The 144,179-nt window shown below is 41.5% G+C and overlaps 2 pseudogenes; one reads left to right on the top strand and one right to left on the bottom strand.

Annotated features, from left to right (window-relative positions):
• Nucleotides 1-52,238: 52,238 nt before the first annotated feature.
• Nucleotides 52,239-107,710, bottom strand: LOC147427878 (uncharacterized; annotated as a pseudogene).
• A 61-nt stretch (nt 107,711-107,771) lies between these two features.
• LOC147427877 (uncharacterized) lies at nt 107,772-108,302 on the top strand (annotated as a pseudogene).
• Nucleotides 108,303-144,179: the final 35,877 nt, after the last annotated feature.

The raw sequence follows: 144,179 nt of genomic DNA, 5'->3' as shown, positions 1-144,179 counted from the left end.
ACTAAAGAGGAGTCTTCCATCGAAGTCATGGGGGTAAGGTTTAAGCCAAACAACCAAGAGACCTCTTGCCCAGGTTTGGAAGAGGTAGGTTCCCAAGAGAACCAAAATGTGTAAGATGAAGGAATGCTAGAAGGTTTGTTGTCTACAACACTTACAAAGGATGAAAGGGAGGAGTTCAAAGATGTGTTAAGGAAATTTCCTAGGCTTTTTGCTAAAGACTACACCGATGTGTGTGGAGTATATGTTGTTCAACACAAGATTGAGTTGAAGACAGAGGCCACACCTAAGGCTCAAAAGCTACGAAGGCTAGGAGTCATCAAAGAGCAGGCTCTACTCAAGGAGGTAAGAAAGCTTATAGTAGCAGGTTTAATTTATCCAGTGGAGAATTCATAGTAGGTCTCTCCTGTTGTTGTCACTCCTAAGAAAAACGGCAAGTGGAAGGTGTGTGTGGATTATCGTCCACTCAATGAGGCAACAAAAAGAGATCACTTTCTCCTCCCATTTCAACATGAGATACTAAATGAGGTAGCTGGTCATGAGAAGTACACTGTGTGTGATGGCTACTCAGGCTACTTTCAAATAGGGATTTCTTTGGAGGACCAATTGAAAACAACCTTCATCACTCCCTAGGGTTGTTATGCTTTTAGAGTTATGCCATTTGGCCTGACAAATTCTCTTGCAACTTTCCAACGTTTCATGAACATGGTGTTTCAAGCATTCTTTGGAAAGTCAATCAGGGTGTTCATTGATGATTTCTGCATTTATAGCTCAAAATCATTGCATCTACAAAAGGTAGATGAAGGTTTAAAAAAGCTTTACGGCATGGGAGGTCAACTCAACCCCGACAAGTGCCACATAGGTGAGGATGAAGTGATCTTGCTTGGTCACAAGGTTTCCTATAAAGGTATTGAAGTGGATCCTTCAAAGGAAAAGGCTCTTATTGAGTTACCATCACCCAAGAATCTTAAGGAGGTCATCTCATTCATTCAGAAGGTGAAGTATATGTCAAGCTTCATTCACTTAGCCTCAGAGTTACTTCACCCTTTGCAAAAGTTGACACAACAAGTAGAATTTTCATGGTCTCATGAGCTTGAAGAATACTTTTGTAATATTAAAGTCATTTTGTCAGAGCTACCAACACTCATGCCTTCTTGTTGGTAGTACACATTCTTTGTTAGCTCTAGTGTTGGGAAGGAGACGATTGGTGCAGTTTTATTACAACAAGATCCCCACAGTACCAGGATACAACCCATCTACTTTGCTAGTAGGGTCATGAATGCTTTAGAGAGAGGCTACACGGAGGCAGAACTCATGATACTTTCTCTCATGTTTGCTGTGAGAAAGTTTAGATCCTAATTGCTACCAAAACCTTTTGTAATTCTCACTACAGAAAACTTGTTCCCTTGGGTGTCATCTCAAATGAATCTTAGTACTAGGATCTCAAAGTGGATTATGAAGTTGCAAGAGTTTCAATACTCTTTCAAGGTAGAAGATAGTGTGCGTGCACAATTGGCAGGGATTCTCACTTATAAGGTACATGAGAAGGAAATTAAGGTGCCTGAAGTAAAGACCCTACCATTGCCACCACCTAAAAGTATTCCTAATGCTTTTATCTTGTTCTTTGATGGAGCTTTTTGACGAGTCACAGGAAAAGCAGGGGGAGGGCTAGTATTGCTCAACCCAAGTGGAGAGGTGTTCATGAAAGAGAAGGTCAATCTACGAGGTTCAACTAGCAACAATGAAGAGGAATACGACACACTACTTCATGGTTTGAAGATGTGCATTGGCCAAGGTATACGACGTCTCATGGTAAAAGGGGATGCACTTCTCATTGTTAAACAGATTTTAGGCATTTGGGCATGCAAGAATGAAAGCTTAAGGACAAAAGTTCATGCCATTCGTAGGATGTTTAATCAGTTTGAAGAAGTGCAACTATATCATATTCCTAGGAAAAAAAATGAAGATGCCGATTTACTTGAACAACAACCAGTTACATGTGTTGAGAAAGAAGTGCATGTCATCATGGTGGCAGCAAATGTCAAGCAACCGAGATACCAAGATTGAAGTCATTGGCTCCCATTATTGGCTACATTTTTTGGAGGGCAAGTTTCCACAAGACTTCACAAAAGCTTAAAAGAGGATACTCATGAAGAAGGCAAGTTTCTATTTCTTCCTAGAAGGCTCCCTTTATCAAAGAGGGAAGGATCAAATGCAAAAGAGTACCAACTATCAAGGAAATTCCATCCATTCTAAAACGTTTGCATGAAGAGGCATGTGGTGGTCATTTTGCCCAAGAATTAACTGTGAAGAAGATTTTGCTTGCAGGGTATGCTTGGCCAAGCTTGCATGTGGATGTACAACATTGGTGTAAAAGCGGTCACAATTGTCAGATAAATGGAAATAGAAGGTTGGTGCATGGACCGAGGCAAATAGTGCTTGCAAATGTACCCTTTGAAAAATGGGACATTGATGCTATGGGTCCTCTGCTTAGAACAAAGAAGGGTAAACTCTACATCCTAGTGGCTGTAGATTACATGACTAGGTGGGTAGAGGCTCAAAGTGTGGCAAGGGTAAATGGGAAAAGAGTGAGCAGGTTTGTCTACACTATTATTTCTTGTAGATTGGTCACACCTCTGGAGATTTTTTCTGATAATGGTCCAGGGTTCATGGTCCAGGGTTCAAAAAGGGTTTACTCATAGAAGTATGCGAAGAGCTTCACATTCTACATCGCCATAGCACACCTTACTACCCACACTCAAATGGTTTGGTGGAGAAGGCTAATGGTGTCATTGCAAGAATCATTAGGAAGATGGTGCAAAAGAAGACAAAGTTGTGGGATGACTTCTTGGATGGTGCCTTGTGGGCATATCAAACCACATATAGGGAAGCCACGGAGTTCACACCATTTCACTTGGTCTATGGCCAAGAGGCTTTGCAGCCTATCAAGCTCAACATCCCAACAATACAGCTTCATGGTAGAGGTGCACAAGATGATCAAGAGGTATGGATGGATCGACTTCTTACACTAGTGGAGCTTGAGTGGAAAAGAGAAGCAGCTTACGAGTGCTACAAGAGGAAAGCCATACAAGCGAAAGAAAAGCTCGACAAGAAACTGAAGGACAAAGGCATCAAGGAAGGAGATCTGGTGCTAAGGTATGAAAATCGACTTGATAATTGTTTTGATGCCAAATTTGAAACTAGATGGCAGGGGCCATACATAGTCAAAAAGGCTTTCAACTCAAGTTACTATCAGCTTCCGGACTTAAATGGAAAAGAGCACTCCTGGAAGGTAAACGGGTATCGTTTGAAGCCCTATTTGAGTCGCCTTCTATGAGAGGATCTACCAAAGATCTGTCAAAAGGTAGCTATCTCATGTAAGTATTGTTCCATGAAGCATGAGGGTAACTCCAACCAAAATGCCGAGGGTCCAAACAATGAAGATCTTGTCAAGGACTCTGAAGTACTCTCTTTAGAAAAGATACTTTATGATGGTACATGAATATACCATCATCCTGGGGGAGGGCTAATGATAGCCATTTTTCGGTAATTCAACATTGCCATAGTGAGCTACCTCACACTACCAAAATCACCCAAACACTATGGCTATTCCTACCATTTCACTATACATAGGCGTTGTCAGGAGTTTTTTGGATCAAGGGATTGCGCATATGTACATACGCATGCATGGTGCATCGAATAAAGGATTGTCCATTTTTCATAGCCAGGTGGTTACGTGGGGCCCACATGTGTACAGGTAGGACAACATGTACATAGTGCATCGATTTTCACTATCACCAGTACCAATGTGTTTTTTCTATAATAATGAGGAGTTGGTAGCGCATAAAACTTCTCGAGGACTCTATCCGCGGGCCGAAGACTTGAGGTAAGCAGGTGCGTCAGATGGCATCTAGTGGCGTCAGGAGGTCGAATGGGTCAATACTTGCACGTGGAGAAGTACGGACACAACGTGGATGTTTTCTTGTGATAATTATGTATAAAGGTCACCATGAGGACCATATTTTGGGGCCACTTCACGTGGTTCCAGGATGCATTATTGAAAAAAGTCGAGTGTCAGGTGTGCGGATGATGCAAAAAGGTGACAACTATGCACTGCGAGGCCAGTTTTTGGCATGTTCGGGGTCCGTTTGAGGTCATCTAAAAGGCCAAGGGTGTCCAACTAATAAAACTAAGTGTGGGAACTAAAAAACAAGAGATAAAACCAGAAAAAACGTGGAGAAGAGAGGAGGAACATCCGCAACTGTGTTTTTGCTCATTTTGGAGCCTATTTTGGCCGTAAACTCCTCATCCGAGGTCAGATTTGAGCCCTTTGACATTGTAGACTGGGGTTTTGGGCCGTTCCGGACGCGATGGAGCTGCTTATTTTGCCAAATTCCTAACTGTTTTTCTGTTGTTTTGGCTGTGTAAGTTCCTCCTATGAGCGAAGCTTCTGTTCCAATTTGTGATTGTATCTGGCATATTTTACCCATATTGTGTGAGCTTTTTGCCCCATTGGTGTTGGCCCAAGCTCGATTGTATATTAACATCAGAAATTCTCCTCTTTTGAGCTGAGTTTTTGGGTGTGTGTGTATGTGTGTGTGTCTCTGTGTGGAGTGGGCAAGTGGATAGTCTCTCTCCTCTCACTCCATCGGTGTGTTCCCTGTCTCGGCCAGGTGGGTTGTATAAGCCGAGTGGTGCCCCATAGTGTGTGTGTGTGTGTGTGTGTGTGTGTGTATCATCCCAAGAGTGTGTGTCGGGTTGTTATAGAGGCATTGTGTGTGTTTCCATCCCGCTCACATTCTTTTGGCGCCCCCACGGAGGATCTTCTTCGAGTACCTTCTGCTTTGAGCTTCGAGATTCGGGATTTGGGATTACAGGTTACAGGGACAGGTACAGGTAGCTAGAGCACAGTGATATACTAGCAGTGGTGTCACTTGCAGTTGTTGTGGGTATGCATCATTTGGCGCCTGTTTGAGCGCATTGTCTGCTGGATTGTATGTTACTTGTGGAAATTGCCATTGTACGCCTTTGTTGAGCCATATTTGGTTGTATTTGGCGGTCCCAGCCATTTCTGAGACTTGGTCTGGAAGATAGTCATTTCTGAGATTTGGCTATATGAGATTTGCATAAGCCTTCGTGTGAGGGTCGATAGCGTGAGGTTTTATTGAGCGGGGGGATTCGCAAATGTGGAGATCCTTTCGGTGATATAGGTAGCTGGAGCACCCTTTTGGTGACCTCACCATAGGCTATGTACTAGTGATTCCTAATTGATTCTCGGGTTCTATTGTTGGCAGTTTATGTATACATAGACAGTCTATATTTTGGGTTCACACTACTCTACTTCTGGGGAAACTCTGCCAAAATTTTTCCAAGTTGTGATGGCTGGTTTTTTGGTTTTTTGAGCCATTTATGCCATTATGCTCCTAAAAGTTTGGCAAAATCAGAGGATAAGACAGGTATGCTTTCTTGGGAGCTGCATGGTTGACTTTAATGGATGATCAAAATAGCCCTCAATTCACTCCTTTTCATTTAACTCAAAGAATCCAGATAAATGTTCATGTGTCCAGAAACATTTTTTTCCAGCAGCGCATAGTCTTTATGTTCGGGCCAAGAAGATTAAGAGAGATCTTGTAATGTCCTTTGCGTGTTGTAATTCCGCTGATTAACTATGAAAACTCATTTGATGTGCATGTATTTGTTCTTATCTAAAGTTGAGCTCCATTGAGGTTTCTGGGGATTGAGTAAGTCAAAAGTTTTGGGTTCTTGCACGTGTGCTTGAAGGGGTTCTCAAAGCATCGAACCTTGGGTAGCCATGGATTTCTCTTATCTGGAGTTTCATGGAAGAAGTGATGAAGATGTAGAAGACTTTTTGGAAAAGATGGAGGTTGCCTGTATTAACAACCAGATTCATGACCCTGTGCAGATGTTACGTCTTCTCCAAATTTGTTTGAAGAGTGATGCACGAGTTTGGTCCAAAGCATTTGAAGAAGAGTTGCGTGGGGATGATCCACCCGTAAGGTTGATTTGGGACAATCTACGACATGGGTTGGAAGTGGAGTTTGTGAAGATAGAAGATCCTGACAAAGTGTGGCAAGAAGTACAAGGTTTGGTGCAGAAGGAAGGTGAGCCAGTAGATGCGTACATACGTAAGTTTTCAATGGCATGGGAGCGGATGTGCAAGGCCTTAGCACCACAGGTACCCCCGCCTGACATGATGAAGAAGGATATGTTCTTGACTGGTCTTTGGGAGAATATGCGTTTGAGAGTGGAGATAAAGAAGCTTAGGACATATGAAGATACACTAGAGGTAGTAAGGAACAAAGAGTGGAAGCTGAGAAAAATGAGCCAGTTAGGAGTAGAGTCTTTGCCCATGAGGTCTGAATTTCAACCTATGGATTCTTTGCCAGGTTGCATGCCAGGGGTTCATCATGAACCAGTGGTTTCTGTTACTCCTCAGGTTATGCTAGCAGTAGTCACTACAGCGGTGCAAGATGATGGGCTAAGGCAAGACATGAGGCAAGTGGTAGATTTAATCACTACAAGAGGTTGTGTGCTCTTGTGACGCTGTTAGCGATGGAAATACACTGGGTTTTTATAACCCCCGACGTCGCTAATAGCGTCGCTACGAGAGCGTCGCTATATGCGTCGCTATAGGCGTCGCTATATAGAGATGCTCATAGCGACGCTCATAGTGACAGTTATAGCGACGTTTACACAAAAGTCTATAGCGACGCTTATAGCGACGCTCCAGAGCCATAAATAGCGACGGTTATAGCGACACCCGAGAGAATTGTTTTTTGGTGATAGGGCATTGAATGCCCTGCCACCCATCAACCATATTGTACTTGATTCACTTTTTAAAAAAAGTGCAAGGGTAGATAATAGACCCAAAATAGTCACCCACAAGACGCATTGTTTGCAAAATTGACAAGCGTAAAATTGACAATTGTACACATCATAGGCAAAATGAATTGATTGGCAAATGTAATAATGACAATTGTACAACATCATAGGCATAAAGAATTGATTGGCAAAATGAACTGCGGTAACAAATGTAATAATATACATGGTTCAAAAAGACGTATAAAATCCATCTCATGATACATAAGCTATGAGAAACCCTAAACTAATGCTATCTAGCTACGGCTAAACTGACGTCGTCTAGTCAGACGTCTCATCGCGTCCAAGCGGCGTATCTGTCGGATTCTGCAAAAAAAGACAATAAGACAGCTTTCAGTAAGTATAAACATATAACGACATTTATAAAACAATACAAAAAATAGAAAAGAGTAAACCCTAATACTAACCATGCCGCCGCGAGAACTGAGAATGTCCATCAGGGCGTTTAAGCCCTTCCTGCCTGCGTACTCGCGCTCGTACGGTGTGGGATCACGTCCTGTCATCGACCACTGTCAAAACATACAAAGATTTCATTATGTTAGAATTAAAAAACTCATAAACCCTAAACTATCGAACATAAAGAGCAATGCGAAAACACTTACAAAATCGGCCTCAAATGATGCCCATCCACCGCTCCCCAAGTGGTGCGAGCTCCCTGCCTCTACTCGCGCTCTGGCTGCATCCTTTTGTTGCTTCCACTTGTCGGGATTCTCGCGCGCTGCTTTCTTCGCATTCTTCCAATCTTCTTTGGCCAGCCAATCTGGCCTGTTCCACCCATTCTTGATTGCTTTTTGCACTTCGGAACGCTTGTGTTTGCAGTATTCGCGCATTCGAATCTTCATCAGGTCTTCATTGAAGCGCTGATCCCGTGTTGGAACGGAAAACTCATCATGAAGTATGCTGATGACTCTGTTTTTTAAATCACTTGGTACTTCACTCCATTTGTTTAGTATGTAGTGTCTAAACAGCTGAGAGCAAAGACCACGCATGCGCGAGATCACCTTCTTGCCGTCATCATCCATGATGATGCCGCCGCTGAAGTCGACGGAGTAAGGCAAGCCCTCTGGCCGGTGACGCGTGAACCTGGGTGTCCCGGCAGGGGTCTCTAGCGGCGTGTCGATGGGGGTACGGACGTCAGGTGTCTCCACCGGCGTCTGGGCCCCGAAGCGAGGAGTGTCGAGTGGGGTGGCTCCTGGCGGAGTAGGTAGAGGTGTGTAGCTTCTAGGAACAGTCAGCCGTGCAAAACCTGGCGTAGATGGCGATGCTGTGGCTGGTGTGGGGGCGGGCAAAGAAGGGGAGGGTAAAGAGCCTCGTCGAACACGAGGCGGTGTGGAGGCATCGGTGCGGAATCCCCACAACAACCGCCACCGCCACCACTAGAGCGCCGGTGTCTAGACGAGTGTGAAGCTCGTCTCGTCGACGCCGAAGCTTCGGAGCGCGCCGAATGCTCCGAAAGAGAGGAGATGCGGATGGAGTAGGAACGCGCGATGATGCGCCAGAGCGATGACGCTCCACGTACCACTGTCTCTGCTGCGGTGACAAAGAAGAAAGAAACTCCTCATCATCCATACCTGCATTAAACACACGAATATTTAAACTTAATATTGAATGAATAGAGTAGACAATGACGCAAAGACCATTAAATACAATGACGTAATGACGCATATAAATACAATGACGCAATGAATTGAGTGATAGAAGAGGCAAGTCGAAAACTCAGAATTTTCAATCAAAAGATGTGAGCGCGAGTAGAAAAGAGCGTTATACACCATGGAAGGTACTTAGAGAGCCAGAGCTTTTACAACACGGAGCAAAATTGTTCAAATACAATATTTGTGGCTTTAAGAGATCTCTCTCTCATCCTCGCATAACTCAGCATAACTTCCTATATCTATATAGAGCTCTCCGTTTAAACACATATCCTCTGTTTCATTTTGTAGCTCCTCTGCATGCACCCCATATAGAGTAGTAGCATCTTGATGCTCGTCTGGCACCACCGCAGCGGCTTCTGATTGAGCATCTTCTCTGATCTCCTCCATTGATGTCGTTGTGATTGGCACATGGTAGCCTTCATACGTCCTTGCACTACGAGGGGCTACCTCTATGACGTACCACCAGTTTGATGTAGACTTTGTAGGATGAAATATTACCTGCCAGAGCCACATAACTTACATGAGAGCTTTCAAGCACATAACTTGTAAAAGGGGGATGTTAACTATTTACATACTTACTTGTTCACAATGCTCGGGTAGTACGAAAGTGTCTCTTAGGTCAGTCCATTTCTTAGTAGAATCCACCTCAAGAAAACCAGACTCTCCTCTACGCACAGTAGCGTTGCGACCCTCCATGATTATCTTGAACCATTGCACGTCGAACAAGTCGACAAAAAATCCTCTGTAATCGATCCTCAAAATCTCTTGCAGCGTGCCGAAGTAAGTGAGTTCCGCCACCACAGGATCTGCATCAGAGGAACGTCGTCGACTAGACTGTTCAAATTTTGCCATGATTCCACAATCTTGAGTAAAACGCTTTTTGTCGATTCGTTCCACCCTAAAATGTCGACCTTTACACCATGCTGCTGTGTATGACTTATACTACAACGAACAAAGATTATGAGTGGCCGTTCAAACGTTTAGAAATAAAGTCACTAGCTAGTCGTACATTGCAAACTTACCTTGGTCGCGCAACCCCGAGAGTACTCCCACTCTTCCTCAGTCACTTCGTCACCGCATTGTTGTGCGCTTTTCAATTGGTTGTGCAACCATCTTAAGCTCATGAAGGTTGGTAGGCTCTCCAGAACCGTTGGATAGTGCATCGGTGGTCGTCTTCCCCGTCTCCACTCGATTCGTGCCCTTTGTCGCTCTTGCTTTGCATCCTCATATTGTGAAATCCACTTTTGCATCACTGGATTGTGAAGCATGCAAAATCGGTTGATTTTAGCCTCTAGATCTTCCGTCATCTTCTTCTCAACACCGAGATTGCACATGACAATCCCAGATATGCGCTCATCATCTATGGTTCGCCATAGCGTGTCCCGGCTTTATCAAATCCGTCTAGCCACTCTCCAATGTACACTAGGGACTCTGATACCAACCAACCTTCTGCCATGCTACCCTCCGACGTGCCTTTTGACGCACATATCCCTTAAGCGTTTTCATGAAACGTCTAAGAAGAACATCCATCTGGAATGAACTGTGCCAGCTATTTCCACCTCATCAACTATGTGAACAAGAAGATGCACCTGAATGGTTAGCATGGTAGTAGGAAAATGTTTCTCAAACATGCACACAAGCTCCGCAGCATTTAGTTTGGCGAATGGTATGGAGTCTACGTTGATCTCCTTTTGTGAGATCCATTGCACCACTTTGCAAGTTTGTAGATTGTGTTACGGATGTCGAGAGACAAACATCCCTCAATGGCAACCGGTAAAATAAACTGTAAAGTATGTGCAGCAATGATATTAAAGTCCACATTTTATGCAATGATATTAAAGTCCACTATGAACGTACCTGACACATTTTATGCCAATCGTGTGACTTCAAACCGGTAAGCTTTCCTTCTTTAGTAAAACACGTTCGGAGTGAGTGCATTACGCCAGTGGGGGTTCGCAAAGATCGAATGGTCTCTTTTACTTTGCGTTCTTGGGCTCCTGTGAAAATCCATGGTGCTTTAGGGAGTTTTATCGATCCATCAGACACTGTTTGCGGCCAATATTGCTCCATACGATCCACATTTCTAAGGTCAACTCTGGCTCCCAAAGTATCTTTCTTGCCGGTCGGATGGTCCCATAGTAGATTACCCACATTCTTGAATATGTGCATTGGATCGAGCAAGTGATTGATCATGAGTCGGGGCCAGTATGGTAACTCGTACCATAGAGATAGTCTCTTCATCCCTGGAGGCAATCCATCATCGCACATCTCCTTCTGCTCTAACCATGCTTGTGCAGACATCCTTGGTGGCTCTCTTCCCAAAAAGCCATTGTGTAACACATGATTCTCTGGAAGATACGCTTGATGACCTTCGTAGATTTGCTTCTTCAGTGAGGGCGCCCTACGTGCATTCAGTCTAGGTCCACATGTGACACATGCTCTGTATCCGCTTGTTTGAAGCCCTGCATGTATACACATGATAATAGATCAACTATGGGAAAAAACAAGATTTACAGTGTCTGAGTGAGGAGTGTCAATAGATCACCTGAGCATTTTGTTAGCCCGGGATAGTCATGCATGGTCCACATTAGAATGCCTCTGATCAAAGCATTCCGTCGTCCTGTGTGTCGGCTCATATCCACCACCTCTATGCCAATCCACAATTTTTGTAGCTCTTCCAATAGTGGATGAAGATACACATCCATATTCTCCACTTTATATCGCCCTGGCACAATCAAGCTTAGCCATAGGTGCCCCTTCTTCGTAGTCAACCACGGGGGAATGTTGTAGTTGACGATGACAACGGGCCATACACTGTAAGATGTTGATCTTTGACCAAATGGATTTACGCCATCCATAGCCAGGCCTAAGCGCAAATTTCGAGCTTCCCTGGCAAAATCCGACCATGTTCCATCTATATGTTTCCAGGCTGCGCAATCTGCAGGAATTCGTAGCACACCATCCGAAGATTTATTCTCCTCATGCCATGATGCTAGGGCGGCCATGGACTTACATTCGAAGAAATGCTTGATGCGAGGAAGCAGAGGAAAATGTCGCAAAACCTTTTGTGGAATTTTTGTCCCGTGGAGATCTACTCGATATCTTTCGGAATCACATTTCGGACAATTCTCCATGTCTATGTATTCCCCTCTGAAAAGAATGCAGTCATTAGGACAAGCGTGGATAGAATTGTAATCCATCCCCAAGTTTCGCAAAATCTTTCTTGCTTCATCTCGGGAATCTGGCATCACATTGTCAGCTGGTAGTATGTGCTCTTTAAGCAATCTACACAACATAAAAATACGATACAGTCGTGTAAAAATCTATCAGATCATTATACATTTAGAGTTTTATTAAAGTAAACTAATTGTAATAGATCACCTGAAAAGCGCTGTGACGCTAGTGTCACTCCATCCAAACTTTGCCTGCATGTTGAGAAGAACCAGGAGTGCTTTCAATCTAGACATACGTGCTCCATTATACAATGGCGTATCGGCTTCACTTTTCATATCATCATAGATAAGCCTTTCTGAATCCATGATCGTCTCGATCATTTCATCAATCTCGGGCTCAAACATTGCCTCGTTGGGAATGTGCTCTGCATGATCATCCCCCGAGCTGTCAGAGGCTACATCTTGTGGCCTCACATATGCTGCTTGACCAAAGCGCCTGCGAACACGTCTATTGGGTTGCAAGATTGCTGCTTGTTGGCCAGCGTCAGAGTCCGACGAGTTATAATTGGCAACAACTCGATCTATAATAGATGGATCGAACTCGCCAAATTCGCGAAGGTGCTGCAAAGAAACACGTCTTGTCCGTCGCACAGCATGCTTGCATTGATTACAAGGACATAAGACCCTCGTTGAGAGATAGGTGTTTCGGTTGGACGGTCCCACATCCTCGTCACTACTCATAATGAGGATAAAAATCTTATAACCTGGACAACAAATTTAATATTCTATTGGCATTCTTCGTCTTATCTCTCTCTCTCTCTCTCTCTCTCTCTCTCTCTCTCTCTCTCTACCTCACATTCTCTAGTCATGTCCAATCCCCGCACACCTCGGTCTAGAGGTGCACGGAGATCAGAACCACCGGGTTATAATCTCGTCTTTATTGGTCAATACCTATATTTGTGGGTAGAAGAAATCTACAGACCCACGTCTACATGATACTGCATGTAGTGGACAAAACCCCTTTGCCTCTTCTCTAGCTGTAGCACTTCACAGCATCTTAACATCTTTTCACAGTAGATCTTTTCACTGTTCGTCTAACTCTAAACCCTAAACCGTAAGTAATTCTTGCGTGGACTCGATCTAACGTAAATAAGCGTAAATCTAAATAACCGTAAATCTAACTAAAAATAAACCTAAATCTAATTTAACGTAAGTCTACATCTAACCTAATTTTAACGTCTTTTGGGATAGTTTTCTACACGTTAAAACTCTCTTCTTCTGTGTGTGTGTGTGTGTGTTGTGTGTGGGGGGGGGGGGGGGGGGGGGGGGGTAAACCTAAATAAACCTAAATAAACCTAAGTCTAATCTAATATAACATAAATCTAAATCTAACGTAAATTATGTTATATTAAAAACAAAGAACTAAACTAACAGGGATTATAAGAACCTTAAAACTGATTTAACACATAATTTTTCACATAACTCGGCAAGAGTTGGCATTCTCATCACTAAAGATGTGAGAGTTAACTTCCGGCGGTGACGCTGCCTCATCTCCATCCACATCTGACGACAGCAATTGGCCCTTTGGACCGTTCTTGCTCTTGTTACTAAATTTGAAGTTGCTGTTGAATGACTAGAGGTTGTCTAGATGGTCATTGTCGGGGATGTAGTGACTCTTGCCGCCCTCAAGATCCACCTTCTTCCCTATCTTCTGAAGACATTTCACCAGTACTTTTGGATCGACGGAGCCCACCATGAGTGAAGGCAGCAATACCGTATATTCCATTGAGGGCTTTCTTCACCCGCTTCATGCAGGCATCGCAGTCTATGGAGACCTAAATCTAATCTAATATAACGTAAATCTAAATCTAGCGTAAATAAACGTAAATCTAACTAAAAATAAACCTAAATCTAATCTAATTTAACTTAAATAAACCTAAATCTAATTTAACGTAAGTCTACATCTAACCTAATCTTTAACGTCTTTTAGGATAGTTTCCTACGACGTTATAACTCTCTTCTTCTTGTGTGTGTGCGCGTGTGTGGATGTGTGTGCCAATAAAAAGAGATAAATGGTATAACCTTTCTATCACCCATGCCAAGTATGATAGATTGGTTATGCCATTTCCCTCTTGAATAATAGGTCTTGAGTTTAACTCCTCGTCGGCTAGATCTTTAGGTCTTTTAATTTTAATTAGTTTCCTACGACGTTAAATTAGTTTCTCTCTCTTTCTCTTCAATGTGTGTGCATTTTTTTGTTTATGCATGTTTTCTCTCTCTTTTCCTCTCTCAATGTGTGCGTTTTTTGTTTATGCATGTTCTTTCTCTCTTTTCCTCTCTCAATGTGTGCGTTTTTTGTTTATGCATGCTCTCTCTCTCTTTTCCTCTCTCAATGTGTGTGTGCATTCTTTGTTTATGTATGTGTGTGTGCGTTTTTGTTTATGTTTGTACTCTCTCTCTCTCTCTCTCTCTCTCTCTCAAAAACACTATGTGTGTGTGTGTGTGTGTGTGTGTGTGTGTGTGTGTGTGTGTGTGAGAGAGAGAGAGAGAGAGAGAGAGAGAGGGAGAGAGAAAGAGGGGAAGGGAACATGAGAGTGAGGAGAGGGAAGGAGCATACCTGGCTCTCCTTCCTCTCCTCGTGTGTGTGTGTGTGTGTGTGGAGAAGAAAGAGAGAGAGAGAGAGAGAGAGGGAGAGCGTTACCTGCTCCTTGCTTGAGGGCGCCGAAAAACTCAGATCTGAGATCTGAGTTTTTGGGCGCTCTCTGTTATTTTTTTAGCCCAGCCGGCGTCGCTATGAGCGTCGCAAATTTACTTGTAAATTTGCAACGCTCATAGCGACGCCGGGATTTTTTTTTTTGAGCGTTGCTGTGTGAGCGTCGCTAATATGAATAGCCTCTTGTAGTGAATGAAGAATCTCAACCTAAACATTCTAGGTCAAGTGGGAAATAATCGAGGTCAAGGGAGGTTTGCAAATCAGCCAGGAGGTGAAGAAAGGCCCAGGAATGGTGTTGGACAAAGCAATTGTAGGTCTTGGAGGCAGATGCCCACATGGTATAATTGTGGAGAGTTGGGCCACATCAGCCCGCAATTGGATAAGCCACCAAGGATGGGGGGAGATATGTATCCATTGCCAAGATAGATGCTAACTGGGTCAAATGATTATGGCATCGAAATTAAGGGAGATGAAGGAACCAGTGGATTAACCCAGGAGGAAAAGGGAAAGGAAAAAGTGATCAGTGTAGTCACCTTGGAGAAGGCATCAAAGCTAGAGGATACATTAGTGATGCCTATTGGGAAGAGGACCACAAAAGGAAGGAAAAAGTGCCCCAGGTCCTAGTAAGAAGAAGGGAAAGAGCCATGAAGGCGAGGATGTCAAGGCCAAGAGGAAAAGGAGGGCTCGTCGCAAGTTTCATGTTTCAGATTTTCCACTAGGGGATGGGCAATCAAGCTATGACTTGAAGGAGGATTTGACAAGCACAAAGGCAGATGTTACTTTTGGGCAGTTTATAGAGATGGTGCCTAAGTTGAAGCGACAATGGAAGAGGATGGTTAATCCAATGGAGAAAGAGCCAGAGAGAGGTTCAATGAAGGTGTTGGCAATGGATGAGCTACCAGACATTTGTCCAATAGTAGATGTGTGGCACAAAAGAAAAAATCTAGGACAAGGCTATGTTGATGGCGGGGCCCAAATATGTGTGATAACACACTCATGCATTGAGAAGATGGGTCTTACTGTGACTAGGGTGTCAGGGTTTCGGATCAGATTGGCCAACCATCAAAAAGTAAAATGTTTGGGTGTTGTAAAGAGCTTAGAAGTGGAGGCGTATGATGCAAAGGCAGTGGTTGATTTTCATGTGATGCCAGTAGGGTTGGGAGCATATCCTATTATATTGGGTAGACCATGGTTACGTGCAATGGGAGCTGTTCAAGAATGGCGACGTGGTACTATTAGCCTCTATGGAAAGACAGGTGCCAAGAAGCTTTATAATATGGACACAAGGAAATGATTGGAGGAGCTTTATGAAGATGAGGATAAGTCTAGTGATGAAGACTATTCCACAGTGATTGATGAGGACAGTGATAGTACTACCAGCAGTGATGAGGATGCTGATGTTGCATTTCTTTTGATGGACAAAGAAATCCAGGAGTCTGGCTTAGTCGCATTTGCAAATGAGGTCGAAGATGAAAGTGAAGGGCCTTATGAAGTGATTGAAGGGATGATGCAAACCAAGGTTGAATTGTCAAAGAAGCGGGAATTCATGACACAAATGATCAGTGGAGACCTCTCAGCTATGGAGAAGAAGATATATTTGCATATGCTAGCTAGTTTTCCTGATTTGTTCATTACTTCATATGAAGAGATCAAAGGGTTCAAGGGTGAAGAGATGCATATAGAGCTGAAAGAAGGTGCTAAGCCAGTGAGGCAAAGGCTAAGAAGGATGGGTCAAGAGTAGATGGAAGCCTTGCAGGAAGAGGGGGAAGAGGTGGACAAGTTATTGAAGGCAGGGTTCATAGTCCCTGTGGAGACCATAGAATGGGTGAGTCCAGTAGTAGTCAGCAGTCCAAAGAAGGATGGGAAGTGGAGGATTTGTGTAGATTTTAAACCCTTAAATGCAGCCACTAAGAAGAACCCATATCCTCTTCCATTCATCGATCAGATCTTGGATTCAGTGGCAGGTTATGAGAGGTACAGTGTGTGTGATGGTTTTTCAGGCTATTTTCAATTGAAGATTGCTCTTAAAGACCGCACAAAGACAACTTTTATTACACCATGGGGTTGCTATTGCTACACGGTATTTCCATTTGGGTTGTCAAATGGACCATATTTCTATCAAGAGAGAGAAAATTGGCTATTGGAACCATTCATTGGCAGTTTTGTTAAAGCTTTTATGGATGACTTCTGTGTCTACAGCAGTAGGCCTGAACATCATGAGAAGCTACAGATGGTATTGGCTCGATATGATAAATGTGGAGGAAAACTTAATCCAAAGAAATGTCATCTAGCACAGCCAAGAGTGAAGTTATTGGGTCATATGGTGTCAGAAAATGGCATTGAGGCTGATCCAGACAAGGTTAATTCTATTGTTCTTCTGCCATCACCTACGAGTACAAAGTTAGAGAAGTTGCTTGGGCCGCCTAGTGATTGTTGAGATGTCGAGCTCTACATCTTGAGCTGGCATCCACTACTGGTCTTGGCCGCTTACGGCATTTACTCACTGGCGCATTAGGTGACCGACACGGAGGATCTCTGCCAGTGATTCTACAGCTAGACTACACTTATAGTGCCAGCCTAGTATGCTTCTAGCGAGTTCACACTTAGTGACCGCATGTACATATGTGCTATTTTTCAGCTTTAGCACTTAGTCATTTTTGTACTCTCTTTTCTGTGAAGAAGAAGAAGAAGCTTTCCATCTTTGTGTGCTTTGTGCTTGTTTTGTGTAGCTCTCTTGCATCCTCATTCTTTACATGGTATCAGAGCCTGGTGCAGGCAAGAGAGGCTAAGAGAGCAAGAGCATCACAATCCCTTCGTTCGCAATCCACGACCAGATGCCTTTCGTACAAGTTTCTGAAGAGGTCTCCAAAGTGCAGTACACAGAGATTTACTGTACAAGTACAGTGGTTGTATGTACGCTTGATTGTGGACACTCGTTGAGTGTAGAAAGCGTTACAGGTACCACGGTAGCAGGTTCAGCAGATTTGCAGGTTTTTGTAGATTGCAGCTATTTTGTCTTAGTGCTTCAAGATGTCTGACGGTTTGAGTCAGATTGTTACTGAGAAGCTTGAGAAAAATAACTACCCTGCATGGAAGTTCAGAATAACTAATTTCCTAAAAGGAAAAGGTTATTGGGACTATGTAGAAGGAGACAATGAAAAGGAACCAGAGATTCCCGAGGCAAATGCTACAGCAGAACAAAGAAAAGCTTTGAGGGATTGGCAGCAAGGCCAGAGCAAAGTGATGTATTGGCTTTCTATGAGCATCACAGATGGCATGATGGGCTATCTACAGGATGCTGAAACCCCCACCATTGCATGGAAAAACTTAGGTAGAGTGTTCGAGGTGAACACCAAGGCCAGGAAGCTTCAACTAAAGTCGGAGCTAAATCCGGTTAAGAGGAACAACCTCTCAATCAATGATTATGCCTTGAAGATCAAGAGTATCATTGAGGCTCTTGGATCTATTAAAGTCTCAGTGGAAGACGATGACATTGTCCGTGCATGCTTGGATGGCCTAGGAGATGAGTATGTACATTTCAGGTCTTCCATGAATACAAGAGACAACATCCCCATGTTCCAAGATTTGATTTCTATGCTTATTCTTGAGGAGAAGAACCTTGACACATCTTCATCTCATGGCAGAAATAATTATGAACAGGCCTTCTATTCTAACTCCAACAGAGGTAGAGGTAGAGGTCGTGGTCGAGGCCCAAGGGGTTGCAGGGGCCAATTTCTGGAAGGTCAATCAAATCAAAACAATACAGGTGGTAGGGGAAACCAGTCTCAAGGCAGGGGGAGTCAAAGAGGTCATGGTGCAGGATCAAGCAGGCAGCAACATACTCCAAATAGCAGAGAATGTTGGACTTGTGGTAAAAGAGGTCACATGTCACGTGACTGTCCAAAGGGAAAAGCAAGTGGAAAGAGAGAACAGGGAAACTATGCATCTACTAGTAGAGATGCAGATGACAGCAAAAACGAGCGCATATTTGTTATGCAGCATGTAATGAATACAATGACTGCAGAGAATTCCACCCAAGATGATGTTTGGTATGTGGATTCAGGTGCCTCTAATCACATGACGTCTCGTGGAGAGTGGTTTAGAGATATGCGCAAACCAGATGTGTCAGGCTATGTGCAAACAGGAGATGACACAGCTGACCCCATTGCTCATGTAGGGGACATACCCCTAAATACAAAGAGTGGGAAATCAAAGTACTTAGCAGATGTACTTCATGTCCCAAACATTACAAAGAATCTTGTTTCTGTTGGACAAATGGTTGAGCAAGGTTTGCAGGTTCTCTTCAATCCGAATGGCTGTTATGTAGAAGATTTCCAGAATGGCTGTAAGCTCATCACAGATGGCAAATGTGTGGGCAGAATGTTTACGCTGAATGTAGACATGCCTGAGGTAAAAGCTGTATTATTTTCACAGGGCACAGGTGTTGTGGTTGATGTTGACATTTGGCACAAACGCATTGGCCATGTCAATGAGCAGAGATTGCGCAGCATGCAATCAAAATAGATTGTAAAAGGTTTGCCCAAATTCAAGGTGGATGGAATGCATAAAGTGTGTGCAGCATGCCAGTTTGGAAAACAGTCAAAGGGCTCATTTCCACATGAGCGCAATGTATGTAAAAAGCCACTTGAGGTGGTGCACATAGATGTTTGGGGTCCAACTGATACTGCAAGTATACATGGTTGCATGTATTATGTCTCTTTCATTGATGACCATACAAGGAAAGTATGGGTCTACTTCATGCGTAACAAAAGTGAAGTGTTTGGTCACTTTCAGGACTTCAAAGTCATGATTGAGAAGGAGACAGATATGCAAATCAAGACATTGAGGTCAGATGGAGGGGGAGAGTACTTCTCCAATGATTTTTCATATTTTCTGGGAATGCATGGTATACGTAGGCAGTTTACATGCAGATATACTCCACAACAGAATGGGGTCGCAGAAAGGAAAAACAGGCACATTGCAGAGGTTGCACGTGCATTGATGAATGAGAAACACATGCCTCATCATTTTTGGGCTGAAGCTGTAAATATAGCTGTGTACATTATGAACAACACACCTATAGCTGCGGTGCATGATGTAACACCTGAGGAAAAGTTTACAGGTACAAAGCCTGATTTGGCACACTTGAAAGTGTTTGGATGCATAGCTTACGTGCATGTACCAGATGAGTTGCGTAGGAAATTGGATCCTAAAGCAGAGAAATGTATTCTTGTGGGATATTCCCTTGAACAAAAGGGGTACAGGTGCTACAATCCTACTACACGAGGATTACGAGTGAGCAGAGATGTAGTCTTTGATGAGATGAGCAGCTGGTAGAGTAATGCACATGGCACTATTGGGGCTGATGTAAAAGATGATGTGGTCGTACAAAATGTGAGGCCACAGTCACAGGTTTTCAGTTGACCACAAGAGTCCTCTTCTCGTGGATCTGTTGAGAAGCCGTGGAATGGTAGACTACGTACGCAGGTTACTCCACCAGCAGGTACAGGGAATGTATCACGAAAAGGAAAGGAAAAGGTTGATGAACCTCCCTTTATGGCTGATTCATCATCAGGTTTTTCACATGTAGACATGGATTCAGATGGTTCTGAACAAAGTCTTGATGAGGAATTTGGAATTCCGGCTGTCAGGACACCTGGTGTAAGGAAAGTACAAGAAGATGCTAGAGGGCAAAGGAGTGACCCAGGACCGCGCAGATCTAACAGAGTCAAAAATCCAGTTCAGAAATTGACTTATGATGGGTATTTAGCGCATCACCAAGCCTACATGGCTAAGGTGATACAAGATGTGGAGCCCACATCTTTTGAGGATGCAGCTGGAAATGTGCATTGGGATGATGCAATGAATGAAGAGATGGCTGCATTGGAAGCAAACGACACATGGGAGTTGGTGCCATTGCCAAGTGGCAAGAAAGCTATTGGCTGTAAATGGGTGTATAAAACCAAGCATAAGGCTGATGGTAACATTGAGAGTCACAAGGCAAGGCTAGTCGCAAAGGGTTATGCACAGACATATGGCATAGACTATGAGGAGACTTTTGCTCCAGTGGCAAAGATGACGACTGTGAGAGCTATCATAGCAGTGTCTGCATCTAGAGGATGGATTATGCATCAAATGGATGTAAAGAATGCCTTCTTGAATGGTGAGTTGCAAGAGGAAGTGTATATGGATCAGCCACCTGGTTATGTCGATCCAGGCTACCCAGATTATGTATGCAGGCTTCTCAAAGCTTTGTATGGTTTGAAGCAGGGCTCTAGAGCATGGTATGACAGGATTGCCAAGTATCTTGTCAGTATTGGGTTTAGAAGAGCTCATGCTGATCATTCACTCTATGTACGTGAGAGTGATGTGGGGATTGTGGTCATTACCATATATGTAGATGACCTTATTATTGTGGGTGACAATGCTATGGAGATTGACCATGTGAAGGGTCTTCTCAAACAGGAGTTTGAAATGAAAGATTTGGGCGAGTTGCGCTACTTTCTTGGCATTGAGGTGATCAAGACTCCAGAGGGTGTATGGCTGTCACAGAGACAGTATGCTTTGGACATGTTGTCAAAGTATGGTATGGCTGATTGTAAGCCAATTTATATTCCCTTGGATGTGAATGCAAAGCTGAGTGCAGAGAAGGGTGATGTTGTTGAGGATGTCAAGATGTACAGGAAGATTGTGGGTAGTCTAATCTACTTGACTATCACGAGGCCAGACTTGAGCTACACAGTAGGCTTGGAGAGTCAGTTCATGCAGCTTCCGAGGAAGCCACATTTGGATGGAGTACGACGCACACTTAGGTATGTGCAAGGGACTCTTGACTATGCATTGTTCTATACAACAGATGTTCTATTAGCATTGTATGGGTATACAGATGCAGATTGGGCAGGTAGCATTGTTGATAGGAGATCTACGAGTGGCTTCATGTTCTGTTTTGGGAGTGTTGCTGTTACTTGGAGCAGCAAAAAGAAGCCTACGGTTGCTTTATCGAGCACAGAGGCCGAGTACAGAGGTGCAGCAGTTGCGGCGTGCGAGGTAGCTTGGCTACGCACATTACTTGAGGACTTGGGAGTGCACGTGGACCAGTAGATTTTCATCCATTGTGACAACCTCAGCAGCATGCAGTTGGCTAAGAACCCAGTGTTCCATGCCAGGACCAAGCACATAGAGGTCCATTACCACTACGTTCAAGAGCGAGTGTTGGCGGGCATCATCGACTTGGTCTACGTCAGCACAAAGGAGCAGATAGTGGATATCTTTACCAAGGCCCTCGAGGCTGAGAAGCTTCGTTGTTTCCGGACTATGCTTGGACTCTGCGACATGCAGAGCTCGAGGGGGAGTGTTGAGATGTCGAGCTCTACATCTTGAGTTGGCATCCACTATGGGTCTTGGCCGCTTACGGCATTTACTCACTGGCGCATTAGGTGACCGACACGGAGGATCTCTGCAAGTGATTCTACAGCTGGACTACACTTATAGTGCCAGCCTAGTATGCTTCTAGCGAGTTCACACTTAGTGATCGCATGTACATATGTGCTACTTTTCAGCTTTAGCACTTAGTCATTTTTGTACTCTCTTTTCTGTGAAGAAGAAGAAGAAGCTTTCCATCTTTGTGTGCTTTGTGCTTGTCTTGTGTAGCTCTCTTGCATCCTCATTCTTTACAGTGATGCATTCAAAGAGAGGCTCTTGCAATTACAAGAGGTTCAGTTGGATAGGATGAGCATATTGGAACATTATGGGCAGATGCAGGAAAGGGCATTCAAAAGTCTAAGAAGTATGGTTTTGTGCGTAGAGCATACAGGTACAAATTGATTGGTAATGTCTTATACATGAAAGGGGCTGATCTCGTGTTGAGACGTGTACCTTGGAGGGAGGAGCTTTACAGGGTGTTGGAAAAGAATTATGAAGGCGCATGTGGCGGCCATTTTGCTCTAAATATCACCTTGCATAAGATCTTGCAAGAGGGGTATGTATGGCCTAGTTTGCACAAGGATTTTCACCATTGGTGTAGGTCTTGCAATAGGTGTCAAGCATTTGGGAAGAGAGTGTTGAAGCCAGAGCTACTGAAAACCATTATGGCGTTTGATGTGTTTGAAAAGTAGGGGATTGATGCAATCGGCCCGTTACCTATCACAAGCAGGGGCAAAAGCTATATTTTGACTGCAGTGGACTATCTCTCTAGATGGACAGAGGCTATAGCAGTAAAAAAAATCACTGCAAAGGATGTGGCAAAATTTGTGTATGATGAAATATGTTGCAAGTTTGGGGTGCCATTGGAGCTACTTTCAGATAAGGGCTGTGAATTTTTTAAGGAATATAATATACCCTTTTCTTACAAAATCTGTAAGTTTTTTTCAAATTTGAAAAAGTAATGCCCTTTTGTATATATTTTTTTGTAAGTTTCAAGAACTTTAAATACCCTTCTGTTGAACTCACGTGATAGGTTATGTTTTTATTAGGTGACCTCCCCGGGCAGGATTTAGAGCTAAACTACTAGACTTTTTATGCACAAAGATGAAGAGTAGGCACCAGCATAACACTCCTTATTATCCGCAGTGTAATAGCTTAAATGAAAGATTCAATGGTGAGTTAGTGCAAATTCTTTCTAAAGTGACAGAGCACCAAGGAAATAATTGGGATTTGGAATTGCCTAGTTCATTATGGGCTTACCGTACTTCGGTGAAGATAGGTACAGGGTTTACTCCATTTCATTTGGTGTATGGAAAGGAAGCACTATTGCCTGTGGAGTAAGAGTTTCCTATGGTCAAGATGTTAGAGAAGTTGCTTGGGCCGCCTAGTGATGCATTCAAAGAGAGGCTCTTGCAGTTACAAGAGGTTCACTTGGATAGGATGAGCGAATTGGAACATTATGGGGAGATGTAGGATAAGGCTTTGGCAAAGATAAATGAAAAGGTCAAAAGTAAGGGTATCAAGAAACATGACTTGGTTTTGCGCTACAACAGTAAGCTAGACAACACCTTCCAAAAGAAGTTTCAAATTAAGTGGGAAGGCCCTTTCAAGGTAGTGGAGTGATTTCCAAATGGTACATATCAGTTGGCTAACCTGGATGGGATTCTACTTAAATCAAGGATTGCGTCTTAAATTATATCATGCCAGGTTAATGATGGTGGAGCAAGATGAGTTTTCTGTGGATCAAGTAATGTCTGTGAGGGATGAGGAGACCTGTAAAGAGACGAGTCTCATATCTCTTTTTGCTGATGATGATCATGAATGATCTAGCAGGCTTGGGGATGTGCAAATTATGTCAGAAGTTTTTTGGATGCATATGTACATAAACATGCATGGTGCATCAAATAAAGGATTGCCCATTTTCCATACCCAGGTGGTTACGTGGGGCCCACATGTGTACAGGTAGGACAACATATACATAGTGCATTGATTTTCACTATCACCAGTACTAGTGTGTTTTTTCTATAATAATGAGGAGTTGTTAGCACATAAAACTTCTCGAGGAAGCTATCCGCCGGCCGACAACATGAGGTAAGCAAGTGCGTCAGATGGCATCTAGTGGCGTCAGGAGGTCGAATGGGGTCAATACTTGCACGTGGAGAAGTACGGACACAACGTCGTGGATGTTTTCTTGTGATAATTATGCATAAAGGTCACCATGAGGACCAATGAACCAACCATAAAAAACATAACACAGTGACTTATTTACAATCATCAGCTAAGCTACAAGGAGCTTTAGATAGTGCAGTTATAATCAAAGAGAGACTTTAGGTAGCAGCCCACCAAGGCATCTTCAGATTCACGGAAAAAAGTGCTGCAAAAGCAAGTAGGAACCCAAAAAATGTTCGGATGAGATAATGAGCTATAATGACATAAACAACGGGTATTACCAGGATCAAATCGTCATGGGGAATGCAGGGAATGGGAACCCCAAATAGAGAAACTGACATCTAAAGGATTCTCACTTCTACAGCTATTTGTGTCATTTCATTGTGTTGATGTCATGAATGTTGCTCTAGACCTCCATGTGGTGTTCTATGCTTACTATCTACATTGAGTGCCTCCTTCCCAGCAATACAATACAATGTAACAACCGTAGATAAATTAAAGACAATCATAATATCCTTGGACGTATAGATAATAGCCACCAATCGTGTCACTAACCATATGTGCATACCTCCCCAGATTTTACAATACAAGGCAACAACTGTGAATAAATTAGAGACTACATATCGTGTGACTGACCATATGTACATAGCTCCTCGAATTCTACCCTCACTCCCACCCCAAACATAACAAGTGCATTTAAAACAAACCTACCCAAAGCCAGCAGTTAAAAAGAGAGGGAGAGAAACATATATAATGGCAAGGAACCTGCTCCTTATCCTCCCCTTCCAAAGATGCAAGTTCCACCATGAGTTCTACTCACCTACAAAGCAGAAGAAAGACACTTGGAGAGAATGAGAGAGTAATACAGAAACAAATGCAGAGAGAGAGAGAGAGAGCAATACACAGAGTTGTACACACACACACACATAGAAATGTTCCATAGCTGCGAGAACACATACACTTCAAAGTGCGGGATGGTCGTTACGTAACCACATTCAAAAAATTCACTTGCCATAATGAAATTGTACTTCGTGAGTTTGACCACTTTTTAATAAATAGTAGTCCCAAAAAATAGATTTTAATGTTTCAAAGGACGAGAATTACTAGCTTCCCCACTCTCCTAAAAGTGATGTCTCGGACAAAGCTATTGTGTCCACCCACTTATGCTTCCACCCATGTTGCATTATCAAAAACATGTAGCACCATATATGGTCCAAAGCACCGCTTAACCATTTTCCACATTGCATTATATTGATTCTCCAAGCTACTGTCATAAACAAGTACCCAGTCTCCGTCTTTGATAGCATGAGGTCGTAGTATGTGATTGCCATCAAATTCTTGTTTATTCTTTAACCTTGCCTCCTTAAGCTTCACTTTAGCCTGTTCAATATCTTCTTGACACCTCTCAAGATGGCGAATACATAGAGCAAGCAAATCTTCTATAGACATACCTTGTTCCCATGGCATTATGGTCCAAGTCATAACTGCTTCCTCTATATGAATAATGGGTTTTCTCTCGTACATCAACTCAAACGGCATAAAACCTGTAACAGAACTGTGTGTAGTGCGATCAACCCATAATCTAAATGGTAGGAGTTTAGGCCAATCACCAATATGCCCTTCAAACGCCTTCGTTAAAGCTTTAACAATAGGTGGATTTCCTCTTTCACTTTTCCCGTTACCTTTTGGATTGTATGTTGTAGTGAGAGCGAGTTTAATGCCCATACAAGCAAAAAACTCTCAAGCTTCATCTGCATCTAGCTCTCCTCTATCAGCAATAATTTTGCGAACACATCCATACATGGAAATAACATCTTCAAGCAAGAACTTGCATATTAAACTAGTAGCTTTGGTCCGCAAAGCTCTACCTTCAACCTGGTTAGTAAGATCTTCTCCAGAAAGAACAATATACCTCATCGGCCACACTCCTACTGGCATTGTAATAAGGTCCACCACCCACTTGTAGTGCATAGCCAGTGGATAGGTGGGATGCAATCCATCTCTATGTCGCACATTAAAATATTTTTGGCATATTAATCATTTTTACACAAATTGAACCACATCTTTATACATACCTTTCCACTAATACCAGTCTTTAATCTTCACAAAAGTTGCACAGACTCCTCTGTGTCCAGCCCATAAACTTTCATGAAATTCTTTGATGACCTGCTCTTAAGTTGCTTTATCACAAATAACCCATTGTGGTATTCCTCCTGGGCTCTTTGGTTGCTTCCATAAATGTCCATCCTTAAAAAAATAGCAGTAGGCCTTTTTCCTGATCCTCTTGTAGTCTCGGTCACTCCATCCTTCTTGTCTAGTGAGAGTGCTAAGGTAGCGGCCAATCATAATCCACTCTCCGTCATAAAACTCCTCAACAAATACTTCAAAAAAATGAGCAATACTACCACAATTGGCATGTAGATAAGAAGACGTGTGGAACTTCAAGCCAACATCATCACTTTTGGCAGCATCTCTTCTTCATATTCAAACCTAGTTATTGATAACATATCTGCAACAGGATTATCTCTACTTGCAATATGATACAATTTTGGGTTAAGAGACTTAGGCTATCCATCGTAGCATAGCAATACATGGAGTAGAGCAATTTGCATTCATCCCTATCAGTGGAAAGCAATCTATTTCTACCACGACTGAATCTCCAATAAAGTAGTCTTTAGCAAACCTTAGAGCAGTGTCAACACCCCAAAGTTCTCTCTTGACCTGTGGATAACCTTATTGACGAGCATTGAGCACCTTGGCTCCAAATTTAACTGCATACCTATGTCCTTCCGCATCATCTTGATCTATGGACCATCCAATACCTGTCGGGCTAGTGTCAACTGTTAAAATAACTGGCCTTTTGCATTTGTAGTCGAGTTTCCTCAAGGTCGGAGCCTCGAGAAGCATCTTCTTTAATTTCTTGATAGCCTATGTGTGAACTTCTTCCCAAACAAACCTTTTACCTTTCCTTAACAATTGATACATCACCTCTACAACATCAGTAAAGTGTGGCAACCAAATAAGATAGAACACATGCACCCAAAAATCGACGAACTTCAGTAACCAAAGAGCATGTTTCCTTCATCTTTTGGATAGCCTCAACTTTTCCTGGACTCGGCCTTCTACCCTCAGGACTGCACATGTGTCCCACAATTAAGACCTCCTTAGCACCAAAAGTTGATTTTTGACCTGAAAGTGTTAACTTAACTTCTTCAAGCCTCAATAAAATAGCATCATAGTCACCAATATGTTGAGCAACAAACCGTCGGCACCCCCTTTGATCTTTTACCTCGTCTTTAAATCCTTCTTCACATCCTTTAATTGGTAGATCATCAATGAAAGGCATAGTAACATGTGGGATAAATCCCGTTAATACTTTATTCATGATGTTCATCATATGAGCTACAAAATTAGTAGCACCCTGTGGTAGAGTGCACATCACAAACCAAGAGGAGTATGCATTGTAGTATGATCCTTGATCTCCAAAGCTAACTGGAATTGATCATATCCAGAATAAAGATCACCCGTGGAATAAATAGATCTACATGCAAAGGCCTCAGCACATTCATCCACAATTGGTCCAGTACCCACATTGCAGATTGTTACCTTATTAGCCGGCTGCATATCTTGAATGAGCCTTAACATATCGTTTTTCTTCAAAACAGTAAACCATTGATTAGAATATGGTGCACATGATGGCTTCAAAATTCCCATTTGTATCTTTTTCTTAAGCAAATTGATAAGCTTTGGCAAGTGAGCTTTAGGAACTGGAATAGGACGTAAGCTCCATGGCATGTGAGGAGCAGTGAATATAACCATAGGTGAAACAACAGTTGGATCCACATACCGAATCTCACTTGGCTCAAAAGCGAAAGCTTTACCGTGTTTTTCTCTTCGTTGAGAAAACCATCTTCTTCGTTGAGAAAACCATCTTCTCCAACCTTCAGTTGCTGCAATGTCTCTTTAGTAAATTTATGCCTGATGTTCTTTGGATTCCTGAGTATAGGCTATCGAGAAGCTTTGATCACCCCATCGCTTCCTTCTGGTAGAGGTGTAGCCACGGGTCTCACTTTCTTTGCAATAGTCTTGTACTTTGTCTCTACCTGTGCTTCAACTACTTTACCTAAATAATCCTCAATATGCATAAGTGCTTCATATATACCCAATTCTTTATACATGTCCATTGAGTGGACCTTAACCACTTCAGTTCTGCTTTGTAACCTGTGTTGTGTGATTTCCTCAAGCTCTGATATAGTATCTACATAAGATACCTCTTCAAAGATCCATGAAATCACATCAGCTGATTCAAGCACATAACATCCCTGCAATTCACTTTGGATACTTGAAACATACTGTTTTTCCCATTCTGGAAAATCATTTAATTTTCTGTAAGATATTGAACCTTCAGATGTTAACCCCAAAAATCCTAAAGAGAAAGCTTCTCTTTACGAGAACTTCTCCTCACTTGCACCACCATAGTCCCGCTTTATAGTGGCACTCCGAGAAAATCCTGTGTAAACCTGTGTTCTTTAACCTCCTTTCATATCTTTGACAGTGGATGATCACGTAAACTATCCTTGTTCCTGGCATGGTCAACACATATAGTCAAAAATTGAACCGCTTTCTTACCATCTCAGCTTCGAACCCTAGCATAGGATGACCCATCATCTAGCACCTTGTTTTCCATCCGCATAGCCATAATGTAGGGTTGCCCCAAAATCAATGGATAAGAGGAATGCTCCTCTATAAAGAAATTTTGCTCATCACAGATGTAACATTTAATGGCCTAAAATCTTATTTGTAGCGGAAATTAGCATGAACATAGTGGGCATTTCATTAGAATAGATTCCTAATGAGAATTACAAGAGTGCTTGGGTGGAGAGAGCAACAAAAAGCATAACACCTAGTTAGATAGCATCGACAATACTTTCAAAAGAGAGAGCAATTAAGCTATTGACAACAGTTGAGGACCGGATTTGCATGGAGCCGGTCCCCCCTCCAAAAGGCTTTGTATTATGGTTTCTCCCATCAAGAGAGACATTGTACAATACAATTCTTTGTGTTCCTTCAAGACTAGCTAGTGCAATGAAGATGGAAGCTTCATACACCAAGCAAAACACTTAATCAAACACAACTTGAATTATCCCCGTTCTCAGACCCAAGACCTCACACACCTTCGAAGATGGTGAGAGCTAGCAGGGTATGAGAGTAGATTGAGAGGAAAAAGAAGTATCTTACGAGAAAGAAGTACATCTCCTCACATAATCACTCATATTAGCATAGCTTAGCTTAGTAATTAGCTTGGTAGAGAAGATGAGCATGCATTGAAGCTTGGCTCTTTGTTGGATTTGCATCCACATGCCAAGAGAGTGTTGATGTAGGCTTCTATCTCACAAGCTTGGAGTAGGTGATGAGCTCTCCATTAAAGCTTGGGAGGAGATAGAGTATTTTCCCTTCACACATGGTCAAGTGTGAGAGTGTGAGTGTCAATGCCAATCAAAAATCAGCCCCCTCTCTCTCTTGGGCGAGCCCTAGCTGCTAAGTTAGTCTGGCTTTTGCCTCATTGGACCTCCCCAGGTCAAGCCAATAGGGATTAAGCAGCATAAGTGATAGCCTTCTGACATGTGTCCCCCTTTCCCCTTTTGTGAGAGCTTTAGATAATTAAATAATTAAACTAAACTCTCATTGGACCCCTTTGCCTCCTGGCCAATAGGAATCAGGCAAGCCATGGGGCTCCTGAATGCTCATTGGACCCCTTGGGAGACTGCCCAATAGTCTTCTAGGACACTTAATTCTTATTGGTTTCTTTTATTAAATGTTTTTAAATTAATTAAACTAGATTTACTCTAGCCTAATTCTCATTGGTCCACTTCAAGGGTCTTCCAATAGGAATTGGGCATACCTTGTGGGCATCTGGCCTAGGGAGCTGACATGTGTCCCTCATTCCCTTTGTGTAAAGGGAGCATGTGTGTGTGTGTGTGGCTTTCTCTCTCATCCCCTAGCTTTGGGGCTCGCCCCCTCCCATGTAGGGATGTAGAAAGACTTTTTGGGCACACACTAAGCATCCAATTTTCCCTAAGGTTGACCTTTGGACACAACCTTTGAATTTTGGAACCTTAGCATTTTGGAAGTCTTAATGGGCTGAACCTTAGGGTCTTTTTAGCCCGTTGTTTCACAAGGCTCTTTTGCAGATGGCCCCCCCTTTGGATCCCTATTTTCCCTCCTTTGGATCCCTACTGTGGCCGGTCTGCTAACTTAACCAATATTCTAGCTTTTTCTCCCTTGGCACTTCCCCACATTAAATGATCAGTTTAATATGAGAAAATCATTTAGGAGAATTAGATATTGATTATTATGACATTACCTCTCTCTTGAAATCATAGTCGTCCTCGACTATGGTGTAGAGAAGATAAAGCATATGCATGAGTCCTTTTCTTAGCGGGTAGAGGATCCCTATGTTACCCTACGACATCATTCCATAATGGATGACTAGTCCATTTGGCGCTTGAGAGCCTGAGGCTGCCGCAAGCATGTCTGCACATTAGTCCTATCAGTCTTCCATAGTAGAGTGACAAGCTCTACTTGGTGTTCGGGAGACGTCGTCTCCGCAAACTTGATCTAAGCATGCATACTACTTCATTTTTGTGCACAAATAAAGAAAAAGAGAGTCTTATAAGACAAAAATTTTTGTTCATTTTTAACATTTTGTACATTTGCTTACTCTTGGGAAGCATTGTAAGCATTGACAAGGTTTAGGTTATCCTTTAATTGTATGCCTTGCATCCATCTAGCATCTTCAAAAGGATAATTCTTAAACTTAATAAGATATCGTCGGATAGTCTTACCGCCTCTTAATACCTTGTCTTCATGTCGGAGAATGGACTCGGGCTGCAGCACCTCCTCGTGGTCCTCGATCTCCGGTGGGTCTTCAATAGTTGGTTCTTGAGGTGGCTCTCCTTTGTAAGGCTTCAAGAGGCTCACATGAAAAGCATTGTGTATGAGCCAATGATTGGGCAACTTAAGTCGACAGGCCATCTCATTGATTGGCCTAAATCTGGAAGGGACCATAGTACCTTTTTGCTAGTTTAGCATAGTACTTTTGGTGGCCCGTAGGATTCTTGCCCGTCGTGTGCCTTAATCGAGCCTTGGGAAACTTTAACAAGACCCAATCGTTTTCTTTAAAGGCTTGGGCTCTTCTGTGCTTGTCAGCAGCAGCCTTTTGCCTTTGCTGTGAGATAGAGATAGCATCCTTAATCTTTTGGAAAGATTCTTGTAGGTCTCGGCTATACTCATCTGCAGCGAAGATCTTCCCATGTACCTTAAGTAGCAAGGGACTTTTTGATCTTCCCTCAATTACCTCGAAAGGTGCTTTTCCTGTAGAAGTATGTACAGTGTTATTGTAAGCATACTCTACTAAGGGTAAGTACTTCTCCCATTGGGATCTTTGATCTACTTCCGTTACATAGGCTTTTAGTAGATCGAGAATAGTTAGGTTAGCTATTTCACTTTGGCCATCAGTTTGTGGATGATAGGCCGAAGAGAAATTTAGCCTTGTTCCTAAATTCTCAAAGAGACCCTTCCAGAAATTACTGGTCATTCTAGGATCTCTATCCGACACTATGGACATTGGCAAGCCATGGTACTTGAAAATTTGTGAAATGAAGAGGGTTGCCATTTGATGGGCTTTGATAGTCTTTTTGACAGGTATAAAATGAGCTTGTTTACTGAACCTGTCTACTATCGTCCATATTCCCGTATTCCCATGGATAGACTTAGGCAATCCAAAGATAAAATCCATGGATATGCTCTCCCACGGTGAATTAGGGATTGGCAAGGGTTGAAGCAATCCAAGTTGCTTCCCTCTATCAAATTTTGTCTTTTGACATACCACACATTTGGAAACATACTCATGTATGTTCACTTTCATGGTAGGCCAATAGAAATATGTTTCAATTCCCTTTAGGGTAGACTGAATCCCTCTATGCCCCGCATATGGGGGAGCATGAGATTCATACATTACTTTCTCACGTAGTGAGTTAGTAACGCATAGTCTATTGCCATAGAGAAGATAACCATCTTGTAAAGTAAATGGTTCTTCTTTCTTTCCTAATGCAAGGGCTGAAATCACATCTCTAAAATCGGGATCAATAGCATACTCATCTATCATTGAAGATAGATCATTGTGAGTTGCTATGGAAACCGCATTCACTCTCGGTCGTCTTGAGAGTGCATCGGCTACTTGATTATGCTTGCCAGCAATGTGAGCAATATGAAAATGAAATTGCGAAAGGAAATTTGCCCACCTCATTTGTTTGTCGGAGAGCTTGGTCTGCGTCATGAAGTACTTAAGACTTTGGTGATCCGTTCGCAGAATGAAAGGAGTCCCCAATAAATAGTGCTTCCATGAGTCTAAGGCATGTAGAACTGCAAGGAGTTCTTTTTCGTATATGCCTAGAGCTTGCTCAACAGGGTCGAGCCTTCGACTCTCATAGCCTATGGCGTGCCCTTCTTGGAGCAAAACAGCCCCAAGGCAATCACCACAAGCATCACATTGGACCTCAAATGGTTTTGAGAGATCCGGTAGTGTAAGCACAGGTTGAGAGATAAGCTTTTCTTTAAGCTTTTCGAAAGCATTGTTCTCCTTAGCAGACCACGTATACCTAACATTTTTCTTTGTTAGGTCATGTAATGGTCCCGCAATTTGTGAGAACTTTTCTATGAAGAGTCTATAGTATGCACACATACCTATAAAGCTTCTTAGTTCATGAAGATTCCTTGGTTTAGGCCATCCTTTTATTACCTCTAACTTGGATGGATCCATTTGGATTCCATCTTGAGAGATAATGTGACCTAAATATTGAATCTCTTGCAAGAAAAATTCACTTTTCTTTCGATTAACATAAAGTTTATTCTCTCTTAAAACTTGAAATATTACCTGGAGGTGTTGCTTGTGTTCCTCTAATGAATTAGAGTAGATGATAATATCATCAAAGAACACTCCAGTGAAGGTTCGATGAGGTCTGAACAGCTTCTCCATCAAGCGGTTAAATGTGGCTGGTGCATTAGTCAAGCCAAAAGGCATGACAATGTATTCGTAAAGACCAAATGTAGTACAAAATGCGGTCTTTACAATGTCTTGATCAACTATCCTTATTTGATGATAGCCACTTTTTAGGTCAATCCTACTGAAGTAGGTCGATCCTTGTAGCTTATCAAATAGGTCTTCTACCCGTGGAACGGGAAACCTATTCTTGATAGTGATCCTATTTAGTGCTCTATAGTCGACACACATACGATATGTGCCGTCTTTCTTTTGCACTAATAGCACAGGTGAGCGAAATGGAGATGAGCTAGGCCTAACCATGCCCTTCTCAATTAACTCATGCACTTGCCGCATAATCTCCTCTTGTTGAGCTTGAGAAACTCTATAAGGAGGTTTGTTAGGCGGTGAACTTCCTGGAAGAAGTTCAAATGCATGGTCGTCATTACCTCGTTTAGGAGGTAGCTCAGAAGGGATGTCGTCAATAAAGACATCTTGAAACCCCTTGAGAAAATTGGATAACTCTAATTCCTTTTGGTTGCTTTTATTTTCTTTTGCTAAAGCATTAGGTTCATTTTGAGAATCTTTAACAAAAATCATGTACACGGAAATAGAGCTCTTTATTGACTTGTTGAAAGCTGGTGTATGTACAATGGGGATGGTGTTACCCATCTCCCTAGCATCTATATACATGTCCTTTTCCCTGAACTTAAAGGAGATTCTCCTTTCAGGAAATTTAACATGGGCAGCCAGACGGTCAAACCATGGTGCCCCTAGGATTACATCCTCATGCTTGAGAGGAGAGATAAAGAAATCCTCTTTGTCCACATAGCCTTGGACATGAAGCCTCAATTTCCCGATTAAGGGAGTGACTGAAGCTTCTTGCCCCTTGAAGGCACTGTCTGCGGGTAGGATATCTCCCATCTCGTAGGATTGTATGCCTAGCTTGGTGGCTAACTCCATAGATATGAAATTGTGAGTAGAACCAGGGTCAAAGAGAATAAAAGCATCATGTTCTCTTACCTTTCCCCAAGCATGGCATAGAGGAGATCCTTTGTGGTGAGTTTGGTGAATCTCCTCCTCTTGGATTTCAACCAAAGAAGCTCTAGGAGGATCTTGGCGGTTGTTCTTTTGGGGACAAGCGCGGTACGCATGCCCTTGTTCGCCGCACTTGAAACACCGGTTATCTTTACGATAACGCTCAAGCTCTTCAGGAGAGAGTTTATTCTTTCCTTTGTAAACTCCCTTCTCTTTAGCTTTGTTGGAATTGCCCTTAGGAGACTTTTGGACATTGTCCTTCCCCTTAGGCTCATTGGAACCTTTGTTTTCCGGGGGCTTATTATTTCTTTTACCCCCCGTTTGGAAATTGATTCGCGAGGCCACCATAGTATGGTGTATTACCGCCGATATGGTACGTGGCCTTTGGGAGTTGACATACTCCGCCATTTCTTCGGTTAAGCCCGCACAAAATTGTTGCTTTTGCTCTCCAAAATCCAACTTTTTGAAGACAGTGGCTTTGAGTTGTAGGTCCCAAAACTTGTCTACATATTTGTGGATGGATTCATTGGGAGAGAGCTTTAAGCTTCGCCATTCGGTGAGTACTTTGTCTTTGGCATCGGTGGCCAAAAACTGCTTCATAATGGAAGCTCTTAAAGCCTTCCATGTTCGTGGAGCTTCACCGTTGGCTCGTAGGCTAGACCACCATTGTCTGGCGGACTTTTGAAAGTGCATAGCTACATGGCGTAGCTTAGAGGACTCCGTGAAGCCCTCATCTCCAAACGCCGCATCGAATTGCTGGATAAAGGCCAAAACTTTGTCTGTAGCACCGAAGGTGCCATCATAGGTAAGGAAAGAGATGCTCTTCCCTCCCTCTTTGAATTTCTTCAGCTTGGACGACCTCTTCCATGCGGCATAGGATTTCCTATGGCCTCTTCTTTTTGATGGTTCAAAAGTTGCACCATCACTTTCTTCAGAAGATGAAGAATTTGAAGAAGGTGGAGAAGAGGGTGACCTCTTTCTCGCCTTTTTCTTGTCTTGATCTTTGTCGTCTTCACCATAGCTTTCATAAGAGGAAGAGGATGAAGAAGATGGAGAAGAGGGTGTCCTCTTTCTCGCCTTTTTCTTCTCTTGCTTTTTATCATCCCTCTTTGAATTATGGCGTGGAGAAGAGTGTGAGGGTCTTCTCCGCTTTGGTGGTGATGGAGAGCGTTTAGCCCGCCGTCTTCGTGGAGCCATCTCCGCCGAGGTGGCGGGAGACTCGCTTCTTTGTCGTTCCTTCGGTGGAGGCTCTTGAGTTCTCCTTTGGGAAGGAGATGCATCATCAAGAAGTAAGTTCTTGAGCCCTTCATATGGATTCTCTTCTTCTTCCCGAATCGGAGAGAGACCTCTTTTGGTAGTCTCACAAGGAGGCTTCCTAGGTGTTCTCTCGTCATGGTGATGAGCCTGGAGAATCCCGTGAGCACGGAGCTGCCGTTGCACTTCACTTTGGAGAGATGGATTGCCCATGGCTTGTTGAAGCCTAGAAACAAGATAATTAACAAGCATTGAAGCATCATTAGTAGCTTGCTCATGAGCAAAATCAAAGTTATCAACATTAATTTCACTCTCTTTAATATTGTCAGCCATTCTAACAACTTTTAGGTGTAAACTTTTTACGTGTACTTTGGCACTTCAAGCCCTAGTTGCTACTCCTCTTTACCCCTTTAGAAAAAGCACTCAAGCTACTGTACCCGCGGCTCGAATACCATTAATTGCAAGGAATAGAAGAGAGGGTCTTTCGACACCAAAACAGCACCGGCTCCTGTCAAGCTTCTAATAGCTCAATAGTGGTTAAAGCCCCGTAGGACTCCATTATTAAGACCATAGCTCTCGACGGTGATGCCCCGTTAACTGCACAAAGGCAGGCGCACTGAAAGGCTGAAAAATCCCTATTCTACTTACTCACAGGCAATTAATAATACCAACCATTTGTAGCTAGCTTGAGGACCTCCCTTCTTGAGCAAGAAAAGAGAAACCTTGGGCTCTGATACCAATGTAACATTTAATGGCCTAAAATCTTATTTGTAGCGGAAATTAGCATGAACATAGTGGGCATTTCATTAGAATAGATTCCTAATGAGAATTACAAGAGTGCTTGGGTGGAGAGAGCAACAAAAAGCATAACACCTAGTTAGATAGCATCGACAATACTTTCAAAAGAGAGAGCAATTAAGCTATTGACAACAGTTGAGGACCGGATTTGCATGGAGCCGGTCCCCCCTCCAAAAGGCTTTGTATTATGGTTTCTCCCATCAAGAGAGACATTGTACAATACAATTCTTTGTGTTCCTTCAAGACTAGCTAGTGCAATGAAGATGGAAGCTTCATACACCAAGCAAAACACTTAATCAAACACAACTTGAATTATCCCCGTTCTCAGACCCAAGACCTCACACACCTTCGAAGATGGTGAGAGCTAGCAGGGTATGAGAGTAGATTGAGAGGAAAAAGAAGTATCTTACGAGAAAGAAGTACATCTCCTCACATAATCACTCATATTAGCATAGCTTAGCTTAGTAATTAGCTTGGTAGAGAAGATGAGCATGCATTGAAGCTTGGCTCTTGGTTGGATTTGCATCCACATGCCAAGAGAGTTTTGATGTAGGCTTCTATCTCACAAGCTTGGAGTAGGTGATGAGCTCTCCATTAAAGCTTGGGAGGAGATAGAGTATTTTCCCTTCACACATGGTCAAGTGTGAGAGTGTGAGTGTCAATGCCAATCAAAAATCAGCCCCCTCTCTCTCTTGGGCGAGCCCTAGCTGCTAAGTTAGTCTGGCTTTTGCCTCATTGGACCTCCCCAGGTCAAGCCAATAGGGATTAAGCAGCATAAGTGATAGCCTTCTGACATGTGTCCCCCTTTCCCCTTTTGTGAGAGCTTTAGATAATTAAATAATTAAACTAAACTCTCATTGGACCCCTTTGCCTCCTGGCCAATAGGAATCAGGCAAGCCATGGGGCTCCTGAATGCTCATTGGACCCCTTGGGAGACTGCCCAATAGTCTTCTAGGACACTTAATTCTTATTGGTTTCTTTTATTAAATGTTTTTAAATTAATTAAACTAGATTTACTCTAGCCTAATTCTCATTGGTCCACTTCAAGGGTCTTCCAATAGGAATTGGGCATACCTTGTGGGCATCTGGCCTAGGGAGCTGACATGTGTCCCTCATTCCCTTTGTGTAAAGGGAGCCTGTGTGTGTGTGTGTGGCTTTCTCTCTCATCCCCTAGCTTTGGGGCTCGCCCCCTCCCATGTAGGGATGTAGAAAGACTTTTTGGGCACACACTAAGCATCCAATTTTCCCTAAGGTTGACCTTTGGACACAACCTTTGAATTTTGGAACCTTAGCATTTTGGAAGTCTTAATGGGCTGAACCTTAGGGTCTTTTTAGCCCGTTGTTTCACATGGCTCTTTTGCAGATGGCCCCCCCTTTGGATCCCTATTTTCCCTCCTTTGGATCCCTATTGTGGCCGGTCTGCTAACTTAACCAATATTCTAGCTTTTTCTCCCTTGGCACTTCTCCACATTAAATGATCAGTTTAATATGAGAAAATCATTTAGGAGAATTAGATATTGATTATTATGACAACAGACATCCCCTACAGTTACCTTAACATTTGCACATACACCATAGAAGTCGCCTGGAAGCATGTTGGCAGCTTGAATCCGCCAACCATGGTCCACAATAATAGGCCATTTTCCCTTTTTGTGCAAGCTTTTTGCCATCAAATTTATCTGCGATCCATGATCTATTAGTGCTAAGACCGGTTCTTTAATGTCGCCAAGCTTCACAACAGTTTTAGTTGTTGCCCTTGCTCAATGAGTCCTTGAAAAGTGACTCTTTGGTATACTTTCATTCTCTTCATCATCATTAAAAGGAACATGTCTTACCTCTCATTAGGGCCAAAAACGACTCAAAAAGGGTTGTGTAAGGAATTGGTTAAATTACTAATTAGCAGAGCCGTTTGTGGTCAAAACGGCTCCAAATTTGTCCGTTTTGGTCATTTAAAGCATATCTACGCAATCTAAAGCGTATCTAGGTACATATCTCTAAATATTCAAAACGATATCGTTTTCTTCACATTCCTTTGTGGCTCACCTCGAAATTTGTTTTCATTTACTTCACTTGGCGGCAAATAGTTGTTTCCACTTTTGAATCTCTCTTTTTTCTCTCACCTTTCGCGAGCTTTTTCTCTTCTTCTCTGATGCACCTTGTTCTGCTGCTACATTATTTTCATTATACTTTCTGCTCCTTCATTACTTACAATGACTAATACATCTTCCAAGTTAGTGATAACCGCAAGTTTCACTTGAACATTAAGCTAAGCCAGGAATATGCTACTACGCGGAGTGTCTATCAAAGACCAGTTACAACTGCAAATGAAGCACAACAACTTCGCAACAAGGAAAAGAAACACATTGATATATGGACAGATGGGAGCTTGTATCCACCGGATCCTAGCACTGGAAGGTATCCATCTTTTCACACACCTCATGATTTGATGAGATTTGTTGGTGATGGGGTTGATGGCTTACTGGGATATAGTTCTAGGTTATCTCATTTACACATTGATCATACACATTACATTCAATATCTCAAAACTGTTTTGTCTTCAAATGCAGCAAGAATTTTAGAACTTGAAAACCAAATAGCATCTCTAAAACAAGAAAATCACCAACTTCGGACTTTAAAAGAAACTCCAATAGGATTAAGAGCACGAGTAAAATGAATGAGAGATGTAGTAAACATAACAGAAGGTTCTGGACAAAGAAAAAAAAAGATTAAAGATTACTAGAGAACACGTGACTAGTCTTTTAGGATTTGATATGTCCGATGGTCAAGAAAGGGTGAGATTTTTGAATGAGGTAATGAACAAAAGTGATATTCTTAAACTTTTGAAACTTCCTGAAAATCAAATTCACAAAAAATTGGTATTTCAAAGTTTACTGAAAGATATGGGTTTACTGGTCCAACCTTCTCAAATGCAAGAAGTTTGTGACACAGTGGGGGTGAGTAGAAGGGGTTACAGGGCCATCTCTAAAACCTAGTTTCAGGTTTTAAAGTATTACAAGATTAAAGATTTTGGGGTTGCCTAGGCCTCATAATGTTGGGAAAGTTAGGACTCTATTAAACGAAGAAATACCCGAACATTTTGGAGAGTACTATCATATAGCAGGAACGATGCCATATGAAAAACAGAAAAAAAAATCTTCTTTTGAGTATAATGTTTTTAATAACACTTGGATGAGTATAAAAAATGTTCAATCTGCTATGGTGAGATACTATAATATGCAAGAAGTAGATTGTGAAGGAAATTGGTTTTGAAATTGGATGAAGCTCAAATTCAAAAATGTCAAAAAATGGAAAGAGTATCCATATCCCTTGTGAATAGAGCATTGGACTATAGCCAGGGTAAGCTTGATTCCCCATACCACAAAACTCAATCAAAAATGGAACTTTACTGGATCGGAGAAGCTCAAATACCAGTAGAAAATCACGATACATTGAAATGGTTGTTTTTGCAGACCGATATCCCTTCTGTTATACAGGACCAAAATGCAGGTGAAAAACTTTGTGTAGATGGCATGGGTGACTTTTTTGTAGAATGGCACTTGAGTGCCGACCTAAAAGCATTAAAGTGCATGTTTGGTGCATGTGGATGTGCCAATACCAGGTATCCATGTCTATATTGCATGGCAAGCACTGGAACAAAAGGATGGCTTGCAGAACACGAGGTTGGAAAAGCACCATCTAGGAATAGTGTTAATGTCATCGACTACCCATCGTCTTCTATGATTTGGGATCCAATTCTAACAATAGATTTAAAAAATGTACATATATGCACAATGCATGCAGAGATTAGAACCTTGGACAAATTGCTTCGACTCCATCTTGACTATGCATATTCTATTAAGCCAACTAAACTTGCAGACTAGTGCATAGAAAAATGCGAGGCTTTGCTCTCTCAAATGGGTTTTCATGGTGGTCACGTGCATCTAAAAAAAGATCCCACTCTTTTTAAAGGAACCGGTGATGTTTTGCAAGATGTTTCAATGGGTGGAGCAAAAGCCAGAAGATTTTTGAGTAACCATGACAACAAACAAGTTGATGCTATGTGGAACTGCTTGAAGGATCTTTGTGTTATAACAACCAATGTCAAAAGTAGACCAGATGTATCCAACAAACACATGGAAGTGTGGAAGAAGCTCAACAATTTTTTGAAAGTTTTGACACAACAAGTTAGCTCTGCTACTTATGCAGATGACTTTAAAAAGACAATAAAGCTTTTAATAACTGCTATTACAGATGCTTGGGGATCAAAAGACAACACATATTACTTGGTGAGTATTCAATTACTTTCTAAAGTCTGGATAGTATTTTACTTTGCATCCTATTGAGTTGAACTAACTTTTTTTTTCTTTTTAGCATATTCTGTACCTGCATGGACCATATTTTGCAAAACAAGGACCCCTTGCAACATGGAATACTCAGGGAATGGAAAAATCTCACTATCAAGCGAGGACTTCTTTTTTCAAATGTACGAGAAAGGGAGGTGGACAAAGAAGGAGCAATGCACTAAAGGAATTATTCAATTGGTTCTATAGGAGGCAATTACAATGGATGAGATCAAACAACCATGCTGCTCAACCATAGATCTGAGATTAATGCTTCACTTTGAATCTTTGTATTGAATCTTTCTAAAGAGATCCAAATTCAAAAAAGATATTTTGGTGCAAAAAATTGTCAAATTTACATCAGTTTTTGATTTTTTTTATATCTCCAGGCATGTCACCCCTATATCTCAAAAACTTTCTTCTTTTATAGCCCCCAAGAAGGTTGACATTTGTCTCCTCAGCTGTTGTTGCATAGCTAGAGTAGCAAAGAAAGTATCCTGCTCTTGAGGCATTAAATCCTGCAGCATATCCAAACATTCAAAGTGTTGCTGCTCTCTCAAGTAGCATAATCTTGTTTGCATTGATTTGAAGGGGAGTGTACCCTAAAAACCTTGACAATATCTTCAGTGCAAACATCGGAAACTCAGGATCTTCAGAATACTGCATGTGGAAAGCACAGAAGGTGGCACTATCCAATGTAGGCATGTAGTGCATGAGAGAGGAAGCATCCCTTCTTGAAGAGCCCTCTATTGATTTCCCTCTCGAGCCCTATTCTCTCCCAAGAAAATTGTCTTTGTCAAGGAGTTCAGTCTGCAAAACAAGACAATGAGTAATTAAAACTAACTTGAAAAAAAAGAAAGATTTCAGTAGGGAGATCACCTTTTGCAATTCATCTTCGGCAATGACTTTTTCTTGAAGGAGATTGCATGATCCGGTCATCTCTCTTATGTCAACTTCCTTTCCAATTTTTTCAGATTAAAGTCTGTGCCAAAAGATTGAATGCCAAGCTCAACAAGCCTCTTCTCAAAATCCTCATCTTTGAGGGAAGGTTTTTCCTCTTCCACTCTTCTCATGCATAGAGCAAGTGCATTAGGAGCAGGCAAAAAATATTTATTGGATGTATGAAGAGCAAGTGCTAAAAACTCCTCTTTTGAATCTTCTTTTGTGTCAATAAAATCTTTGGCCACCTCAGAAGCTTCAGAAATGGTTGCAATACAGTAGTCCTCCCTCACATTAAGCAAACACTGGATATGATGGAGAGGAATATACTCTTTTCCATTGATAAAGAAGTAGGGAAGGTTTGGAATAGTAAGGGAAGCTTCAGATACCTCTACCTCACCTGTTGGCTCATCAATGATAGTACTAGCTCTAAATTGAGCAACATCAAAATTTGCACTCTCCTGCTCCTCAGCTGCAACATCAACTTCCTCCTCTTCTAGAATTGCACTTTTCTCAAGCTGCAAAACTGTGGAAACATTTTTATTTGTTGCCTCATCTGTATCTTTCACTTCATCAGCTTTGCCTTGCATGTCAACTTTAAGGAACAAAAAGAAAAGAAAAGCAACTTCTTTTGGAACAAGGTTACAAAGTTTTAAATGTGATTGACAAGAAATGGTAGGTGGACAAACAAAGGAAGTCTTCTTAGAAAATCTTCCAAACCTCCTTGTTACTTTGCTCTTCTCAATTGAGTTTGTAGTATATTCGGTGAGATGACAATAAGCCTTCCCATCTAAAACCAAACACTTGCCTTCAACTGCTTCTTCAAACTCTTTGAATTCTTCTACCAAGAAGTCTTTCAAATGGTCTAACAAAGCTGCAAGATCAAACACAGGGCTGAATATTTCATGTGCTTTGGTGTACACCTCCATGTCACCACCATCCATCACAGCCACCAATAGTTTCTCACTTGGACTCTCCTCCAAAATCTCCTCCCAGCCTTCAATCATGGTAGAGGAAAGGTCGACAGGTGAAGCTAGGTACAAGGTACGGAAATACGCCCAACGTTTGCAAATGTACTAGTGCTAATGTACACTTTAGTGCCAATATACCACAACAAAACGAACAACCCCGGACCACGTGATACGCGCTGGACCTAGGCTTTGGAAGTGCCTCCCTGTGCGTCGTGCGGGACAAAGTCACACCAAACCGTACAACACCAAACGACGCGATAGGCGTTGGACCTAGCCTTTGGAATTGCTTCCCTACGCGTCGTGCGGGACAAAGCCACACCAAACCGAAAAACAACACCAAACAACGCGATAGGCGATGGACCCAGCCTTTGGAACTTCTTCCCTGCGCGTCGTATGAGACAAAGCAAACAAGAAGAGATAGGGGCCACCGATGTGCAATTTGGAAAGATAAGATCGTGCGAGACGAAAGGATTACACAAAAATAGATAATATCTCGTGTCGTATGCAACAAGTTAACGTGCAACATTTTTAAAATTCGAGACCAAGCTTTATATAACATCTGAAATATGACGGTTGGTGACACGTGTCAGCCATGCACACGTGCCACATGGCCTGCGCACAACAGTCATCGTACGGACAGTCTTATGTATATAAAGCCTTGTCACGTGCTCATTTTGTGCTTTCTCCCATACTCGACATTCGCGTCGTGTCGTCCTCAACTACCCACACTTCGAGTCATCCGCACCTTCTACTTTCTACCGCTTCCCATACTCTAAGCATCCCTTAAGACGCGATAGGCGCAAGTTCCAGAGTCTCGGTGAACCTCTCATCGCGTCGTACGGGGGTTGCTACTCGGCAATTAAAACATTTTCACAACTCGCATACGAGGCTCTATACCATGTCCTCAGGTGTTTGTGTGCCCTCTATCGCATTGTGAAAGTCTTTTTTTTCGGAATACTCATGGCTTCCCATACGATGTGATAGGCATATGTTGCAATGGTCAGGTGAGGCTCTCATCGCGTCGTGCGGGGGATCTGCTCGGCTTAAAGATTTCACCTCGCATACGACGTGATACGGTGATGTTCTAAGGTGTGGTTGCGCCCTCTATCGTGTCGTACAGGGCGTTTTGTGAGATTCTTTTTGGATGTTCTGGTGATCACATACGACGCGATACGGACCTATTCCAAAGCTTGGGTCACCCTTCTATCGCGTCGTGTTGTCACCCTTCTCCTCACACACGGCACGATAGAAACATCTTGAAGGTTGTGGCCTACGTGTCTGTCGCGTGGTGTGCCTTTTTACCCAAATGGCGAGGACTAAGCAAACTGCAAGGAAGGTCTACCAAGCCCCAACTGATCCAGAAATAGTTGATGCTGAGAAAGATGCAGAGAAATCACCCCCTCCACTACCTCGTCAGAGGCCCAATGCTAGAAAAAGATTGAATTATCAGGTGAAGTCCCTAAGAGAAATAAGAAAAGCACAAAAGTCTACTTGTCTACTGATTCCAAAGCTCTCTTTCATGAGAGTTGTCAAGGAGATATCTCATAGACTTGTAAGCATGATGAATATCAAAACTTTTGTCTCGATAAGGTGGCAGTCTCAAGCTGTGATGTGCCTTCAGGAAGCTGCTGAGGATTTTCTCATAGACTTTATGAATGATAGCTACATTGTAGCTGCATTTCCTCACAGGGTCACACTTATGAGCAAAGATTTTGTGCTTGTGTCAAGGCTAAGGCACAAGTTTGATAAGGCTCGTGAGCTCATTCCTAGTGAGGATCTTAGAGCATTCCAAATTTTAAACATCCCTCCTTCCAGGGCGCAGCAGAAAGATTCTGGGGTTGTCATTAAGGATGTTACACATTAGTACGAGACAAGAAAGTCCCAGGATATTAAAGCAGGAAAGGAATTTGAGAGGGAGCAAGACATGATATCCGAGGATGCTATCCTTAAAGAGCAAGCTGAAATTTTAAGAGCATCCAACTCTCTTCTTTATGAAAAAGTCACAGGCCAAATGGTGGTGGATGTCTCCTTGTTTGGAGATACTGAGGCATATTTGGACATATTCCCTCAAGACACAAGTATGCTTGTAAATCCCAACATTGAGCTTGGTGACACTGTGCTCTATATCTCTCTCAGGTGTGTTGCTTTGCTAATTATTAGTGCATGTGCATGGCAGACAGGCACAAGGGGCTCATTGGGGCTTGTGTTTCCTTTTCGAGGTGTCTTATCAGGGATATTCCAGAGGCTCTAGCTATGCAAATTTCCATACTTGACCCTCTAGTGACACAGTGCCTTTTCAACAAGCAAGGAACCCTTTCAAGTTTTTTTAATGATTTTAACATGCTGACCTACAATTACATATTATACCCCTATGTTGAAGGGTAATTCTTAACTCCTTACATGTTATTTTTAACATTTTGTGGTATTCTTAGCTAATTTGTTTTTTATTTTGTAGAGGACATTGGAGTCTTATTATCTTCAATCTTTTGGAGAAAGATATTATATTTATGAATTCATTGTCAAGTATCCATGGGAAAAGTAAACTGTAAGTATGAAGCATAATCTATGCTTGATGATGGCCCATTATTTCTATTAGTAGCTTTTTGATTCAATGTCTTCTTGAAGTGCTGCCAAACTTATTGTTGGTCACCTGAGTACCACAAACAAGGATTACAATATAGAAGCTTTCAAGTACTACAATTAAAAAGTGCCTTTACAGACAGACTCAACATCTTGTGGATGGAGGGTGCTTGCAAATGCATGGAGATATCTTGAATCAAGGTGTTGGATGACTACACTCACTGTAAGTGTGGTTCATGTATTTATTTTGATGTTTTATGTATGTATGCCATGTCCTTTAGTTCCTTTTTATCTTTTTTCCAGTTGCATGACTATCCAGAGTCTTGGGTCACGTGGATGAGAGAGAAGGCTATTTCTATGGTTTTGGAAAGATCAATAAATCCAAATGATCCAGATTCTCCTTTGCCACCAAAGAAAGGTAGAGCCACCAAAGGTTTGGATGCAATGAAAATGGATCAAAAGAAGAAAAGTCCTGCAAAGATCCATACAAAGAAAAGGGATCACAAGAAGAGTCCTGCCAAGGGGAAGAGTCCCAAGAAGAAGAAGATCCCTGCCAAGGGGAAGAGTCCCACTAAGAAGACTACCAAGGGAAAGAGTCCCACTAAGAAGCCTGCAAAAAAAAGAGCAGATACAAAGGGCCATCCATTCCACTCACCATTGAAATTCAAGGTTCAAAAGCGTGGTACACTTAAGAACAATAAGGGGGAGGCACCTAGCTCACCTTTCAAGATACCATTCATGTTGTCAAAGAAAGCTGCCAAATCACCAAGCCAGCCAGTCCTAAGGAGCCCAAAGCACCAACCCCTGCCAAGTCACCTGTGCCAAGCCCTAAGGGGTCCAAAGCACCAACCCCTGCCAAGTCACCACCACCACCCATTCCTGAACTTTCACCCCCTTCTGAACACAAAAGGAAAAGGTTCTCTAAGGATGCTGAATCCTCTCAGGCAAAAAGAAAAGTGGAATTTCATGATTGAATAGTCCAAAAAAGCTATGTACACTTTTGTTCATTTTGTCCATATGAACATATATATATACCCTTTGGTGATTCATAATTTTGTACTTCAAATACTTAATACCAACTGTTGATTCTTAAATGTGTATCATGATGTCATGTAAGTTTAAAACAACATAAGTAGAGGAAAGATAAATATATTTGCAAAATGATTACAATATTGAACTTGTTTTTTCAAGTCCTTGCAAGTGGCTCAAATACAACTCTTTTTGGGGGAAGGCATATGATGCAAGAGGTTGAATTCTCCATCCTTGTGCTCACCACAATTTCATCCACTTTGAATCTATACTCGGGAGATGTTTCATCAAGAAACTCAAGAGATTCTCTAACATCATTAGTCTCCAATTTGTTGTTACTATCAGGCTTCTATACTCGGTGTGTGGATGTACTGTGACCTTTAGTTAAAACTCTGGACAATTTTCCTCAGAGTCGAGAGAAACCCAGCTACCTAATTTGCTTCTCCATCTCCTATAGTCATAGCCCAGAACGAATGATTGACAACATAGTTGATATGAGATAGACATAGAATTTGGGCTTACTCTACAACTAATATTATCACCAATATGGAAAGTTTCTTTGGTGCTCCATCTGTCTCCAAGAACATTATCAAGTTCAGTCATAGAAAGTCTTCTATTAAGCCACATCGTCTTTGTCCTCTGCAAATCCATTGTTTTGAAACATGCCACAAAGACATGTATAGGCAAGAACCATTGAACTTTAATCCTTCTTGATATCCTGCCCGGAGACATAGCTTTAAGGATGTCTTCTTTGATCTTGGATTTGAAGCTTGATATAGTACATGCATCAGGAGCTTCCCAATCAAGTGAACTTATGGTGGGAATGGGTAACTGATGTAGTTCTCCATATGCACCTTTCGTGATGGAACTTTGTATTCTGCAAAATAGACAAACAAATCCATTGTTTTGTAAAAGGAAGGTGGCTTGTCAGCATACATAGCATCTGCAATCCCTTTATGCATTGCTTTGAACGTCCCACTCAGACTCTCCACAGGCTGCCATTCCACAACTGTTGAAGGAAATATATCTGGAATGGAATCAAAAAATGAGAAAAACAATGGGATAATGAAAAAAATTCACTGTATCAAATAGTTTTTTTTTGTACTTACAGTAAAAATGCAGTGTGGGATGTTCTTCCCAGTCTAACACCATATCCTTGGCCATGTACACATGTTGAACCTTAGCTAGCCATCCATTGTCGGTCACTTTGAAAGAAAGAACACGACCTTTCCAATGATTTTTTACTTTATCGTGTTTAGTTCTCTTCACTCTTTGTACACCTTTGCATGAAGGAAGCATTGTTACGCAGTCATTCACACGAAAAGATATGGACTTCCAAAGACCATCCTCTCTAGCGTTATGAAAGTCACAAGAAGTTATGTTATGTGAAGGGCGACGTGCAAAAGATGCCATGGAAACTCAGAGATTAAAGAAGAAAGAAAGTATAGACGGAAAGACTTAAAACCTCTCACAAACTAGAGAGCGAGAAAGGTATACGTTTGAAAAAAGTAGGTGATTTGTCAATAATGCTCTTGTTTTGAGAGCCTTCTAACATAGATTTCGTATCTTTTGACAACGCTTTTGTGAAATATAAAATAGAATAAAAGACGAGACTTCATTTATTTGAGCCACAAATTTAATGAGCTCTCTCGCTGAAAGCACCTAAATATAGCAGTTTCAGCCTTGTGATCAAGACATTTAGCGGTTCTCCGTCAAAATAGGACCACCAAAACCCACAATAGAGGAGACAAGAGTGCCATACTTTTGTATATGTGTCAAATAACTATTGGACTATTCCTTAATCCTTAGATTAACAAACAACCCTTTTTGAGTCGTTTTTGGCCCTAATGGGTACAATTGGGTTTGACACCACCACAAACCTCGACTCTTCTTCTTCAAGATCTGCCAAATATTCTTCATAATCATCCAAAATTGCTTCAATGTGCCGAACCATATGGATCTTAATTGATTCTGGCTCCTGCTCACTTGGTATCTGCCACTTCCTATTGATAATATCAATAATCTCCTCATGAAACTCGTGTTTGGAAATTCTCAGAATATCACCCAATGTTAGCTCCACTTTGCTATTTAAAATGTGCTCTTCAAGAACTTTCTTTATATCTATAGCTAATTCAATGTCAGATTTAAGCTTATACGGGGTCCCCTAGGCTTACCTTGCTTTTTATCCTTGGGCACCTCCTCCATAACCACTTCAGGAGTAAGCTTAGGAGTAGGACCTTCTTCTTTTTTGTTGTTGAATCTTGTTGTCCTTTTTGATGTCCCTGGAACTTCTTCATCTCTTTTCCTCTTTGCCTCCAACATAGCCTCATTAGCTTGAGACTTAGCAATGAATATGTACACTGAGAGGGAATCCACTGGATCAGTCCACCCTGTGGTTTCTCGAATTGAATTCCCTACCTATCGTAGCTTCCCATAAGTTACCTTTTATGTTTCTGCTGTCTTCAAAGCATAAGGCCACAATTGACCCTTTGTACTACCTGCACCATCATCATCACCCTTTTTGCAAACCTGAAGCCCATATGTAGCTGCTTTCACAAGAGCAACATTATGCTTTATGTGTCTTCAACTAGCTTTTTCATGTCGCCTCTACCAAAGTTCAGGAGCAACATCTCACCTGTTTCCCTTAGGTGAATCTTCTTGTCCTTCCAGAAAACCACGTTCCTTTTGTAAGCTTCATCAAACTCAACACATTTCTTAACATACCTGTTGTCTTCACTATTTCACCACATCCATCGATCCCAGCCTTTGCATGGAGGTTGTTGTCTAGGCTCACAAGTAGACCCCTTTGCTGCTAAGCCTTCAAATTTTACAAATTTGAAATTCAAATTTAACTCTTGAATACCTTTCACCAAATTGTCAAAAACTGGCTCCTCCACTCTGGGTATTGTCGAGGTTGTTTTCTCCTTAGGTTCCTCTTCCACAACATCCATGGCATTAGCCACGATCATCTTATCAACTCTCATATGTCGTTTCACAATCATATTTACCGCTTCAGTGATTATCTTCCAATTAGATGCTAATCCCAATTCACCTGTTGAATCCTCCAGCAACTGCACTAGACTCTTCTGAAGTCATGGATCAGCAGCCTTAATGAATAGTTCAACATTCTGATCCTTCATTGAACATTGCTCTGTCGAGGACAATTGCTCAAATTTCTTTTCAAACTCCCATAATAATAATTCTCATGCACATAAAATTTTGTTTTTCTTCTGCACCCACTTCATAAAGCTTTGTCTGGCTACCCTTTGTGAATCCTCAAGAAAATATTCCTCCTACAGCGCCTTCTTGAATTCCTACCAGTTCGGGCCTTGAACCACCTGAATCTCTTTTATTCGCCCCCTAAGTTCTGGCACCGCAATTAAATGAAATCCTTCCACTACATTCTGATCATTGATTCCATTACCTTCTATTGCCTGTTCGTAGATATTGCAAAATTTGCTAATATCCCAACCTTCAAATCGTTGTAATTTCTCTGTAACTGTGTCTCGAGCTTCACGAATCCACTCTTGCAGATTATATTGTTGTTGAGCAGCCTGTTGTTGTTGCATATATGCAACAAACTGGTGCATCATTTGTTGCATGCATGCCTCTTGCGGTGTCGACGTCTTTCTCCACAAATACTTCTCACCTTGGCTCGTTTCGTGTCGGGTTCACCAAGAATGTCGGGGATTTGTGTTCTAAAGGTGAGCCGAGAAGGCACGGGACCTCTGGCTGTGAGAGATGTGAGGAAGAGAGTTGTGGCAGACATGATGTTGTAGCGGTTACGCCGCTAGCTGTGGCTATGATAGCGAGAACTCAACCGACAAACAAGAATGTCAGACGAGAAAGGAGATTGACCCGCAGGCACATGGAAACAAATAGGTGGGTGTCAAATCACCTACTCAACCTTCTAATGACAATCACTACCAAGGAAATCAAATCTAAGTTCTCAAATACACAAGTGACTGAAATCTGTACTACGAACAAATGCTATCCGAAACATGATCTAGAGTCATGGAATCAGCCTCAAACTCAAAGGGGGGTCTCTACACTAGGTAAGGACAATACCCTATGAATCTACAATACAATCTCAACCTATAACCACTCTGTGCGGTAAGACAGGCCAAAAAATACAGGTGATCGAATCTCGACTCCATTGGTACTAATGTTTAGCTCTACTCGCTGTGGTTCTATAGATATATGGCACGCTCAATTCCGACACAGAGGTAGGGAGAAAACTCACATAGAAGCTCGTGGGAGCTCACCTCGCGTAGAAGCCGAATGTGTGCATGCTTGGTATCGCTGCGTAGCTCTCACCATTGCTAACAGAATGGCGGTGTCGCTTCTCCAATGGCGGCTCCATAGCTTGTGTAGCAAGAGGATATACTCTCTCTCTCTCTCTCACTCACTCTCTTAGATGCAGTCACGGCGCTCAAAAACTCACCTCGATTAATGATTCAAAATTGTCTTTTGGTTTACAAAAATTGGCTCTTATACCTCAGCCTTGGAGGTGTGAAAAAATCTCTAATCTAATTACATACGCAGGTGAAACTACTTGGGGAATACAAGCTGGGAACTCAATTGAGTCCTGCTAATTACAATGAATCGGCTCCATGAAAAAAATGAAATATCGGAAAGACATTTATTACAATAAGTGTTTACAAAAACATGAGTGTGAGAAAAAATGTATAGGTGTGGCCCTCCGCTCAACACTCCCCCCCTTCGCGTTCATGTCGTCCCTGACATGACATCCTTGCTTTGTCTTTAGTGGAGTCTCGTCGATTTCAGCATCTGAAGATGTGACTCGTATCTCAGGTTTCCAATGGTCAGTGTAGGGCCGAATATCTTACTTTCATGAGTAAAGAAACCAGTGTAGAATGCCTCCTCAAAGGCCTTCATGTGGAAGCTCGGCATAAACATAATTTGCTGATAAAAGAGGTGTAATACTTTTGGAGATGGCTGTAAGGCTAGATCATACATCATATCTGTCACTGTGTCGGCTGTTGACAACAATGTTGAGCTGGTATCTTTATCCGGTGCGAACACTTCAATGCAAGCCAATAATGTTTTGCAAATCTTTTTGAGCATTTAACACAAAAGATCAAGAGAGCCAATAAAGAGCTTAATGGTGCCCGCTAGGGTTTTCACCATGTAGGCCTTACTTATTCTCTCTCCCACCTTCGGTCCTAGCATCCTGGGGTAATTAAGCTAATTTGGCTTCTTTGCTGTGATTTTGCCATGCTCTTGCCAACTCCTGACTCATGGCACTGGACAGAATGTTGCATCTTCTCACTTCCTTGGGTGTCTCCACCAAATAGATTAGGTAGGTTGGGTACTTTGTCAACCACCCTTTCCTCCATCTCGGCTGGGAGTCTACTATCTTCTTTGATTCCTCCTCTTTTGTGATGTCTCCTTCGTATAGCGCGACATACTTCTCCTCTTTTAGACTTTTCTTTGTTTTCAGCACTTCAAACTTTAGTAGAGGAAGGGGCAATGTAGGTTGCATCCATTGTTCTTGCAGCACCTTAGTATCCAACCCGTGAACTCCGATGGAGAATAGGAGTCTTCTTTCCCACTCCATGGCCACCTTTGCACTCTCCTCTATTGCCTGCTCTATCTGCTCGTGCAATCTATTTTCCTCCTCCTTGGTAAGTCTTGATGTTGTGGCCTCTTCTTGTGTTGGGGCTGGATATTCAATAGTTGTGGCTTCCCCAGTCTCTGGTAGCTCCACAACTGCCCCACGTGTTTCTTCTTGCTGAACCTCTGTATCTTTTATCATTTTGTCTTGCAGATCTTGGAGCTGCTTTCGGAGGGCCTCATTCTCTGCTCTTAGTGCTTGGTTCTCTAATGTAAGTAATTCTTTTGCAGCTAATGAGCCCTCCGCAATGTGCAGTCTCTGCACTTGCTCTAGCCATAATTCTCTTTGCAAGCTCTGAACTTGATCTTCCATAACGGGGACTATTGCTCCCTCTAGCTCTACTCCTGCTCTGCTAGCTCTTGGTGTGGATCTAAGCCTTAGGATTGTTCTCTCCTGCAGCTCCATCCTTTCTCGTAGCTCAATGAGCTCTTCCTTTGTAGCTTCCAATTCATCTTCAATTCTTTCTTTGGCTTCATGTGCACTGGCCACCTCTCTTGAAGCATCAGCAAGTTGGAGGATTAGTTCATCTCTTTCATTTTGTGCTTCTTCTTTGCTGTCCCTCATTGTCTTTGATCGGTCTTTGATCTACTGCAATAGTTGATGCACTTTCAGAATATCTCTTTCATCCTCATCTTCAAGCTCAAGTGCTCTTTCTACTACAGTCTCCTTTAGCTTCCACTCATCCTTTGCCTTCTCAGGTACTAAACTCTTCTCTCTATCTAATCTATTCTTGGTCCTCCTCTCCATTCCTCTCTGTTCTTCTTGTGCTATGGCAATGCCATACACAACCTTGAGGTCCTCTTCTTGAGTATATCCTGTGTCTAATAGAGCATCATATTGCTCTTTCTTCTCTTGAACTGGATCCGTTGTCTTCTCCCCTTGCTGTATTTCGGGCTTTTCTAGCACATCCACCTCAACTTCAGTAGTCGTCTCCTCCACTATCTTTTCCTTTCCTTTAGGACTTGGCTCCTCTACTTTGCCCTTGCCCTTCTTTTTAATTCAGCTTTAAGGTGTTGAACTTCAGCGTCGGTGTATGGCTCTACTGGTTGCTTCTCCAAGATAGCTTTTGATTCTTCATAAGCATTGATATATTGATCGTACTGATCAATATCTGGTCTTGTTGAGCTAGCTCCAACTTTTGTTGGTTCTGGTACCCACTTTTCCTCAAAATCTCCTTTTAAAGATCGCTTGGCTCTAAACTATTCAATCAGCCTCTCCGTTCTGGTGGCTTTCTGGCTCTTAGTTTGCTTTGGACCGGGTTTCTTCTTGGTCTTCTTCTTGAGTGGCTTGTCTTCTTCTTCTTCTGGCTCGGAAACAATTTCTAGTTTCCACCTTGCCCTTGTTGAGACTCTCTTTGTGACCTTTCGCTGGTCTTCATCTTCATCTATCTCTTTTAGCCATTGGTTTTGCGAGGGAGCCTTTGGCCACTGATCCCTTGCTTCGATAGCTTCATAAGCTATCTAAGTCAACACTTCGGCTCCTCCAATGTACTTTGGCTTCTCGTTCTGCAAAGCAATTACTTGCTCATGGATGTACTGAGCATAATTGACTTCCTTCGGGATGTTGCTCTTTATTGCCCAAGTGATTGTTATGGCAATAGCATGTGGTGGTGTGGTATACTTCTGTGGCCTTTTGCTACATATGTGTAAAAACTAGTTGTAGAGCCGGCAAGATTTTCCGCTCTCTGATCTGCTATGTCTTCATGGGTGGCATTTTGCTTCTTTGGCCCATACACTTCTATGGCTTCCCGTCTTTCTCTGACTGAGCATCCTTTGTTGTGCAGCTTCAGAGCATCTGCAATGAGCTGAGGAGTGATAACCACTTCAACCTTTTCCCCGTCCAAGGCTGTGAGTGTAGCCTTTCCGTCTTTCTGTATGGTGGTTGCCAACTCATACACTCTTTGAGTGTCTACTCTTGATGGTCTGGAAGTGAAAAATCTGTGGAGAGCTTTGTGTGTCTGCCGCCGAATTGGTTGTTTCGACCCACTTTTGGTGGTCCAAACCTGGAGATACTCCATGGTTGCATTGTCCTCGATGTTGTTAAGCTTCTTGTGAAGTTTTGTGTCGTTTCGAAAACTTTTTCCTGTTCCGCTTGCAGGCTCTATTGACCTAGGGTTTTTTCAATTGGTCTTTCTCGTACTTTGAGAGTTAGGAACTCATCTTCTACACTAGGGTAAGCCACCTATTGGTTCGTGCATGGTTTGGTTAGGCGGTTGTGCCTCTACCTAGCATTCTACCCATTTCCCTGTCTGCTCTTGTTTCTTTGTTTTGGTTAGTTTTCGCGACAAAAGTTAGTGGTAAGCATCAAAATCTTATGGCAACAAGTCTACCTCTCATATCTGGAGTCCTCTGAGCTCTCGTAGCAGTCATAGAAGGCTGTAGAAGGTCGGATGCTCCTGTGTGCTCTTTGCTCTCTCCAAGTGGGTAATAGTGCAAATGAGCTTGTAAGTGAAGTAAAAAATACTTAACTTTGGACTTCCCGGCTCACTTGTTACCAAATTCGACATGTGCTCCTATATCATTGTGAAATGCACTTTAGGATTTGAAATTTCTCAATCTGGACTCCGTTTGACCTGTTTCTGAGAAATTTGTCCATTTTGCCAAAATTCTGCCATTTCGGGCTTTCCGCAACTTTTCTCGAATTGTACCCAATTTTTACCATGGGTTGCCCTTGTCATTAGGATCATCACCATCTATTCTTTTCTTTTTTCTGATCTCGTTTCACGTGCTTTTTTTTCTATACTTTTATTAAGAAAATCCTTTAAAAAAAAGAAAAATAGCAAATTGAAGCCAAAAATTTCCGAAAATACACAATAATTAGCTGGTAACCCTATGTATATGTATATACACTTATTTGTGGATTCTTGGCTTGGATTACCACTTTTTGGCTCCAAAAACACGCATATTTACTCGTATTTACAAACTTAGAGACCCAAATTCATCATGTGATCTCTTATTATTGCAAAACAAAGTATATAAGGGCATAGATATTATCAATATCCGCAATCAAACATAAAAAGTTCGAAGTCATGTAAGACACTGCCCTTGTAATATCATTTTCTTTTTCCTTATTGCTTGTAGTTCCTGTATACCTGTATACCTCCCCCCCTCCTATTCTGAGTCCTCCCGGACGACTATGAAGTGTCTGAGGGTGAAGCATTGTATTTTTTGTGATCATGCTTGGTCAATTCAATTGTAGAGCGATGAAATAGCAATATTTTCAATAATGTCGCTCTGTGTTTGATTGTCAGGTTTTTAGGCAATATTTGGTTTGTCTGTAGCACTTTTGTAGTAGAATCAGTATCTGGATTCTTCTTTACATTGTTATCCTTTTTGATAATCCAAATCTACTTCTGATTTTCCTGTGCTTGTCACAATTGTTCTGCTACCCAAATTTTCTTGACTTTAGGTTGTGATGTCTTTGTCCTTGAGTACTTAGGATTCTCTGTTGATTGTACTGAAGGGAGTTTCTGCGTACAAATCTTTGGAAGACAAATTTCCTTGCTATGGCTTTGTGTTGTCATCAACTTCTTTGGAATCCAGATCTGTTTCACTGAATTTGGCTGTCTGAAATCACTCTGTTGTCTGGTGTTGAAGACTTTGTTTTCCACCTTTGTTCTCTCTGGCACGACCTTCTTTGGCCTCCATACCAACTTTGAGTCTGTCTCTTATCCAAGGTGGAGCTGTGCTTTTATTTTCTGTCTGCTTTACCCATTTCTGAGAGTTCTTCGTTGAGGAGCATTCCTGTTTTGTAGAAGTGGCTTTTGGTTGCCATTGCTCCTTCTTAATCTCTTTAGGTCGTTTACCCTTGTCATTGTATTCTTTGGCTTGCACCTGTACGGTTGCTTTGGAGAACGGAATTGATTGACTTTCCTCCTCATATTTGATGTTAACTGAATTAGAGCTCCAATTAATCATCACATTGTACTGCTTTTGCCATGGTTGTCCTAGCAACAACGGATGTTGTGTAGCTTTGTCTTCAACCACATAAAACATATGTGGATACACATATTGATTTATCTGTACATGCAGTACTGTGCATCCGATTGCTTTAATTGAGTGTTCTGAATAACTCTTCAACTCCTGTTTGGTAGTTTGCAGCTTAGTGTCATGTTTCAATTGCTTGTACAAACTGACTGAAAGCAGGTTAGCTTGTGCTCCTGAATCCAATAGTGCTCTGGCTTTAACCTGGTTTGTGTCCATTTTGACCTCGATGATGGGTTCTACTTTGTCTTCACCCATTTCAGAAACACTGACTACGTTTATTCGTAAGGCTCCTTCATTGCGCTGTCTCTGACGCAGTAGTCTTCTTTTCTCCAGTCTTTCTTTTGCTTCCATTGGCGCTTCCTCACAACAATATTTTTATTTTTTTGAAGTCGCAGCTTATCTTGATGTATTTTGAGAATCATCTCTTGGGTTAGTGGCAAATGATACTTCTTCAATCTGCATCCACTAATCCAGTTTGGCATTCTTCTCCGTCTAATGTAGCAAGCTTGACGGCCCCACTTGGTGATAGATCTTTAATCACAAGAGGTCCCATCCCTCGCTTTTTAAGTTTTTTTGCATGCTGTTTTAGAGTGTATACTAGGACAAAGTCCCCAATCTTAAACTCTTTAGTTCGCACATTTTTATCAAAGAACTCTTTTTGTCGCCTTTTCTGAGCGTAGATTGAAGCCACGGCTTTTAAGCGAAGCTCATTTAGCTTTTCAAGGTCGTCTATTCTATCTAAAAGCTCATGTCCTATCCACTCTAATTCCTTAGCTACTCTCAGTGTTGGAATTAAAAATTCTATTGGTAAAATAGCATTCAAACCAAAAACCATGTTGTATGGGGTCGTTCCTATGGATGTTTTATATGCTACCCTATCGCCCATAATGTCGAATGCAATTTATGGTCCCAATCAGTTCTCGACTTAGATACAATCTTTGTAAGGACCATGCATATGGTTTTGTTCGTCGCTTCAGCTTGTCCATTGGCTTGTGGATGATATGGAGCTGATTTGTGATGTATTTCCATGAATTCGTCTAGAAGGATCTCTATCACTTCATTTATGAAGTGTGTGCCTCGATCACTCACAATTTCTATTGGTAATCCATATGGTACAAAGACGTATTCATACAGAAATTGTGCCGTGGTCCTGGCATCTGCTTTTTGAGTTGCTTTTGCCTCAACCCACTTTGTTAGATAGTCCGTCTCCACAATGATGTATTGTGCATGAGTCCTGTATGCAGGAGGTGAGATAGGTCCAATATAATCAATCCCCCATTTTGCTAAGGCTCTTGCTCCCATCATTGGTCTAAGCGGCATATCATCTCTTTTCAGTGGTACTTTTGTCCGCCGCTGAGACAGTCATCACATCGTTTTACGTATTCCTCGGCGTCCATGTGTAATGTCAGCCACCATATTCCTGCAGCTAAGATAATTTTTGTTATCTTATCACCTGAGAAATGGCCTCCACCTTCTCCTCCATGAGCTTGCTCTAGGATTATCACGTACTCTGACTCTGATGCAAAAATCCTAAGCTGGTTGTCTTTACCTCTCTTATAGAGTTGATTTTCTATTAAAGCGTAATCTCGCGCTTCTGTCTCTACAGCTCTCTGACGCGCTTTTGAGGTTCGCTTTGGAAAAGTTCTATTTGTGAGATATTCAACAATATATTGGCTCCATTCACGAGCGATCGTTATCTGATACAATGTTGAATACTTACTCTTTCATTCCTGGCTAGTAGACTCCTAGTTGTAACAGATTCCTGTACGTTTTCCTTCTTGAACAATGAAATACACATTCTTGAACATGTGCTTCTTGCAGATATATGTTATATTCTTCAGGATTGATGCATAACCTTAAAATGTTATCGGTTCCTAAGTGGTACAACCTTCCTGCAATCAACTGAAGATTTTCGGATTGCTGAATAGTAACTTGTTTTTGGTTGTATTCTTTTCTATCAAACTCTCCTCCATAGGTTAATAGACTAACAACATCCTGAGACCACTTTGGTATCATTTCTATGTTGAATAAGTACGCATCTGGCATGTCGTCATCTACACCTATAGGGTCTTCTCCATTCGTCAACCTTGAAAGGTGATCCGCTCTAAGATGTGTCTTTCCTTTCTTTACTACTACCGTGAAGTCGAATTCTAATAAGATGATGAACCATCTCACTATCCATCTCGTATTGCATGGTTTGTTCACTAGGTAGAGCAAGGCTTGATGATCTGTGAAAACACAAACTTATTGGCTAGAAGATAATGCCGAAATTTCTTCATAGCATAAATCATTCTTAATCCCTCTCGCTCTGTTGTTGTGCAATTCCTTTCAGCATTGTTGAGTTGTCGACTAGCATAGCAGATTGAAAAATCCATGTTTCCTTCTTCTGGATGAGCCAGGTCGATGCATCCTATTTCATATGCCGAAGCATCTATATGCACATGGAATATCTTCTCCCAATCTGGTGATTTCAAGACTGGAGCAGTAATGAGTGCCTCTTTCAGTGTCTTGAAGGATTCCTCACACTTCTCTGTCCATTCAAAATTCACTATTAGCCTGTAAAGTGGTTGGCCTATTATAGCGTACATGTAAATGAATCGTCTATAATATCCACAATGTCCCATAAAGCTCTGCACTTGTTTTGCGTTGGTTGGTCTAGGCATACCCACTATTAATTTTATCTTTTCCATATCCGTGGATATTCCGTTATGTGAGACAATATGTCCCCAAATTCTGCCTTGTCAGACCATAAACACACACTTCTCAGGATTGAGACAAATGCGATATGTCCTACATTTCTTGAATACCTTTCTTAGGTGTTATAGATGCTCATCTCTCATAAGAGAGTGTACACACCCCGGGGGATTCACTCTATATACAAAACGGGACGCCACCTGTGAGCGGACAACTTTGATAAAACCCCTATATACGACCCATATTAGGGAATATGACCCCCCTTTATACGCTTATACGACAATCAATGAAGAAAACTATCATATCCCTATCTTACATATAAAATTTGGGTCTCACGTGATCTAATGGAGTAAAACTAGTCAAAAAGCTGCAGCATAGTGACTGGCAATGTACTAAGGAACCACTTCTAATGATAACTAGATGTACCCTCAATGTGTCTTAGTTTGACTTTCAAACTATGTGTCCAATTAGACTGCACTCTAGCTACTCTCCAATTTTGACCCATCCAAAGCTGGTGTAAATCAACCCTTGACCTGCTCCAAATCAGCCCTTATCTATGACTGGCTTGATGCAAAATTAGATGTGTGACCTGATTAAAACCATTTCCTAAATTCATCCGAGTTCTAGTGCACATTGGTGATCAATCATTACAAGCATTCAACCCAAGTCAAGTCCTCCTCCCCCCCCCATAAATATAATACCCCCTCCCTTATTTTTCAGCCTGGGAGATAAATTATTGTGGGTCTGTCCCCTAACTTATACGCATATGTAACTTGTAAAAAAACCCCCCTCCCCTACACTTACGTGGTGCGATAAGTTTTCCATGGTGAATCCCCTGGGGTACACACAAATCATCCATGTATATGTCTAGAAACAACCTCAAGTACTCTTTGAAAGCATGCATCATCAACCTTTGGAATGTTACAGGAGCATTAGTTAAACCAAACGGCATAACTCAATACGCATAAATTCCCCACTCTGTTGAAAAAGTTGTTTTGTGTTGATCTTTTGGCACAATGGCAAGATGATTATATCCTGAAAATCCATCTAGAAAGGAATATGCTATTTTCCCCGATACACGTTCTAGAACATGATCAATTATCGGCAAGGGATAATTTTTCCTGATTGTCGCAGCATTTACTTTCTTCAAATTGACACACACTCGGAGTTTCCCGTTTTTCTTAGGCACTACCACAATCGGAGATACCCAGTCCGTGTGTTCAATCTCATATATGAATTCAGCTTCCATTAGCTTGTCTATTTCTTCTTTGATTCGCTTAGCAAATGTGTCATTATACGTGTATGGTCTCTGTCTGCTAGGCTTAGCGTCTTGTTTCAATGGAATAGTGTGTTGGCATATTGATGGATTGACTCCTTTCAAGTCCTTGTATGACCATGCAAACACATCCCTGTATTCTCTGAGAAGACTCAAAAGTCTCTCTTCTTCTTCCGGAGACAAATCTGTAGCTATGTATACTGGTCTCGGTTCCTCTCTTGGAGCTGCTAAATCAACCTTTTTAGCGTCCTCCGGTCCATCATAGCATTCGTTCTCCTTTCTTTCTCTCATAGGCTGGGTTAATATCACCTTCCTATCCTCTATCGTAAATTTCTTGTAGTGAGAGGGAACATCCATGTTCCCCTTGATATTGGTGTTTTTGTCCTCACCACTCTCGATTTCAGTCGTCCAAACTTCTTTTAGAGTTTTCTTTAACTCTCTGTACTTGTTTCGGTTTTCTAATTTGGACTCTTTGTTTTCCTTGTTTCTCATGTTCTTTTCCGCTTTATCTGTTTTGGTTTTCGTTTCACTGGGTTGAACTAGATTTCTTGAGCTTCATTTTTCTTTCCGTGAGCTCGTTTCCACATTTCCTCTCATTCTTCCAGAAATCTTGTCCTTAACACAATCTTCCGCCTTTACTAGCATTAGAAATTGGTTTTTCCCTCTTATCCTAGGCATCGGATTGTTTCTAACCCCTTTCGTTTTTCTCTTTTCTCTGTAGCGTTTCTGGCGTTTTTCAGTCTGATTTGGGAATTCGTAGAATCTGACATCCTTTATGGCTTCCTCGTTCTCGCTTGAGTTGTCTGTGTCATTGTCAGCTTCATTTCCCCATTCTGGATAATCGGGAATGTCGTGAAACATCTCCTCTTCATCTTCCTTGTCTGGTGTATCATTCTGTTCAGTCTCTTTTTCGAGTACAGATCTCATCATGAAGTACGGAACCACATCATATCCATCTTTGTCATAGAACATCGTTGTGGGACCATCTTGGATCGCACAAAGATCTAGGGTTGCTAAAATGTGTGTCCATTCTAATGGTTTAAGTGCATCCTCTAGAAAGGGTTCACCTATATAAGTTTCCTCTTCAATTGCCCTTTCTAAAACACATTCTTCGCGCTTCAGACTTCCACAGTTCGAAGCTCCACACATCCATAACTCTTTGGGTTTGCCTAACCAAGCTAGAAACTCTGATCTTGCCAAAGTAGCTGAATCAAACTCTTCAAATGGTGTTCGGTTCACATCCTTGTAGTTATGGTCTTTTAGGTTCACACGAGTAGTTTTTTCCATATGTCTCAAGTATATGTAGTCATAACCCCAATCCTGGACCATTTTCAACTGTCTCATGAATGGTCTTCCAAGTATAATATCATAGTTATTCTCCTTGCCAAAGTTGACAATAGCAAAGTTATGCTCGTACTTAATTCCGCAAGAAGTCACTACCACTTTTTCTAATAGTCCCAAAGGTCTCTCCATATGTCCGTCCACTAGTTGGAGTTTCAACCTCGTTTTTCTTATCGTCACCAATTTTCCCGATTTTTTCCAGATTTCTTTCGTAGCAATGGCTACCCCAGCCCCACTGTCAAGTATTGCCATCGTGTTAACTCCCTAGAATTCAACTGGTAAGGTTGTATTCCCCTCTTCGCCTTCGCAATGCTCTCCGCCCTTGTTCAAAGGTACAGGCTTAGCATTTTTTTGTGGCTTACTCAGCTCTCGTATGCCCTCATGCAGTTTTGCAGTTGGGTTTTTATCCCAAATTTCTCCAAGCATTTTCCTACAGTTGCCCACATGTTTGGTCGTAGTCTCAAAAGCTCAGCTAGGGTGATAGTGCATGTCATTGGTGTTGACAAAATCTCTATCAATCCTTGCGAGTCCATAACTTTTTCTGAAGAGATTCCTCGTGAGGGAAGCGCTCTAATCTCAAATTTTGCTTCGTATTCTCCTAAGTATGAAGGTAAGGTATTCAGCGAATGAGGTTTACTCTCTACTTTTCTAACAAAGCCTCCACCTCCCCAGTAAGAATGCAGATCTAAGTCCACTTGAGATCCTGCCTCAAATTCCTCTATGGGAGGATTCCTGATGTCCTTTTCCCCATTAGTCTGATTAGCTTGACAAATCAGCTCATTTGCAAAGTTTTCCTCTCTCACATGTTTCCAAAACTCATTGTAATCCTCATCTCTTCCGTAAGACCTCTATATCACAGGATAAAAACTCTCTATTTCTTGATCTGTTGTGTTCATCACTATACGTTCATCCCCGTGCATTTTTTTAGGGTTTTGTGCTCTGTTAGGCTTTTCAACTACTCGTGAGAGGATAGTCTCTTGATGAATTGGGTTTTCCGCTCCACAATTCATTGGTTCTCTAGGTGGTTCTAACAAGGCTTGTGCAGTCTCGATCATTCTCTGACACATTTCGAGTCTCTGCTTTTCCAATTCCGCATTTGGATAAGTCAACCACCGTTGCTCTTGTGTTTGGTTGCTCTTTAATCTCGCTTCATAAGCTCTCATCAGTGCATCCAATGGTTCGTGTACTTTGTCGACTAACATTGATCCCCCTGAGCTCACGCTCATTGTCTCTTTGATGCTCTTCAGTTTCGACTTTTCAGAGTCCATTTCCCGTATTCCGTTTTGACTCTCAAGTTTCTCTAATCTGTCTTTTGTTTGTTTTAATTCCTCAGCTAGAATCGCGTCTTGGTGTTCTTTTTTCAGTTTCATGCGTGCTTTCCTAGCTTTCCATGTGTTTCTATGGCTTCATCCTCCTTGACTAGCCAATTCTCTGGTTCTCTAGTGGTTTTCTTTGCTTGAGCTCTAGTAACAACTTGCGTTGGTATCAGAGTTTTATTTTCAGACCCACTGCTAGTAGGAATCGACTCTAGAATGTTCAATGTCGGCCTTTGCACTTTGTTGGGATTCTTTGAACAATCCTCAATGAAGTGAGTGACACCACACTCTGTGCAATATGCATTTATTCTAATGATCTCTGTCTGTGGACAAACATTCATCAAATGGTCACCTCCACACTTATAACAGGGTCCTAATGTAGGTCTTTGTGTCCCTTGATTTGCCCTTTGTGGATAAGCTGGTCTTTGGCCTGACCACCCTCCATGAGCTATGAACATAAGTGTTCTTGCGTCCAAGCTATACCTCCTTCATCTGAGGCTTGTGCGGCTGTTGGTGGTCCAACATTTCCCATCATGCTCCAAGGTTCTTGTTGTTTTGGTTCTTCAGGTGGGTAATACACAGTAGGAGCCATGAGTGCACCGGAATCTTCGTAATAAGTCCGAACAGGCACTAAAGCTTGTTCTTCCTGGTTCTCTAGGGTGGGTGCATATCTAATGCCCATTGGTCTCGCTCCTGGTAAAGGTGGTTGTTGCCCCAATACCGGCTGTGGTCTTTCTATCCCCATAGGTCCTGGTACGTTTCCCGTTGGGTATCGAGGTACTGGATGTACCTGAGGTGGTGATATTTGAGCTGGAGGCGCATACTTATGCTCCTTCTCATAACCCTTGTTGTAATAGCACTCCTCTGTTGAGTGATTTGTCCATTTTTGTTCAATCGCACACCATTTCGTTAGTTTTGGCATTGGTTTAGGGTATGGTGCTAATCTCCTTATAGCATCCTCTATCATTTGTTCCATGTTCGGCACTGCTGTTGTTTGGACATTCTTCTTAGTGGTGGTCTTTTTAGATACAGATGATGAGCTATTAGATGCGACATCCGTATCCATTGTCACCTCTCCATAAACCGCACAGTTATCCACTAAGTACAATGCTTCTCTAGTCACTTGCTCAAAATTTGTACAAGCTTTCAGGTGCAAGTCTTTCTTGAGAGTGTCATTTCTCAGCCCTTCTATAAAGAGGACAGATAGTCTATCATCTTGCGGTCATTCCCGTACTGGACATCTCTCTATGTATTGTTTGAAGCGAAGCGAAGCTTCCTTCACCTTTTCTTGCTCCTTCTGTTTGAAAGCATATATTTGGGATACCGTGTTGTGTTTGATCCCTCTTTTCAAAAATTCCTCAGCAAACTCTTGCAGCAAATGGTCAATGTCATGGAAACCTCCGTCATTCAATGGTGGTTGAAACCATGTCAATGCCGTCCCTTCTAAAGTAAGACCACATCCTTCGTATTGTGTGTGGAAATCTGTTATCTGCTCAACTCTTAAGACTACTTAAAGAGTGAGACATGTGCATATGGATCCCCTGATCCGCTATAATTCTTTGGCATGCACTTCGCTACTTGGGATGGCCTCATCCGTCTCTGGTCTGCGACCAATCTCAATGCTCCCACGTCTCGACTTAATCATTCTCATACATCATGGATGTCATGGGTTGCTCTCGGTGGCTCCCCTGCCACGAATCTACTACTAGGAGGCAAATGTGATGGTGTGGCTTCGGACTTACTGTGGTATGTGTAGAGATAGAAACCGCACTACCCCGATTCGTAGCCATTGATTCTCTAGAACATAATGTTCCCATGGGGCTTGGCATAGAATATTGAGGTCGACTAAAAGAATCAGCTACATGAGTCCTCTCTCTACCTGTTGCCATCGGGTCTGGCATGACAGTTGTAGGTGCTGGTCTCAGTGGGCTTGGAGTGACATAATAATGGTGGATTGGTCCCCCAAAGTATGTATATCCTTCCAAATCCTTTTTATCGATTGATGCGTATCGTCTTCCATACTTGTCGTATGGGATAATTTTCGTTTCTGATCCCTTTGTATAGGTGAAGACATAAAGTCTTTTCCGCTCTGTCAACTCATCGACGTAGGGTTCCTCGCATCTATAATAGAGATCTTCCTCTCCATTATTATACTTGTATAACCCCACATAGACGTTGTCTCTGTTGATTCTCAAAGTTTCATTTTCTTGCATTAGGGAAGCTCATTGTTGGTGCTTTCTCCGCAGGTTCCTCATCTACTTTGTCTTTCGTGCCCATCAATCCCCACTTGTCCACAATGTTAGGATTCAGGACTACCAAGTACATGATACCTTCATCATCTAGGTACCTATCTCCGCTATAGCTCATAGGCACTAAGTCCTTGAACTCACTTGGTCTATCTTCTATTTTCACACAGTAGCGGTCCATACCATCTTTGTAGATCTTGGCACCTTGCTTGTTGTCATACTGATACTTGATGAACAATAGCTTCATTGTGGCCGAAGGGTTTGATGGTCATGCTTCCATGTTTTCTCTTTCGTTTAGGTTTAAATGTCCCAAGTGTTCCGTAAAATACTCGTAAGATCTCTCTGAAGAAGTATCGGAAATACTTTCTTCAGGGTTGGGCTCTAACGGTCATACTACACCTTGGTTTACACTCTCCTCGGTCCATATAACACTCGCTTATTCTCTTTGTCTCGGTTGGTTATTCTGGAGATATCTCAAATTCATCAATCCCTCTAGAGGAATCTAACTTTTCAGTCTCGACAGTTTGTTTATCCCAATTCTCTGTGATCAAAAGTGATCCAAATTGAATGATACTTGGTCAAATGGTTTGTTTTGTCGGTTGGAAGACTTCTGTTACCTCAAGTGAATTTTTGTATCACATTTGCTCAAAAGACATTATACGCGTATGATGTCTTTTTTCACAGATTTTGGATATTTTTGCTTTTCTCACTCCCAGTAGCACCCTTATATTCTGTCCACTCACAAAATTCAATTTGAACTCTGTTTGTGCAAGTCATGGCCAGATTAGGCTTTTCTTGGCAATTTCCCGATTTTTGACTTACTTGGGGTCAAATGTGATCCAAATGACATGAAACTTGAAATACAACTTCTCTAGACAACTAGTACAAAGGATCTGTGATAGAAAAATATCAAAATATGCCCATAATAAGGAAAAAGACATTATACGCATATGATGTCTTTTTGTTCAATTTCAGTCCAAAATTGATATTTGAGCTTTGCACAGTATTTGTAACAACCTTGTCAAGTCAAATTTGAAAAATCAATTCAGCAAGTGCCAAAAGACATTATACGCGTATGATGTCTTTTGTCCCTGATTTTGCCAGTTTTCAATTTTAAGCCTTCTCAAGTGTTTATCTTTGAGTTTCAAGTGTTTTATCAAGTTTGAATGCAAAAATAAGCTCTGAATCAAATTTTCCTATTCTTTGCGTTTTTTACACTCTTGACTTGGTATTTTGAGTTTCTAGAAGTGTTAAAGCCTTTGTTTTATGTTGATCTTAGGGTAAAACCCCCCTTTTGAACACTCTGGTAATGTTAAATTTTCTGTTTTGGTCTCTGTTTAGCCCCTAAGACATCATACGCGTATGATGTCTAAAGTTGAAGAATTCCAGTTTTTCAACATAGAACTCTTCCAAAAGCTCTCCTAAGTGCTCAGCAACACTCAGTCTCACAGAAAATTTCTCTGAACTTTGTTTATGAAAGTTTCACTACCAAATCAACGGTTTAGTGATCTAACATGCAAACAAATACATCAAGTAAATTAATAGCTCTAGATCAGGATCAAATCAAGTCCTACCTAAGATACTTCTAATCATAAAATGGATTTTTTCAATTGTGGGTATAAAGAGATTCACTACCACACACAGACTAGTAAATGCCTCAATCCCAACAACCACTCAACACCAACAAAAATCAATCTAATCTAAACTAAAAAACTGTCAAACACGAAAGACCCAGGAATACCACAAGTTTCCTATTACCTCTCAAAGATCCTCGGAGTCCACCACTCCTAGACCTTTCTAACTAAAATATACATAGTAACAAAACAAATCACCTCGTAGGATTAGTCTAAGGTCACCTACTTAGGGCTCTCGTCCCCGGCAACGGTGCCAAATGTTGTGGCGGTTATGCCGCTAGCGGTGGCTATGATAGCGAGAACTCAACCGACAAACAAGAATGTCAGACGAGGACGGAGCTTGCCCGCAGGCGCATGGAAACAAATAGGTGGGTGTCAAATCACCTACTCAACCTTCTAATGACAATCACTACCAAGGAAATCAAATCTAAGTTCTCAAATACACAAGTGACTGAAATTTGTACTACGAACAAATGCTATCCGAAACATGATCTAGAGTCATCGAATCAGTCTCAAACTCAAAGGGGAGTCTCTACACTAGGTAAGGACAATACCCTATGAATCTACAATACAATATCAACCTATAACCACTCCGCGCGGTAAACGCGTATGAAGACAAGCCGAAAAATATAGGTGATTGAATCTCGACTCCGATGGTACTAATGTGTAGCTCTACTCGCTGCAGTTCTATAGATATATGGCACGCTCAATTCCCACACAGAGGTAGGGAGAAAACTCACATAGAAGCTCGTGGGAGCTCACCTCGCATAGAAGCCGAATGCACGCACGCTTGGTATCGGTGCGTAGCTCTTGCCGTTGCTAACACAATGGCGATGTCGCTTCTCCAAGGGCGGCTCCGTAGCTCGCGTAGCAAGAGAATAGACTCTCTCTCTCTACTCTCTCTCTCTCTCAGACACAGTCACAGTGCTCAAAAACTCACCTCCATTAATGATTCAAAATTGTCTTTAGGTTTACAAAAATTGGCTCTTATACCTCAGCCTTGGAGGTGTGAAAACATCTCTAATCTAATTACATAAGCAGGTGAAACTACTTGGGGAATACAAGCTGGAAACTCAATTGAGTCCCGCTAATTACAATGAATCGGCTCCATGAAAAAGATGAAATGTCGGAAAGACATTTATTACAATAAGTGTTTACAAAAACATGAGTGTGAGCAAAAATGTATAGGTGTGGCCCTCCGCTCAACACATGACAATGTAGACAAAGCTTGAAATAGACAGGTTGGACCACCAAAACTTGAATACCCAAAACAAACAATGAACAATACCACTCCTTACATCGGCTTCACCTGCCTTAATTGGCCTACCAAGGTTGTCTTGATAATTTTTCTCTCCTTCGTTCTTCCTCTGCTGCTTCAAGGTCGAGAGAGAGAGCCTGGTTTTCTCTTCGGCTACGGCTATGGGAGCTTGTTGCATGAAAGTTGGTTATGAATTTTAGGATTGGCTTAGAGTTGTCTTAGCAGGTTTCGGATTACAATGGCTTATGGTGACTTAGCATAGGATTAGAATGGATTAGGCGGTTTAGCTTAGGATTATGATGGGTTATGGAAGGTTTGATTTTGGATTCGAATGGGCTTAGGAGGATTAGCTTAGGCTATGGAGTTTTTTCTTAGGAGCAGTTTGATTAGAGCTTAGCTTACGATTATAGAGTTGGCTTAGCAATAGGATTTGGTAGGCTATGGAGTTTAGCTTCGGAGCGGCTATGGAATCTTAGAGTGCAAAATGACCATGAAAGCTTTGATTAGCGTGGCTTAACAAGCTTAGGACTCGTATTAGCTAAGGGGTTTGGCTTGGACGAGTGAGAAGAAGAAGGAAAAAGAGAGCTTTTGCTATCCCCTCCGGATAGAAGACCCAAAGAATGAGGCCTCTTCTTCTTTTTATAAGAGCCGACTTGGTAGTTTGCATGGGAAATTTTTCTTGCTAATTACGGCCAACCCATTACTGATATTGCTAATGGGAAATGCCCCTTGATGACATGGCATGGCCGGGTTCAAGCTGCACGGAATTGAACGGGAACGGCCCCACAACTCTTCGCCTAGGCCTGCTCGCCAACAACCGCTTCATGGTTGACCTCGATTGTGCTGCACAGCCCAGGGCAGTCACTTATCAAAATATCCCTATATCACATGCGTTCAAGAGGTAATTAATAATACCCCAATATACATACTATACTTACACTATGAGCCTATTTAAAAAAACCCCACCCCCCTCTAATGTATACATAAGAGTATACATTTTTATACATTTTGGTCTTTTAATAATCCTCTCCGGTTAACTCACATGATATCATACACATTCTAAAAAGTGACCACCTCGGGCTGCACAGTGGCCAACGTGACTGCTTCTTTCCCATGCCGCCCTGCTGCTCGCTACCTACGCCCCCATGGGCCTCCTTTTTCTTCCTTGGTTCACACCCTTAATATTTAGGGTGGACCTTTTTGCCATAGTGGGCGGCCGGACTTCCTTGAGCCCATGCCCCCTTGAGCCTTTATGTTAACCTTGAGCGCCCCTTGATTTCTTGGGTGGCCATGTCCCATTGATTATGGTTATGGGCTATGCCTTGGTGGACGGCTATATAGTGGATTTTGCTTCAGAAAGGAACCACATTTGGCATGAATACTGGTCAAGCATTGCCGATCTCAATAGTTTTTGGCATACATCGCAGCCAACTTCAATAAGCCATATCTCCACACTCTGGATCCTGCTTGACATGATGTCAACTGCTGTTGACTCCATTCTTCACACACTTCTCATAAGAACATTGATAAGCATCCAAAAATCTCCGATGGCACATCTTCTAATCCAACCATTCTACCCCAGAACCAACCCCCATCCCAACTTTGACAGCTCATAGCTTGCTACCCGGGACTTTGATTGCCAAACCAGAAAGACCAACACGCTCCTTAAAGTGAGCACATTAGGTCCATGCATTCATGTCATCTTTGAACCTTTATCAACAGCTTCCCAATCCGGTATGGATATGCTACTGACTCAACTTAAAACTGACATAACTCCTTATGTGTAGCTTCAATTGACGAGCCGTAAAGACAGGCCTGTAGAGCACTTCAAGTACTACAATTTTGATCAATAAAATCCCAGCTATGACCACTTCAAGCACACTCACTATTCGGTTTAACAAGACATCTTTTGGCCCTTAGAGCCGCACCTGGCATACTTTTAGCTTAAAATTGGCTTGTTAGCAAGCCCTTATTACTGCTGAATAGTCATGTAGGATTCAAATAAACCTGACTGGCATCCCTTTGCTCACTTTCTTGTCATGGAAGCAGATATATACAACACAATGGCACGTGAATAATGTGAAACTAAAATATCTACCTCACTCTTAATGCTATTGTTATGTGGGACCAAATGCTATGATGTACATAGTTTGATATATGCGAAAATAGATGCCACGGTTGTAGCTCTATATATACCTTGCGGGGATGCAAAAATAGATGGCACTCTGGCATGCTTTTTCACATAATATATGCCTATTTTTCTTTATAAATGTACAAATCTCAAGTGTATCGAAGTGGTATGCGCGTTTTGCCTAGAAAGTTCAATGCGAGCGATCTTCGCTAAAAATAGTAGGTTTCATGCACGGGCGTAATAGATACATCTAGAGTGCTTGCTAAGTCGAAAAATGAGATTCAAGATGAAATTTAAGTCCAATTGGAGTTTTCCTAGCTCCTTTGGGCTTTTTACAAGAAAAAAAAATATTTTTGGGCTAAAAATGGTCATAAAATGGTTAAAAATGACCCAAAATTAGTCAAAAATGGCTCAAAATGCCAAATCACTCATGGTGCCATCACTATGAGGAGTGAGGGAACATTTTAGAAGAACAAGATCAACACTATAAGCTCCTCTGTGAAGGGGATACAAAGCCTGCACCTATGGTATGCTAGTGCAGTCCTGTGCAGTTCCAACCCTGTATTCGAGGCTATGAGGCCACCAATTAGGGTTTCCCCTCTTCAAATACCTACTTGGGAATGAATAGTGAAGTTCTGAAGCTTCCATGAAATGGCTACGACGGAGAGTTGAATCCTTTGTATAGGGTTTTTATCAGGGTGAAAGAGCACTGCAACTGTGTAATTGGTAGTGAGGCTACACCAAATCTTCACACACACAGGAGTTTTGAGTTGATCTTGGTTCTTTTTCAAAGATAAACTTTCATGGCTGGAGTTTTTTTCTTTTGGAGTGTGTTTTTAGCCTCAAATATTCTACGACTTGCTTGATTTTGTTGTGAACTCTCACAGTTAGAGGCCCGTTGCTTTCCTAGCCGCACTCCGCACTTCTTGACACATTTTTTGTGATCCCGACGCAAAGTAGGCTAGAGTGAGGGTCCAAAATCTTCATTGAAGGTATCAAAACAAAGGTTTAAATATATGGAGCAACAAGAGCAACAAGGGGTTCGGTTTGATCCAGTCACAATGCAAATGTTTCAAGCTCTTGCGGTGTTTATGCAACAGCAACAAGCTACGGAAAGGAGGGACATTTCCTCAACCAAAGTGCTTCAATCTGTGGTGAAGAAAATGGACCAATTTAAAGGTAAATATATAACAAAGTATCTTTGTGGATATGTAAAGCATATGGAGCTTCATCGAGTGCCCGAAGCAAAGATGGTGCAAAGTTTTGACCTAGATATGGTTCCCGAGATCAGAGAGCATCTAAGGGGAATTAGAAATGAGCATGGGGCAACTTGGGAAGCATTCGAATTAGCCTTGAAGGAAGAGTAATTCATGGAGGACTCCGAAAGGGTAACAAATAGTACTTTTTTAGAGTGGTACTTTTGCCAAAAGAGAGGCTTTCGCCTACCAAATTACTAAGAGAATTTGAATGCCAATATGATCAATTGTCAAGGACTGAAAAGGCTACGCTAAACTTAGAGAGGACAAAGCTCTTTTTGCAGGCCGCAGGTCAAGAGATTCAAGAGAAGTTAGAGATACTACTTGAGGATAAGGATGCGGAACAGGCATTGAAGACCGATTGGAACGAGGTCGAAGATGCCATTTCACTGCTAGCTAAGCGACAACGACAAATAGACAAGATGATAGTCAACCCTACTAAATCCCCAAGATTTCCTGAGAGTCCCATAAAGCCTATTACTGTGGTTCCAAAGAGTGACAAGTCCATTCTAGATAATATTGTCAAGGGAATTCAAGAGCTAAAGTTAAAGCTTACAAGGTTAGAAGAAAAGGGACAACCATCATGACAATCTACAGGGCAAAGACCTCAAAACAGAGAAGGCTTTGTAAATAGATGCATATGGTATGATAGTACTGACCATGGAAGGAGGGATTGTGAAAGTTTTAAAGATGCTTTGACGAAAGAGCTTGTTTTCTTTAAAGATGGAAAAATTCACTTAAGTGAAACAGGTAAGCTCTTGGGAACAAACTTTGGCAAAGGTGGGATGAAGAAGCTAGTTGAGGACATGGCTACTAGCCATGCCATCTCAATGGTTGAGGCAGCTTCCTATGGGTTAAAGGTGGAGCCTATAAAGCAAAAAGGAATCAAGGTTGGAGAAGAAGCATCTAATGGTATTGGAGAGCTATGGCCATGCGCTATAGAATCTGCTATGAAGAATAAAATGACTACATAGGTTTTACATGAAGCTGGAGACTGTATTCGGCTAGAAACAGGTTGGAATGACCCTGTGGACTCTTTGTCAGTGCATGCCTACATTGCCAAATCTCAAGCCAATAAGGCCATTGTCAAAGAGAAACGTAGGCATGAGAATGGGGATGAAGGGCCTGCAAAATGGGCGACGAGGAGTGGAGGCAGAAATGACACAGTGCCTCCTAGATCACCTTCCCCGCAATAGATGCCTGTCCCCGAAGTGCCTATGCAAGAAGCCTCTAAAGAAAAGACTCAAGGATGCAACAAAAGCTAAAGCAAAGGGTCCTGCCTACAATCTCCAATTCGATATAGAGGCAACAAATGATCTCATAAAGGTTTTGGAAGAGAGGATTTTGAACAGTAAGGTGGAATTTACCTTGGGTGAGGTCCTTGGAATAGCAAAGAGGGAGTTTCATGAAGAAATAATTGATATCATAAAGAGGAAGCGACAGTCTCTTACTGAATCTATCCATGTATAGGGTGAAGAAGAGACTTTAAATACACAAGGAGTATAGGTCCTTGGTGAGCAAGGTGCTCAAACTATTGCTGGATGCTACAAGTCTTGGGGAGGAGTAAAACACGTTCGCTTCAAGGATGATGAAGATGAAGCGGAGACCACTCACAAGAGTTACTACTTGAAGAGTCACTGAGCAAGAGCAACTATTGAGACCCTCCTAGAAGTGGGAGACTTAGAAGAGACATACATTGCGTTGATAGATCATGGGTCAGAAATTAACCTCATGTCAAAGAGTCTTTATCAAAAAGGAAAATGGCCAATTGATATAATTCATGGATGGATGATTCGTGCAGAAAACAACTCATCAGGGGAGTTGTACGGAGCTTGTCCAAATGTGAAGGTGACTATAGGGGATGTGAAAGATGCCCAAAATTTCTTCCTACACGAGATGTCTACATACCCTGTTATCCTTGGGCAGCCATACATCACAGCTACTTGCATGGAAACCAAGGTGATGGACAACGGGTCAGCTTATGCTAAGATAAGGAGCAGGGATGGGAAGAGTGGTGTACAGTTCCTTACTATTTGTGTGGACCATGAAAGGAACCGTGAAAGACTTTGAGAGCAACCCTTGCCAAAGACAAACAAGGAATTCAAGGACTATAGGGATATGAGGGGTTTTGGCCATGTACCATTATAGAGCAAGGGTACAAAAAGAAAAAAGTTATCCCATGATGTATATGCAAAGGAAATGTTCTCTACAGGTTTTGTATGATTAATAGACTATGGATCTATTGCTTTTAAAAAGTGTGAGGACTTAAAGCGGGGTGAACGACAATATGTAATAGTGTACAATGAGGTTTGAAGATGAATGATTTGCTAGAAGATGGTGAATTCATTGCAAGTGTGTTTGATGAGTATTCGTTTGTGGATACTATGCAAGACTTGGAGTCTTTAGTGGATTGCAGTTTGCGTATGGAAAGTGAGGTCGTGAAAGTATGCACAATAGAAATCTCGGGGGGTCCACCTCTATGTATGTAAGTATACCATTAGAGTTAAACAGGAGGGGTTTTTTAATTCAAAATTTTTGGGTAAATTTACATAAATATATTTAAATAAGGGGTTTTTTTATTGCACTTTGAAAAAAAACCCATAAGTTCATAAAGAAAGAGGGTTTGTTTTATTAGTTCAAGATTCACATATAAGGGATTTTTTAAATACCAAAAATGGGATGGGACCATTGACAGGTCTCTAGGTCTACTAAAGTAAGAGTCCTTATACAAGAAAAATTCTAGGGAATTCACCCTTACCATTGATAACAGTTTAGGTTTATAGCCCTAGAAGGAGACCTAGTCCTATCTCGCAGTGGAAACGGGACCACACAAAAAAAAACTATTCCGGCCCTATAACTTCCATCAATTAAATTAAGGTTTCCTTAGCCAACGCTTTTTTCCCCCTAACATATGTGAGGGCACAGCCGTTGGTGGATTCCTCTTCCAAGTGAAGAAGTTTCTAAATGTTTTAGTGCGCGGGAATGTATAGTTACCTGACTAATCAGGTCCACCCGTCCATGATTGACAACCTTAGTCAATCCCCACTTACCACCCCGCATTCACACATGATTTTTGTGTTGTTTAATTACTACCACTTTCTTTTCACAATTAAAACAATGATTTCTTTTAACTTTCATCACTGGATTTCATAAAGACAACCCTTGAAAATAGTATTGAAAATATTCTTTTAGCAAACAAACATCTTTAGACTTAAGACAAGGTACTGTCATTCTGAAGTACCTCTGACCAGTACTGGCTTGTCTCAAGACCACCTATACAGGGGTGAAAAACGGAACCCATTCCTTATTTACAAAAACCGGGGTGGAAAAATCCATCACCCAAAGTCCGGGCGTCCATACGCCAACCGGTTGCCCATACAACCGGGCGGTTCCTCTACGATTAACTTGATATCTTAAGTAATATCAACAAACATAAACAAGCACGCGGTAAAGAATCCATGCGCTGAGGAAACCGACTCATCCATGGCGGAATCGCCATCATTACTCATTACCTGGAGTAAAATATTCCAACGAATCAGAGGTGTCTTGAGACAAGCTGTCTTAAGGATGGTCAAACATTTCTTTCATAGGTCAATCAGTCATAACCCAATCATTTCTTTCCTATTCAGATTCATTGCTTGTTGGTTTCTTGGAAGTTACCTTCCATTAATTGCAGCCAATTTATCCTTCCTAACCTTTACGTATGCAATGCTAACTTAAAAATAAACTTTAAAAGATTTAAGTGAACAAAATAGAAATCCACCTAGGACTGCTCGTCCATGTGTTGCTGCTCTGGCGTCTGCAAACTTTCCTCTTTTGGCGTATGGCTAGGCCTATGGCTAGACCCAGCCTCATGGTCATAAGTGGATTTATTTCTTTTGTTGCTAATATCCTCTTCCTCGGTAAGAGGATTTCCTCTGGTTCTCTTTGGAGCCATGTCGGCAACCTTATAAAAAGACTTAATCGATTAGAGTTTTAATTCTATAATCTTTTTTCTTCCTTTTTACCAAAAAATAAGGATTTTTCGAGTAAGTAGGTATGATTGATAGTTAATTGGATGAGATATTTCTCTTGTAACTTCCTTATACTATTAGTAATTTTCCATAATTACCATTTAATTAGGGAAGCTATTTAACTAGGTTTCTCCTTAGTCTATATTCCATGAATATTTTATATTTAACCTTAGTAAATTATAATCCCTATCTGTTAATGGATTACTCACCCTCAATGTAATTTGATATGTTGTATCTTTAGGACTTTTTAGAAAATTGATTTCTAAGTTTTTTCCACTATACTTATGGTATAATTTAGGTAAATTTTGATGATAGTAATTGGTTATATCAATTATTTATGCTAAGTTAGTTTTCCCAACCTTCAATAGTGATTTCAGACCTCAGATATTTATTTGGTAATTATATAAATTTATTTACTAATTTTTTTTCTCTATTTCATACACAAAATCGATTTCTTTTAATGAAGATAAGTCTTTAAACTAATTATCTGAGATTAGGATATTTATCACGGGTTCCTCAAGGTGTGTTTTACCTTTGTTAATTATCTCAAAGGTTTTTGGATTAGTTTACTATTTTTTCCCTTTATTTTTCCCAAAAAATAATGTAACTCTACTGAGATAACTAGGTAAACTAATTATCTGAGGTTTAAATTATTATTATGGGTTCACTAAGATGTGGTTAACCTTTGATAATTATCTTAAAGCATTTTGAATCAATTTACTATTTTTTCCCTTTTAATTTGTTCTAAAAACAGTGTAATTTTGCTAAGATAATTAGGTAAACTAATTATCTGAAAATAACATAATTACCATGGTTTTTATAAGATGTGATTCAACTTTGATAAATATATCAAAGCATTTTGAATCAATTTTCTATTTTCCCCCTTTTAGTGTGTCCTAAAAACAGTGTAATTATACAAAGATAATTAGGTAAACTAATTACAAGAGGTTAACATAATTATCACAAGTTTCTGAAAGTGTGATTAATCTCTAATAAATAACTCAAAGAATTTTGAATCAATTTGCTATTTTCCCCCTCTTAATTTTTGCTTAAAAACAGTGTAATTCTACTAACATAATTAGGTAAACTAATTATCTGAGGTTAACATAATTATTATGGGTTCCCAAAGATGTGATTAACCTTCAATAAATAAAACAAAGCATTTTGCATCAATTTCTATTTTCCCCCTTTTAATTTGTACTACAAATAGTGTAATTCTCCTAAGATAACTAGGTAAACTAATTATTTGAGATTAACATAATTATCAGGGGTTTCTTAAGATGTGATTAACCTCAATAATTATCTTAAAGCATTTTGAATCAATTTGATCATTTTTCCCTTTATTTTTTTCTAAAAATCAATGTAATTCTGCTTAATTAATTATGAAAATTACTCAAAAAATTATCTTATAATTTTTCTAGGATAATGATAGTCGAACACAGCTCTGATAATTATCTCATCTTAATATAAACTTAATTAGTATAATTCCCATTAATTTATGGTTAAAATGGATAATTTCAACCCTAATATGATATAATAATTAATTCGCTTAATATCCCTAAGCTTAATCACAATAATCAGCAGAGAATATTTAATTACGGAAGAAGTTTTGAGTATACATAGGATTAATCTTTGATTAATTAAGAAAATTGTAAATAGGTTAATCTAGCTTTGCTAATTAAGAAAGATTTCGGTTAATTACCGTTTAATTAACCAATTAGAGCTTGATCTCTAGTGATTTCTGCATAGAGGTCTCTCTAGATGAGAGAAAATGTGACAAGGCTCCGAGTCTAAATTTTTATGAAGGAAAGGGGGTCTTTTTATAGTTTTTCTGGGCCTCGGGCTATTCCTAGCAGGTTCTGGCACCTCAAGCAAGCCCCCAGCTTCTAGGTAGCACCACCTACTGCTATATCTGTCCCGAGTAGGTTTCCCCACAGCTCCACACTGCCCCCTCAGCTTCCAGAATCGATTTGGACTGATTTTACTGATTTTTAATGATGAAAATTGGAGTATGAGTAAACTCTAGAACCTTAGGAGAAGAAAGTCTTTGTTAATAATAATTACTGAAACCATCCAATTTTATTTATCTAATTGAATTCCTAGTGTAACCTTTCAGGGCCCGTAACTTTTCCAGATTTTATCGGAATCTGATTCTGAAAATTACTAACCATAGCAAAGCTCTGGTTATGATTCCAAAAATACCAATATCAGCCATGATTGAATCATTCAACAACTGTTTTCAAGTTAATTCTACAAGCTTTGTACAATTTCTAAGGTTTCAGAAACTGAAAACCTTACAATCACCCCAACTTAAGGAATTGAGATGTCCTCATCTCAACCTAAATTGGGAAAATCTTTGTGAAGTGATACTTCATCCTCCCAGGTGGCGTCTTTAGTGGGATAGTCCTTCCATTTTACTAAATCCTCTCTGATAACTCTGTTATATAGACTCCTTTCCCTAGTATCGAGAATACAATCTGGTTGGAGTTCAAGAATTCCCTGCTTCTGCATCATAATTTGTTCGTCATCTAGAGTGTGATTGGGATTTGGGATGTAGGGTTTTAGAAGACTGATATGGAATACATTATGGACCTTGAGGTGTTCACGTAGTTTTAATTAATAAGCTTGTTCACTGATTACTTTAATCACTTCATAAGGTCCACAATATCTGGGGCTTAGTTTTTTGTATTTTCCAAGGATAAAGTGCTTCTCTTTGGCCGTACCCTAAGGAATACTTTATCCCCTTGTTTGAAAACCCGATCAGACCGTTTTTTATCAACATAATGTTTTTGGCGGTCCTTAGGTGCCTGAATGTCCTGTCATATAGCTTTGGTTTGGGCATCCATCTCCTCCAACATTTGCTTTGAAGCTTCTACTCTTGTAGTAGGGTCAGAAAAGTCTAGGGGTGACATACATTCATGCCCATAAAGAGCATTAAATGGTGACATCCCAATGCTTTTATGAATGATGAGTTATAGGCGCATTCCACCAGAGGAAGATATTGTATCCATTTCCGGGATTCTCTACTATAGTAGGCTCTAACGAGGGCTTGAATAACTTGATTTACTCTTTCCGCCTGGCCGTCCGTCTGAGGGTGATAGGATGTACTGGAACATAGCTGGGTACCTAAGGATTCAAATAAAGCTCTCCAAAATTTTGAAGTGAATTTTGCATCTCTATCACTGACTATTATCTTAGGAAGTCCGTGTAATTTGAAGATCTCTTTGATAAATAGACGGATTATGTCTGATGCAGTGTAAGTTGTTTTTACAAGCATCAAATGAGATACTTTAGTCAGCATATCCACTACCACCATAATGGAGTCGTAACCCCCTTGAACACTGGGAAGGCCTGTTACAAAGTCCATGCTAATGAGTTCCCACTTCATTTGAGGAATGTCTAGAGGTTGAAGTTTTCCTAGCATCATTACTCGTTCAGCCTTAATCCTTTGACAGGAAAGACATTGTTTGATGTAGGGAAGTATATCTCTTTTCATTCGTGGCAAGAAATAGCTTTTCCTTATGGCATTAAGGGTCTTTGCATAGCTAGGATGGCCGGCAAGCTGGAGAGTTGTGTCCTTCATAAAGGATTAACTCCTTTAATGTTGGATTCTTAGGAATGTGAAGCCGATACTTATAATAGAGAAGCCCATCCTCAAGTGAATAATCCTTGATTCTGTCTTTCTCTTTCTCTTTTAGGTCCTGTTGATTAATAACTTGTAGAAGTTTTTGATAATCCTCATCTTTCAGGGAAGCCTCCTTAACCTTGTTTAGGATTGGATTGTTGACTGTGGAAATAGCCCCACGAAAAGCCTTACGGCTAAGAGCGTCAGTAACCACATTCTCTTTCCTTGGTTTATATTTTATTTCAAAATCATATTCCTGTAAGAGTTCTATCCATCTTCTCTGCCTCATGTTGAGTGTTGCTTGTGAAAAATCCATTTTAAACTCTGATGATCAGTGATCAACTGGAACTTTCCTCCTAGAAGATAGTGTCTCCAGAGTTTTAGAGCATGAATGACAGCTAGGAGTTCCAAATCATGAGTTGGATAATTCAGCTCGTGGATTCTTAATTTTTGAGAAGTAAAAGCCATTGGTCTACCTTCTTGATTTAAGACTCCTCATATAGCAAGACCATTGGCGTCTGTCACTACTTCAAACTTTTGAGTGAAGTCAGGAAGTTTGAGTACATGGGCTAATGTGAGATTTTGTTTTAGTTTGAGGAAACAATCCTCCTGTTCTTTTTCCCACGTAAGTTTGGCTGTCTTTTTAAGTAGCTGCCTCAAGGGTGCGGCGATGATTGTATAATTTTTTACGAAGATTCTATACCATCTTGTAATGCCCAAGACGCCTTGAATTTCACTGACTATTTTGGGTTGTGGCCAATCTATTATATCCTTAATCTTTGCGGAGTCTACTGAGATTCCTTCAGGGTTTATCATAAAACCAAGATAACTAACTTCGGGTGTGAAAAACACACATTTACTCATCTTGGCATATAACTGTTGTTGGCGTAGAAGATGAAGTACTTTAGGTACATGGACTTCATGCTCTTTTTCATCTTTGGAATATACCAAGATATCGTCGAAAAACACCAATACAAAATCATCCAGATATTGTCTGAATATATCCTGCATGAGACGGTTAAAAGTAGCCGGAGCATTCGTAAGACCAAAAGGCATCACGATGAACTCATAATGCCCATACCTGGTGTTGAATGCAGTTTTGTAAATATCTGCCTCCTTAATCCGGATTTGATGGTAACCTGATCTGAGATCAATTTCTGTGAATACCTTGGCTCCATGTAATCTATCAAGCAATTCGTCGATGCGAGGAATAGGATACTTATTCTTTACCGATACCTGGTTAAGTCCCCTATAATCGATGCAGAGACGTAAAGATCCATCCTTCTTCTTTTGGAAGAGAGTAGGCGCTCCCCAATTTGAAATGCTTGGTCTTATGAATCCTTGTTCAATAAGCTGACGAAGCTGTTCTTTTAATTCAATAGCTTCAGGGAGAGACATTTTGTAGGGTCTTTTTGAAATTGGTTCACTACTTGGAAAGGTTTCTATTTCGTGGTCTATATCCCTTGGAGGAGGTAAATTTGAGATCCAAAAATTCTTTAAGCCATTCTGGAGTTGGGTTGTCCCTTGAATCATCTCCCTTATTAAGTTTTACTACAAAGATCTGTTGCCCCTTGCGTAACCCCTTCAGAAGTCGACTAGCCTTAACTAAATGAGCCTTAGGCTTCCCATTTGATCCTTGTACTAACGTTTCTTCGCCTAAGTGATTTTTGAAGGTTAGGTTCCCTTGAGCACAGTGAATATGGGCTTGATTTTTGATTCACCAATCCATTCCTAGAATACCATCATAGATTCCTACTGGTAGAGTTCGAAAGTAAGATGAAGTAAGGGTTCCTCCTAGTTCAAACTCAACTTCCCCTTCTGTAAATTGAGATAGAACCTCTTTCCCATTTTCTAGTTCTACCTCTAATTTCTTGGTGGCGGCAAAAAGAGTAGCTCTTTTTTCTTCCTCATCCAACAAGGTTGGCTCTCCTACTGCAGCATAAGCTCTAGCTCCTCTACCTCTTCCTCTGTCTCTTCCTCTATTTCCTCTTCCTCTTTGATTATTTCCTTGTCCTATCTGAGTTTGAGTGGTTCCGGCAGCAACTCTGGGATTTTGCCCCTCGGGGCATTGACTCCTGTAGTGCCCCATTCTATTGTATCCATAGCATCTGATGTTTGGAAAAGTTTGCTCTATAGTGGCTGCAACTGACACTTCCCTTCGTTGATTTCCTTGGTTGTAATTTCCCCTTGTTCTTCCTCTAAAGTTATTGTAATTGTAATAGCTCCTTGCAGGGGGGTTTCCTTCAAGTGCAAGTGGTTTAGCTCTTAGAAGAGCATCTTGAATAGATATGGGTCTCATAGCTTCCAAGTGGGTACTTAAAGGTTTTTTTAGACCCTGACAGAAACGAGCAATCTGTTGTTCCATAGTCATTGGTGGTGCATAACATCGTAAAGACACATATTTGGTGTAGTACTCTTCCAAAGTAAGCCCTAACTATTTGAGGGCGAAGAATTCATTCATTTTAATAGCTTGGTGAGCTGGAGGAAGATATCTTTCTTTCACTGTCTGCTTCATTCTTTCCTATGAGGGACTAATGGAAGGGTTATCTCTACAGTATTGTTTCCACCAGAGTTTTGCATCTCCGGTGAGTCAACACATTCCTAACATTGCCTAATTTTCCGAAGCAGTTCCTGATGCCAAGAAATAATCATCCATGGCATCGAGCCAGGCTTCGTCATCACCTTTTAAGTTGGTTCCCTCTCCCTTGAAAGTGGGAGTGAACTTGTTTTAGCAGTAGTAATTTCTTTTTCTGGGTGGGAGTGTAGAGGCTTTTTGTATTACCCTGGGTTTTTTAATTAATGAAAATATTTTAGTGATAACAATAATTTTGTTTTATCATGCAAGTTTTCTAATCTATATACTTTTGAAATTTTGAATGAAAACAAAAATCCGACAATCACTATAACCATCTCAATTAAACTACACAAAGCATGTCATAAAACCATGGTATGTCCAAGAGTTAATACAACACTGACTCATACTATGTACAAGATGGACTCATACTATGTACAAGATGGACTCATGCTATATACAAGATGGACTCATACTATATACAAGATGGACTCATGCTATATACAATGTGTAGCTCTCTATATCAAAATCCTCTTCACCACTGGTGATAAAAAAATATGACATCTTTTGGTCCCCTAAATTTTGGGCCTACCCTCGTGGGTCTCATCCTACCTGGGTATATTACTTTGGCTACCTGATCATATACCCACTGATTTTGTGACACTTCTACCCCATCTATAGTAATGGTCTGATCTCGATCTTCAGTCCCACTGAAAAAGAAAACTTCGATGGTCCGAAGTGTTTCTGCCCACTTAAGTCTTTTCAAATTGAGTGACAAACCTTCTACCTGTCTCACATCAATTAGGAAAATTCCGCCAAACTATGACCAACTGATTCCCCATGTCGGAGGAGGGGAAAGCATTACATCTAATAATTGCATGATGCTCTTGCGAAATAAAAAGTTATTGGAGTTGCAAGCAGCCTCGAACATGATGTTGAAAATCACAAACTTTCGGTAAGCTTGGCAGATATTTTTCTCTATTGATAGGGAAATTCTCATTTCACAATATACCATAATTAAAAATGCAATATAACTTGTGCCTATTTTTTTCAACTTCTTTTCCCTCCTAAGGTCAGGACCTTGTTAAACCATGCTATGATACCACTTGTAAGGACCCCAAACCCGCCGACACCTAAAACGGGATGGGACCATTGACAGGTCTCTAGGTCTATTAAAGTTAGAGTCCTTATACAAGAAAAATTCCAAGAAATTCACCCTTACCATTGATAATGGTTTAGGTTTATAGCCCTAGAAGGAGATCTAGTCATGTCTAGAGGTGGAAACGGGACCAAAAAAAAAACTATTCCGGCCCTATAACTTCCATCATTTAGATTCAGGTTTCCTTAGCCAACGCTTTTTTTCCCCTAACATATGTGAGGGCACAGTCGTTGGTGGGTTCCTCTTCCAAGTGAAGAAGTTTCTAAACATTTTAGTGCATGGGAATGGATAGTTACCTGACTAATCAGGTCCACCCGTCCATGATTGACAACCTTAGTCAATCCCCACTTACCACCCCGCATTCACACATAATTTTTGTGTTGTTTCATTACTACCACTTTCTTTTCACAATTAAAACAATGATTTCTTTTAACTTTCATTCACTGTATTTCATTAAGACAACCCTTGAAAACAGTATTGAAAACATTCTTTTAGCAAACCAACATCTTTAGACTTAAGACAAGGTACTGTCATTCTGAAGTATCTCTGATCAGTACTGGCTTGTCTCAAGACCACCTATAGAGGGGTGAAAAACGGCACCCATTCCTTATTTATAAAAACCGGGGTGAAAAAAGCCATCACCCAAAGTCCGAGCGCCCATACGCCAACCGGTTGGCCATACAACCGGGCGGTTCCTCTAGGATAAACTTGATATCTTAAGTAATATCCACAAACATAAACAAGCATGCGGTAAATACTCCATGCGCACTGAGAAAACCAACTCATCCATGGCGGAATCGTCATCTTTTAAGGATAGTCAAACATTTCTTTCCTAGGTCAATCAGTCATAGCCCAATCATTTCTTTCCTATTTATAATCATTGCTCGTTGGTTTCTTGGAAGTTACCTTCCATTTGCAGCCAATTTATCCTTTCTAACCTTTACGTATGCAATGCTAACTTAAAAGTAAACTTTAAAAGATTTAAGTGAACAAAATAGAAATCCACCTGGGACGTACTGCTCATCCATCTGTTGCTACGTTGGCACCTACAGACTTTTCTCTGTTGGCCTATGGCTAGGCCCAGTCTCATGGTCATAAGTGGCTTTATTTACTTTGGTGCAAATATCCTCTTCCTCGGTAAGAGGATTTCTTCTGGTTCTCTTTGGAGCCATATCGGTAGCCTTATAAAAAGACTTAATCGATTAGAGTTTTAATTCTATAATCTCTTTTCTTCGTTTTTACCCAAAAATAAGTATTTTTGGAGTATGATAGTTAATTGGATGAGATATTTCTCCTGTAACTTCCTTATACTATTAGTAATTTCCCATAATTACCATTTCATTAGGGAAGCTATTTAACTGAGGTTCTCCTTAGTCTATATTCCATGAATATTTTATATTTAACCTTAGTAAATTATAATCCATATCTGTTAATGGATTACTCACCCTAAATGTAATTTGATATGTTCTATCTTGAGGAATTTTCATAAAATTGATTTATAATTTTTCCCCCCCATACTTATGGTATAATTTAGAGTAAATTTTGATGATAGCAATTGGTTATACCAATTATTTATGCTAAGGTAGGTTTCCCAACCTTCAATAGTGATTTTGGACCTCAGGTATTTATTTGGTAATTATAAAAATTCATTTACTAATTACCTTTCAATATTTTATACACAAAATCGGTTACTTTTAATGAAGATGAGTATTTAAACTAATTATCTAAGGTTAGGATATTTATCACGGGTTCCTCAAGGTATACTTTACCTTTGATCAAAGGTTTTTGGGTTAATTTATTATTTTTCCCCTTTTATTTTTCCCAAAAATAATGTAATTCTACTGAGATAATTAGGTAAACCAATTATCTGAGGTTCAAATAATTATCACGGATTCACTACAATGTGATTAACCTTTGATAATTATCTTAAAGAATTTTGAATCAATTTACTATTTTCCCCCTTTTAATTCGTTCTTAAAACAGTGTAATATTGCTAAGATAATTAGATAATCTAATTATCTAAAGTTAAAATAATTATCATGGGTTCCTTAAGATATGATTAACCTCTAATAAATAACTCAAAGCATTTTGAATCAATTTGCTATTTTCCCCCTTTTAATTTGTCCTAAAAACATTGTAATTCTGCTAGGATAATTAGATAAACTAATTATCTGATGTTAACATAATTAGCATAGTTTTACTAAGATGTAATTAACCTCTAATAAATAACTCAAAGCATTTTGAATCAATTTCATATTTTTCCTCTTTTAATTTTTCATAAAAACTGTGTAATTCTACTAAGATAATTAGGTAGACTAATTATTTGAGGTTAAAAAAATATGAAGGGTTTCCTAAGATGTGCTTAACCTCTGATAATTTTCTTAGAGGATCAATTTGATCATTTTCTCCTTTATTTCTCTCTCAAAAACAGTGTAATTCTGCTTAATTAATCTTGAAAATTACTCTCAAAATTATAAGATAATTTTCCTAGGATAATGACAGTCTAGCACAGCTCTGATAATTATCTCATCTTAATCTAAACTTGATTAGTATAATTCCCATTAATTTATGGTTAAAATGTATAATTTCAACCCTAATATGATAGAATAATTTATTAGCTTAATATCCCTAAGCTTAATCACAATAATCAACACAGAATATTTAATTAAGAGAGTATTTTTGTGTATACATAGGATTAATCTTTGATTAATTAAGAAAATTATAAATAGGTTAACCTGGCTTTGCTAATTAAGAAAGATTAGGATTAATTACCGTTTAATTAACCAACTAGAGCTTGATCTCTAGTGATTTCTGGGTAGAGGTCTCTCTAGAGGAGAGAGAATGTGCCAAGGCTCTGGTCTAATTTTTTATGAAGGAAAGGGGGTCTTTTTATAGTTTTTCTAGGCCCCAGGCTGTTCCTGGCAGGTTCTGGCACCTCAAGCAAGCCCCCAGCTTCTAGGTAGCACCACCTGCAGCTATATCTATCACGGGCAGGTTTCCCCACATCTCCACACTGCCCCCTCAGCTTCCAGAATCGATTTTGACCGATTTTACTGATTTTTAAAGATGAAAATTGGAATATGAGTAAACTCTAGAACCTTAGGAGAAGAAAGTCTTTGTTAGTAATAATTATTGAAACCATCCAATTTTATTTATCTAATTGAATTCTTAGTGTAACCTTTCAAGGCCCGTAACTTTTCCAGATTTTATTGGAATATGATTCTAAAAATTATTAACCATAGTAAAGCTCTGGTTATGATTCCAAAAATACCAATATCAGCCACATTCAACAGTGGTTTTCAAGTTAATTTTACAAGCTTTGTACAATTTCTAAGGTTTTAGAAACTGGAAACCTTACAAAACGCACGTTGTATAGATGGTTTACATATAGCGAGCCCCCTGAGACAAAAATGTACAAAGTCATTGAGGATTTCAAAAATGCTCAAGGTGTTGATGTACGAGTGGAGACCAAGTACAAGTCCTTGGCAAAGAAAGTGAAACCAAGGGCATTAGCTCTACCAAAAGACTGTATGGATAAGATGGATCAAGCTGCTTTGCAACCTAGCCTTTGTGAGCCGAGCAAGATTGGACATAAGTTTACACATGATGATACTTTGAAGGAGTTAAAGATTGGTTGCAAGGACAATTTGACAGAGGTTGAAAGAATATGCTTTGATGAAATGCATTCCAAACACTATGAAACTTGCAAAGCATTTACCGCGTCCCTTTACCGCGTTTTGTAGAGAGAGAGAGAGAGAGAGAGAGAGAGAGATCAAAATGGGGTGTCCAAAGGAGAGAGAGGGGTGCGAGAAGGATTTATTTTGTAAATTAAATATTAGTGTGTATATTACCGCAACTATTATTGCATATATTACCGCGACTACTACCGCGAATATTACCGCGTATATTACCTCCAAATTTTTCAAAAAGAAAGAGAGCGTGGTATGCCGCGTTTTTTGCAGCATACCTTGCTCTTCTTCTCCTGCCGCCATCGCACCTGCAGCCATATTCTCTCCCTCACAAAGCTCACATCCTTGTCTCTCCTTCTCTCCCTCTCAAAGCTCACCTCTCTCTCTCTCTCTCTCTCTCTCTCTCTCTCTCTCTTTTCCTTCACACACACACACACACACACACACACAATTAATCTTTGGTGGAGCACTCCATCACTTGATGATCATTGGATAGAGGGATCTACACAAGAGGACTGCAAGAAGACTAGAATGCTAGAGGAACACAAGAGGTAAGCTTCTACAGAAACCCCCCCTCCCCATTGTCTTAAACACACACACACACACACACACACATTAGAAAAGTTAGATTCAAAGATTTTGTACCTCTTTCATGTTTTGTGTAGGTGCTTCTTGCTTGCTCGATCGACCTCACTTTACTTGTTTGATTGATTGTTGTAAGCGTGTGATTAGTTCGTAGATAGTTTCTTGCTTGCTTGGTGTGTAATTAGGGAGAGAGAAAAATCATAGAGGAAAAGAGAGGGAGAAAGAGAATTAGTGTAAATTTAATGGTTAATGTTAATTAATGTTAAAGTGGAGATTAACATAGATTTCATGATTAATGTTATATAGATGTTTAAGTAGAGAGAGAAAAAGTCAAATTAAACATCACACATACGCATTAAACTTCTTTATGTTTAGTGTTAAACTAGTGTTAACTTAGAGTGAATTGATGTGTATGTTAAATTAGAGAAATAAAAATAGAGAGACAAAAAAAGACATATTTAGGAGTTATTCAAGTCCCATTTTTTATATTGCTACTTGCAAACTTAACATTGTTGTGCAGTTTGATCTATCATCTATTTGTGGGCACACTCAATTCAATTCCCTTTTTATTTAGATGGCACTTTCATTTTGACATACTTAAAGCTATTTGAAAGCCCATCACTTTATAATACTCTCTAAATAATGTGATGAACTCTCCTCTAGTCATAATATAACAAGGACTTTAGGGCACTTGGAGGTCAACTAGAAGGAGTTTGATGCTTGTTAATGAGTTCAATTTAGGCACTTGGATGTCTATAGGAAGGACTTCGATGCTTGTTATCCCAATAAAATAACTCCTCTTAAGACAAGTTTTTCGGATACAAAGTTAAGAATTTGTTGAAATTAGTGGCCTTTTTAGAGGGAAAAAACATGCATTTGGTTTCAGTTAGAGGTGAAAAAATGCATTTATACATGGAAGCCAAGCTACCTAGCATAGAGTTTTTTATATGACAAGGTGTGCATGCTGGAACTTAAGTACAAGCCTTTACATCAAGCTCAAACTAAAGTTCGAAGCTCTAACATGGCTAGGTACAAAACTGGTAGAGGCTAAACCCCTACCAAATAGAAGAAGACGTGGAGGCTCGAACTTAAGTTCGAGCCTCTACCATTGTTAGGTACAAAAATGATAGGGGCTAAACCTTTAACAAATAAAAGAAGGCATGGAGGCTTGAACTTAAGTTCGAACCCCTACCTTTGCTAGGTACAAAAAGGGTAGAGACTAAACCCCTGAGGAATAGGAGTGGAGGCTTGAACTTGAGTTCAAGCCTCTATCCTTGCTAGATACAAAAAGAGAAATATGAGAGAGAGAGAGAGAGAGAGAGTTGGCTTCTACTAGAAATATCTTGCTAGCATTCTGCCTTCCAAGTGCTTTGATCGCCTATAGCGTTTTCTCACTAACGTTTGTCGTAGATGGATAAATTTTTTCGTGTCACCATGAGATAGTGTGACTCAAGTATTTCAACATGATCCATTCACAAGGAGGAATCTCTCATCATGATAGACTTCTCAGGTATGATTCTCGCTTGGTGTTATCCATTCGCAAAGAGACCTTAAAGTGGCCTTCAATTTGCGATGTCCTCAAGTTGATGTGTCTTAAGTTATTACGTGCTATAGTGTGAATGGTTTGTAAGGAAATGGAAGACTAATATTAAAAATGTGATTGAATCGTAGAATAGTATTGAGTATAGTGCACTAGAAATGGAAGTAGAGGAAGGAAAGCAGATGGCACAAGAGGCGCAATAGGTTGGCTTTCCAGTGGAGATGGTCGAAGACAGGCTCATTAGGCCCAACTCCAGCTCGCATGAGTGGCTGCCGACCATATCCCCTTGCGATACCCTCAAGCGCCATGTCAAATACACCTGGCGCAGGATGGCTTTGCAGTCCAGGTACGTTGGTGGAATACGGGCTCATTAGGCCCACAGCTCCAACTTGCATGAGGAGTAGATGCCCTCCCTCCCTCCCTCCCATGTCTCCATGCGCCATGTCGACTACATGCTCAGGCTCTGATGCACAAAGCTGCACCGCATGACAGGATTCTATTTTAGAGAGTATCTATGAAGGAGCTCATAGATGATCCAATTTGTGACTACCCTCATTCTGGTGTGCCTTATATGAGCTTATGTAGATCCAAGCTCTCGTATGCTATCACTAAGCAAACAGAGGCTATATATGCACAAGGCTTCTCAGCATGATAGACTTCTCTCAACGCAATTAATAAAAAATAAGGAAGAAAAATCGGCAATCCACACAACCTGCTATACCTTGTGGCATCTCACAGAAGTAGGAGGAGGGTGCATCATGCAATCCGCACCCTCTGCTAATAGGAAGAGCCTTCTTGGAAGCGGGAATTTTGTTCGCACAACCTGATGAGACTTTGAGTCACCTCGGTGAAGACTGAGTATCAGAAGGCTGGAAATGTGGAGAAGTGATGGCATACCTCGCTGGGCCCGCTCCCGGCCGTCAAATTTACCGACCGTCATGTTTGAAATTCAAATTAAAGCGAACTCCCATCACATTTGCATAACATTTACCATTATGCATCGCTAATATTTTGTTTATTTTTTTGAAAAGGCTCTCAACCTCAAGTTGGAATGAGCAAGCCTACGATAGGTTCAAAGTGCCCATGTGTTGCATGCCAGCTCAAGCTTCTTCGTGTCACTGCAGTCCACAAGGTGTCCAAGGCTCATTTTTGCGAATACACAAAGTTCAAATAATAAATGAAAAGAAAGGACTTGGCAACATCACCACTCTGAAAAGCTATAGATTGTGAGATCAATGACCACGCGTGTTTTTTGCTGATAGAGGCCATGGGCATAGTTCAATCCTGGAGGTTCAAGTCGTTCAAGCTAGTGGGAGGTCTGAGAAAGAAACCAATGGTGCTCCTTGAATCACTTATCGCCTTGTTAGAAGACTAACCCTGCACAGACCCTAGTTTCACACAATCTGAAACTTGTCTTAGAAGCATGCTTTCGTCTTTCAACTACAAGAGTATCATGTGGCCTTGGACTCTAGAATTCGAGAGTATGTCCTAGACTTTCGACACTTCACTCTAGAGTGCTTATACAATGGGCCTTAATCTCAAGTTTGAGGTAGAAGATTGATATTTTATTTTCACAACAATTTGGTTCTAAACACCATGAGGATTGAAATGTGGATTTTTGTCATCAATAAAAATGTCTACACTGTGTAGAATCTAATCCCCATGACTCTATATTGTAACACTTCTTCATTTTTATTTGTTAGCATGACAAGGATAGCGACATGGTTGAATACCATGTACATACTCAACCTAGAGTTTGGGCTTGAAGTTGTTTTCTGACACAATGTCTACTCCTAGAGAGTCATACTTGAGGACGAAGGTTTACAAGTAGTCATTTCTGAACAAGTTTGTAGTTATGAGACTCAAAAGCTTAACTTCACATGTGATTTTTCTAGTCCATGCAAACCACTAAAAGCATCATACAAACACAATGAGCATCCTAAAACATTGTTTACCTCTCCTCAAGAAATAGTCTAGAACAAAAAGAATTATCCCATTTTTGTGTATTTTTCCCATAATTCTTAAATATGTGTTAGATCGAGAATGGTAAGGTTAGCTATTTCACTTTGGCCATCCGTTTGTGGATGATAGGCCGAAGAGAAGTTTAGCCTTGTCCCAAAATTCTCAAGGAGACCCTTCCAGAAATTAGTGGTCATTCTAGGATCTCTATCCGACACTATGGACATTGGCAAGCCATGGTACTTGAAAATTTGTGAAATGAAGAGGGTTGCCATTTGATGGGCTTTGATAGTCTTTTTGACAGGTATAAAATGAGCTTGTTTACTGAACCTGTCTACTATCTTCCATATTCCCGTATTCCCATGGATAGACTTAGGCAATCCAAAGATAAAATCCATGGATATGCTCTCCCATGGTGAATTAGGGATTGGCAAGGGTTGAAGCAATCAAAGTTGCTTCCCTCTATCAAATTTTGTCTTTTGGCATACCACACATTTAGAAACATACTCTTGTATGTTCACTTTCATGGTAGGCCAATAGAAATATGTTTCAATTCCCTTTAAGGTAGACTGAATCCCTCTATGCCCCGCATAAGGTGGAGCATGAGATTCATACATTACTTTCTCACGTAGTGAGTTAGTAACACATAGTCTATTGCCATAGAGAAGATAACTATCTTGTAAAGTAAATGGTTCTTCTTTCTTCCCTAATGCAAGGGCTGAAGTCACATCTCTAAAACCGGGATCAATAGCGTACTCATCTATCATTGAAGATAGATCATTGTGAGTTGCTATGGAAACCGCATTCACTCTCGACCGTCTTGAGAGTGCATCAGCTACTTGATTATGCTTGCCATCAATGTGAGCAATATGAAAATGAAATTGCGAAAGGAAATTTGCCCACCTCATTTGTTTGTCGGAGAGCTTGGTCTGCGTCATGAAGTACTTAAGACTTTGTTGATCCGTTCGCAGAACGAAAGGAGTCCCCAATAAATAGTGCTTCCATGAGTCTAAGGCATGTAGAACTGCAAGGAGTTCCTTTTCATATATGCCTAGAGCTTGCTCAACAGGGTCGAGCCTTCGACTTTCATAGCCTATGGAGTGCCCTTCTTGAAGCAAAATAGCTCCAAGGAAATCACCACAAGCATCACATTGGACCTCAAATGGTTTTGAGAGATCCAGTAGTGTAAGCACACGTTGAGAGATAAGCTTTTTGAAAGCATTGTTCTCCTTAGCAGACCATGTGTACCTAACACTTTTCTTTGTTAGGTCATGTAATGGTCCCGCAATTTGTGAGAACTTTTTTATGAAGCGTCTATAGTATGCACACATACCTATAAAGCTTCTTAGTTCATGAAGATTCCTTGGTTTAGGCTATCCTTTTATTACCTCTAACTTTGATGGATCCATTTGGATGCCATCTTGAGAGATAATGTGACCTAAATACTAAATCTCTTGCAAGAAAAATTCACTTTTCTTTCGATTAACATAAAGTTTATTCTCTCTTAAAACTTAAAATATTACATGGAGGTGTTGCTTGTGTTCGCCTAATGAATTAGAGTAGATGATAATATCGTCAAAGAACACTCCAATGAAGGTTCGATGAGGCCTGAACAGCTTCTCCATCAAGCGGTTGAATGTGGCTGGTGCATTGGTCAAGCCAAAAGGCATGACAATGTATTCGTAAAGACCAAATGTGGTGTGAAATGCGGTCTTTACAATGTCTTGATCAACTATCCTTATTTGATGATAGCCACTTTTTAGGTCAATCCTACTGAAGTAGGTCGATCCTTGTAGCTTATCAAATAGGTCTTCTACCCGTGGAACGGGAAACCTATTCTTGATAGTGATCCTATTTAGTGCTCTATAGTCGACACACATGCGATATGTGCCGTCTTTCTTTTTCACTAATAGCACAGGTGAGCAAAATGGAGATGAGCTAGGCCTAACCATGCCCTTCTCAACTAACTCATGCACTTGCCGCATAATTTCCTCTTCTTGAGCTTGAGAAACTCTATAAGGAGGTTTGTTAGGCGGTGAACTTCCTGGAAGAAGTTCAATTGCATGGTCATCATTACCTCGTTTAGGGGTAGCTCACAAGGGATGTCGTCAATAAAAGCATCTTGAAACCCCTTGAGAAAATTGGATAACTCTAATTCCTTTTGGTTGCTTTTATTTTCTTTTGCTAAAGCATTAGGTTCATTTTGAGAATCTTTAACAAAAATCATGTACACGGAAATAGAGCTCTTTATTGACTTGTTGAAAGCTGGTGTATGTACAATGGGGATAGTGTTACCCATTTCCTTAGCATCTATATACATGTCTTTTCCACTGAACTTAAAGGAGATTCTCCTTTTAGGGAATTTAACATTGGCAGCCAGGCGATCAAACCATGGTGCCCCTAGGATTACATCCTCATGCTTGAGAGGAGAGAGAAAGAAGTCCTCTTTGTCCACATAGCCGGCCATGAAGCCTCAATTTCCCAATTAAGGGAGTGACTGAATCTTCTTGCCCTTTGAAAGCACTGTCTGCGGGTAGGACATCTCCCATCTCGTAGGCTTGTATGCCTAGCTTGGTGGCCAACTCTATAGATATAAAATTATGAGTAGAACCAGGGTCAAAGAGAATAAAAGCATCATGTTCTCTTACCTTTCCCCAAGCATGGCAAAGAGGAGATCCTTTGTGGTGAGTTTGGTGAGTCTCCTCCTCTTGGATTTCAACCAAGGTAGCTCTAGGAGGATCTTGGCAGTTGCTCTTTTGGGGACAAGTGCGGTACGCATGCCCTTGTTCGCTGCACTTGAAACACCGGTTATCCTTGCGATAACGCTCAAGCTCTTCAGGAGAGAGTTTGTTTTTACCTTTTGTAAACTCCCTTCTCTTTAGCTTTGTTGGAGTTGCCCTTAGGAGACTTTTGGACATTGTTGTTCCCCTTAGGCTCGTTGGAACCCTTGTTTTCCGTGGGCTTATTATTTCTTTTAGCCCCCGTTTGGAAATTGATTCGAGAGGCCACCATAGTATGGTGTATTACCGCCGATATGGTACGTGGCCTTTGGGAGTTGACATACTCCGCCATTTCTTCGGTTAAGCCCGCACAAAATTGTTTCTTTTTCTCTCCAAAATCCAACTTTTTGAAGACAGTGGATTTGAGTTGTAGGTCCCAAAACTTGTCTACATATTTGTGGATGGATTCATAGGGAGAGAGCTTTAAGCTTCGCCATTCGGTGAGTACTTTGTCTTTGGCATCGGTGACAAAAACTGCTTCATAATGGAAGCTCTTAAAGCTTTCCATGTTCGCGGAGCTTCACCGTTGGCTCATAGGCTAGACCACCATTGCCTGGTGGACTTTTGAAAGTGCATAGCTACATGGCGTAGCTTAGAGGACTCCGTGAAGCCCTCATCTCCAAACGCCGCATCAAACTGTTTGGATAAAGGCCAAGACTTTGTCCGTAGCACCAAAGGTGCCATCATAGGTAAGGAAAGAGATGCTCTTCCCTCCCTCTTTGAACTTCTTGAGCTTGGACGACCTCTTCCACGCGGCATAGGATTTCCTATGGCCTCTTCTTTTTGATGGTTCAAAGATTGCACCATCACTTTCTTCAGAAGGTGAAGAATTTGAGGAAGGTGGAGAAGAGGGTGACCTCTTTCTCACCTTTTTCTTGTCTTGATCTTCGTCGCCTTCACCATCACTTTCACAAGAGGAAGAGGATGAAGAAGATGGAGAAGAGGCTGTCCTCTTTCTCACCTTTTTCTTCTCTTGCTTTTTATCATCCCTCTTTGAATTATGGTGTGGAGAAGGGTGCGATGGTCTTCTCCGCTTTGGTGGTGATGGAGAGTGCTTAGCCCGCCGTCTTCGTGGAGCCATCTCCGCTGAGGTGGCGGGAGACTCACTTCTTTCTCGTTCCTTCGGTGGAGGCTCTTGAGTTCTCCTTTGAGAAGGAGATGCATCATCAAGAAGTAAATTGTTGAGCCCTTCGTATGGATTCTCCTCTTCTTCCCGAATCGGAGAGAGAACTCTTTTGGAAGTCTCACAAGGAGGCCTCCTAGGTGTTCTCTCGTCATGGTGGTGTGCTTGGAGAATCCTATGAGCACGGAGCTGCCGTTGCACTTCACTTTGGAGAGATGGATTGCCCATGGCTTGTTGAAGCCTAGAAACAAGAAAGTTAACAAGCATCGGAGCATCATTAGTAGCTTGCTCATTAGCAAAATCAAAGTTATCAACATTAATTTCACTCTCTTTACTATTGTCAGCCATTCTAACAACTTTTAGGTGTAAAGTTTTTAGGTGTACTTTGGAACTTCAAGCCCTAGTTTCAACTCCTCTTTACCCCTTTAGAAAAAGCACTCAAGCTACTGTACTCGTGGCTCCAATACCATTAATTGCAAGGAATAGAAGAGAGGGTCGTTCAACACCAAAACAGCACCGGCTCCTGTCAAGCTTCTAATAGCTCAATAGTGGTTAATCCGTAGGCAAGCCCCGTAGGAATCCACTATTAAGACCATAGATCTCGATGGTGATGCCCCGTTAACTGCACGAAGACAGGCACACTCAAAGGCTGAAAAATCCCTATTCTACTTGCTCACATGCAATTAATAATACCAACCATTTATAGCTAGCTTGAGGACCTCCCTTCTTGAGCAAGAAAAGAGAAACCTTGTGCTCTGATACCAATGTAACATTTAATGGCCTAACAACTTGTGTGTAGCGGAAATCACTTATCAAAAGACCCCTATATCACGTGCGTTCAAGAGGTAATTAATAATACCCCAATATACATACTATACTTACATTGTGAGCCTATTTAAAAAACCCCCACCCCCCTCTGTATGTATACATTTTTATACATTTTGGTCTTTTAATAATCCTCTCCGGTTAACTCACGTGATATCATACACATTCTAGAAAGTGACCGCCCCGGGGGTGGAGAGAGCAACAAAAATCATAACACCTAGTTAGAAAGCATGAACAACACTTTCAAAAGAGAGAGAAATTAATCTATTGACAACAATTGAGGACCGGATTTGCATGGAGCCGGTCCCCCCTCCAAAAGGCTTTGTATTATGGTTTCTCCCATCAAGAGAGACATTCTACAATACAATTCTTTGTGTTCCTTCAAGACTAGCTAGTGCAATGAAGATGAAAGCTTCATGCACTAACCGAAATACTTAGCAAACACAACATCAATTATCCCCGGTCTCAGACCCAAGACCTCACACACCTTCGAAGATGGTGAGAGCTAGCAGGGTATGAGAGTAGATTGAGAGGAAGAAGGAGTATCTTACGAGAAAGATGTACATCTCCTCACATTAATCACTCATATTAGCATAGCTTAGCTTAGTAATTAGCATGGTAGAGGACATGAGCATGCATTGAAGCTTGGCTCTTGGTTGGATTTGCATCACAAAGCCAAGAGTTGTTTGTGTAGGCCTCCCTTCTCACAAGCTTGGAGTAGGTGGTAAGCTTTCCATTAAAGCTTGAGAAGGAGAGAGAGTCTTCTTTACTGCACACATGAGATTGTGTGAGTGTGTGTGTGTTAATGCCTTGCAAAAATCAGCCCCCCCTCTCTCCTGGGCGACCCCTCTTGCTATTTGCTCTTGCTGACCTCTCATTGGATCTCCCTAGGGCTAGCCAATGACAATTAAGCAGCATAAGTGATAGCCTTCTGACATGTTTCCCCCTTTACCCTTTTGTGAGAGCTTTAGGTAATTTAATAATTCAACTAAACTCTCATTGGAACCCTTTGCCTCTTGGCCAATAGGAATCAAGCAAGCCATTGGGTTGTTGAATGCTCATTGGACCCCTTGGGAGACTGTCCAATAGTCTTCTAGAGGACTTAATTCTCATTGGTTCTTTTATTAAGTGTTTTTAAATTAATTAAACTAGATTTAATCTAGCCTAATTCTCATTGGTCCACCTCCAAGGCCATCCAATAGGAATTGGGTACACCTTGTGGGCATCTGGCCTAGGGAGCTGACATGTGTCCCTCATTCCCTTTGTGTAAAGGGAGCTTGTGTGTGTGTGTGTGTGTGTGTGTGTGGCTTTCTCTCTCATCCACTACATGCAAGGCTCTCCCCCTCCTAAGTAGGGATTGCAAAGACTTTTTTGTACACACACAAAGCATCCAATTCCCCTATGGTTGACCTTTGAACACAACCTTTGAATTTTGGAACCTTAGCATTTTGGAAGTCTTTATGGGCTGAACCTTAGGGTCTTTTTAGCCCATTGTTGCACATGGATATTTTGCAGATGGCCCCCCCTTTGGATCCCTATTTTCCCTCCTTTGGATCCCTACTATGGCCGTTCTACTAGCTGAACCAATATTCTAGCTTTTTATCCCTGGCACTTCGCCATATTAAATGATCAGTTTAACATGAGAAAATCATTTAGGAGAATTAGATATTGATTATTATGACATAAAGAAACCTCCCATAAAACATGTATCCATAGCATCGCATAAAATAGCAAGACCCTGCCATTTGCCTCCACCTGCTGCATAGCCAAGAAAACCTTATCCTGACCATCTGTAAACGGCACCAAGGCCCCCTTCTCATACTCAAGAACATGACCTATTAGAGCTACAACCTGTTCTTCAAACACTTCATCACCTGCAAGGTTGGTGGCACCTTCCTCTTTGCATGGAACCTCGCTCTCATAGGATGCACCTGTATCAGCTTCCATAGAGTCACTTGCCGGAGCTAACTCTCCATGGACACACACAAACTCTGAAACTATACCGTGCACCTCGACATGCCCCTCAAGGCAAGGTTTCCCCACCCCTTGCATAGACAAATCACTTTGACCTACCACAGCTTCTGCTTCCATCTCTTGCAACTCATTCTCAAACACCTGTTCTTCAACTAGGTCTGATGCACGATCAAGCCATACCTCTTCCTCCAATAGGGACTCACCATCACACGACATTTGATAGGGCTGCTCGATTGACAGATTCGCACAAGGTGAAACACTATACTTCTCTTCGACCTTTAGCTGGCTGGCAGGCAACTCGCGTACACTGTTCTCCACTTCATTCACATAAAAAATATCATAGGTCTCATACCTGGAAGACCCGGATTCTGTCTCCCACATGCTATCTGTGTCCAAATTGCTGCTGGAGCTATGCGAACTGCCGGATTCCTCTTTTGAACTTGTCGATTCTTGGACCACTGCTGCCTTCCTCATTGACGGCTCTGGAACTGGCACCTCTTCTTGAAAATCTTTTACAACCTCACTCTCTTGAGGAAGCAAACTGGGTGGCACTCTGAATATGCCTCTCTGCACCTATTGAGCCCTGGTTGGCACTTCTTCTAGCTCTTTTACCCTGGCATCATCTTCACGTGCTTTGATCACATTCATATCAACAAAAAAAGGAGCTTTTACCTCATGATGCTCTTCAATCTGTTTGGGCCTAGGTCCACTTGCTACCATAACTTCCGACGGTAGCAATCCTGCTTCCATCTTCTTCTTCATCTTTCGACTCTTCGCTTTGGCAATTCTAACGGCTTCATCATAAGTGCTTGGATCTTCATAATTGACTCTCTCACGAACATAGGCATGCAAGCATGATAGAAACCTTTCGAGCTTCAAATATCCCGCATTGGTTGCTTGGGTAGCAGCCGCCAAATCCCCCCAATAAGCTTCAAATTTATCAACAAAAGCATCAAAATTTTCACTTACTGTTGAAGATGATGAAACAGGAAACAGAAGGAAGACAGCAACTCAGAGTAGGAAGAAGATGGAGAAGGAGAAGACACAGAGCTTGTGTACGAGATCTCTGTAGTCTCTCTCTCTGTATTGGAATAATAATGTATATACAAACTCAGAGCTACAAAGCTTATATGAAACCCTAAGAGATAAGGTGTCCTTTCACACCGGATGTCCAGGGGGAAAAACCCAGTGGGAGAAAAGTGCCCCTGGTGAAGCGCGTATACACACTAACACTACTACATGTCTACAAATCCCCCCTGTAGTGATAGTGTGAATCCGTACAAGGTAGCAGATCATCATGTGTATGAGAGTAAGCCCAAAGCTTTTCGGAAAGCTTCAAACTTTTCTCGTGATAACGCCTTCGTAAATAGATCTGCAATGTTATCCTGTGTAGGACAGTAAGTTTGTGTGATCTCCAGAAGACACAGAGCTTGTGTACGAGATCTCTGTAGTCTCTCTCTCTGTATTGGAATAATAATGTATATACAAATTCAGAGCTACAAAGCTTATATGAAACCCTAAGAGATAAGGTGTCCTTTCACACTGGATGTCCAGGGGGAAAAACCCAGTGGGAGAAAAGTGCCCCTGGTGAAGCGCGTATACACACTTACACTACTACATGTCTACAAATCCCCCCTGTAGTGATAGTGTGAATCCGTACAAGGTAGCAGATCATCATGTGTATGAGAGTAAGCCCAAAGCTTTTCGGAAAGCTTCAAACTTTTCTCGTGATAACGCCTTCGTAAATAGATCTGCAATGTTATCCTGTGTAGGACAGTAAGTTAGTGTGATCTCCCCTGCATGTAGCCTTTCCCTGACATAGTGGTAGTGAACCTCTATGTGCTTTGTTCTTGCATGAAATACTGGATTCGTTGCAACTACCATAGCACTCTGACTGTCAGTGAAAATGGTAGTGGGTGCCTGTTGACACTCACAAAGATCTGCCAATAACCTGCGTATCCATACACAATCAACTGTTGCCGTGAAAGCTGCCCTGTACTCAGCTTCACAAGTTGATGTAGCCACTGTGGGTTGCTTCTTGCTTAGCCAAGATATACATGCATTTCCCAAGAAAAAACAATTGCCACTTGTGGAATGTCGTGTGTCAAAATCACCAGCCCAATCTGAATCGCTGTAACCAAGAAGCTGCATAGAACTGTGCTTTCCATACATATCCCCCCTTGGAAAGAACATGGCAAGATTAGGGGTACCTGAAAGGTAACGAAGTATGCGCTTCACAGCCTGCCAATGATGCATACCTGGGCTGTGCATAAATCTGCTTGCTTGTGAAACCCCAAATTGAATGTCTGGACGAGTGTTGCCTGCCAAATATATCAAGCAACCAACTGCTGCTACATAAGTATGTACATCAAAAGGTTCTCCAGCATCGTGCATGCTCAACTTTGATCCAGTTTCTACGGGTGTAGAGATTGGTTTACAATTTTGCATACCAAACTTGTCCAAAATTTTATGCAAATATTTTGCCTGCAACATGTATATGCCATCCTCTGATTGCACAAACTGAATACCCAAGTAATAATGTAGCAAACCAAGATCAGACATCTCAAAGGTTTTTCTCAAAGCATCTTTAAACGCTTCAATTTCATTTGCATTATTGCCTGTAAGAAGCATATCATCCACATAAAGTGTTAGCATAATGAGAACTCCATCTCTCTTTTTGACATACAAAGTACTTTCTGTTGGACTATTATGAAATCCCTGGCCAATCAAATAAGTATGTATCTTCTCATACCATGCTCTTGGAGCCTGTTTGAGACCATACAAAGCTTTACGCAATCTACATACCTTTTTCTCTTGACCTTTTACAACAAAACCACTTGGTTGACTTACATAAACTTCTTCCTGCAAATCACCATTCAGAAAAGCAGTTTTGATATCCAACTGATGCACTTTCCAACCATGATGAGCAGCAATTGCAACTAGTGATCTAACTGTGGACGCACGAGAAGTAGGAGCAAAGGTTTCATCATAATCTATGCCTTTCTGTTGCGCATAGCCTTTTGCCACAAGCCTTGATTTGTACGTGTCAACAGTACCATCTTGTTTCCTTTTTACCTTAAAAACCCACTTTGTACCAATAGGCTTTTTACCTGTAGGCAAGTCCACTAGATCCCATGTATGATTCTTATGAATAGAATCAATTTCTTGCTGCATAGCATCTTTCCACTGAACACACTCTAAAGCTTGTTCAAATGAATCAGGCTCATCTGCATCAAAAAGAGTGCTAAAGCAAGCCAAATCTACTTGCTCTGTGCCAAAAGTAGTACCAGCACGTGTTTTTCGTGGCAACGGTGCATCCAAACTTTCTATCCTGCAAAGTTTTCTGAACCCATTTAGGCAAGGTTCTTCTTCCTGAACTCTAAAGCTTGTTCAAATGAATCAGGCTCATCTGCATCAAAAAGAGTGCTAAAGCAAGCCAAATCTACTTGCTCTGTGCCAAAAGTAGTACCAGCACGTGTTTTTCGTGGCAACGGTGCATCCAACTTTCTATCCTGCAAAGTTTTCTGAACCCATTTAGGCAAGGTTCTTTCTTCCCTGAGAACTTCTTGCTCTTCACGCACAATTTCCTCTACATCATGAGGTGTCACATGCTGATCAAAAGATTGATCAAGATTATCAACCTGTTGTGATTCTTGATTCTCCACAAAAGAAGGAAGCAAACCTTCAAATACATCATGTGTCTGCATATGAGGTACATCAAAAGCAACCATAGGTTGAGCAGTAGTTTCTGTAAAAATTACATCACGACTTTCAAAAATCTTGTTTGTAGCAGGATTGTAAAGTCTATAACCTTTACTTCCACTACTGTACCGCACAAATATACATTTGATTGCCTTATCATCAAGCTTCCCACGTAACTGCTGAGGGATGTGAGCATAAGCAAGACAACCAAAAACACGAAGATAACTGACTGAAGGTTTTCTGTCATACCAAGCTTCATATGCAGTAATGGTCTTCAAGGCACGAGTAGGACACCTGTTCAAAATATGTGTTGCACAAGCAACTGCCTCCATCCATAGCTTATGAGGCAAACTCTTAGCCTTGAGCATACATCTAGCCGTCTCCATTAAAGACCTGTTCTTCCTTTCTGCAACACCATTCTGTTGTGGTGTGTATGGCATAGTGCATTGGTGTTTAATGCCTTTCTTTCCCAAAAAATCCTTAAATGCACCTGACATGTATTCACCTCCTCGATCGGTACGAAGAGTCTGTACTTTGCAACCTGTTTCATTTTCAACCATGGCGACATAATGTTGAAAAACTGCAAACACATCTGACTTTGCTTTGAGTGGATACACCCAACAAAACCTGGAAAAGTCATCAATGAAGGTCACAAAATAAAGGCTATTTCCTATAGATGGTGTCCTCATAGGACCACATACATCACTGTGTACAAGCTGCAACTTTCGTGTCGCTCTAACTGAACCATCCTGCGAAAATACAAATCTGTGCATCTTTCCAAGAACGCAACCTTCACATACATGTCTTGGTGGCATCTCCAATAAAGACAAATCATGCACCATATTATGACGTTGTAAAGTCATCAAACTGCCATAACCAACATGCCCAAATCTAGCATGCCACAACTCAGCATCCTGCATGGCCTGAGTCTTTGTTTCTGCAATACATACCTGAATCTGCTTTTCATAACGATCTAGCACAAATAGTCCATTTTCCAGCGTACCTGTAGTGATAAGAGAATAACCATTCTCTCGATCTCGTACAACACATCTGTCATCCTCAAAAATGACCCGAAGACCATTTTTTGCAAGAGAGGATACAGACAACAAATTCTTCTTGATCCCTGGAACATATAAGACATCTGGCAAGCATAAATCTGAACCATCTGAAATGGTAATCAAAATCTTACCAACGCCTTTGATTGGATAAGAAGCATTATTTGCACACACTACAAGAGGTTGTGTGCTCTTGTGACGCTGTTAGCGACGGAAATACACTGGGTTTTTATAACCCCCGGCGTCGCTAAAACCGTCGCTACGAGAGCGTCGCTATGTGCGTCGCTATATAGCGACGCCCATAGAGACGCCCATAGCGACGCTTATAGCGACGCACATAGCGACGTTTACATAGAAGACTATAGCGACGCTCATAGCGACGCTACAGAGCCATAAATAGCGACGCTTATAGCGACGCCCGAGAGAATTTTTTTTTGGTGGCAAGACATTGAATGCCCTTCCACCCATCAACCATATTGTACTTGATTCACTTTTTTAAAAAAGTGCAAGGATAGATAATAGACCCAAAATAGTCACCCACAAGACGCATTGTTTGCAAAATTGACAATTGTACACATCATAGACAAAATGAATTGATTGGTAAATGTAATAATGACAATTGTACAACATCATAGACATAAAGAATTGATTGGCAAAAGGAACTGCGGTGACAAATGTAATAATATACATGGTTCAAAAAGACGTATAAAATTCGTCTCATGATACATAAGCTATGAGAAACCCTAAACTAATGCTATCTAGCTACGGCTAAACTGACGTCGTCTATTCAGACGTCTCATCAGGTCCAAGCGGCGTATCTATCGGATTCTGCAAAAAAAGACAATAAGACAGCTTTCAGTAAGTATAAACATATAACGACATTTATAAAACAATACAAAAAATAAAAAAGAGTAAACCCTAATACTAACCATGCCGCCGCGAGAACTGAGAATGTCCATCAGGGCGTTTAAGCCCTTCCTGCCTGCGTACTCGCGCTCGTACGGTGTGGGATCACCACCTGTCATCGACCACTGTCAAAACATACAAAGATTTCATTATGTTAGAATTAAAAAACTCATAAACCCTAAACTATCGAACATAAAGAGCAATGCGAAAACACTTACAAAATCGGCCTCAAATGATGCCCATCCACCGCTCCCCAAGTGGTGCGAGCTCCCTGCCTCTACTTGCGCTCTGGCTGCATCCTTTTGTTGCTTCCACTTGTCGGGATTCTCGCGCGCTGCTTTCTTCGCATTCTTCCAATCTTCTTTGGCCAGCCAATCTGGCCTGTTCCACCCATTCTTGATTGCTTTTTGCACTTCGGAACGCTTGTGTTTGCAGTATTCGCGCATTCGAATCTTCATCAGGTCTTCATTGAAGCGCTTATCCCGTGTTGGAATGGGAAACTCATCATGAAGTATGCTGATGACTCTGTTTTTTAAATCACTTGGTACTTCACTCCATTTGTTTAGTATGTAGTGTCTAAACAGCTGAGAGCAAAGACCACGCATGCGCGAGATCACCTTCTTGCCGTCCTGATCCATGATGATGCAGCCGCTGATGTCGACGGAGTAAGGCAAGCCCTCTGGCCGGTGACGCGTGAACCTGGGTGTCCCGACAGGGGTCTCTAGCGGCGTGTCGATGGGGGTACGGACGTCAGGTGTCTCCACCGGCGTCTGGGGCCCGAAGCAAGGAGTGTCGAGTGGGGTGGCTCCTGGCGGAGTAGGTAGAGGTGTGTAGCTTCTAGGAACAGTCAGCCGTGCAAAACCTGGCGTAGATGGCGATGTTGTGGCTGGTGTGGGGGCGGGCAAAGAAGGGGAGGGTAAAGAGCCTCGTCGAACACGAGGCGGTGTGGAGGCATCGGTGGCGGAATCCCCACAACAACCGCCACCGCCACCACTAGAGCGCCGGCGTCTAAACGAGTGTGAAGCTCGTCTCGTCGCCGCCGAAGCTTCGGAGCGCGCCGAATGCTCCGAAAGAGAGGGAGATGCGGATGGAGTAGGAACGCGCGATGATGCGCCAGAGCGATGACGCTCCACGTACCACTGTCTGTGCTGCGGTGACAAAGAAGAAAGAAACTCCTCATCATCCATACCTGCATTAAACACACGAATATTTAAACTTAATATTGAATGAATAGAGTAGACAATGACGCAAAGACCATTAAATACAATGACGTAATGACGCATATAAATACAATGACGCAATGAATTGAGTGATAGAAGAGGCAAGTCGAAAACTCAGAATTTTCAATCAAAAGATGTGAGCGCGAGTAGAAAAGAGCGTTATACACCATGGAAGGTACTTAGAGAGCCAGAGCTTTTACAACACGAAGCAAAATTGTTCAAATACAATATTTGTGGCTTTAAGAGATCTCTCTCTCATCCTCGCATAACTCAGCATAACTTCCTATATCTATATAAAGCTCTCCGTTTAAACACATATCCTCTGTTTCATTTTGTAGCTCCTCTGCATGCACCCCATATAGAGTAGTAGCATCTAAATCTAAATCTAATATAATATAAATCTAAATCTAACGTAAATATATTATGTTATATTAAAAACAAAGAACTAAACTAACAGGGATTTCACATAACTCGGCAAGAGTTGGCATTCTCATCACTAAAGATGTGAGAGTTAACTTCCGGCAGTGACGCTGCCTCATCTCCATCCACATCTGACGACAGCAATTGGCCCTTTAGACCGTTCTTTCTCTTGTTACTAACTTTGAAGTTGCTGTTGAATGACTAGAGGTTGTCTAGATGGTCATTGTGTCGGGGATGTAGTGACTCTTGCCGCCCTGAAGATCCACCTTCTTCCCTAGCTATCTTCTGAAGACATTTCACCAGTACTTTTGGATCGACGGAGCCCACCATGAGTGAAGGCAGCAATACCCTATATTCCATTGAGGGCTTTCTTCACCCGCTTCATGCAGGCATCGCAGTCTATGGAGACCTAAATCTAATCTAATATAACGTAAATCTAAATCTAGCGTAAATAAACGTAAATCTAGTTAAAAATAAACCTAAATCTAATTTGATGTAAGTCTACATATAACCTAATCTTTAACGTCTTTTAAGATAGTTTCCTACGACGTTATAACTCTCTTCTTCTTGTGTGTGTGCGCGTGTGTGGATGTGTGTGCCAATAAAAAAAGATAAATAGTATAACCTTTCTATCACCCATGCCAAGTATGATAGATTGATTATGCCATTTCCCTCTTGAATAATAGGTCTTGAGTTCAACTCCTCGTCGGCTAGATCTTTAGTTCTTTTAATTTTAATTAGTTTCCTACGACGTTAAATTAGTTTCTCTCTCTTTCTCTCTCAATGTGTGTGCGTTTTTTTGGATTGTATGCATGTTTTCTCTCTCTTTTCCTCTCTCAATGTGTGCGTTTTTTGTTTATGCATGTTCTCTCTCTCTTTTCCTCTCTCAATGCGTGCGTTTTTTGTTTATGCATGCTCTCTCTCTCTTTTTCTCTCTCAATGTGTGTGTGCATTCTTTGTTTATGTATGTGTGTGTGCGTTTTTGTTTTTGTTTGTACTCTCTCTCTCTCTCTCTCTCAAAAACACTATGTGTGTGTGTGTATGTGTGTGTGAGAGAGAGAGAGAGAGGGAGAGAGAAAGAGGGGAAGGGAACATGAGAATGAGGAGAGGGAAGGAGCATACATGGCTCTCCTTCCTCTCCTCGTGTGTGTGTGTGTGTGTGTGGAGAAGAAAAAGAGAGAGAGAGAGAGAGGGAGAGAGAGAAAGAGGGGAAGGGAACATGAGAATGAGGAGATGGAAGGAGCATACCTGGCTCTCCTTCCTCTCCTCGTGTGTGTGTGTGTGTGTGTGTGTGGAGAAGAAAAAGAGAGAGAGAGAGAGAGAGAGGGAGAGAGAGAAAGAGGGGAAGGGAACATGAGAATGGGGAGAGGGAAGGAGCATACCTGGCTCTCCTTCCTCTCCTCGTGTGTGTGTGTGTGTGTGTGGAGAAGAAAAAGAGAGAGAGAGAGAGAGAGAGAGAGAGAGAGAGAGAGAGAGGGAGAGCATTACCTGCTCCTTGCTTGAGGGCGCCGAAAAACTCAGATCTGAGATCTGAGTTTTTGGGCGCGCTCGGTTAATTTTTTAGCCCAGCCGGCGTCGCTATGAGCGTCGCTAATTTCTTTGTAAATTTGCGACGCTCATAGCGACACCGGAAATATTTTTTTTGAGCGTCGCTGTGTGAGCGTCGCTAATATAAATAGCCTCTTGTAGTGACATGTCACCTTCTTTCCTGCTGGAGCTGCATCCAATGAACAAAACAAATCCTTCCTTGAAGTAATATACCTGGATGCACCACTATCAAAGTACCAAATCATTTGTGTCTTGTCAACACTGTAAGCAGAAAAATCTGAACATACTACAAAAGCATAAGAATCCTGCACAAAGTTTGCAGACTCTTCTTTAGCTGTAGAAGAATCACCAGAAGCTGAAACAACCAAACTTGACTCTTTCTTCTTTTCTTTAGCAATTCGCTTTTTACACTCACTAATGTAGTGACCAGGTTTCTTGCAGTAGTGACATTTACCTTTCTTCTTGGACTTGTCGAAATCACCTTTAGACTTCTCTGAAGACTGTCCTGCACTAGACTTGGAGTGATGAGCACTCTCTTTACCCCTGTTTTTGTTCTGTACAACAAGAGCACGATCCATACCATCCACCTGTAAAGACTTGTTCTTACGTGATTGATCCTCCTGCTATAGCAAAGCCACTAACTCTTCAAAATGAAGAGGGTCAGGATTAGCTCGCAAAGACAGAGTCAAAGAAGTCTGAAAAGTCAAATAATATGGTGGTAGTGAATTGAGTGTTTTGGAAACCAAGTCCTTCTCTGGAATCACTTCATCAATGCTAAGCAATTGCTCTTTAAGATCCCTGATTTTTGTAAGATGCTCGACAATATCGTCACCTTCGTCCATCTGTATTTTGTCAAGTTGTTTCTTCAAAAACTCTATTCTGGCAGCATTTCTTCCTCCAAACATAGCTTGCAGAGTGTTCCAAGCATCCTCAAAAGTTCTGCAACATCTGATATGTGGTGTGATTGTCCTCTTTATGGTTAAGGCAATCACAGCCATAGCCTGTGCATCTTTAGTATCCCATCTCTTTTGCTCTGGAGTGACTTGTGAGGGTCCTGCACCAACAACTGCACCACGACCAGGCGTGGCAGGTGCAATGCTACCTGGACGAACTTCTTTCCTAGATACATAATCCCACAATTCTTTACCAACCAAAAAATTTTTGGCCATAAAAGACCAAAGAGAATAGTTGGTACCATCCAATTTGTCTTCGGATGTAAACGCACCAAAAATCTCTTTCTCCGTAGATTGAGCCATACTGTAGATGCACACAAGAGAGCAAAAGAACCTCCAAGAGATTCACAAATCTCCTCTCCAATCCAAGCAAAACTCTACACAAAATCTCAGCACAAAGCTAAGACAAGCTACTTCCCAAAAGAACTGTTTACCTGAAGAAAATCTGTCAAAAAGCACACCCTCTTGATCTAAACGCCTCCGAAAAGTAACTTCTGCTACGCTGCTCAGAACAAAATTCTGAGGGCTCGAACGGCTTCGAAAGGGGGGTAAAACCGCAGGTCACCTGATCAGAATACTCCCGGAACGTCGAGGATGCTCCCACGAGCAAATTTTCCGAAAACTGCCTGAAAACTGTGATTGCGCGCGCGGACGCGAAAACGCAAGTAGAGGCTCTGGAAATCACCTCGCTCTGATACCAATTGTTGAAGATGATGAAACAGGAAACAGAAGGAAGACAACAACTCAGAGTAGGAAGAAGATGGAGAAGGAGAAGACACAGAGCTTGTGTACGAAATCTCTGTAGTCTCTCTCTCTGTATTGGAATAATAATGTATATACAAACTCAGAGCTACAAAGCTTATATGAAACCCTAAGAGATAAGGTGTCCTTTCACACCGGATGTCCAGGGGAAAAAACCGAGTGGGAGAAAAGTGCCCCTGGTGAAGCGCGTATACACACTAACACTACTACATGTCTACACTTACATCATGTTGCAAACCTTTGATTTTCGCATCTGCTTCCGGAGCCGACACGACCTTTCTATACCTTTGTAGAAATTGCTCTCGAAATCCAATCCAATTCTGCTTGTGCAAATCTTCTAAGCCATCGAACCAAACTTTTGCTTTACCTTGCAGCACCAAAGGTAGAGTTCGGAGTTTTGCTTCATCACTTGGCATCTGCAATACAGTCAACATAAATAGCTCAAAATCGGCAATCCAATCATCAACATCTCCATCTCCTTTGAACAGTGGACCAAACTCTTGCTTCATCTTGACTCACAAACACCTTGTTAGGAAGCAATTAGTGGGTCCTCAGTGGGGGCACCACAAGATGGAACGGGGAAAGTGGGAAAACCACCAGCACATAAACTCAATGCCTCTATATAGCTCAGTGATCTCACAGCACCCCTATCCCCTAGCAAACACACATCCAGATACACAATTTGCAAACAACTAATGCCCACCAATCCCAAACCATACACAACCAGTCACCAAGTTTGTCAACAAAGCTTCCCTCTTGGATTCTAGAGAGCACCAACGATCACAAAGATGGTCTATGAATTCACGTACTCATGGTGTATACCCTATTGACATGCAGAGCATACATAGACAAGACAACACATAGATACCCACTACCATAAGACAAGAGAGCGGGGGAAAGAGAAAGGTGGGAAATAACAAAACATTTCTCTAAGATCGCGACTACTTTGATCCAAATGACAACCTTGAAATACAATGCTTTATATTCCCTTCTGTGTGAGTCCAAATGGATGACTTCCTTCTTGATTCTCACGGCACAGCCTACCAATGCACATATAAAAAACCTCTTCCCGTGCTCTCCTCTTCTCTTCCTTGCTTCTGATTTCTTGCAGCGCTTCTTTCATCCCACCTATCGGCCCGCTCCTCTCTTCTCTGCAATCAACCGGATGCCACCCCCGACTTACCCTCCTTCTCCTCAGTACCATGAATCAGGTGTAGTCCCAACCCACCTCTCAACTGCAGCCCCCAACTGTCTGCAGGTGGTTGCTCTTCAGCCCTCAGCCCATTGGCCGTCCTCCTCTATCCTGCCAACCCTTTGGCGGCCCCTCATGCACCTGCCTTTACAGCCACGCCAACACCGACTCTGGGCCCTCGGTGTCAACTCTCCACCTCATGCTGCTTCACCTGTAGCCCACCTTCTCCTTGTCATGCGCCCCAAGTGGTCCTTCTCCCCTCTACTGTCACGTTGTCCTGCCGTCCTCTCTCTGTACAGCAGTCACCCCGTGACCTTCACCTCCTTTGTGTACAAATCCTGCCTGCAGCCCCTCGCCTGCAGCGCTCCTTCTCACCACTCTTGGCTCCTGTAGATGGCTCCACCACACTTTCTGTGATATGGCCGCCCCTCTGCACAAGGCCTCCTGAAGCCCCCTTTGGCCAAATACTGCCGCCACCCGTGACCTTCACCTCCTTGTGTTTGTAGCCGGCCCTCGAGCGGCCCCCTGTCTGCAAACCTCTCCATTCTCATGCAAACCAACCATTTGGCTCCCCTTTCCTCATGCAGCGCTGCTCCACGAGCGGGCCACCCGTGGCGGCCCTCTTCCCTGTTCAACTGCTCGTCGACTGCAGCACGACAGAAGCTTTTTTTTTTGCCTTTGAATAGCTTAAAGCTATGCCTTTTAAAGCCTCGCTTGGCGACGGGTCCCACGCCATCAACTAGTGACGCTCATTGGTTGTTGAAAAACCGTCCTTCAACTTCTCCTCCTGCACACCCTTCTAAGCTTGAGCTCCACCCTCTCATAAAAAATGCGACTAGATTCGCGTCGCGTTGCCAATGATTAGAAGCAAGCCCGAGGCTCACTTCTTGTGCCGCCAACCTCATGATCATAAACTCTTATCCATGCATCTTCAAGCATCATCAAAATTCGGACCTTGTCCAAGCGGGGCAAGCACTCAACATACACAGCATGGTACTATCCCGTGTAAGAGACTTTAAGAGACCCGAGCGGCTGAGCTTGAATATCACCTTTGACATGTCAAAAGACACATTTTACATACCCATTCTGGTGATACATGTTGTACCTTGCATCAAGCAACCTCTCAAGCATCGTACCATCTTCTTGCGAACCTTCATGCCTGGGCTTCCTGCACTTCCCTAGGTCGACACAGTTTGGCTGTACCAACGGCTCTCTCTGCTTGGGCTTGGGCTTGGGCCAGGCACTCATTGCAGTCACGCCTATCTAGAGGACACTCGGATGCAAATTACTCCCCATCCAAGCCAGCCTCGAAGATAGCCCGTTTAGCTGTTGCGGCAGCATCTGTTCTCTCTCGCTCCCCATGAGGATCGTCTCATGGAACGTGCAGGGACTTGGTGGGCCCCAGGTCCAGCGTCAACAGGGCCGACTGCATCAAGAGCTTCAGTGTTGACCAAGGCAAGTGGGGAAGGGAGATGTCCAGTGGACCAAAAAGGTGGCCAAGCGCCTGGGCAGTAGTGGGAATTGAAAAAGAGCGCCCCCTCTCTCCCCCAACACCCACAAGCCCTCATTAGCAAGGCAAGGAGGCTTCATTTGCTCCTTTGATACACCCTTAGGGGGTACACACTCCCCCCCTTATAACATCCAATTTCCACTTGCTCCCCCCCCATGTCAGATTGCTACATTGCCACTTGGCACCATCCTTCCACCTCCCCACTTAAGCCAATTAATTTTATGTTTTGCTCCCCACACCGAGCAATCTTGGCGGAGGCGTGGCGGGTGACTCCAAGCACCGAATGCGACGCTGTAAAGCCCGGCTCGGAGCTTATCACTTTGGCTATTTACAAAAATCCTCGGCCACATCTTTTCTAATTAAATCTATCAAATCAGCCCACTTGCCTTTCCTCACATGCATCTTGCACCCACTTTCTAAGTAAGGAACCGCCCACTTCCAATGCATGTAACTTATGATGTATGAGTCCGATTCACTGGCTATCAAGCATGATTGAAAGTACTCATTGAAAACTACCTTTTAAGACTTCAACCAACCCAAAACTCTTGCAAAGGACTAAGCAAAACCAAGCCTTTATACATAATTTTTACAAGAGCACTCTGAAAACTCAAAGCATTATGTACATCTATGTACTAGAAGCTAGTGAGCAAGCTTTTTAGCATGGATTAGTGACTTTATCTTCATCCAAAAAATGCATAACATAGCTTACCAACCCCCCCTAGCCTGCTTGATCATTCATGACAAGCAGAGGTATCTAGGGTTAACAACTGTTGCATCTCATCCAAAAAATTCATAACATAGCTTACCAACCCCCCCTAGCCTACTTGATCATTCATGACAAGCAGAGGTATCTAGGGTTAACAACTGTTGCATCTCATCCCCAGAAACCTCATCCATATTTTCAGATGTTTCCAAATTGTCTCCTTCTATTGACAGCATTTCATCAGTCACAATTGTCATCAAACGTACCATATATTTCTTCAATCTATAACCATTGACACGATATTTATGTTGTGCACCATTCAAGTTTGCCAACTGATATGTTCCATTTTCAAACTTGTTTACAACAATAAAAGGACCTTTCCATTTGGTTTGAAATTTCTTCTGAAAGGCATTGTCCAATTTACTATTGTATCGCAACACCAAATCACCCTTCTCAATTTTTTTATCTTCCACGTACTTATTGGATTTTAGCTGAGCCTTCCTTGACACTTTCTTATAGTATCTCAAAGCTAAAACTCTATCCAATAACCTTTTCTACCATGCATTTGTTTGCTCCTCATATTCCAATGACAATAACTTGAGAGCAAGAATTTCCACTTCAATTGGCAATAAAGCTTCCTTGCCGTAAACCAAGTGGCACGGGGAAAATCCTCTGCTCGTTTTGATAGTAGTTCTATAGGCCCATAATGCAAAAGACACCTCTGAATCCCAAGTCTTCCCATGTATCTGAGTCGTCTTTGTCAAGATCTTTACCAACTCTCCATTGGACCTTTCATTAAGACCATTGTATTGTGGATAATAGGGAGAACTGTACCTATGCTGTATATTGAGCTCTCCGCATAAGAAATCAAACAGCTCTCCTCTAAATCTTGGTCCTCTACCCAAAATTAGCTCTAGTGGCACACCAAATTTCCAAATATGTACTCATAAACAAATTTTCCCATCTCCTTACTAGTAATCTGTTTGACAGCTTTGGCTTCTGCCCATCGTGAAAAATAATCCACTGCGGTCAAGATGTAAGCATTTCTTTTGCTAGTCATAGGTAACTAGTCATAGGTAAGGGTCTAATAGCATCGAGACCCCATTTCTCAAACACATCAAAAGCTAGCATTATCTTTTGCAATTTCAGGTTTCAAAATTCTCTTTCCCATTCTTTGACAAGGCAAACACGACTTGCACCAATGATTAACATCTTGTTGAATACTCGACCACCTTCTTGCAAGACCTTATGCAACATGATCTTCATAGAAAAATGGTCTCCACAAAATCCTCATGGTTTTCTTCTAGGATTTTGTAAATTTCCTCTTTCCAAGGCACATGACACAAAACCAAATCACCTCCTTTCATGTAAAGCACATCATCAAGAATTTTGTATTTCCTGCTTTTCTTATGAACGCATACTTTTTTGAAGATGGTAAACCTTCAGGTAGAGCACTTGCCAATAGAAAATCCACTTCCTTTGATAAGGTTTCCCTCCCATGATATAGAGGGGCATTTGCCTTTACCACAAACACACAAGTGATCATCTCTTGGGCAGCATCATGAGCTTCTTTATTTAGAGACCACTCGATATGTTGCAAACTCCATGCTTCAAGCTTTTTGAGCAACGCTTTCACTTTGAAGCATAAATTTTTCAGTTTAGGGTTCTTATTGTTCCACACTCCCAACACTTGCTTCACAACCAACAAAGCATCTCCTTTGATTTGCAAGCGTCTAATTCCCAATTGTAAGCAAATATGCAAACCACCTTAAAGAGCCATGTATTTTGCTTCATTGTTACTTTTGGCATCAAGTTCCAGTACTTGCTTCCTCATAAGCTTTTCTTGTGCATCATAAATAACAAGGCCTCTTGAAGCAGCATCATGACTTCATCGATAAGAACCATCAAAATATAATAGTGAAGCATTAGAGATGGCAAGAGTCTCGACTTCCTTCTTTTGCACCATCTCTTCTTTAACCAAAACTAGAGTATCCTTATAAGTGAGAAGATCTGCCAGGGTAGCCCGAGTACTTTCCTCCACCAAAAAGGTGAACTGAAACTCCTGAAGCTCAATAACCCATTTCATCACTATTTTTTATATATTTGAATTATTGAACAGTTAGAGAAGCAATGAATAATTGGTGAGAAAAGTGAATGACTTTTGCAGGAAGTAGTGTCTGAATCGTCTGCAAGCATAAACCATATTGTTCATCACCTATTCAATTTCCAAAAAATCTATTCCATGAGGAGTCTTCACTCTGTTAGCATAATGAACAGGCTTCATATACTGAGATTCGTTTCCCCTTTGCAATAACATAGCCCCAATAGCATTATCTACCATTGATGGGTTAACATAAAACTCCTTTTCCCAATCAAGAGCGTGCATAATGGGAAGCGTACTCAAAACCTCTTTAACTCTGTCAAAAACCTTGTCACAGTCATGAGACCATACCAAGAGATCATTCTTGACTGTTTGCTGCAATGGATATAATAGCTACGATGCCAAGGGTATGAAGCGAGACAGATATTTAACTTTTTGTATGAAAGTGGCCTACTGTTTGGTATCTTTTGGAGATGACAGTAACAGCAAAGCCTCCACTTTCTCTGGATCTTCTTCAATCTCATTTTCTAAAATAACATGCCCAAGAAGCTTCACTTGTGGCTGTGTGTTAACCCTCACGGCTCACGGACACCCTATCACCTACGACAGACGTTGTACTATTTACTTGGTAGAGTCACGTACCGAGCTTGTTAGTCCAATAGGAATGGTTAAGAGTGATCTCCAATGAGAGGCGCACTCTAAAACTGGAACGTATAACGTTTGGGTAAGATTGGCTAAGTATGGGCGTCCAAATGTGAATGGGCGAACCCATATAAAAGTCAACTAAACCTAAAATTCACTCATTCTCTCATTTGTACAATTGAAGAGTACTCTTGTGTAAAGTGTGAGCTTTGTCCTAAGGTGTGAGTCAAGGAGAGGAGAGTGGATTTATCCCACATAGTGTGGAGCAAGGTTGTAGAGCTACTTAAAGCTCATCTCTTGAATCAATAAACAACTCATTTTGCACTACATGCTTGTCTATGGTGAGCTTGTGCTAAGCTAAGTCAATACTCAAGATTGTGTTTATGAGTCCAATCTAATCTATCTTGGAACCTAATTCACTTGAGTGATAACCTTGCTTACACACACTCACACACTTGCACCATGTTTCTCTTTCATCCACCATAGCTAGCACGATCCAAATCCTAACATTTGGTATCAAAGCTATGGTGTGCTAGCTAGGATTTTCATTATGCATTAGTGTGTGTTAATCATTAGCATCTCCATTAGATCGATTTTCACTTCATTATCACGGCCCATTAACATTCTTCATGATTAGTTGCATCTCACTAATTAGGCCTTAATCTAGTTATGTGCGGGCATGTCCTTGGCACACCCAAGAGGCCACTACCCTCCATGGCTAGATAGGTTTGATTAGAAAGAAGATTAGCATCCAATTTTTTGCGTTCCTAAGCCACTTTTGTGTCAATTTTCTAGTGATTTGCACCTTCAATTAATCTTCCCGATCTTGCACTTATCAAGATTCAATCATCCCATCTTGAAGCCTTCCTTGCAAGCTTCGCATAGATCTTTCAAGCTTTGCAAACCGAGCCCGAGAACCCCGTTAGACTCACCCTCAAAATTGCCTATATTTAGGTGTGTGTGTGTGTGGAAGCCTGCCGACTTGAGCTTAATACTCACCCTCAAAATTGCCTATATTTAGGTGTGTGTGTGTGGAAGCCTGCCGACTTGAGCTTAATACTCTACTTTTAGGAGCTCCATCACAAGTAATCAGGTGGGCCTTGTTGGCTAGTGCACCACTAAAAGGGGCGTTTGCTTGTGGGGTCCAAGGTTCAACTTGGCTCAACTTGAATCGGGCAAGGCCGGCGGACCTGAAAAGGCGCATCAAAACCAACTTTTTGGAGCTGGTGGGTCCGCAAGAGATCAGTCACGCGCAAAATATTTTTGACGCCTGCCCAAAAGGTGCCTGTGCGAACTAGCTGCGCTGGTGCCCCCGCCTGCCCGATCTCCTGCGCCGCCCGACCTGACCCCGCCTGCCCGCTGACCCACAAAAGGCTTCCCACGCTGCCCTCGGCCTCTTTCTCGGCTCCATTAAGCAGGCCATCCCACAGCGCTGCCTCAAGGGCTTTGAGCTCACCCTAAGCAACGGGTCCCGCACTACTCCCGGCCACAAAAGCCCCGAAAGACCTTCTCCTTCAAGGGGGCAGTCCCACAGCCTGTTGTTGAGCACTCCAAAAGACTCTTTTAAACCCCCCTTCCCACGCTGCTCCTTCCCTCAAGGCAAGTGCCTTCAAAGCCTCCAAGAGCCCTTTTTTTAAGAGCCTATTCTCGTGAGCAGACCATTCAAAACCTCGAGGACAACCACCGAGCCCCTCAAAAGGGTATTCACAAGCACTCCCACCAAAGCTGCAACAAGGCTTTCAAAGCCTTCCAAAAGACATTCAAAGGCGGATATTATCGCGCTTCAAAAGGCATCTCCAGGCCAAATACGCCAAGGTAAAACAAAACCGTGAAGGGTGACTTCACCTCGAGTGAAGAGGTACTTCACATTTTGTTAAAAGGACATTAAAATTAGAATCTTGCAGCCAAGCACAATAACTTGCAAATAAATTTTTCTATCATCAATTGTGCATCGTGTAAAGAGGCAGACACTGGCTAGGAGAGTCTCCTAAGCTAAGACCCCTCTATTGGCACAAATGGGGGACAATGGAATAGAGAAATTCAATGGGGAGGGATTTCACACTTGGCAAACGAAGTTAAGAGGCTATCTTATGAAAACATGTTTGTGGTCTATCGTTAGCACTGCATTAGAACAACAAGCCGAACCCGATGGAGTACACACTAGGGCATCTACACTCATAGCAAGTGCACAAAATTTGGCCAAAGACGAACAAGCATTGGGAATTATCATCACTTCTTTGCATGATAACTATGTGCATTTCATAGATGAATGTAAGCATGAACATGAAGCCTGGCATGTCCTAGAAAGTAATTTTGGAGCTAGAGCCAAAAGAAGCAAAGTTAGTCTTAAAAGACAGCTTTACAAAGTGACTATGATTGAAGGGGAGGATATTGCTAGCCTAGTGAACAGGCTTAAGATCATTGTCACACAGCTCACTTACATCCAAGTTGAAGTACCAGAAGATGACAAAGTAGCTATACTTTTAAGTGCACTTCCACCTTTATATGACCACTTAGTCACACTTCTTGAAGAAAAAGAACCGGCACCACCATTTCAAGATGTCATCAACTCAGAAAAAGAACCGGCACCACCATTTCAAGATGTCATCAAATTAGTCCAAGCAGAAGAAAGAAAGCAAAGAGGTTCACTTACCCCATCAGGAGGAGTTTTCATCTTAACATCTTCAAGGGGAAGATATTCGCCGTCAACATCGACAAACAGACGAAAGTGTTATGAATGTGGAAGAATGGGACACGTAGCGAAATATTTCTACACAAACAAACCTTACAACAAATGTGGTAGGAAGGGACACCCTCCTTCTCGGTGCTACTCAAGTGGAGGTAGTAGCAGTGGAGAAAGCAGCAGCAGTAGAAGCAACAGCAGAAGCAATGAAGGCAAGAGACCTGACAAAGAATCATCTCACATAGTCGAAGACAAAAAAGACGAAGACAAAGGTAGCGTTTGGGAAGAACCATTTTGAAGATGCAGACTCTCTACTTGTAGGGGAGGATTTTTTCCTGTGTGGATACCAGCTTATCATCCTGTGTGGACATCACCATCCTTTGTGGATTGTTCTTGTGTGGATTTTACCATCCTGTGTGGATATCACCATCCTTTGTGGACTTTATTTTCCTGTGTGGATATAACCATCCTGTGTGGATTTTGTTAGCCTGTGTGGATTGTGCATCTTCAGTATCTTGTCTTAGTCCAAACCTCAAGGGGAGGATTGTAAAGTGTGAGCTTTGTCCTAAGGTGTGAGTCAAGAAGAGGAGAGTGGATTTATCCCACATAGTGTGGAGCAAGGCTGTAGAGCTACTTAAAGCTCATCTCTTGAATCAATAAACAACTCATTTTGCACTACATGCTTGTCTATGGTGAGCTTGTGCTAAGCTAAGTCAATACTCAAGATTGTGTTTATGAGTCCAAGCTAATCTATCTTGGAACCTAATTCACTTGAGTGATAACCTTGCTTACACACACTCACACACTTGCACCATGTTTCTCTTTCATCCACCATAGCTAGCACGATCCAAATCCTAACATCCTGCTCCATCTCCATCTTCTTCTTCTTCATCTCCTTGTGTGTGTGTATGCGAGAGAGAGAGAGAGAGAGAGAGAGAGAGAGAGTGCGATTGAGCATTGCGGTGGCACGACGGCGGCGAGGCAGTTGAGCGCGACGTAGCGGCGTCTCCCTCTTCTTCGCGGTAAGGAATCCTCCACGACAGCAAGCGTAGAGTGGTGAGTGACACACCATTGCCATCTTTGAGCTTACTAGTTTAGGCTTGTTGTGTGCTTGGAGCCATTTGTGGCTCGCACGCAGTGTATTGGCAAGTTCCTTGCATTGATACGTGTGACATACGCGCACATTTTTGGCGCCGCTGCCGGGGAATGCCATACACTAAGCTTGAATGGCACTCTGTGCTTCTTTTGTGGTGCAATTTCAATTGTAGGAAAGGTAAGGAAGGAGGGTGTGTGTGTTGAGAAGAAGGATTTAATGTTGCTAGTGTGTATTTCTTTGTTAATGGAGTTTTCAAAGGTAATCTGTTTTTTCTCTGTCATAAGGAATTAGTATTAAGGTTGTTAGTTTTGTGTAATGTAAAGTACAGTAAGTAGGAAGTATATCTGTGAGAGCTAATGAAGTGTGTTAGTGTGCAACAGTAGGTGTATTAGTTGTAAGTAGGTAGGTAGAGTGTGTGTGTGCTCTTGCGCATGCCGCGGCGACCTTATTCTTAAAAATAAAAATTTAAAAATTTAAAAAAATTAAAGGTAGGACCGGGATCGGGAATATCTCCCATACACGCTCAGGCTTAGGCATCTATCACCTTTTAAAATTACGTATTTTAGCTTCACACGTAGCTAAAAATCGACTTTTTTGAGGACTAACGGAGCTTCAGGTGTCCGAATGTTGTGTTGTAAAGCACACTGCGACCCTCTAGTGATAGCTCGTTTCGAGCTATCACACACTTTAATAAAAAAAACCGATCATTAAAAAATATTATGTTTCTAAAAAAACGAGTGAAAACGGACGCCTAAAAAAGTAAGCGGTTAACCTTCGACGTTATTCGCCGATGCTTGTAGGTTGTCAAAGGCACATGCATCTGCGCTCTGGTTTTGTGCTAGAGACGGAGCAACTAGAGAGAATTTTGACTTACGCGAGTTCTCATTATCCACCTACTTTAGGTTCCGGGCCCTTGGTGGGGACCCAAGGTAGTACAAACCAAGACCTAAACATAGCGACTAGTGACTCTTCCTCTGACTACGACGTCATGGAGGGTTCCCCAATGCCTAATCCCAATAGCTCAAGCCAAGACATGCATGCCATGGGCCCACGGTTCGGACCGAGCGTGCTTAGCCACTTGAAGGAAACATTTAGTAGAGCCACTCGCTCCGAACATGGAGCTAATGATGTAAATGAGGGGGGTGGGGAAGTAAATTCTCCATTCATGACCAACATAGACCCTATGCCCTTAGAGAATGTGCACGTGAATACTTCATTCACTGCACCTCCTGACTCTTCAGAGCTATTCCTCTCCGAGGTCATATTACCCGATGGTAGAAGCCTTGGTGAAGTGCAAGAGGTTGAGCGATATATCCTTGCAACAAGGGAAAAGGAAATTGAGAGCTTACGCAAGGCGGAGTAAGGAAGAGAGTTAAAAGCAAAAGCCCCTATGTCAATATCCTTGCTAAGAGAGCAATCGAGTGCTCCTAACTTAGCAACCGCTAAGGGCCAACCCCTAGAAAGCAACATTGCATCTAGCTCAAAGGACACCCCTAGCACCTCAATCCTAGATGGAGCGTTCTTAAATGAGAACTGGGAGTACGAACTACAAGCGGAAACTCTGACCGACCTATACACAGTTCACACCTATCACGTGGGTTGGTTAGATGTCCTACAATCCACAATGGGTGCTACTAGTGTGGAGGATCAACAACAAAGAGTTTGTGAGGTCATCCATAGGGTCATTGAGTTAGAGAGACAGAACAAGGGGATCAACATGCCTTCAACGGGTCTGATGAGATTCTTGGATACAAGAAAGGCTAAACAACCGACCTTATCACAAATGGAGACTCCCTCGGTAAGTCCGATGGATCCTCCATATGTTGTTTCTCCAGGGGTCTCAATGCAATCTAAGCCCACAAGTGATAGCTTTACCTTTCCAAGTCTAGCTCATCTTTCCCTTGATGACACCACGGCTACCATGCCTACCCCAATGATGGGCATGCCAAGAAACACGCCATGGACCTCATTTGTTAGTAAAGCACCACTACATGGTAGCTCAATGCCTGCAACAGTACCTACAAGTGTGTACCAATCGTATACACCCATGGGTCCTCGTACTCATGTAGTCCCTTCTCCTCCCATTTTTTCAACAACCTATGCTCCACAACCACAACACCCAAGTTCTTATTTCCATGGGGCTATACCGGCTAGCATTAGCATGTCACATCCAACGTGTGCTATGCCTAGGGCCACACGTATGAACTATGGACCGCCACATGGCACAACCCCGTACCAAATGTGAAACCCAAGGGCTTCCTATGCACCAAGCCCAATGCCAATACCTACTCCACATGTAGTCTCTGGAGCACCTTCACCCACGGTGCCTGCTCACTTAGGTGACTTGGCAACATTTGCTCAAGCTACTGGTCGATCTATTGCTGAGAATATGCGTAACATGCCTGATAGAGAGCCTAGGAGTAAGGCAATACAAATAGCCAAGCTCACACAAAAATTTTGTGGAGACGGGGATGTGAGAAATCATATCAAAGTGTTTGAAAAAATATGTGATTCTCTAGGGGAACACAATGACTTGCATAAGAGTAATGCTTTAAGCCTAACATTAAGTGGAAAGGCAGGGGATTGGAGTGTAGACGGTGCTATTGCAAGCTTTGACATTGCAGTGAAGATGCCCAACGATGCTTTGGAGGCAGTCCAAGTGAACAAGCATTGGACTCTCAGTAATGTTCGAGAACATTTGGTTATTATGGGTTTTGAGGCCCTTCAACAAGCACAATTTCGTTTACAAGGTCACAAGGTGAGAATCCTTCCACCACATTTTCAATACATCATGGTTTGTCGATCATTTTCTTTTCTGCTATACATAGAGCATCCATGCTCATACTTTAGAAATAGAGATTGCCTCTATAGCGCTCACGAAGTGCTGCCACTTCTCTTAGCTAGAGAGAAGGCGTCCACAAACCACTAAGAGAGCAAAAACTCTAGTGGACTAATAAGGTGCGTATTAATTAAGCATTCAATTAACTTTAGGAATGATGGATGTGTGCTATCTCTTACTCTAATCTCTCTAATAGATTAGTAAGATTCAATTAGCTTTAAGAAGGATATGTGTGTGTGTGTGTGCTATCTTTTACTCTAATCTCTCTAATAGATTAGTAAAATTCAATTAGCTTAAAGAAGGATATGTATGTGTGTGTGCTATCTCTTACTGTAATCTCTCTAATAGATTAGTAAGATTCAATTAGTTTTAAGAAGGATATGTGTGTGTGTGTGTGCTATCTCTTACTGTAATATCTCTAATAGATTAGTAAGATTCAATTAGTTTTAAGAAGGATATGTGTGTGTGTGTGTGTTATCTCTTATTGTAATCTCTTTAATAGATTAGTGTGAATCCGAGTTGGCGAGGGTTCAAATTACAGACTCTCTTTGGAAACAAGGAGACTACTAGGGAAATTGACCAATTTAAACTTCTAAGTGTATAACATAAGTGTAGTACAAAAAAATGGCTCCAAAGCATGCTCGAACACAAGGCGCTAATGATTATGAAGCCGGTACAAGTAATGGGGGAACTCCTGTGGAACATGCTATGTCTCCACCAATCGGACCAATAGGAGCTATGGTACAGGTTAGTATTGCAGTTTTAAGTTATGCATCATTGCACATGCGAGACCATAGGAATATATTATTTACCTTATGAAAAGAAATCACGGATCGAAACCAAGGGGCTTAACCCCAAGAAACTCGGCATATGTTTGACAAGTAGAAAAGAATTTCTGGTTAAACTGGTTGCTATAGGAATGAATGTTTGTCCAAAACCTTCGGTATGGTTTCTGTCAATTCTCTCTACTTATTAGCACTGGCATTATGTAGCAGTTGCCGAGGCATGAGATGACGCCCAGGATGGCACCGCTAATGCTGTGGTGGGAGTACACTCAGATTAACCCAGCTGGGTACTATAGTTTTGTTTCGCCGTGGCGTGAGGATGACGCCCAGATTGGCACCGTTGTTACTGTGGCGGGAGTACGTCCAGATTAGCACAACGAGTACTTGTTGATCGGTATGGGATGCTCATGAGGACAAGGGTTTTTATAAATAATGTATATACTGATCGGACATAATAGCGCCAGTAGAGATTCTTAAGTGAACCTAATCTAAGGGTTGTTGGTTTAAAATTGGACGACTTCTTGTTTGACTATTGTTTGAAATATTGTTTGAAGGGCTGTTTTAACGAACCAGTATCATAAATAATAAAGTAAAGGAACATGTATGTTTAAATAGTGTGGTAGTAATTAGATAACAAAAGAAGGGTGAGTGTGGTGTGGAAAGTGGGAGAATGATACCCCGACGGTATCATTCTATGGACGGGTGAACCCGATGAGTTAGGTAACTTTCCAACGCTAGAAATTGTTTTTTTTAAAGTTATAACTCTTAAAAGAGAGACAAACCTTGGCAGTTGTGCTTCTGAAACATGGGGAAAAAAGCGCACAGGTTGGTCACTCTAAGATTTATACTCTTAGGTATAATTGATTATAGATAGTTTTTAGATAAGGTTATGGTGGTCACGCTCTGCCATAGCGAGATAGGACCAATCCTTCAATAACAGTTCATGCCCGTGGCTACGTAGTAGCTAAGGCAATGTCCGTTGGTTTTTCTTTTTTAGGATTGGAGACCTATCAAAGGTATTCCGCTCCTCTCAAAAATGGGCAGGGACCTCACAAAATTCTCGTGATTCATGCAAGCTACTTGATTATGCTAAAGGTTGAGCCTACACAAAACATACACAAGCCGTTCTTAGTGGGGATACCAAAATTGAGGCGGTCCGGGGCGGGCAACAATAGATGCGACCTCTAAACACCCCTCAAGGCTCCCGTGCTGCTCAATTGGGGCTGGGGCAACCATAAGCACAACACAAAAACAAACCCACAGACAAACCCAAACAAGATAGGGTCACCACCTAGTTATGGTATGCGAACTAGGACACAAGAGAGATTTTGTCACAACCAAGAAGATGCACCAGAAAACACACAAGCAACCTCACACCAAGACACACACAAAATGGAACAGAGAGATCTAGAGAAAAGGGAAGAGAGAGAGGACTGGATCTTACGTAATACCTTATTTGTGGCTTGAAGATGGAGATGGTTCATTATGATGCTATCGTAGAGCTTGTACAAAACTCACTCAATGCTTAGTGAATGCTAAACATTGTCAACACACACACACTGTCTTAGGGTGTGGGAGAACTCTCACCGCAATACCCTCTTACAATGGACACAAAATTGGCAATAAAAACACACTAAAACACTCTAAAACAAGATCAACCGATATAAACTCAAAATACACAAGTTACTTTGAATTCACCAAACCGTATTGCATAAATGGAAGGACAAAGATTTGAACGTCAAATCACGCCTTTGATCCACCAAACCTCAATTTATTGATGGTGGAGGAGCATATACAACAGTGATTTTGAGATTCTTGAACTTACGCTGTCTCACTTGCAATGTGTAGATTGAAAGTTTCTCTTACGCCAAAAGTGAAGCTCACAAAGTGGTTGCTACGCCTAAGTCTCTCCTCACGCATAGAGTGTTGGGGTGCTATGTGAGATATTGGAGGTTGTTTTACAAGAGGAGAGGGGCCTATTTATAGGTTGGAGACCCCTCATTAAGATTATTGAAAATCCTAATTTACAAGCTTAACTGATCAGGATTATGATTTTTTTCAATATCAAAACATTGCGGGCCTTCTTTGTCTGCTTGAGTCATGGATTTGGGCTCAAAAAAGAGCATTATTGATGGTAGATAAAGTGAGTAAAGTTTTAAGTAAGGGGGGGGAGAGAGAGAGAGAGAGAGAGAGAGAGAGAGAGAGAGAGAGAGAGAGAGAGTTACTATGCACATGTCTTGAGGTGAGGTGTCTTTTATGGTTGGGTCAATGGCTATTTTGTGTTAGTATATTAGTGGTTAATGTTAGTAATCACTAGAAGGTTAATGATGTATTTACAATGGGTAGAATAGGGTGGATGGTTGAATGAAGTGAGGAAATCCTTGTGATGGTGAAGCTTGAAGAAGTCTTTGACTTACTTGTGTAAGTTCTCAAAATGACTATCGATCTTCTTCTTCGTCTTCTCTTCTTTACGCCCCCACCGCCAAGGTTGATTATCGCGATGAAAATGGCAATTCGGTTGATGAGATCTCTTAATTTGCAGAGGTTAAGCATGGTTTACATGATGAATTTTATGTATATAGAGAAGCGGTAAGATGGAATTGTACTTTGGAAGTAAAAGAGAGAGGCATAGAGATGGTGTATCTACATGGAGAGCTCATATGAGAGCTATAGGAGTAAGAGGGGAGGTTAATGGTGAAGAAGGTGAGAGAAACCATGAAAGGTGCAGGTTTAGTGAGGGATTGAGAGGAATGATTGTGTGTGTGTGTGTGTTTGTGTAGAATTGTGGAAAGAGGTGAGAGAAGACTATGGGCTACTTGTGAGAAAAGAGGGCAAACTGGGGTCCACTCAAAATATCCTATCTCACCGGTGGTTGCTCCAAAAATCACTAAAATTTTTGAGGTGATTATTCTTGGTCCACATTTTCTCTTTTCACCACCGCTCCAAATTTGGAGTGGAGATGGGTGCCAAAAATCTCACCAAAAAGCGTGTTTTTTATGTTTACAAAAGTCTTTAGTGGCCCCCTCCTTTGTTGAATTTGTACAATACATCCAAGAGTGAGCCCCTCCTTCGTTATATCATGATACAAAGCATCCAAGTTCCCTTTACATATGCATGGAGGAGGATTATTGATGAAATAAGAAATATATACATTGTGGGACTAGTGTATGGACTATTCATGAATTTTAGCTCAATGAGCACATGGTGTTAGAATAATGAGTATATAATAAGAAAAAAATGGAAGAATTATGGATATGGAAAAAGATATTGGAATCATATGATATGATCCCTCTTTTTTATTATTTTGGGTGAAAGAGAAAAAGGTATGAAAATAATATAATAAACATGACTGAGTAGAAATCAATTTTTTGTTTTCACGAGAGTGAGGGTGAAAATGTGGGGGTGATTTGTATAAAAGAAAAATATGAGGTTAGAGTATGTACACATTGGAAAAAAATATACTTATGGTGTAAGAGGATGAAAGAAGGCATACACAGGTTTAATAAAACACACACCTAAGTATAAATATTTAAAACAAATACCAAAATAATTATAAAAATCCCTATATTTAGGCCATATATACAATGTATTATTTACACACAAATGGGCCATAATGTACTTTATTTTTTTTATTTTTTTGGCTCAACTAGCCCAAATTACTAGCTAGCTGAGGATTTTACGGAGATATGGAAAAAATTCCCTAACTCACACACGTCTATGTACAGTGAAATGGTAGGGATAGCCATAGTGTTTGGGTGATTTTGGTAGGGTGAGGTAGCTCACTATGGAAATGTTGAATAGCCAAAAAACGGCTATACTCATCTGCAACGAAGATCTTCCCGTGTACCCCTTAAGTAGCAGGGGCCTTTTTTATCTTCCCTCAATTACCTCGAAAGGTGCTTTTCCCATGGAGGTATGTATAGTATTATTGTAGGCATACTCCACTAAGAGTAAGTATTTCTCCCATTGGGACCTTTGATCTACTTATGTAGGCTTTTAGTAGATCAAGAATTATTAGGTTAGCTATTTCACTTAATTTGGCCATCCATTTGCGGGTGATAGGCCAAAGACAAATTTAGCCTTGTCCCTAGATTCTCAAAGAGACCCTTCCAAAAATTAGTGGTCATTCTAGGATCTCTATCTGACACTATGGACATTGGCAAGCCATGGTACTTGAAGATTTGTGAAATGAAGAGGGTTGCCATTTGATGGGCTTTGATAGTCTTTTTGACAGGTATAAAATGAGCTTGTTTTCTGAACCTGCCTACTATAGTCCATATTCTCGTATACCCATGGATAGACTTAGGCAATCCAAAGATAAAATCCATGGATATGCTCTCCCATGGTGAATTAGGGATTGGCAAAGGTTGAAGCAATCCAGGTTGCTTCCCTCTATCAAACTTCATCTTTTGGCATACCACACATTTAGAAACATACTCTTGTATGTTTTCTTTCATGGTAGGCCAATAGAAATATGTTTCAATCCCCTTTAGGGTAGACTGAATCCCTCTATGCCCCGCATAAGGAGGAGCATGAGATTCATACATTACTTTCTCACAAAGTGAGTCAGTAATGCATAGTTTATTGCCATAGAGAAGATAACCATCTTCTAAATTAAATGGTTCCTCTTTCTTTCCTAGTGCAAGGCCTGAAAGCACATCTCTAAAACTGGGATCAATAGCATACTCATCTATCATAGAAGATAGATTATTGTGAGTTGCTATGGAAACCGCATTCACTCTTGGTCGTCTTGAGAGTGCATCGGCAACTTGGTTATGCTTGCCAGCAATGTGAGCAATATGAAATTGAAATTGCGAAAGGAAATTCTCCCACCTCATTTGTTTGTCAGAGAGCTTGGTCTGCGTCATGAAGTACTTAAGACTTTGGTGATCGGTTCGCAGAATGAAAGGAGTCCCCAATAAATAGTGCTTCCATGAGTCTAAGGCATGTAGAACTGCAAGGAGTTCCTTTTTATATATGCCTAGAGCTTTATCAACAGGGTCGAGCCTTTGACTTTCATTGCCTATGGCGTGCCCTTCTTGGAGAAAAAGAGCTCCAAGGGAATTACCACAAGCATCACATTGGACCTCAAATGACTTTGAAAGATTCGGTGGTGTAAGCACAGTTTGAGAGATAAGATTTTCTTTAAGCTTTTCGAAAGCATTGTACCTAACGTTTTTCTTTGATAGGTCATGTAATGGTCCTGCTATTATAGAGAACTTTTCTATGAAGCATCTATAGTATGCACACATACATATAAAGCTTCATAGTTCATGATGATTCCTTGGTTTAGGCCATCCTTTTATTACCTCCAACTTTGATGGATCCATTTGCATGCCATCTTGAGAGATAATGTGACCTAAATATTGAATCTCTTGCAAGAAAATTTCACTTTTCTTTTGATTAACATAAAGTTTATTCTCTCTTAGAACTTGAAATATTACCTGAAGGTGTTGCTTGTGTTCGTCAAATGAATTAGAGTATATGATGATATCATCAAAGAGCACTCCAGTAAAAGTCGGTGAGGCCTGAAGAGCTTTTTCATTTAGCGGTTGAATGTGGCTGGTGCATTGGCCAAGCCAAAAGGCATGACAATGTATTCGTAAAGACCAAACGTAGTGCGAAATGCGGTCTTTACAATGTCTTGCTCAACTATCCTTATTTGATGATAGCCACTTTTTAGGTCAATCCTACTGAAGTAGGTGGACCCTTGTAGCTTTTCAAATTGGTCTTCTACCCGTGGAATGGGAAACCTATTCTTGATAGTGATTTTATTTAGTGCTCTATAGTTGACACACATATGATATGTGCCTTCTTTCTTTTGCACTAATAGCACAGGAGAATAAAATGGAGATGAGCTAGGCCTAACCATGCCCTTCTCAACTAACTCATGCACTTGCCGCATATTCTCCTCTTGTTGACCTTGAGAAACTCTATAAGCAGGTTTGTTGGGCGGTGAACTTCATGGAAGAAGTTCAGTTGCATGGTCATTATTGCCTCGTTTAAAAAGTATCTCACAAGGGATGTCGTCAATAAAGACATCTTGAAATCCCTTCAAAAAATTGGATAACTCTAATTCCTATTGATTGTGTATATTTTCTTTTGCTAAAACATTAGGTTCATTTTGAGAGTCTTTAATAAAAATCATGTACACGGAAATAGAGCTCTTTATTGACTTATTGAAAGCTTGTGTATGTACAATGGGTATGGTATTACCCATTTCCTTAGCATCTATGTACATATCTTTTTCCCTGAACCTAAAAGAGATTCTTCTTTCATGGAATTTAACATTGGCAGCCATGCGATCAAAACCATGATGCCCCTAGGATTACATCCTCGTGCTTGAGAGGGGAGATAAAGAAGTCCTCTTTGTCCACATAGCTTTGGACATGGAGCCTCAATTTCCTGATTAAGGGAGTGACTGAAGCTTCTTGCCCCTTGAAAGCAACATCTATGTGTAGGACATCTCCCATGTCATAGGCTTGGATGCCTAGCTTGGTGGCCAACTCTGTGATATGAAATTGTGAGTAGAACCAGGTTCAAAGAGAATAAAAGAATCATGTTCTCTTACCTTTCCCCAAGCATGGCATAGAGGAGATCCTTTGTGGTGAGTTTCCTCCTCTTGGATTTCAACCAAGGTAGCTCTAGGAGGTTCATGGAGGGTGTTCTTTTGGGGACAAGCACGGTATGCATGCCCTTGCTCGCTGCACTTGAAACAGTGGTTATCCTTGTGATAACGCTCAAGCTCTTGAGGAGAGAGTTTGTTTTTACCTTTGTAAACTCCCTTCTCCTTATCTTTGTTGGAGTTGCCCTTAGGATAATTTTGGACATTGTCCTTCCCCTTAGGCTCATTGGAACCCTTGTTTTCTATGGGCTTAAAATTTCTTTTAGCCCCCGTTTGAAAATTGATTCGAGAAGCCACCATAGTATCGTGTATAACCGCCGATATGGTTCATGGCTTTTGGGAGTTGACATACTCCATCATTTCTTCAGTTAAGCCCGCACAAACTTGTTGCTTTTGCTCTCTAAAATCCAACTTTTTGAGGACAACGGATTCTAGTTGTAGGTCCCAAAACTTGTCTACATATTTGTGAATGGATTCATAGGGAGAGGGCTTCAAGCTTTGCCATTCAGTGAGTACTTTGTCTTTGGCATCGGTGGCCAAAAATTGCTTCATAATGGAAGCTCTTAAAGCTTTCCATGTTCGTGGAGCTTCACTGTTGGCCCGTATGCTAGACCACCATTGCCTGGTGGACTTTTGAAAGTGCATAGCTACATGGTGTAGCTAAGAGGACTCCGTGAAGCCCTCGTCTCTAAACGCCGCATCGAACTGTTGGATAAAGGCCAAGACTTTGTCCATAGCACCAAAAGTGCCATCGTAGGTAAGGAAAGAGATGCCCTTTCCTCCCTCTTTGAACTTCTTGAACTTGGATGACCTCTTCCACATGGCATAGGATTTCCTATGGCCTCTTCTTTTTTATGGTTCAAAGGTTGCACCATCACTTTATTCAGAAGGTGAAGAATTTGAGGAAGATGGAGAAGAGGGTGACCTCTTTCTTGCCTTTTTCTTGCCTTGATCTTCTTTGCCTTCACCATCACTTTCATAAGAGGAAGAGGATGAAGAAGATGGAGAAGAGGGTATCCTCTTCCTTGCCTTTTTATTCCCTTTCTTTTTGTCATCCCTCTTTGAAGTATGGTGTGGAGAAGTATGCGATGGTCTTCTCCGTTTTGGAGGTGATGGAGAGCGTTTAGCCCGCCGTCTTCGTGGAGCCATCTCCATCAAGGTGGCATGAGACTCACTTGTTTCTCGTTCCTTCAGTGGAGGCTCTTGAATTATCCTTTGGGAAGGAGATGCATCATCAAGAAGAAATTTTTTGAGCCCTTTGTATGGATCTTCTTCTTCTTCCCGAATCGGAGAGAGGCCTCTTTTGGAAGTCTCACAAGGAGGCTTTCTAGGTACTCTCTCATCATGGTGGGGAGCTTGGAGAATCCCATGAGCACAAAGCTGCCATTGCACGTCACTTTGGAGGGATGTATTGCCCATGGCTTGTTGAAGCCTAGAAACAAGGTAGTTAACAAGCATAGGGGCATCACTAGTAGCCTGCTCATTAGCAAAATCAAAGTTATCAACATTAATTTCACTCTCTTTACTATTGTCATCCATTCTAACAACTTTTAGGTGTACTTTGGCACTTCAAGCCCTAGTTTCTACTCCTCTTTACCCCTTTAGAAAAAGCACTCAAGCTACTGTACCCGTGGATCGAATACCATTACTTGCAAGGAATAAAAGAGAGGGTCGCTCATCACCAAAACAACAGCGACTCCTGTCAAGCTTCTAGTAGCTCAATAGTGGTTAATCCGTAGGCAAGCCCCGTAGGACTCCACTATTAAGACCATAGCTCTTGACGGTGATGCCCTGTTAACTGCACAAAGGCACGTGCACTGCAAGGATGAAAAATCCATATTCTACTTACTGACATGCAATTAATAATACCAACCATCTATAGCTAGCTTGAGGACCTCCCTTCTTGAGCAAGAAAAGAGAAACCTTGTGCTCTAATACCAATGTAACATTTAATGGCCTAGTAACTTGTGTGTAGCAGAAAATAGCATGAACATAGTGAGCATTTCATGAGAATAGATTCCTAATGAGAATAACAAGAGTGATTGGGTGGACAGAGCAACAAAAAGTATAACACCTAGTTAGATAGCATGAACGACAATTCAAAAGAGAGAGAAATTAATCAATTGACAACAGTTGAGGACCGGATTTGCATTGAGACGGTCCCCCCCACAAAAGGCTTTGTATTATGGTTTCTCCCATCAAGAGAGATATTTTACAATATAATTCTTTGTGTTCCTACAATACTAGCTAGTGCAATGAAGATTGAAACTTCAAGCACTAAGCAAAACACAACATCAATTACCTCACGGTCTCAGACCCAAGACCTCACACACCCTCGAAAGGTAGCGGGGTATGAGAATAGATTGAGAGGAAGGAGTAGTCTTACGAGAAAGATGTCATCTCCTCACAAAATCACTCATATTAGCATAGCTTGGCTTCATAATTAGAATGGTAGAGGAGATGAGCATCCATTTAAGCTTGGCTCTTGGTTGGATTTACATCAAAGCCAAGAGTTGTTGGTGTAGGTCTCCCTTCTCACAAGCTTGGAGTAGGTGATAAGCTTTCCATTAAAGCTTGAGAAGAGAGAGAGAGTCTTCTTGCTCTACACATGAGCTTGTGTGAGTGTGTGTCGATAATTGCCTTTGAAAAATAAGTCCCCTCTCTCTCTTGGTTGACCCCTCCTGCTATTTGCTCTTGCTAGCACCTCATTGGACCTTTCCCAGCTTAGCCAATGAAAGTTAAGTACCATAAGTGATAGTCTTCTAACATGTGTCCTCCTTTCACTTTTTGTAAGAGCTTTTGGTAATTAATTAATTCAACTAAACTCTCATTGGACCCCTTTGCCTCTTGGCCGATAGGAATCAGGCAAGCCATTGGCTGCTGCATGCTCATTGGAGCCATTGGGAGACTGTCCAATAGTCTTCTAGAGAACTTAATTTCTATTGGTTCTTTTATTAAGTGTTTTTAAATTAACTAAACTAGATTTACTCTAGCCTAATTCTCATTGGTCCACCTCTATGGACATCCAATAGGATTTGAGTACACCTTGTGGGCATCTCGCCTAGGGAGATGACATGTGTCCCTCTTTCCGCTTGTGAACAAATGAAGCTTGTGAGTGTGTGTGTGTGTGTGTGTGTGTGTGTGTGTGTGTGTGTGTGTGTGTGTGTGTGTGTGTGTGTGTGTGTGTGTGTGTGTGTGTGTGTGTGTTTCTCTTTCATCCCCTACTTCTTGGGCTCGCCCCATCCTATGTAGGGACTTGTGAAGACTTTTGTACACACACGCAACGTATCCGAAATTCCTAATCTTTGACCTTTGGAGACAACCTTTGAATTTTGGAACCTTAGCATTTTGGAAGTCTTAATGGGCTAAACTGTAAGGTCTTTGGAGCCCATTGTTGCACATAGCTCTTTTGCAGATGGACTCCCCTTTGGATCCCTATTGTGGCCGGGTCTGCCAGCTTAGCCAATATTCTAGCTTTTTCTCCCCTAGCACTTCCCCTTATTGAATGATCAGTACAACATGAGAAAATCATTTAGGAGAATTAGATATTAGTTATTATGACAAGAAGTAAATTTTTGAGCCCTTTGTATGGATCCTCTTATTCTTCGTGAATCAGAGAGAGTTCTCTTTTGGAAGTCTCGCAAGGAGGCTTACTAGGTACTCTCTCATCATGGTGGGGAGCTTGGAGAATCCCATGAGCACGAAGCTGCCGTTGCACTTCACTTTGGAGGGATGGATTGCCCATGGCTTGTTGAAGCCTAGAAACAAGGTAGTTAACAAGCATAGGGGCTTCATTAGTAGCCTGCTCATTAGCAAAATCAAAGCTATCAACATTAATTTCGCTCTCTTTACTATTGTCAGCCATTCTAGCAATTTTTAAGTGTACTTTGGCACTCCAAGCCCTAGTTACTGCTCCTCTTTACCTCTTTAGAAAAAAACTCAAGCTATTGTACCCATGGCTCGAATATCATTAATTTCGAGAGGGTCTTTCAACACCAAAATAGTACGGCTCCTGTCAAGATTCTAATAGCTCAATAGTGATTAAGCCGTAGGCAAGCTCCATAGGACTCCACTATTAAGACCATAGCTCTCGACAGTGATGCCCCGTTATCTGCACAAAGATAGGCACACTGCAAGGCTGGAAAATACCTATTCTACTTACTCAATTGCAATTAATAATACCAGCCATTTATAACTATCTTGAGGACCTACCTTCTTTAGCAAGAAAAAAGAAACCTTGTGCTCTGATACCAATGTAACATTTAATGGCCTAGTAACTTGTGTGTAGAGGAAAATAGCATAAACATAGTGAGCATTTCATTAGAATAGATTCCTAATGAGCGTAGCAAGAGTGCTTGGATGGAGAGAGCAACAAAAAACATAACACCTAGTTAGATAGGCATGAACAATACTTCAAACGAGAGAGAAATTAAGAACTTGACAACATTTGAGGACTGGATTTACATGGATCCGGTCCCCCCTCCAAAAGGCTTTGTATTATAGGTTTCCCCCATCAAGGGAGACATTTTACAATACAATTCATTATGTTCCTTAAATAACTAGCTAGTGCAATGAAGATGGAAGCTTCAAGCACTAAGCATACACTTATAAACACAACATCAATTCCCTCGTGGTCTCAGACCCAAGACCTCACACACCTTGGAAGATGGTGAGAGCTAGCGGGGTATGAGAGTAGATTGAGAGGAAGGAGTAGTCTTACAAGAAATAAGTATATCTCCTCACATAATCACTCATAATAGCTTAGCATAGCTTAGAAATTAGCATGGGAGAGGATATGAGCATGAATTGAAGCTTGGCTCTTGGTTGGATTTGCATCACAAAGACAAGAGTTGTTGGTGTAAGCCTCCCTTCTCACAAGCTTGGATTAGGTGATGAGATTTCCATTAAAGCTTGAGAAGGAGAGAGAGAGTCTTCTTGCTTCACACATGATATTGTGTAAGTGTGTGTGTGATAATGCCTTGCCAAAATCAACCCCTTCTCTCTCTTGGTCTACCCCTCTTGCAATATATTCATGCTGGCACCCCATTGGACCCTGCAAAGCTTAGAGAATCAAAATTAAGAAGCATAAGTGATAGCCTTGTGACATGTGTCCCTCTTTCCCCTTTTGTGAGAGCTTCAGGTAATTAATTAATGCAATTAAGCTCTCATTGGACCCCTTAGTCTTCTCGCCAATAGGAATCAGGCAAGCCATTAGGCTGCTGAATGCTCATTGGACCCTTGGGAGAATGGCCAATAGTCTTCTAGAGAGCTTAATTCTTACTGGGTTCTCTTATTATGTGTTTTGAAATAAATTAAACTAGATTTACTCTATCCTTATTCTCATTGGTCCACCCCTATGGCCATCCAATAGGATTTAAATAAATTAAACTAGATTTACTCTAGCCTAATTCTCATTGGTCCACCCCTATGGCCATCCAATAGGATTTGAATGCACCTTGTGGGAAATTGGGCTAGGGAGCTGACATGTGTCCACTATGCCCTTTGTGTAAAGGGGCTTGCATGAGTGTGTGGGTGTGTGTGTTTCTCTCTCATCACCTACTAAATGAGCTCGCCCCCTCCTATTAGGAGTTTCCAAAGACTTTTTGGCACACTACAAAGCATCCAATTTTCCCTGGGGTTGGACCATTGGACATAACCCTTTCAATTTTGAAACCTTACCATTTTGGAAGTCTTAATGTGCTGATACTTAGGGTCTTTGAAGCCCATTTTTGCACATTGATATTTTGCAGATGGCCCCCGCTTTGGATCCCTAGTTTCCCTGCTTTGGATCCCTAATGTGGCCGGTCTGCTAGCTTAACCAATATTCTAGCTTTTCCTTCCTTAGTACTTCCCATATTAAATGATCAATTTAGCATGAGAAAATCATTTAGGAGAATTAGATATTAGTTATTATGACACAAAAATGTTCGTTTTTGCACGCATCATGCTTTTATGTGCATCTTTGATCGTTTATTAAAGCTTCATATTCATTATACCTTCACAATGAAGCATGTGGAGAGGTCGCTTGATGCTATCTTGTTCTATTGGTGGTGGTTATTGTGGTAGTGGTTCTATTGATGCGTTATCACCAAGAGACCATCCGCCACTCTCTTCAGTAGATAGTTTACCGATTGGCACACCACGTACACCTTGGGAATCACACGAGCATGATCCTAGCAAGGTGTACAAGAGCAAGGATGGGGTTGTTGTTGCGGATAGGGTCAGAAAGGCCATGCGAAAGAGGATTCAAAGGCTCTATACAGTTTAGTTTGGCCACTCTGTGATGGAGATTTGGGATAATCAAGATGATGAAAGAAAGAGTTACATCACCGATGCCATTCACAGAGAGTACAGGCCGGTAGAGGGGTATGATCCAATATCGAATGATTGGATTTTGAGCATGGCCATGGCCACAATGTCACACCATCGGTCAGAGGCGAGAGATAATTACAAGGATGGCAGTACAAAGCTGGCATGGTTGGATTGTACGAGAGACACATGACAATCCCGAGAGATTTCAACAGTAGAGAGATGCATCCAGAGCACGTTTGGAGTCTGTTGGAGCATCTCATCTTGGGAGTGGAGGCTAGGACACACTTCGTCATGAGTGTGTAAGTATTATACGTACGCTTTAAATTGTCAAAAATATATATGTTACTTGAAGATTTATATAATGATTAAACCAAAATTTTGTAGGAAGTTGTTGTGAAGTGCCCTTTGACAATCCAAGAGCAGAAGTATGGGTACAAACATGGACTTGTGGCCCTTTTGACCCAGTTGCAGGAGGAGGGAGTGGCCAGCGACTACTGGAATACATCACCGTGAGGGTGACATCCTCCATATATGTTTTTTTTTTGTATCTATGGTCTTCTTTTTACAGTTGTACTCATTCATTTTATACATGTATAGTTTCACGCTTATGTTTATGGTTTGCGTTCCGTTTACGATTATGATCATGATACAACAATCAGGTTATGGTTATGGTTTTGCAATTATGGTATAAACACTAGTACAGGTCTTGGTATGCACGCTGCTATAAGCCTTGATATACGCATCAGTGTAGCAAAATTACATACCGACATGTATTAAGGCACGTAATCTAGCGTTAGTTCCATTGCTTATTTCGACTATGAGTGTACCAGTGCATATACCGACGATACGATTTTAACGATGATTTCGACGCTTATTCCAAGGCTTTTGTCTTTTAAAACAAGATTTGAGTCGTTGGTATCCGCGTCCATTTTTGCACGGCGTGTTGTAGTGATCACAGGAATGATGCATTTGAGGATCAATATGTGATTGTCTAGTGGTGTGCAAAGATTCAAGTTTGTTGCATTGACTTCCTAGAAAACTCGATTGAATGTGTCACAAAAAACATGTAGGAAATCATCCATGTGATTGGATGCCTCAATGAATCCCAAGCGTACCTCGTTTGCTACATCTATATCTATTACAACACATCCTTTGATTGGCACATCATCAAGGAAACGCATTGTAGTTTGAGGTATGAAGTCCCGTAGAACTTTGTTCATACCATTCATCATATGTGCAACTGAATTAGTTGCTCCATGAGGTAAGGTGCACATCCTTATCAATCCCAAAGGTGTCCTCATGGTAGTCAGGTCCCTCCTTTCCATTGCTAGCTGGAACTGATCATACCCTGAGTACAAATCCCCCATAGAATATATTTCCCTTTCTCCGAATGCCTCTACAAACTCATCTACAAATGGCCCTATACCCACATTTCTGATTGTCACCTTATTTATAGGTTGCATATCCTGAATACAGCATAAAGAACCATTTTTCTTCAGAACTGTGAACTATGTTTGAATATGCAATAGAAGAAGGCTCCAAAATATCCATCTTGATCTTTTCATCAAGCAAATCAATGAGTTTTGGCAAATGGGCCTTTGGAACCGGAATAGGCCTCAAGCTCCAAGGTACATGAGGGATAGTGAAGATCACTATAGGAGCAACAATGGATGGATCAACACACCTGATCTCATGCGACTCAAAGGAAAACTCCTTTCCATGTTTGGCAAGCATTTCTTCAAAGAATATTCTTTCAACCTCTGTCAAACTATCCTAGCAACCAATCTTTAAATCCTTCCAAATAACGTGTGTAAACTTATGTCCAATCTTGCTCGGCTCACGAAGGCTAGGTTGCAAAGCAGCTTGATCATTCTTATCGGTATAGTCTTTTGGTAGAGGTAATTCCACTGGTTTCACTTTCTTTGCCATAGACTTGTACTTGGTCTCCACTCGTACATCAACACTTTGAGCATTTTTGAAATCCTCAATGACTTTGTACATTTTTGTTGAGCATACTTTCACGACCTCACTTCCCATACGCAAACTACTGCAATCCACTAAAGACTCCAAGTCTTGCATAGTATCCACAAACGAACACTCATCAAACACACTTCCAATGAATTCACCATCTTCTAGCAAACCATTCATCTTCAAACCTCGTTGTACACTATTTACATGTTGTCATTCACCCTTCTTTAAGTCCTCACACTTTGTAAAATCAATAGCATAGTCTATTAATCATACAAAACCTGTAGAAAATGTTTCCTTTGCATATACATCATGCGAGAACTTTTTTCTTTTTGTACCACTGCAATCCCGCTTTACAATGCTACATGTCCAAAACCTCTCATATCCCTGTAGTCCTTGAATCCTTTGTTTGTCTTTGGCAAGGGTTGCTCTTGACGACTTTCACGGTTCCTTTCATAGTCCACACAAATAGTAAGGAATTGTATAGCATGCTTTCCATCCCTGCTTCTTGTCCTAGCATAAGCTGACCCGTCGTCCATCACCTTGGTTTCCCTGTGAGTAGCAATGATGTATGGTTGCCCAAGGATAAGAGGGTATGTAGACATCTCCTATTAGAAATAAATCTTGGGCATCTTTCACATCCCCTATACTCACCTAATTCACATTTGGACAAGCTCCATACAGCTCCCCTGATGAGTTGTTTGCTACACGAATCATCCATCCATGGTTTATATCAATTGGCCATTTTCCTTTTTGATAAAAACTCTTTGGCATGAGGTTAATTTCTAACCCATGATCTATCAATGCAATATATGGCTCTTCTAAGTCTCCCACTTTTACCAGGGTCTTAGTAGTTGCTCTTGCCCAGTGACTCTTCAAGGAGTAACTCTTGTGAGTGGTCTCCGCTTCATCTTCATCATCGAAGAAGCGAACATGTTTTAATAATCCTCCTATAGACTTGTAGCATCCAACAGTAGTTTGATCGCCTTGCTCACCATAGACCTGTCCTCCTTGTGCATTTAAAGTCTCTTCTTCACCCTACACATGGATAGATTCAGTAAGAGACTGCCGCTTCCTCTTTATGATATGAGTTATTTCTTCATGAAACTCCCTCTTTGCTATTCCAAGGACCTCACCCAAGGTAAATTCCACCTTACTGTTCCAAATCCTCTCTTCCAAAACCTTTTTGAGATCAGTTGAAGCCTATATATCATATTGGAGTTTGTAGGCCGGACCCTTTGCTTTAGCTTTTGTTGCATCCTTCTTCTTTTCTTTAGAGGCTTCCTGCATAGGCACTTGGGGGACACTATGTCATTATGAGGCACTATGTCATTTCTTCCTCCACTCCTTGTCGCCTCTTTTGAAGGCCCTTCATCCCCATCTTCACGCCTAAATTTCTAGCCGAATGCAGTCTCCAACTTCATGTAAAACCTCTGTAGTCATTTTAACCTTCATAGCAGATTCTATAGCGCATGGCCATAGCTCTCCAATACCATTAAAATCCTCTTGATCTCCAACCTTGACTGATCCTTTTTTCTTAATCGGATCCACCTTCAACCCATAGGCCGCTGCCTCAACCATTGAGATGGCATGGCTAGTAGCCATGTCCTCAACTAGGTTCTTCATCCCGCCTTTTCCAAAGTTTTTTCCCAAGAGCTTACATGTTTCACTTAAGTGAATCTTACCATCTTTAAAGGAAAACAAGCTCCTTCATCAAGGAATCTTTAAAACGCTCGTGGGTTGATTACAGTTAACTATCATCTTGTCTCTCTATCATTGTCGCTTGGCTAGTAGTGAAATTGCATCTTCAACTTCATTCCAATCAGTTTTTAAGCCATGTTCCGCATCCTTATCCTCAAGTAGTAGTTCTAACTTCTCTTGAATCTCTTTACCAGAAGCCTGCAAAAATAGCTCTCTCTTCTCTGAGTTTAGGGTAGCCTTTTCAGTCCTTGAAATTTGATCATAGCATCATTCGAATTCCCTTAGCAGTTGGGTAGGTGAAAGTCCCTCTTTTGGCCTAACTACCCACTCTAAAAAAATCCTCTTTGTCACCCTTTCGGAATCTTCCATGAAATACTCTTCTTTTAAGGCTAATTTGAATGCTAGTTCCCAACTTCCCTCATGCTCATTTTTAATTCCTCTTACATGCTCTCTGATCTCAGGCCACAGCTAGTTGAAAACTTAATTTGCACCATCTCTGCTTCGGGTACTTGATGAAGCTCCATCTCCTTTACATATCCACAAATATACTTTGTTACATTTTACCTTTAAATTGGTCCATTTTCTTCACCACGGGAAGTGCTTTGGTTGAGGAAAGCTCCCTCCTTTACGCAGCTTATTGCTGCTGCATAAACACTGCAAAAGCTTGAGACATTTGCATTGTGACTGGATCAAATTGAGCCCCCTGTTGCTCTTATTGCTCCATAGCTTCAAATATTTAATTTTAAACCTTCAATGAATCTTTTGAACCATCACCCTAGCCTACTTCGTGTCGGGTTCACCAAAACTGTGTCAATAAGTGCGAAGTGCGGCTAGGAAAGCGTCGTGCCTGTGTGACTGTGAGGATTCGTAGCAAAATCAAGCAAGGCGTAGATGATTTGAATCTTAAAACACACTCAAAAAGAACAAAATTCCCGCCATGAAAGCTCCACTTTGAAAAAGAACCAATATTGACTCAAAACTCTTGTGTGTATGAAGATTAGGTGTAGCCTCGCTCCCAATTGCATAGATATAGTGCTCTTTCGGCCTGTTAAAAACCCTAAATTGACACTTCACTTCTTCGTCATGACCAGTTCATGGAAGCTTCATAACTTCATTGGAGAAGCCCAAGTAGTTATTTGAAGAGGGGAAACCCTAATTGAAGGCCTCATAGCCTCGAACATGTTTTGGAAGGAGCACGGGACTGCAGTAGCACCGTGTATTCGAATGGTTGTATCTCCTTGCTTATATGCCCAAATTAGCTCATTCTTGGCTATAAAACTTCCCCCTCAGCTTGAGCAACAATGGAACCTTCGTTGATATGGAATTTTGAGCCATTTATTGTTGTTTCTGGGCTATTTTTGAATCATTTTTAGCCATTTTTTTGCCCAAAAATGCGCCTTTCTGTCCGTAAAATGCCCAAACGAACCGGAAAAAATCCCTAAATTGTGAAAACCCCATTGGGTATAAATTTTATGTCGAACCTCATTTTTCCACTTGAAAGCACTTTGGACACGTCTTTTACGCCCACACATGAAACCTGCTACTTTTGGCCAAGATCACCCCCATTGAACTTTCTAGGAAAAATGAGCGTGCCACTTCGAGACCCTTGACATTTGTACATTCCTAAAGAAAATTAGGCTTTCTTTAATGTGGTAAAACATGCAGGATGCCAAATCCTCGGCCTCGCGTGCCCCAGAAGGTATGTACACGCCTACAACCATGGCATCCGTTTTCGCATATATCACACTATGTACACTGTAGCACTTGGTCCCACACATCAAAAACATTAAGAGTGAGGTAGGTATGTTTATTTTCACATTATGCACGTATCATGGCACGCTCGCACGCGCTGAAAAGTCCCTTGATTCTGTTGTACGTAACATGACATACTAAAAAGCTTTAGTGTGAAACACTTCCAGGACTTGTAGCCACAAATTTAAGGTGGCATATCCATGGCACTAATTTGAATTCAAAATATATTCAAACACTAGATGTGTTACTTATTGTTTGCTTTATATTATCTATTCCATTGTGGTAGCTCCTCGGATAGCTCTAGACTCTTTGAGACTATGTCCCTCAATACAAAATCAACTTTGATTAGTGGAGTAATTGAGATCCATATATGTGTCAACTATTTTCTTGAGAGCACGGATGGAAAGATGCATTCTTGAGGTAAGGTGACAAATTAGTTGAGCGAAACACACTAAGGTGTTTGATGGTTTTAGCTTGAGAGATCAAGACCAATAATGCAATCCATGAGCCCAAACGTTTGATCCATTGGCACTCCAAGAAGCAATGGCAACATAGGGAGAGGAAGAGCATTTGCACAACAGCTTTAATACATACCAAGGTGGAGCGCCTATTATAAAAGTGAAAGTCCATCCTATGGTTGAGACAATAGTTCGAGCAACTCGAGTGAAAACAAAGTGTGCTTCATGTGCTCGAGGTTTCTACTTGTGGAGTTGTATGCAGGCCTGAAAATGGGTGGCCACCCTTGAGTTTCTTTCAGAAGGCCAAAATCAAAGTTGGCCTTCGAGTTGAAACCCAACAATCAATGCAACCCTTCAATTGCAATCCTAAAGTCCATGTGAGACTTCCCATCAAAACTACTGAGTAATCTTAAGCTTCACAATGCATTCTAAGAATAGCATCAACTTTTGAATCCTTTGATAGTTAAGTGAAGATTCACGACATAAGAGAAGTCTATGAACTCTTGAAACAATGTAAATATAGGCTTTGAAGTTTGTACATACCTTGAACTCCATAGTCGAGCGCCCAAGTAGCACAGATATTGCACAATGCTAGTGATGGATCAACAAGGGTGTGAGCCTCACGAGTTGAAGAGGTGTAGGCCTGTTAAGAAACTCGGAAGTGAGGACTCAAATGCACAAAAGTAGACCCCAAATCGAAACCCTCAACTTGCCGCATCAGTTTCAAACCTGTGCAGAGGTCGCAAGCATTGTGTGTAGGGCTCGGATGTAGACTCTAGAGGGCTCGCTGCTCACCTATCACAAGCCGTGAGGGGTCGCAAGCAATGCGAGCCTCGGATGTAGAGGGCTCGTTGCTTACTTACCACAAGCCGTGAGGCTTTTGCAGAGGTCGCAAGCACTGCAGGACTCGGAAGTAGGGGGCTCGTTGCTCACATATCACAAGCTGGGAGGCTTTTGAACGCACTCAGCTCTGTCCATACGTCATCGATGCTGCTGCGTACAGGGTGCAGGGCCGGCTTTGCGTGCAAGGTTTCGTTATTACGCTTTGCTTCAGGGTTCACACACATTGAACCTTAAAATGTCCAGGACCAAGGCTAAAGCAATTTGACTGAGCAAGACTAGTGCCCTCAACTGCCTATAGCTCCATACCTTAGAAGTTAGAAATAAAAGGTGTTAATAATAGCCTATGCATACAAGGTGCCTTAAAAAATTGAAAAAAATTTTGAAGGCCCAGAAAAAACTTGGCCTTCAAGAAAAGCTTTACCTTGGAATAGGCCTTCAGGCATAGAAGGCCTATTCAACATTTCGAGTTTCATCTGCCACCTTGGTTTGTTGAGGGACTTCGTATGAAGCCCCAGGTGCTTGAGGAGGCCATTGCAGCCTTCAAATTTTAGCACTGGTTGTATGGCATGCCTACTATACAAACATTTATTGGACCTTGATGGAACGCATAATGTCGACCTGTAAAAAGTACGATACCTGCATATGTGACAATATAGACGTCATCGTCACACTATTTTTAATCCAAGAAACTTACTACTTAACACAAGGGACTTTCTTACATGAGAAAGACTAACGGCATAAATACGGAAAGGGACAATGGTTATGTGCGACACTTATTTAGGTTATGTGCCACATGTGTTGTAGGCAGCGTGGCATGTACACCTCTATTTCGGGAGCAACTTCTTTAACTGCCTGGCAGCCTCAAGCACAACTTCTAGAGCACCTTCAAGGTGTTCAAGCTCATGATGAATGTCGTCGTTGAGGATGTTAATAATCAAGTTGGTGAGCTTCTCCACAAGGAGCTTTGGACGGCTTACCATATGGTAAAAAATAAATAATTGCTAGATATCTTACTAGTTTCAATACACACATCTAGCAAAAGTGCAAACTAGTAAGTGTGAGAATACTCCTAGATGCATCAAGTAGCAATCTTCTTACCATATAGTAAGTTGAGTAGCTATATGGTAAGATAGTTGCTAGATGAATCAAGAGAGTTCAAGCTCACTTGCTAGTTTGAGATGTGTTATGAAGCTAGTAATACATCTAGCAACTCAAAGATATGACATAGTAGTTTTCACCTAGTAACTTTATAACAAAAAGAGGTAATCCTCCTAGACCTACTCAACGTGTCTCCCAAAATTACCTCAACATCCCTACCTTCAGTGAATGTCCTCATACTAGAACCTTTGAAATCCACAATTTCAAATAATAAATCAAGCCATGGCACTTGGAAAAATCCACAACAAGAGACATGACTCACAACTAAAATGAACCGCTACACACCCACACAAAACTATGGCCGAATGTATTGTGCCCGGCTCACAATCAACTTATAAAATAGTGGTCATACACAAGAATTCAATACAAGACAACTCCCACACGCAATAGTGCAGATCCACAAGAAATCTCCCCATCGCATACATCAACCCACAATGTAAGCTGCAAATTCCACCTGCTACTTTACAATCAACCACAAGGGGTTACCCTTGCCCTCACTACCATTTGTTATGGTCTAGCCCTAAGCAATGGCTACAACTCCACCTATGCGAGTACTCCAAGTCCAGCTTCATTAACTGCTTCGCTCAGTACTCATCCTTGCACTCTTGCAACACTGCAACTATATATAAAAGCAATCATATAAACACAATGCAGAGAAGCCATGATTATTTCTTTACATGAAAGGAACTTTAAATCAATCCATGTACAATCAAGGCTTGTAATTCACTCAAGAGATGCACCAAGAATAGTTGTTGGTAGGTTGCAAGAACTACTTACATACGACGGAGATGTGAGCACAAAAGCCTTGCTCAATCAAGTTTGTACACAAGCTAGCAGACCAAGGCTCCAGACCATAGTTACCATACATGTAGGGACAAATTTGATGTCCTCGAGGACCCTTGTAGCCTATAGCTGGAATGGCTCTTGTTCTCATGCCAAAAAAATATGCCAGTAAGGCTAGTGTCTGCAACCATCACATCCCTTTCCAATCATTATCACCAAGTTATAAAGTACAGATAGCTTACACACTTATGCAATACATTTTCTACTCCATACATAAGTACATCTCGATGTTCAAATTAACTTTCAAGATTCGATTCATATAAGCTTTCCTTGGTACTTGAGTTAAGCAACTACCAATTGATCCACTTTTCGTCCCTTGATCTATTGAAATAATTTATAACACCCAAAAAATATATGCAAAGCTCAATCCAAAGCTTTTGTAGTTGTTTACCTTGCTTGTACTCGGCCTTCGACAGCACCTAGACGAGCCTGGAGAGCCGCATCACTATTAGACATTGCAAGGGTAGCAAGTGAAGCCCGCATCACTATTAGTAACCCTTTATCCTCCAACACAATGTCACTTACAAGGCCACTCACACCTCTGCTTAGCATGGGTCTTCGACATAATTTAATGACTTTCTAGTAGCAAACAGTGTCATCAATACCTACATATGACAAGAATATGCTCACAAGTGTGTCCAAGCACAAATCGACTGCCCATCCACATACATACAACTGTACATACGCACAAACCTTCACAAGAAATCTATTTATTAATAGAATGAACTCAAAGAGACAATGGAGCACAGAATAAATGCAAAAATACACTCGCATCCCAGTCATAAGCACCTAAAACGCAGTCTACACACAAAAAACAAAATTTGAAAACAACAACCAACCTGGTCACTTATGCTGCACAGGAGCTACTATGTCTGGTGAATTGATACAATTGCAACGGCAGACTGGGTCTGTTATGCCCATTCCAAATGTCAAGGATAACATCCGTATTGGCCTGCAACTAACAAAAATTTGCGCAATGTTTAAGATAGATAACCAGATGCCAGCAAGAATCCATGATGGAAAGACTTGCCAACCCTAACCTTGAAAGGCCAAGACTGAAAATACCTATCTTGTAGCCATGGAAAAGCAATATGCAAATGAGACAAACTCCTCACTGTACATCCAAGATTTTCATAAGAGTTGTTAGATAGTTTGAATTTTCAGTCTTGTAATTTGCATCCATGATCACAAGGAAGGAAGTCCAAGCATAGCTCTGAAAGGTCGAGACGGTTTAAAAACTCCAAGCACAACCAGCAAACATTGAGTGATTTTAGGAAGCTTCAAAACAATGATTTTCAGCAAAATATTACCCTAGTAAAGCTACCATGTACTTAAGCCGATGACGCCCCAAGGCTTGACCTGTTGAGCACCAGTTCTACCGCATGGTCACATCCTTCAACTTTGACAATCATCAACATCTTGCATTGATGAATACGACCTGTCAATCCCTTACTAGGAGCTCATATGACAACTAGTTAGATTGGCGCCATCGCCTACACAAATTACTAGCAGTTGTAATGTCGGATGGAGCTGGGAGTATGAGCGCGTACCAAACAGGCGAGCAAAATGATCTGACCCTCCTTTGAGTCAGGAATTTTTGCATTGTGGCCGTCATCATCCTCACAATTATGCGCCCGTAAGCCCACTCGCTTTTACTGTGGCTCTCAGACAAGAAACAAAACACAAGCAACAGAAAGGAAATTAAAAAACCGTGCAAACACAGGAAAATAACATACCTAATAAGATAAGCCTCGCAGCCTATCAAAG

The sequence above is a fragment of the Adiantum capillus-veneris genome, chromosome 23 (assembly GCF_014529385.1).
Source record: "Adiantum capillus-veneris isolate H3 chromosome 23, ASM1452938v2, whole genome shotgun sequence".
In the NCBI taxonomy this organism is placed as follows: domain Eukaryota; kingdom Viridiplantae; phylum Streptophyta; class Polypodiopsida; order Polypodiales; family Pteridaceae; genus Adiantum; species Adiantum capillus-veneris.
This window is presented reverse-complemented; position numbering and strand designations above follow the sequence as displayed.